We start from the raw sequence: 144,179 nt of genomic DNA, 5'->3' as shown, positions 1-144,179 counted from the left end.
ATTACACTCTATTGTACTCTAGTCTGTCTGTCAGAGATAGTACTGTCATTATCATTTACTCAAGGCCTTGCAAACATACACAGCTAACAGTGAGTGCTGCATAACAAATGTTACAATAAGAAACAACAATTAACCTACTTGCCACTCATTACACTCTATTGTACTCTAGTCTGTCTGTCAGAGATAGTACTGTCATTATCATTTACTCAAGGCCTTGCAAACATACACAGCTAACAGTGAGTGCTGCATAACAAATGTTACAATAAGAAACAACAATTAACCTACTTGCCACTCATTACACTCTATTGTACTCTAGTCTGTCTGTCAGAGATAGTACTGTCATTATCATTTACTCAAGGCCTTGCAAACATACACAGCTAACAGTGAGTGCTGCATAACAAATGTTACAATAAGAAACAACAATTAACCTACTTGCCACTCATTACACTCTATTGTACTCTAGTCTGTCTGTCAGAGATAGTACTGTCATTATCATTTACTCAAGACCTTGCAAACATACACAGCTAACAGTGAGTGCTGCATAACAAATGTTACAATAAGAAACAACAATTAACCTACTTGCCACTCATTACACTCTATTGTACTCTAGTCTGTCTGTCAGAGATAGTACTGTCATTATCATTTACTCAAGGCCTTGCAAACATACACAGCTAACAGTGAGTGCTGCATAACAAATGTTACAATAAGAAACAACAATTAACCTACTTGCCACTCATTACACTCTATTGTACTCTAGTCTGTCTGTCAGAGATAGTACTGTCATTATCATTTACTCAAGGCCTTGCAAACATACACAGCTAACAGCGAGTGCTGCATAACAAATGTTACAATAAGAAACAACAATTAACCTACTTGCCACTCATTACACTCTATTGTACTCTAGTCTGTCTGTCAGAGATAGTACTGTCATTATCATTTACTCAAGGCCTTGCAAACATACACAGCTAACAGTGAGTGCTGCATAACAAATGTTACAATAAGAAACAACAATTAACCTACTTGCCACTCATTACACTCTATTGTACTCTAGTCTGTCTGTCAGAGATAGTACTGTCATTATCATTTACTCAAGGCCTTGCAAACATACACAGCTAACAGTGAGTGCTGCATAACAAATGTTACAATAAGAAACAACAATTAACCTACTTGCCACTCATTACACTCTATTGTACTCTAGTCTGTCTGTCAGAGATAGTACTGTCATTATCATTTACTCAAGGCCTTGCAAACATACACAGCTAACAGTGAGTGCTGCAATATGTTACAAATGTTACAATAAGAAACAACAATTAACCTACTTGCCACTCATTACACTCTATTGTACTCTAGTCTGTCTGTCAGAGATAGTACTGTCATTATCATTTACTCAAGGCCTTGCAAACATACACAGCTAACAGCGAGTGCTGAAAAACACAATTTTATGTTTTTACTCTATTGATGTATATTGCTGTATACTCGTATTGTACAAAGAGTGAGTAGTTCCTCTCATAATATACAAATGCTTTAGTTTGGTATACAGTTTTAAAATAAACTGACGATTTTCTTAATATTATTTAACATAAATATTAAGTAATTACACATGAATGCAAATTGGTAATGTTTGGTACATATTTAACTTAATTCAATTAAATATTTGCAGCAAGAACAAGAAATATTGAATTTGCAAAACGACCCATGATCAAGTCAAATTAAGAATGGTGTTGTTTGATTACTTTACTCTATTGCCTTGTTTGGAACAACAGAATTCCCTCTTCTCTGTAAGTAAAAGTTCCACCCCTATACATAATACAAGCTCTTCCCGAAAGCTGTGTATGTCAAAATAAGACTTATTTGCACCATTTAAAGAAATATTGACCCTTTAAAAATTTTGAAGCAAACCTACATTTAAAACATTACTGTTCAATCAACTGATATAAAGTGTACATTATGAGAAAGATCTTGATCATTCTGCACAATGCATACTAGCCATATATAATTAATTATGCAAGTTGAATCTGTAAACCATGTTTATATCAAACTTGATACAAGACTGTTTTTACACTTATATAATGTTTGGATAAGTCAGTAAACCACCAAACATTTGATTTTACAGCTGGTTATACCTTGGCTATGACTTGAAATAGAATAAAAATGTAAGATAATGTAGAGATCAAGGATACTATTGTTTTGTATAATCCTCAAGATTTTAAACCTATTGAAGTCTTCAAGTAAGTAAATTATACCTAATCAGCAAAGGATATGGGGCCAAAGTAAAAATTAGAATTCACACAAGTAATAAAATAAGTAAACTTTTATTATATTTTAAGATTTTAAAATAGTGGTGTTTCTTGACTGGAAAGCTTTATAGATCAGCATTACAACATAGTATGATATTTTGAGATTGTTTAAGGATTCCCGCATTATGAATATAAATATTCTTAAAGTTATTAGTGTGTATCCATGCTCTAATATTTAATTGTAGCAAAATGAATGGAATACAAGCAACTTTTCTTGAACTATTCTGGAAGAGATTATTTTGATAATAGGCTAAAACTTTTCTATGACCAGGCACTTACACATTAGACTATATCAACGTGATTCGAAAATAAAATCAAAGTCAATACACTGAGAAGTTCTTAAGATTCTGTGAATGATCTAAGGCAGTACCCGATTTCAAAGACCACTAAGTGGATGATTAAACAACAGCTGTTTGTGTTGGGAGTTTAGTCCTGCCAACTGAGGCTATATTTAGCACTAAATCACACAAATAAACTCACAAAGATACCACTTCCAGTAACTACTGGCTCTAATGTAAACTTTCCTCTTTGCTTCAAGAAAAAGCATCTGTGCTCAGACTCATCTGAGATATCAAAATGATGTAACCAAAACTGTAATATTAAGGAGTGGACTTCAGTCTTGAGACTAGAATACAATATTAACATCACTGTTTTACTGATTTCATCTATATTACTTAATAGTCTCAATCCATTTTTGCAAAATGTGTTACTAATTTATTATACAATTCTATAGATTATAATACCAAAAATTCTTTTAAAAATAAATTTTAACATTTGTGTCAAATTACATACTCGAACACTGTGCAAATTTTGCTAAAACATGCAGTGCTCAAACCTAGATCCTACCTAACTAGAATATAGTTGACTGAGACCTTTCTACATTGGTTATCAATTACACTTTAGTCATGTATCCTGTTTATATTTATCACATATTTAAACCATTAATTCAAATAATGACCCTAACAAATTTACTACCTGAATTGAACCATCAAAAAGAGGTACTGTACTATTCATTTTAACAAAAGTTGTTGGTGGGTTTTAATAAAGGAAAAGGAGTTAATGAGCAGCAGATGCTAAACATTAGCATTTCACCATTGATACACATAAAAATGCAAGTGTTCTAAAATTGTTGTGTATCAATCTAAGCTTAGATTTCCAGCAATTAGATATTATTATATGCACTGTTATTTTTTTAAGATTGATTAGCCTACATGTTTTATAATGTTTTTATATAATTAAAATTGATATAATTTCCATTACAAAATATTTTAATACAAGATGCAATAAAAAATATTACTCATCCAGTAAAACAAACGTCTGTAATGCCTTTATTATTATATGGAATATTAGATTAAATGTAAAACTCTACTTTTATTAGCTAATAAAAAAGTATTGATTTTTTCAATTTACAGTATTTTAAAAATTCAATATAACACTTTTTTAAATATTAATTTTTATTAATTGTTTTACAATTTGTACTTATTGATATATTTGCCATTATTTGGCTATCTTGATTGATGCTAAAAACTTGGTACAAACTAGAGAATCCTAAAGTTATAATTCCGAAACAAAGTGTTATAACCTTAACTGTATATTTTTATTCATACAGGAAAGTTTAGGTTCTTTCAAGACATTTAACCAACTTCATTTTAATTTGTAAAACTGTTCAATTATACACTGGAAATATAGACGGCCAGGTCTAGCATTAAAGACAACTAATACCATATAATATTTTGTAAAGTTTTTCAATATTTTAAAAAGTATTATTTTCTAAGAAATTGTTTCCACTTATTTCATGCTTAAAATATTCTGAAACTACATCTGTCTAAAAAATCTTTGTTCTAAATGTAATTAAATGTCGAATTATAATTTTCAAAGAAATGATTTGACATCCATGCCTTATGGCTTAGTACGATTAAATACATTTCTTACTAATACTACAGAAAATAAATTATGGAAACAAAATACTCAAAACTAAAAATGTACAGTACTGTTTAACAAATATACTTCAAGTAAATTCCAAGAAAGACATTCATAGCAAACATTTAGAAATTTTACTCTAGAGAATTAGTACATGACTCCTCCTTAGTAGACAAATTTCTAAAATCTGGTAATTTTTCTACCCAGCTTAAACAACAAAAATTAATAGAGTTCAAACAGGAAACCCAAAGGAAGCAAACAACAATAGACCAATATTCTGTAAATCAACATTTTTTTAAGTATTTGAAAGAGTTGATTTAGAAAGATTTATGAGCCATTGCACACAACTTGCTTAATAATTCTCAATATGAATTCACAAAAGAAAAATCCACAACATTGATAATTCAAATGGTATGGTCTGTAGTGATTGGAGGAGAGAGAACAGTTATTGCAATTTACTAGACTTATGTGAGGTATTTGACTGCCTGGATCACAACAAACTCATAATAAAAATCTTGAACCATTCAAACGGGCATAGCTTACGAATGGTGCAAAAGAACTACCTAAAAACTGTAGTCATCTTGTTGAGCTGAAACACACAGGGTGACCACAGTAAGATATAATCAGGCTAGATAAAATTAGGCTAGATACTCGTATAATCAAGCCTATAAGATGAGTACCAAGTGTTGGTCATGGGCTCTGTACGTCAATTCTCTTCACTATTCATCTGTCTCAACAACTTGGACAATACCACTGTGGTATTCTAAGAAACAAACATAAAAGTATGAAAATATCATTCTGTGTCTTTAAACTCGGTTTACTAATACTACCACATTAATGATTAAAAAATCTGAAAAATCAAGGTCCATAAATACAATAATTTGAAATAAACATACGTGATGAAGCCTAATTTTTACGCTTTAACACAAAATCATATATAAGAATTTCTTCTGAACCCCCTATGTGGAATAGTATAGTTGTAATAAGTTAAGATCTATCCTATATGTCATGAAACGTATTATTGCAACAGATGAAGAAACAACTAGAGTGGCATACTTTCTACTTTTCAAAATACGTATAAATTAATGATTAAGAGCATGGGCCAAAACATGAACCACAAACAAGCAGAGTCCTCAAGAAACAAAAACATAGTTAAAAGTATTCTTTGACTGCAAAGACTCAATAGCTGCAGAGAAGCTCTCAGATCACTCAAAATCCTTACAACGTTGCTTCATAATCAAAGAAGCTGTGATGCTTGCAACAATAAAAGACAGAGGTGAAGCTCGTCAATACATTCTAAGATATACCACACAGTACATTATTCTGGCACACTGAACGTCGCAGTTAGATAACAAACCATCATATACACAAACAAAGCTTTATAATATTTAACATCCAGATATGAGAAACAAGAATGAAAGAAACCTGTCACCAACATTACACAAATGGTTTAACCGAACATCCAGTTCAGAGTTTATCAACAGACTTATGACTAATTTTTTCATGTTTAAGTTATATATTTCTGAAACATATTTATCTTTTATTTCTTATTTTACCTGATACACACACTGTTTTCTAGCAATATTTGATAAAGAATTTTGTATTTGAGAAATATGTTTCTTAGTTGTGTATTTCATTTAAATTAAAATTTAAATTGTTGTATTAAATTTAAATTGTTTGAATCTGAGCTATGTCAGAGTATGTTCAGTATGTCAGGAACACGAAGTATTTTTTACTCTTTAACCCTACAAGTGCTAAAGGTTGCGACTGTGTTACATCACATTAAAGCATTGCCAAAACACTTGAGTTGCAATAACAACACATTAATGAGAATCATCATGGAGGCATTATTACAATTAAAGAATAATTAATATAGTAACATACCAAATTAAAGTTATTTTACACACATACATAAATGATATAAAACTAGTTTCCAAAATTTTGTTGTTGGCAAAATCAAAAACATACAGCTACTATCTATATGTAAATATGTATGTGTCTCTATATATATATATGTATATATAGATATATATATGTATATATAGATATATATAAATTAATTTCAAGCAACTTCAAGTGTTTATGTAATTTTGTTCAGTATTACACTGTGCATATTTAGTACCTAATGTGTTTTTAATTCTTTTAAACCAGAATTTATGGGCTGAAACTAAAACAAGTTAACAAAAACATTTCTTTTTACTTTCTTCAAGTTTTTTAAGACTAAATGGGATGGAAATTATAATAAGTCTTAATAATATTTTGTTTTGTATTGCTTAATTCTTTCTAAAAAAAAAGAGAACATGTAAAATATTGTATAAGAATAGATATTTATATTTTCACAGATTTCTGAAAAAAAAGTTCTTGCTTTAAACATAAAAACAGCTCAACTGTTTGGAAAAATAACCAACAGTTAGAGGTTATTATATTGATGTTACCTTAATAGAGGTACTGATTAAAATTGAAAATTGTTGGTGACCATACAGCTGGAAAACAATGTTAATTTAAATTAATAAAAAACTTCCACCATAAAGAAATGTAATTATTCAAACATAATATAAAAAAATGAAATTTAACTTTGTAGTGTCAGTCAGCTGACCACAACAGATAAACTCTATTATCTTTATAAGCTCAGAGATCAAAGATAAGATTACCTTACATGATAACTGGATTCATGGATCAAACAAATAAAAGCCATTGTATCAACACAGCTCAGGTTGATTATCCATGTCTTTCATCTCCTGTATCATTTTGTGATCATTACTTTTCATGACATGTACACACCTAAATAGCAAAATATCTAGGTTTCTGTAATCATATAGAGTGATTCTGACACTTCCCTCTCATGGTTTAAATAGAACAAGAATTCCAGCATGAGACTTGAAATATTTGAAGACGCCATATTAATTTATTTTTTAACATTCAAGATCAAGGATTAAATGGACCATGAAAACCATAATTTATAAATAACAATTATGATGTAAAACCATAGGGGCACAATTCTCAAGTCTGTAAGTAATTTTACCATACAAAATTTACTTGACCATTGAAAAAAAGTGTTTGCCATTTTTAAATGGTATTTCAACATTTTATCCCTTTAAGCACTTTAATTGATTTCATGGTCTATTGAGAAGTGCCAAACTAAAATTTTTAGTGCAGGATTTTGTTTAGAAACTCATTGTACATTCTTAACAAGGATAAATAATTTGGTTTTTAATACATACCGGCTATGGTTGTGCAAAATAAAGGTTCAGCCTATTTTACAAATAAAAACAGTTTTTTCCAATTTTCTACTTGACATATACAACACTTTTTCTGCAATTTGCCTGATACGTGTTAAAGAAAATTATGTTAACCAGCATCTAACAACAACTGATCCTTGTCTTTGCAAACATATTCTACTATTGAAAATTATAAAGAGCCTTTCTTAAACTATGTATGAAGATTATGGAAACAAAAACTCCTTTTGGTAACAAACAAACATCCTACCAGTAGGATGATGGTGCTTAAAGGTTACTTTTTAATCTCTATTGAGGGTTTAAAATTCTTACTGTTTGTGTTCTCTAATTTGTATTAAAAAAAAGTGTTTGTTATTAAATGTGTGAATGTACAAGTAGAATGGGTTTATTTATTGGTATAGCCTATTGTTTTCCAATTCAATATTAGCTGAAAAGGGAAGAAGACTATTACACTTGTAACTTAAAAGTAATCAAACTTATACTTTTAACCATTAGTTCAGGTTTTACATAACACCATTTTCTTGCGAATTTATGGTAGTCTATTTTAGACAAGGTTTAGATAAAAATATACTTAAATTAGCTATTAAAATAAAATCAAACATACTGTAGCAAATCTGTCCCAGACCATGAAAAACCCAAGTTACAATCAAATTGAATAAAATATTACTATGTTAAATTAGGTAGTGTACCTATGTATTTACACTAGGTAGACGTGTGATTAAACATTATTATTAAGAGGTAAATCACACAATATAATCCTTGTATGAAAGTTTTATATGGGACCACCTTAACTAGAGACTGTTTTTCACCGATGTTTGTGAAAAGTCGAATCTGAATGATAAGGTTCACAATTAAATAGCTCACCTTGTAGCTAAATTATATATTTGCATTGCAACATTTTTGTAATATTAAAGGGTGATAATAACTTTCCTTTATCAATGTATAATTACTGCATTACTAGTAATCTAAATATAACCACCAAACACAAGAACTTAAATCGATTTGGAGGTCTATTTATATTATATGTATATATAAATATATATCTTTATTATATTACCACTCACAAAAAGCTCCATTGACTGATTAAATTATTGTTACTATCAAGAATGCCATATGTTTCATATTGTTGCCCTCACTGTCTTTGTTAATTTTTCATCAATTAAAAACAAATTTTTACTACCTACAATAAGTTCGATTATATGGAACTTTAAAGATTACCACAGTGATCTTGGTTTAAAGTACACACACAAAAGGAATAACTATTACAAGTTTAATAACAAACAGGCTAGGTTATAATTTGATATGACAGCAATCTTCATAATGTGGTGGCAACTTATTATACTGCAGGCTAATGAGAATGCCACCACAATGTATTATTTCCCGATTTAACACTTTGAGCAGCAATGTCCAACTGGTAATTTGAAAATATTCACTATTTATTACTGCAGTAAAAGCAGTTTTTGCCTTATAATCCACATACATAGTTATTTTTTTTCATAATAGCCATCTTCTGGACAAAGTTTAATCTGTGTAATAAATTGCAAACGTAGATTAAATCTCCTCTGTGTTAACTATTTAGCAGTAGCCTACTTATTGAATGAAGCAATCTATTATAAGTCATGAAGATGTATATAAACGGATAACTTGTTACATGCTATGTAACAGTGTTAAACCAGTGCTAAATAATTTGACTTTTAACCTATATTTCCTAAAAAGAAAGAGCCTACAGTTTATGACAAGAGAATTTGTTAAAACTCTTTAGAAAGGTACACGTTAATTATAATTATATAACATAAATTTATAAATGCATCTAAGATAAAAATGTGGGGTTTTAATGATTAAGGTAAACTAATTTCGTTTACCTATTGATTTAAAAATAATGCTGTTATTAAAAATTAACATTATTTTAATATAAAACACTAAGTTAATCACTAACTAAATATTCTGTAAAACTGCTATTACTTATGAAAAATAGACAGTATATTATTGGAGTTTGCTGATTTAATATTACTTTTCAAATATTATAATAGTTAAAAAAAATCCAAACCCAAGAAGAATAGTATACAGATCGATTTCAACTTCCAACAACGCCTACTGAGTCTCCTACACTACAGCCGACACATGAACTTATGACTACAACAACGATACAGTTTATTGCCAAACCCAAAGAGCGTTAAATTAAATCAGCTGATTGCAAAGTTACTTATTCATGTACTCACGCTGCAATGCTCTTGGACAAAGGCCAACGCTCCATCGTCGCCTGGTATTTCATGTTCTCTATCTGCTTCTTCAATGCGTCCTTGTCCATGCCTGAGAGTACACTGGGGTCCATTCCTGTCGTCGGCGCACCTTACCTGCGCAGACACACGCGCATGCGCGTCATTCAGTCAATAAAATTTTGTGATAGTGCTGACTCACTCATTCATTGTGTTCTCGTGATATCCATACAAAATCTTCTAAGTATTTAATTCTATTTTAGTTAGATTTTTTTCTGTGTGTTGCTAATTATACCACAGTTGGAAATTATTATATGGTAGAAGAGATTGTGATTGTGACCGTACTGGCTACGGTAACTCACCACCTTGACGAAACATTCTTAATTTCTCAAATTTATGTACAGCATGAGTTAAATAGATACACTATTTTTAATGGTTAAAGATGGAGAGATGGACCTCAGGAGATAGAAAGATCTAGTTTCCACTGTTCTTCTTGTATTACTTAATGGATATTTACATTTACAAATTATGAGCCCCCCCCCCCCCAAAATCCCATTTTGAGGAAATGGACAAAGTTATAGGCTAACAGTGACTAAAAGTTCACTATATATATATATATATATATATATATATATATATATATATAATATATATATATATATATATATATATATATATATATACAGGGTGAGTTAGAAATATGGTAAAATATTTTAAGACGTGATTGTAGAGCTAAAAATAAGAAAAAAATGTTGCATAAAGGTAGGTCCTGAAACACTCTATTAGTGAGTAATGGCTGGCGAAAGATTCCGTTTTGTTTTCAGTTCACCTGAAAAATTAAGAGAAATTAAGTGATTCTTAAATGTTTTGTTCTTACTTTTTAACTCAAATAAGGTGGATTTATAAGTAAAATCACCTGAAAAACGAAATAAAACCACTCTAGAGGTTTTAGTGTGAACTGTTTTTGAGAAAAAGTATGACATTTGCCAAAAATATAATAACAAAAATACCGTCTTAAATGTTTGATGTCCAATAACATTGTTAAATGACCAATAAACAAATTGTTTTTTCCTAATTCAGATTGTAGAGAATTTAATTCTGAAAACAACCATAATAATCAAAGTTAACTAAATGTGTAAAAAAGTTATGATATTGGTGAAGTGAATAAAGTTGGAGTACATGCTCCGTAGCAGATGCTCAGGTAGTGAGGAGTAACTCCTTCTAACACGAGTAAGTGCTCTGATTCAATGTGAATAAAAAGTCAATATTGGGCCAGAGGACTTGCTCAGGCAAATGGAGCAAGTGCTCACAGTTTCCCTTTCCGTATCTTGTGCTAGAACAGACGTGTTTGCAACTTGTCCAGGTAATCGAGCAGATAACACTAATATTCAGCGTCCACATTCGCATTGATGTTTTAGTTGTCTTACGAGTTACATAAAACAAGTGATGGCTTGTGATAAAGGGAATAACCCACAACTTGAAAACCAGGCTTCATTTAATTTCGATTATAAAGGAACATCCAGTTATTTTTGGAAAAAGAGTAATATACCAAGTATCAAAAACAAAAGAGACAGAGCCATTGAAGAGATTCAAAATCGAATCGATAATGAATTTGGGAGTGCATCTCGACTCAAGCCAAATTTGGAAAAAATTCAATAATATGAAAGAGGAGAGTGAAGTCAAAGGCAGATACTAACAAGACTGGCAACATGAAGGCTAGCTTAAAACCATGGGAAGAGGAGTTACTTAATTTTATTGAAGGTGACACCGACAACCCGGCTATTGTACGTTTAAAAGGTAAGTTCAGTTAAAACTGCTAAAAAAATAATTTTTGCCTTTTATAACAATGTTATTTGATCTTGTTGGCATGATAAATAAACTCTCATTTTTTCTTCATATGTTTGTACTGGTAAACTTTGTGTTAATGTTTTTTAAGAACTACGCTTGTAATAAAGAACTTTACGTTATCAGGTGCTGTTACTGCGCGGGACTGAAGAGACTCAGAATGAAAACAGTGTTTTCTTTTGACTCTTCGTTCGGTGGATTCCACCAACTTTGAAACTAGCTTGGACAAAACAACTGAGAATCAACAAGGAAAAACGCTGAACAACGTAATGTAACAGGACGAAACGTTAAACAGGCAAAGAAGAAACTTAAATTAATTGAAACTGAGGAAACTAAAGATTTGACCTTGCCTGAGCTACAACATTTGGTATTACTTAAGCAGATTGAGTACTTCAAAAAAAGCTGAAAAATTAGTTTGATAATACAAATTGATACGAGAAGAATCTAAGAGAAATCGATCAGCCACAATCAACAGTACCATCTGAGCGAAACGGAATTTCAACAGATGAAACTACAAACTATGATTTGGAAACTTCCTTATTCAACAACTTACTGTGATGGATTGGAGTTCACTACTCTGTAATAAATGTATAATAATGTAAAATAAATACTCATCCTGGATCCTAGGATAAAAATACCTAACCTACTTCCAATTTCTAAAAAAAAAAAACACAAAAAACAAAAACAATAGGTACCAAAAATATGTAAACTCTGTGTTCGTAATGCCCATGTTTACGTGCGTACGACTTTTCAATAGAGCCTGTCTTACAGCCGTAAAGCCAGTGTCTGGGACAGTCGCTCAAGGGTCGTATGTAGGGAGTGTGTACAACCGCGTATACAACACGGCCACAAGCAGAGGTTAGGTCCTACTGTGTTACAACAAGGCTTGTGCCGTGTTGTATACGTACACACTGCCTACATAAGACCCTTGAGCGACTGTCCCAGACACTGGCTTTACGGCTGTAAGACTGGCTCTATTGAAAGTCGTACGCACGTAAACACGGTCATTAACGACCCCAGAGTTTAGATATTTTTTTTGTTTTTGTGTGTTTTTTTAGGAATTGGAAGTAGGTAGGTATTTTTTATTCTTTTACAAGAACATTTATTTACACAGTACATTCTTTTTAAGCTGTTAGAGCTCCATGTAATAAGCCGAGCAATTTCGGTTCTTCTCTGTTGTACTTTATTGTGGATGTCTCTTTCGTTACGATTCTCTACATTGCCAACTTCATTGTTTTGCCTTTCCTCAATGTCAAAGTCAAAGTCTTCATCACTCTGTCTTTTTGCTACATTATGAAGAATAAAGCAACAAACAACCATCGATGGAACATTTTCAGTTTTAATCCTAATTTTGTTTTGCATAATATGGGAAAAGTTGTTTAAAACTGACCAACGTTCAATTGTTACTCTTTCTTGGGCCAGAACACAGATTGTATGCCCTTTCTCCTAGCAGTTATTGGGTTTTCATAGGGCGTCATAAGCCTGGGAGCTATCCCGTAACCTGAATCTCCAATTAGGAGTGCATTGAATTCCATAATTCTGTAAATATCTGTATTTCTCCAAATTCGTGCATCATGCACTGAACCTGGCCAAGAAGCATCTACGCTTGTGAACTCTTTCAGCAAAATTACAAGTTGCCTGCACATTTATACTTGGAAACCTCTTTCTATTTATATATTCATCGCTATGATCAGAAGGCTTTCGTATAGGTATTTGAGTGCAGTCAACAGCTTCCAATGGCTGAACGGAAATCTGTATTTTTCTTGCCAATTGGCTTTTTGTTGTTCCATTTCTTCTCTTGTAGAAGGAAATTTTTATCCATACGTTTTTCTTCAGTAAAATAGCTGCCATTACATCTGAAATGGTTTTTGAGACTGTAGTTCTGTCGATACCAACATCTTCGGCAACACCACTCTGAGACCCAGGATCACCAACATATCGAAGAAAAGTACCCATTCTGTCCCAAATTGGACAACGCACCACCACGCCTTTCAAAGTTTTCCCCAAGAAAATGATCACTAATTCACTCAAAGTTCATTTTATTAAAACGATAAAGAGCTCGATAGTCTTGGCTCTAGAGATTCCCGATGCACTCTGTAAAGTTTTAACAACCCGAAAAGGTAAAAACTCTGCCATCACAAGATTGAACGTCTTTACTTGAGCAAGTTGTATCTACTAATGAGTAGATCGGTAATTTCTGGAGTACCTGCTCACATTTTGGAGCAAGTGCCTAGTTTTATTCACCTAAAAAGGTGAGTAGATACTCCAAGTCAATTGTTTAGTCGTCAACATGAGAAAGTGCTCCGAGCCTCCACTGAGGCAAGTTCTTTTTATTCACATGAAACCGGAGTACGTACTCATTTTTTGGAGGAAAGAGCATTTGCTCAGCTTTATTCACTTCACCCATTGACTCCTCACGTATTACACTACACAGCAAGATTTTGCTGTTTTATAATAAGGAATGAGTATCTGATTGGTAACAGCTGGTAAAAAAACAAACATATTTTTAGTTCAAAATTTTTATTTATAAATACAATAAACAATTTATCTACAACCGCTTTTACGTCTCTCCGGAAGATTAAAGATATGATGCTCAAAACGTCCTTTTCATCGAGTTTGGACCCATTCCAAAAACTCCAAGTGTCTGCTTAATGGTTTTATGAGCCATTACTCAATAACAGAGCGTTTCCAGACCTACCTTTATATAACATTTTTTCTTATTTTTAGCTCTAAAATCACGTCTTAAAATATTTTACCATATTTCTGACTCACCCTGTATATATGAACAGGGGTTCATTTGAAAACTTCAAACTCGCACTCGCTACAATCAGTCTGTTTTGTGACAGTGCTGAGTGTAGCTTGTGCTTCGCTTTTACCGATAATGTCTGTTGAGTTAAAGTCAAAAGTCAAAAGCCTATTCATAGTCAGGCTCGCGAAATTGTGAGTAATGTTTATACATTTATGAAGGAAGAGGCAGACCATCAAACTGTTAAAATTTCGTTGTCAAAGGCTCGCCAAAGAACTGCTGCAGCAACTGGAGTGTCAGAGCGAGTTGTGACTAAAATAAACAGTTAACTTAACAAGTTGAAGGTTAGTAACATGTGTGAGGCAAGTTTTACTAAACCGTCAATGACGTAGAATAGTTGACAACTTTCCATGTTGAAGAACATCGAATACCGACTGCAAAACTTTTGAGGGAGGCGCTAAGGGACAAAATATATTTCCAGGGTTGTGAGAAGTGGTATTAAGTTTTAGGTGGGTATTAAAGGACCTGGAAATTACTTGGAGAAGGACGGTAAACAATAGGAAATTATTAATTGAAAAGCTAGAAATCCGAGATAAGAGGATAACATACTTGAGAGCGTTGAAAAATTACAGGAAACAAGGACGCCCCATAATTTATTTAGACGAATCTTATATACTATCGTCACATGTATCTAACCAAACTTGGTCAAATGGCTCAAATGAAGGGTTACACGTGCTGATTTCCAAGGGCGAGAGACTAATAATTATCCATGCGGATGGAGGGTTCTTGCCCAAATGCTTTTACATATTGGAAAGCAAGCAACCATAGTGGAGACTACCACGACAATGTGAATGGGGACATTTTTATGAAGTGGATAAAGGAAAAAGTGTTACCGAATTTAGAACCAAATTCAGTACTAGTATTCGATAACGCGCCCTACCATAACATACAAATTGATAAAGCTCCTACTTCAAAAAGTAGGAAGCAAGATATGAAGTTGTGGCTTTCAAAAAACGGAATACCATTCTGCGACGATATCCTTTTATCCTGAACTCTACAAACTTGTGCAGCTATATAAACAAAGGCATGTCCGGTACGCCTTGGACGAAACTGTTCAACTACAGGGTCATGACATCTTACGACTTCCGCCCTACCACCCAGACCTCAATCCCATTGAGTTAATTTGGGCCGAAAGTCAACATCATGTGGTTATAAGAAATACATCTTTCACTACGTATCAAGCTAAAGCTCTATGCGAAGATAAGATATCAAGTATGGGCGCAGAAGAGTGGTCAGTAAAGTGCAAGCACGTAGAGAAAATCGAAAGGGACTATGCAGCCGCAGAACCCCAGATTGACAATATTATAGAATCCCTTATTATATCAGTTGGTTCGGATACAGACAGCAGTGACAGTGACCCAGAAGAGGAGGACAACTTGAGTGGAATTGAAGAAATCCAATGAAAAAACAATCATTGTAAGTAACATTTGTTATTAGAAAATTATATTCTAGCATTTGAAAAATTAATTAAATATTATTGAAGTGATTGTAACTTAAATAATAAGAGAATACCAAATAATAACAATAATAGGACTTATCATTGTTTTTCAGTTTGTTATATTGTTGTTTAACGTGTTTTTGAAAATAACGTAAAGTCGTTAAGAGATTCTTGCGCCTTCATCTCAGCGGCTAGCACATAAACGCAACCCGCCACACAGATAGCGTTCGCTTTTTGAAAGGGTAGTATTAGGGCTGCACGAGCACAGCTAAATTCCTCCAACTGTATGTTGGGGCATATCATTTATAAATGAAATAAGTAAGACTGGTCTAGAACTGAGCCTTGTTGCACACATCTCTGATATGGCAAGAGGTTTGATCTTATTTCTGTAGTACTGTACTGTTTACTTGAGTTCCACAAGTTGTTTTCTTTCCTCCAGATAGCTTTGAAATCACTTCTTTGCCACCCTTCTCACACGTAGGTTTTCCAACTTCCTTACAATAAGTTCATGACGAAGACAATCAAACGCCTTAGCAAGGAGAATTGCTGTTGTGAGCTTACTGTCTTTGATGTTGTCTATTATAAATTGGCCAGTTTGATCATTGCTTTTTGTCTTTGTGAAACTACTAGTTGGCAGCCAGTAAGCTGTATTATGAGAAAGTTGGAACAAGTGATATAGGCCTATAGTTTTCAACATTTTGTACTGTCTCCGGATTTTAGTTTAGGATATAGTCTTTTGACATTTTCATGCTGGATGGAAAAATTCCCTCTTTGAATGATTTATTGAAAATAGTTACAGGAGGTATAACTTTTTCTTCTGTACAAGCTTTTATTGTTTTGGATGATATTTCATCAATGCCTGCAGAATTTTAAAATTTCTAATAACTTCTTTAATTTTTTTGCTGTTAGTGTCTGCAAACAAGATAAGGCTGTAATGAGTGGGAAAAGTTACTAATTTCGTTTGATTCTTTTCATTATCTGTGATATTTTTTAAGATGTTTTCAGCTATGGTAATAAAGTAAAAATTAAAGTGATTGTTTAACTTCTTTAGGACTGTTTGTTAAGTGTCCATTTATCTTCAACTAAGTGCTTTTAATTCTGACTATATCTTGCATTGTTTATTATCGCTCATGCAACCTTTGATTTGGTAGCTGTTCTGTCTATATGGTTAGTAGATATATTTTGTTGTTGGAGTATTTTTAACCTATTGTCGTAAAGTCTTTCTATTCTAACTGCATCTTCTTTGTAATTAAGGTTCCCTTAACGCTCATATTGCCATTGTACTTTGAGATAGTTTTCTTTCAATCTAGGCTTCATTGTCAGCAAAACTTGTCGGCTTTTTCTTTGCTTGAGTTCTTTTACTCATTCTACAAACTGACTAGTGCTAATTTGAAAGTTTTTAATGAATATGTTGTATACCTCTTCAGCAGACTGTGGTTCTTGATGGATTGTGGTCCATGTTTCCAGTGCCAATAACAGCTGCAATTCCTTCAGTTTTCCGGCCTCAAACTGCCACGAATGTTGTTGGTGTTTTGACTTCCAATTCTATATGAACTGTGCAGATCTGAGGTGTGTGATCCCTTTGCATTTATTACTTTGCATGTAACAGTGCCTCGATTCTTAATGTTTATAGGTACAGTCTATTGATGACTTTGTATCATGGGTTATCCTTGTAGGGGGCAGGTTTAGTCTGTAGATATTATGAGGTGCTAGAGTATAGCTTGGCTGTATTTCTGTCTGGATTTAAGTTATCTACATTGATGTCTCCCATGATGATTAGTGAGGCGTTTTCTATATTGGTGTTTTCTATTGTGTTTGAGAGTATTTCATGAGGATTATCTAGGTTTGCATTCGGTGATCCCATTTTGTAAATACCCAAAATGCTCAGACATTTCTTATTTTGGGTAATTCTTATTAGTCCCATTTCACAGTATTGTTCCAGGCTTTCTAACAATTATATTGTAATACCTCCAAGCTTGTCGTTTTCTCCGCTGTAATGTGTTTTTAAGCAGTAACCTAGTATATGTTTAGTGCTCTCAATGTCATATGGCTTTAAACTATGCTCACTCAGGATTAAAAACACTGAGTTTTCGTTGATGTTTCTTTAAAAAGGATTAGTCTATTTGTTTTGTTTTGTTTGAGATTTCCTCTATATTTTGTGTAATATGTTTAGTTGGTAGTTTGGACTATTTATTTTAATTTTGTTCTCAGGTTTGAGTTGAGACAACATCTTTTGAATTTTGCGTTATTTTGTTTGGTGAGGTATAAAAAATTGTCTTTGTGAGTTTGGTTGGGCTTGATCCAGCTGTTTTTTTTTTAAGTTGAATGTTGGCTAGTTTATTTTGTCACATGGTAGCAGTGTGTTATGTAAATAGAGAATTTATTTTCTTAGTCAATTTGTAATAAGTAGTAGTTACAGTAATATACTGTATGCCGTAGGAAAATAATATCAGTAACAGTACTGATTGGAGTGACTGTCAAAGGTCAGTTCACTGTGTGTATATGTCAGCAACTCAGGTTAACACTCCCAGACAATGACACACTTGTCTGTCTGGCAGCTGGAGTGATATATGTGTCAACTGTGATTTGGTTCTGACCTGACAATCCAGGTTGTCAATATATGACATGTAAACTAAATATTACTTTTTATTGTGTAGATGGGCCTCATAAACAATTATTCTTGAATAAATAAAGATGTTGATTTATTTGTTTGCTAGTTTAATAAACATTAATATTAATTAATAAACATTAATATTAATTGATAATAGTAATACGTCTTGATGCATTCTGCAATGAGGTCAGTCTCTTCTTTGTTGAATAGTTTTAATCTTGAGATAGTTATTAGTTTTTTAATATTTTAATAGACTCACAGTTGTTAGTTAGAGCTGGTGTTTGTAGTTGATCTTCATTCTTTTCACTCTACACCACTTAAAACTAACTTTTCACTGAGGTATCTATTATGGATGTTTTAGGCAGGCAATCATTCTGTTGTATATCCTTCTTGCTGTTTTATTTTGTTGTATAATGCTACTTGCTGATATCCATGACATTACACACATTATTTATGCACAGTAATGTTGAATCTCTTTTGCATCCTAGACGTTATGGTCACTTGAATTTCTGTCCTGTAAAATCTCCTCTCTATTGTTTAATGTCTTGGAGAGTAAAACATTTGTAATACCCATCTATGAAGTAACATGATCGTTAATTCATGTTCCAAGGCATTTGATTGAATAGATTACAGAAGTTGCTATAAAACAACAAAGGTGAGTAAACTGGACCATAGAAGATAGAGTTCTAAAGTCGAAAACCATATCTGTTACTTAGTATGAATCAGCAGAACTTTTCAGCGGTACTTAGCAAAAGTTCATGATGCTTAGATGATTCATTTACAGGATTTCCATACCTATAAATACAAAACAAATTAGAAGGACTTTTTAATTCATTGTTGGGACACCATCTGCGATGTTGATAATAATCAAGAAGACAGCTTTCACATACTCTTCGATGCTGGACAAGGGATATCTTAATGGGCCTACTATTTCATTAAAAATTGTTAATCTGTAAGAAATAGGTGTCTTCGCATTTGAGCTTTCCCATTTATTTTCATTAAAATCTTTGGGTTCAACTTCTTGAACAAGAAAAATCCCATAAATATTTAAAATGTTCTAACTAATGGCTTCTACAATAGCTCAGGGCACCTACTAATTAAGGATGAGTGCGGAGTAGGCGAGATCCATTAGTGCCTAGCAACTCTCATTGATTAGTAGCCCAATAACAAATTGTGACCTTAATTCTCATGGAACTCAAACCAGTAGTGATCTCACTTCTAAGGAAACTTACTAATAAAGAATGAATGTGGACTAGCCGAGACTATTAATTACTATACCAAACCCATTAACCAATGGTGACCTCAGTTCTCTGGGAACTTACTAATGAATAATGAACGTGGACTAGCCGAGACTATTGATTACTGTACAACCCATTAACCAATGGTGACCTCAGTTCTCTGGGAACTTACTAATGAATAATGAACGTGGACTAGCCGAGACTATTGATTACTGTACCAACCCATTAACCAATGGTGACCTCAGTTCTCTGGGAACTTACTAATGAATAATGAACGTGGACTAGCCGAGACTATTGATTACTGTACCAACCCATTAACCAATGGTGACCTCAGTTCTCTGGGAACTTACTAATGAATAATGAATGTGGACTAGCCGAGACTATTAATTACTATACCAACCCATTAACCAATGGTGACCTCAGTTCTTTGGGAACTTACTAATGAATAATGAACGTGGACTAGCCGAGACTATTGATTACTGTACCAACCCATTAACCAATGGTGACCTCAGTTCTCTGGGAACTTACTAATGAATAATGAACGTGGACTAGCCGAGACTATTGATTACTGTACCAACCCATTAACCAATGGTGACCTCAGTTCTCTGGGAACTTACTAATGAATAATGAACGTGGACTAGCCGAGACTATTGATTATTGTACCAACCCATTAAACAATGGTGACCTCAGTTCTCTGGGAACTTACTAATGAATAATGAATGTGGACTAGCCGAGACTATTAATTACTATACCAACCCATTAACCAATGGTGACCTCAGTTCTCTGGGAACTTACTAATGAATAACGAATGTGGACTAGCCGAGACTATTGATTACCAACCCAATAACCAATGGTGAACTCAGTTCTTATGGAACTCAAACCAGTAGTGATCTCACTTCTAAGGAAACTTACTAATGAATAATGAACGTGGACTAGCCGAGACTATTGATTACTGTACCAACCCATTAACCAATGGTGACCTCAGTTCTCTGGGAACTTGCTAATGAATAATGAATGTGGACTAGCCGAGACTATTGATTACCAACCCAATAACCAATGGTGAACTCAGTTCTTATGGAACTCAAACCAGTAGTGATCTCACTTCTAAGGAAACTTACTAATGAATAATGAATGTGGACTAGCCGAGACTATTGATTGCCAACCCAATAACCAATGGTGACCTCATTTCTCAGGGAACTTATTAATTAATAATGAAAGTGGACTAGCTGTGACTATTGATTTACCAACCCAATAAATAATGGTGACCACTAAATTCTCAGGGAATTTACTAATGAATACTGAACCAGTCAAGAATATTGATTTCCAACACTGTAATCAATGGTGACTACAATTATCCTCAGAGAACTACCTAATGATGGATGATTGTAGAATAGGTTTTTATTCACTGATTCTTATCAAGTATAATTGATTTTCAACCAGTTAATAAGTATCACTATTTTTAGGGAACTCATTAATAAAGGATAAGTTTGGAATAGCCGAGATTCACTATTTTAGCAAGTCTGATTAGCTATGGGAATAAAGGCTCGGCTATATTAATAGGCACAAATTAATCCAAGCCGTCTTTAATATTTTTATTTAACAATGCTTATTTATGAATTTTATGACTAATTTAAGTCATGTGTAAGTCTATCCTTAATACCAGTTTTGGATAAATCTGTTAGACAATTATCAATTACTGTGATCTCAAGAACCTGGTTAAATGCATAAGTCCATATAAATGCAAGTACCTTGAAAATATATTCACATATTTTATCAATATTGTATAGAATGAAAAGCTATTGGTTAATAAGTTGTAATGTTGTTCTGTTCTTTTAATGGTTATCTATATAATGATTATGACATTATTTCAGGACAACATAGAAAAATTGATTTTAAATATTTGGTGAGAGGTAATTAATATAAGCCGAATTCAATTTAGAAATATATAAGAATACTATGACACATCATGTGTCTTTTTCCTGTCATATGAAATTTCTATTTTTCTATTTTTATTTGTGTTTTGTTATCCTTGTTAGCTCTGATTTATGTTTATCTCACAATTCTTAATATTTAAACCATGCACTATTTAATTATATCTAAACCATCTGGATGTACATAATTTTATAGGACTATCATAAGTAGGATTTCTGTTATAGTAAATTAATGCTAGACCTTCATAATGAATAATTGCTACTAAACCAAACAGTATAAAACAATCAATAGCAGCTGGCATGTTTTGCCCATGTGGGCACCTTCTACAGTTTTTTATAAAACACCACTATTGAAAATTGCATTAAAAATTAATACTATTTCAATAGAACAATATACTGAGAAAATCTCTATTTCATGTAAACTTATAAGATCTTGGAGGTTCTGGAGTGCCTTGATATTTAGTGTAAGTGATATTGGATACTATCTCAGCTGTGTCACCTTGGGAGAAGGCAGGCTGACTGTTTTTCTCTTATCCTGTTATTTTTTTACTCCAATATATGAACATTTGCGGTTAGTGAATGATATTTCCTGGAAATTCCTTGAGTTGCGCAGATGCAAGTGACAGTGTCTGTTTTTTGTACTCAATGTAGGTTTTAACGACAGGTATAAACTAGCCAGAACTGAACTCTTCTTGAGAAAATAAAACAGTTAATTCGGTTGTTTGTTTGTTTATTCACTGTATATTTTTTTAAAATTATATTTAGTTGACTCTTCGTGCTCTAATCCTTCAAAGAGTAATTAAAATGTTCCATATGTCTTTTAGTGTAGTAGTGTGAAAGTCTCAGCTACTATAATTACACAAATAAAGGTAATGAAGAAAATTAAACTATGGAGCCTCAATTGAATATTATTCTTTATCCTGTTGTCTTTCATCCCCCAAAGTGTAATTACATGAGAAAAGGAGATTATCTCTGATCTTTTACTATTTCATCTTTTACTAATCCTTGTGTAGTACTAATTTTCCAACTTCTTTATGTCTGATGCAGATTTAAGGAGTGTGCGGAAGTAAACAAAAAGGATGCTCTCCTTATTTCTCTTATAAAGCTTTTCTTCCTGTTTGCTTTTTTCCAACTTCTTTATGTCTGATGCAGATTTAAGGAGTGTGCGGAAGTAAACAAAAAGGATGCTCTCCTTATTTCTCTTATAAAGCTTTTCTTCCTGTTTGCTTTTTTCAATGAGTAATAGGAATGATTCAACTAGTATTTTCTGTTACAGGATGAGGGAGTATGTGGAAGAAAATGAGAAAAATGACCCTCTGATCCACGCGCGCCCGACAAGAAAAACAATCCATGGGCGGAGAAGGGAAAATGCGTCATTATGTAGAGAAAGAACCACGGAATTATGGACCTTGGTTCACAACATGGTCCAATCCTACCACGGACTTTACAATCAAGTTTTATTTCATCTGATGTTGTATTTTTACCGTTTGATTGTAAGTGTGTTTTGTACTTAAGCTAGTTTTTGCGTGTTTTCATGTCACTGTCCCTAAATTTGGGGCAGTTCGCTCACCAAAGGCTGGATTTAGGGGAGAATTGGCCACATTTCTTCACTTATTAAACTTGACAAAGGTTTATTAATCTTGGTTTAAATCTCAGCCAAGCTTTTCAGTTCTTCTGAATTTCAAACTCCATGAGTTCAGCCCTATATTCAAGTTTTTTAGCTGAACATTTCAAATCCAGTATTGAGTTCCACAGTGTATTGTATATTTAAAATAATGTTTTTGACAAAATGTTAATTGAATTTAAAGTCCCAATTCTTATGGTAATTTTATATTAAACCTATTAATTGAAAAATTCTACCAAAACATTAATATCCAATTAAGAAAGTGTTGATTACCTGATTTAATTTACCTTTAGATCTTTTAATGTTGGATTTGTTATCGATTTTTAGTCATCCATAACCAAGAAAAAAAGCTAGTCTTAGTCATTTAAGTTAGGTTAGGTAGGTTTAAGACATAGCATTGTAATACAATAGCCTATTGAACATAAGTTATTTTATAATTCTAAATGATCGAGGATTTGCATTACAAGATAAAACATTAATTTGATATTCGAGCATTTCATTTGTTGGTTTATAAGTTTAAATGAATAAAAGTGCCAGAAAGTCCTCATTATTTAAATAATTAGTCATATAATTTTTAAAGTACCTTGCTTAAAAAAGTGTATTTTATTCAATTCTACATTATGTATAACATTTTTAAAACTTGAAGTTGTAATGAACGTAATTGTCATGCTTCAACAGCAATAATAAATTTGTATCTTCTAATTTCAAGTTTACTAATTTTAAATTGTTTTAAGTAGAGGTTTCTTGCTGATTGTGCAGTATAATAACAAATTATATTTAATAGCTGTTAATGGTATTGAACCACTATAGTATTATTTTTTTTATTGTAAAAATATAATAAGTCAAATGTAGGTACTGTAATGAAATTGACTGTATTGCAGTCGTAACGTCATAACAATTTAATTAGTCAGTTATTCTTAGAGAAAGAAGTCATGTCGCTTTTAGTGTAGACATCTACAAAGTATTATTTATAATTACCATTTGCAGTACAAATACTTCAGTAAAATATTTAAAAAATAAATACCAAATGGAAACTGGCACTAAATTTATAATATTTTTATATTACACCACTGTTAAAATTAGCTGAAATTTCCTTAGCTTTGCAATAAAATGATGACTAACTGTAATAGGTATTTTATAAATGTCAACTTCATATGACACCTATAGCAAATTCAATTAAATTTAGTTTGAAGACCCATAGTTTATTATTTTATTTTAATATTAATAATTTCATAATGTATTGTAATATATTAAATAGTATAATTAATTTAATAAACCTTGAATTGCTTACCTTGTAAATGTTTTAAAACGGTTCTTCCACTAAAACAGCATATTGTTAATATTTATTATTAATCAAAATTATTCAAATATTCAAGCAGTTATCTCTACGCACACTGCCAGATCATTAGAGATAAAACTAGACCACTAGGTTTATATCTTCAAAAGGCAATGGAAACTCTCATTATAGAAGAATCATATTAATGATCTCAAATATGATGTTTTAGTATTTGGCCATGTATTGGTTAAAGTATTTTATCTTTAATGTTTTGTTTTATTGTCTGTTATGTATGTATTGTTATTTAGTGTCAGATTAAATATTTATTATTAAATATTGATCCAAAATGCATGGTCAAAGTGTATTTTGAGTATTCCCTATGTAAGTTAACTAATTTCTTGTATTTAATCAGTGTTTTAATATTCACACATTTAGTTTTATTTACATTTTCAGCACATGAGCAGCAAACATTTGTTGAAGATCAATGTATCACACCATAATTTTAAATGTGTAAATATATAAAAATATGAATTCAATAAATACATTTGCTTTGAATTGTTCAATTCTTGTCCAATATATTTTCCTTTTTTGGCATGGTTTCTTCGAACATATTTTAACATATTAAAAAAAAGCAATACTCTGCTTAATTAAATATTGAATTGCTGTTAAGGATTACAATTTTGTATAAGCATTGCCCAGTTAATATTTCAGGTGGGTTGTTGCATGGACCAAATATTAAAAGTATAGTGGCTGAAAATGTAAAGGTTTCCTTTTAATTTTTATAACAAATGATCTAAGTGATTGCCATGGTTTTGATCAAGTTCTTTGGCCAGCTTGGTACACTATTTATTTTTATTACCGTGACCGTTCAAATAAAAAAAGACAACTGTTATTAATAAATCTAAAAAATAAAATTTCTTATTGAATACTTATATTTCCTAAACGTTTTGTCATAAACAATTTTTTTTTTTATTTGATGAGTTTTTGAGATATCGAGTACACAAATCGGTACTTTGGGATTATACCGACCACACCAGTATGAAGAACACAAAAATAGAAATTTATAGAAACAAACATGATAGAACGAAAAAACAACTCTTCAATTACAAAATTACAAACTTACAAGCATTTCCAGGTATTGTGATCGGTATTGTTGTCGCTGTTATCTTATCTTTCTCGAGAATCCTGATTACGGCAGGCCGCGCGGCATCACGTGATTTGCACGGTACATCATTGCCTTTCCATTACAATTCAATTTATATTTCTGATTAGCCCCTCTAGAATTTGATATTTTACTGATAGGTACTATCTCGAGGGATGTTTTTCTTTCGTCGACATCAGCGCGGGGCAGCACCGAAGGTGCTGTCGAAGCCCGCGCTGATGGCCGGAGGCACTCGCATTTTGGGTGGCGGAATGTGATCAAGAATAAAAACAAGTTTTGAGTGTTTTTTTTTAATAAAAAGTTTAGTTTTGGTAAATGTTTGTTTTTGTTGAATTTTTGTGTTTTGGAGAAATGTAGAGGTAAAACACGGAAGTACAACAAAGCGATGCACCAGCTGAACGGGCGGCGAGACTCTGCAATCACGTTATCTACTAGACGCTCGACTTTGACCTCTGTCTGAGGATGGGGAGGTGTTTTGCGATAAGACAATTCCTGTTTTATATTGACGAAATATTGTTCTACGCTAATCTAGTAATCAGTAGAAACGAAATGTGAAATAACGATTCATGTCTGGGTGTGGTCGGTATAATCCCAAAGTACCCACAAATCCTATCAGAATAAATTTCATTTAATTTCTCACAAACTATCTACTTCTTCTGACTGAGCCAGAAAGGAAGGAATATTTGGTATAAAGGAAAAACAATAATGGTTTACTTTTAACTTTAATTTTGCTTTTTTACATTTATTAAATATTTGTACTGTATAATTATGAAACTTATTGGTAGCTGTATTATTTATTTTTTAATATTAAAATTGGTTTTATAACAAATACTGATCATATATTCTTATTCAGCAACTGTTCTCCAAGACATAAACCACAATTTAACTGCCTGTATTTCAAACAAATTGGATTGCTGTTATTTGTATATTTTTTAATTGTGAGAGCTTTTTTGGGGGTGTTTTAACCTTTTCTTAGTTACTTTACTGAAATAATATAATGGAAAATGATGAAACACAGCAAGACTTAATCATAAAAAATGTATTCCTCATGTCACAAAGCTTATTACTTATTCTTTGTTTATTTTTTATTCCTTTTCTTAACTATTTACCTTACAACAAAATAAAATAATAATGACATATTAAATCAATATTAAAATAGTATTTGTAAAACTGACAATGGAAACTAGCAGTAATTTGTAAGCAGAAGAGGTTGTAAGTTAGAGGTAACACAGTGGTGCAAGTAGCGACAGAAAACCACTGGCAATTCACAGCCATTTAAAAATACAGTATTTCCACTTAGAAATACAGTATTTTTGTCTGCAGTTGGTATTATAGTGTACAAACACAATTTAGTTGTCTGCTGAAAGTATCTGTAGACTGTAAATTATGTTTAACTTCTGTTAAACAGTACATTCTGTCCCAAATCAGATATTATGGGTCTAGGTCGGGTTGTGTAACCACTGCATGATGGTCATGTATTGGTGATAATAGTACAATGTATTAAGAGGGCACGATCACCCTTGAATGACTGAGTTTAGTTCCATATAACTGGATTTTCAAACAGACATTTGTAATGGATACATACAATTATTTCATCATTGTGCTCATTAAAAAATTGGCTAGTGAGAATAATAATTGCAATATTTATTTATTATGTATTGTATATATAATTCTAATGAGCTACACTGGCTGGCTATACGCAGACAGTTGATTGCAGAGAACAATGATCTCTCTGATTAGTCCGAGACCACTGTTTTGAACGGAATAGCCGAGACTCCTGTAGGTTAAATTGAGGTCGGAAGCATCCCTTAGACCACATCGTGTCATTATCTCAGGAGCTTCTCTGACCGGTCTGCTGATTTGTTTTCCTACTGAGGTTCACGTCTTCTTATGTGCTGGAAGTAAAAGTGCCAATGGCCTCTTAAAGATAGTCGTAACAGTGTTTTGACTGTTGCCAAGACTACCAAAACCTGTGTTGTGCCATGTGAATGAATCCTTAACTACCGTAGGTTCAACAGCCAACTTAATTTCATAATTTATAAACATATTTTGCCACTTTGTAACCCTCATAAATCCAGCCCGCTTTGTTTAAAATTTCAATAGTTCATAACGATTCATTCGGCCTTCTGAGCCTGATTAAACTCTGCACTTTATTAATTCGTATATATAGCTTATTCAGCTACGATTGTTTTGTTAAAAAATTTTGGTTGAAAATTATTAAATTCAATGTTATAATTATATTTTTATTGAAAATTCGGTGCATTTTTTATGTACATTTTCTTTAAAAATACTTTTAGTTTAGTTGAATTTTCTCGTATAAGAGTACTGTTTGAAATGTTATTAAATAATTGCTAACCGAGGCGTACCTGGCCGTCTAAGTTAGAACTACTTGGGAAACTAACCAGATTAATATTGGGGCGAAATTTTTAAGTGTCTTAATATTAGATCTAGTATGAAGTATATTGCATCAACTGTGATTTGTAGTTTGTAGGATTGATAATAATTATGAAACAGTCACGAGATTTTGGAAACAGTTAATTACATCATAATTATATCAAACTGGAGAAACCACCAGGCGAATAGCTTGACCTGCAGCAGAATTATGAGCGGAGAAATGTGTAAACATTCGTAGGCTTACATAGCTATATTGTAAACGAGGAGGGTAACAAAGAACGTATACAAAAAACCACAAGAGAGTGCAGTTGAGGGAGGAGCCTATTTTGCCCGTGACCTTGGAGCGGCCAACGAGAACTGAGCGACGTTGCCAAACTTGTTCCCCGCTGTAACCACAAGCCGCGCGAGTCCAGCGTTCTTAAAATACTTAACCGTTACGCTCGAAAGAAATGTTAGAGCTGTCTTGAATTAATTAACTACGTATTACAAAATGTAATTTTACGGTCATTTAAAAAAGTACATCTCTGTAGCTTATTTCCATGTTGAGTTAAATGGATTGAAATAAATTATTGTATTATATTACTCATATACGAAGATCGTAGGATTAAAATCTTTAGCCGAAATATAAATTAAAAAGAACACATAAAAATACCGCAAAAACGTTAATTTCCCGTTAATATTCCGTGAAAATGAAGAAGACTCCGAGGTTTTGGCTACGATATTGCCGCCTGAGAGCGAATAAATAATATACAAGTGCAAAGGTAAGAATATTATTAAGTCAATCATGCTTTTTAACGTATTTCATTTTAAAATAGTAGGCCCTAAAAACTATTTAGTGGAAAATTGGATTATTTCAAATTTTAAAAATATAATTGTTCCATAATTTTAAAATTGATTATATTGTTATATTTTTTAATTGTTTTTAATCAAGCAACACGTCATGCAGTGTCCAATATAAGCAACATATTGTATATTAATTTTGTGTGTGTTTAGTAATCGTTTAAAATCACTGAAAAGATTGTTGTATCATATGGATATAAGCAAGTACTTTACTCTGACTAACTGACGGGACGATTTGTTTGTTTTAATCGATAGTTAGTTTGTAATAACATTAATAAACTATTCAAGTAATTTAAATATAATATAGCTGTCAACACATTTTAAATATTGTTTTTCAATTATACTGATAAGTTTTAAATGTTCAGTATCAGTGTTAGTTGTGACAGCGCAGCGGTTTATCAGCCACAATGCGCCAGCCGTGCCGGGCGGCAGCGGCAGTTGTGTGGCAACGTCGCGCAGGCCAGTCCATTCTATTGGTCGCCGCCAACTGCACTCTCTGGTGGTTCCTTGTATAGGGAGGGGATGACGAGTGAGAGGCGCGGTGAACAGGGTTGGGTTCTCGCTCGATTGAGAGTGAGACAGTTGGTCTACGCTACTACGGTGCGGCCTCATAGCGCCACAGCTCACAGCGCCACAACAAATGTGTGGCGCTATGAGCTGTGGCGCTGTGAGCTGTGGCACTGTGAGCACTCCGGCCAAATCTGTGGCGCTGTGAGCATGGATCCGATTATTTATTCGATTGTGTTGGCGCTGTGAGCGCTCGACCAAATCTGTGGCGCTATGAGCTGTGGCGATATGAGCTGTGGCGCTATGAGCACTCGAGCCAATTCTGTGGCGCTATGAGCCAGTCTCTACTTTCTGGTGTTGCATAGCGCCACAACCTATTATTGGTTCAAATTTATTAAATAATAACTTTGGAGGGGGACACTTGATGTAGGGGAAATACGGAGGCAGACAAGCGGCCCAACCACCGTCACGGCGCATGTAGTGGATAATGCAATGACATTGCAGTCGCATTTTAGTTATCTCTATACATAAGTTTGTTTTACTTCTTGATTACATATTATATCATACTATTGCAGTTAAAAACTGCACATATCAATTAGCAGCCCAATTCTTTTAGTATAGATTGTTTTTCTAAAGATCGGTTTTCACTCTGTTGTTCCTACATGTGTGGTTTGGGTGAAAAACACAGACTCGGTGGTGTTGCGCGCCAGGCGGTTATCCCACGAGCTACGAACTATATAAGTTGGCTGCTCGCTCTCCGCATTCCAATCTAAATTATCTGCTCATCTTCCGGTCCCGACCTACGTTTTATTTCCTGGCCACATCGGCTGATGACCGATACGCCCAGTTCCTAAATAGTCCTTAATATTTTGGGCATTTGTTTTCCAACAACCATTCCCTTTTGAAGTTCTTGATCAATATACGTTAGCCTATACGTACAACAAAATTATAATGTAAATTAATTTGTACGAATTTTTTTAATAGCTTGGAACCCAATTCAGATTCCAGATGTTGAAGTTCACACTAAAAATACTTAATGGGAAGCCCATTGTGTGGTATATGGTTTAAAACTGCTTTTCTCCACTGATACCTTTGGTACAATAAAAAAATGAAAATTGTTACACCGCTTTCAAGACAAATTAAAGATTTTGAAAGCATTTTAAAGACTAGAACACAGCCATGCCATAAATTGTTTACTATAATTTGTTTTTCTATAGGATATACCTGACGGAACCGGGACCCGAAGACCTCTCTTACATGCTAAACATATTATTTCAAACTTCTACCACATTACAGTAGTTTATACACATTGGAATAATCTTTTATTGATTAGGTTGTATTCACACATGTATTCAAGTAAAAGAAAAATATTTTGTATATTATTTTGGATTATGATAACCAAAAACAGTTTTGTTTAAAAATTAGCTTTCTCCTCGTTAACTTAAAATTATTCCTTATTCTTATTCTGCATTTTGTGTATGTCTTTTGAAGAACGACATACAAAGAAATCAGGAAAAACCTTATAAAATCGGTTATCAGTTATTATTTTGAGATTTAATAAACACTGTATGATATTACACGTTCTGCATGTGAATACTGATAGGGATTTATTCTCATTAGACATTTATTTGTTTATACATCAACGAGCTGTTACACGCGGCCGTTGCCTACTTTGTCAAAGCACTTATGATGTTTGAATGTTGAATTTAGCTGCAATTCACAATCCTTATATAGCAGTGTGTGGTATTTGACGCTGTCTCAAACTTGAGTCCTGCAGAGATCCAAAGAAAGTCGGCGACGAAGAAGCTCAAAACGAAGCTTTAACACCTTTACATCATCAGAGACCCCTACAAATAGATGGAGTGGTGTTCTCATTATCTCATCATATGCACAACTGAGTGCACTACGATGATCTGATACGGTCTCTAAGCACAGTGGAGCAACCGAGTTTTCTACACATAACGTAAATATGGTGGGAAGGGTTGGTTAAATTTGTATTTTGAATTTCATTCTGACTTTCTGACTATCTTTGGATCCCTTCAGAGGTATGAGGTACTAGGAGTCAAGCCTGAGACAGTGTCAGATAACAGAAGCTGCAATAAAAGGAAGGTGAACTGGAGCTAAATTTAACATTCATATTCAATACATCTTTCCTTCCACAGCTATGTTATGTGTAGAAAACTGATGCTCCAAGTTCCGTCCATTTCCGGTACTATTGTACTATTGAGTTTTCCCCGATCAAGAAACTATATACTAACAAAAAACCAACTTCGATCATACAGCGTCTTCTTTCGACTCTTTCAATTTTTTTTTCGATCTATGATTCTTAAGGTGACATTTTTATAGTTAGCCTCTTTTTTCCGATGAAGAAAATATATATCTTACAATGAGACTTAAAAAGTTACTGCGGCCTTATTTACGGTTACACTATTGGATTATGCTGTTGCACTTACAAAAATAATCATCCCGTTTATGTGCAAACATTCACTGCTTTGTGCAATAAGGTAGTTTTTATAACAGTGTTTAAATGATTCAAATGATTTATTCAGCCGATCTATACAAATTGTAATAGGCTACGTCTAGTGAAAAACAACATTCAACTATAAAACTTAGTTGCGTGCAATAATTAGAGTCCTGCACCAATAAATGTCCATCAGGTCCATGTACTAAAAATATAAATAAAAAACTAAGCATTTATGAAGGTATTAAAATTAAACACAAACCCACATTTAAAAAAAATTACTACATGTAAGGAAATAAAGTTTTGACTAATAGTAACAAACAGTGTGCATTAGTTCATGTCCATGCACTAAATTGATTAATTAATACATAACAGGCCCCTGCACCAATACACATATAAATATAACTAGGCGTAAATGTGAATATTAAAACTAAAATTAGGCATACATTTTGTGAAGGACTACATCTAAGAATACAAAACAGACGGTTCTACATCATGATTTGACTAAGAAACCGTTATTTAATCAGGTCTCATCTAATTCAAGTAACATATATCAATCTAAGGAGTATTTGGGTCATGCAATATACAGATAATAGCACTAAACAGAATAGCAGAAATTAAAAACAAATTAATTTAAATAGCCAAGCAGAATGGAATGGTCAGACTCAAAATATTCAGTTAGGCTGTAGAAAGGGATATCTGACAACCAGGATTTTAGGACAGGCCCAAACTTCTGTACCGGGAGCTGTCTAACTGTAAGGGGTATGGAGTTGAACATTTTAGTGGCTATAATAGGGAAGCAATTTGAGATCTTGTGTAAACCTAGATCTATTTACATGGACATCAAGGCATTTCCTGGTTTCATACCTATGTACACCTGCATTAGTGATGTAGTCATCTTCTTTATGCTTAATTGCTAAAAGACATTGGTATATACGAGTTATATACATTGTACACTGTCATAATTTGGTGTTGAGAAAACAGTGGTCTACAGTGCTCAAGCAACTGTGCCCCACTTAGTATCCTAAGGGCTTTTTTCTGTAACCGAAGAACTATAATTACACTGGCAGAGTGTCCCCAAAGCCTGGTACGATATATAATGTGGGAGTGGAAAAAAGGCAAAGTAAGCTAACTTAACAAACTCAAAGGGCATTTCTGCTTTAAGCTTTCGAAGCAAAAAATATTTACCCTACTTAGCTTACTACACAAGGCATGAACATGCTTATTCCAGACAAGCCTCGAATCAAGATTAAAGCCAAGCAACTTCACTCCCTCCACATTAACACCATTGTTGCACAAGCTAAAAGTAATCGCCTGAGTCTTGTCTTGGTTTAGGCACAAACTGTTATAACTGAACCAATATGAAGCATTTGTAAAAAGGTTCTTAACAAGTGTTTCTGCGGTTGTAGAGTCCTTATGAGTTGCAAACAAGGTTGAGTCATCGGCATACAGCAGAAAATTACCCGCTACATTGTAATAAATATCATTAATGAAAATTATAAACAAAAATGGCCCCAGAATTGAGCCCTGAGGCACTCCATGCTCAACAACCAAGGGGTTTGAGGTTGTACTATCCCAGGTTACAGACTGCTTCCTTTGATGTAAGTAAGATTTCAAGATTTTTCAGGGCGCAAACCCCGTACACCGTACCTTTCCAGTTTCTTCAAGAGAATCTTGTGCGACACACAATCGAAGGCACGTGAAAGGATCGCATAACAGTACAGCAGTAGAACTTTTTGCTTCAAAAGAATTAAGAATGGCCTGAAGAAGTGAGTCCACAGTTTCGACAGTAGATCTATGCCTTCTGAAGCCAAACTGTGCTGGTACCAAGAGGTGATGTGACTCAAAATAATTGCACAGCTGCTCCAGCATGACAGATTCAATGACTTTGGCAAACATAGGTATTAGAGATATAGGTCTGAAGCTCGATACCTCGTTTTGTGGACCCTTCTTGTAGACCGGGACAGTCCTCGATGCCTTCAAAACCTCAGGGAAGACCCCTTCCGACAGACACAAATTTATTAAGTCTGTTAGAGCAGGAGCTATACTATAAATCACCCTTCTTAACACATCCACAGACATGTCATAGATGTCTTTACTCTTGGAACTCTTAAAACCATGCACCACTGTTATTACTTCTTCCACGGTAACTAGCTTCCACGCAAAATTAAAAGGTACCACAGGGACCGAAGTTAGATATGCGTCCCCATTCCCACTAGGAAGAGTTACCAGAGACAAATTACTCGAGTTAACAAGATCCTTGGCAGAGTTAAGAAAATATGCATTGAAGACTTCTGCTGTGGCAAAATTGGTGTCAGGGGCAGACACTTGGTTCTTACTCCTATTTATATAGTCCCAGGCTGCCTTGCATGGATTTTGAGACTGTGCAATAAAGTTTCCCACAGCTGCATGTTTGGCCTCCATAGCCTTAGCACGGTATTCTCTCCTCAGATGTTGCAGCCAAGGTTTCAGATTGGACCTACTCTTAGACATATCACACACTATGCCAATGAGACTATGTAGGTCAGCTAAATCCGGTGTTTACCAGTTTGCAGATCGGGCCAAATGCCTTTTTCCATTTTTGCCTCCCGCAGGGCTACGTTTTTTTCAGCTTCACAGGAAAACAAGTATCAAATGTCTTCTTAAAGTTAAGAAAAAAACTAGTAAATGCAGCTTCTGCAGGAAAGCATAGAGCAAGTTCATGCCAGGAACTGACCTGGACTGCGACAGATTCCACAAACCACTGGAAATTTGTATCATTGAAAGATCTAATGGTTACAGTCTTAATCAACGGACCGCCTGCTAAATCTATGACCTGTGGCCTCCAATGCTTGAGGGTGAAAAAAACATGTTTATGGTCAGCGATCTGAGATTCACTTATGAATACATCATAGTTCCACTTATCAATATTAGTTAAAAATGAGTCCAGGGAGGCAGCACCTCGTGTAGGCTCGGAAACACTACTATAAAAATTAAAACTACGTAGTAGATGTAAAAAGTCTTGAGCATCATCCGAGTTAAGACATAAATTAATGTTGTGGTCACACCCAATAACTATTGAGAGGCCCAGTGTGACCAAAAATCCAAGACACAACTCAAGCAAGTTCAGGAATCTTGCAACCTGTCCCAGGGGTGAACGATACATGGCTAAAACCACGAGCGAGACTTCATTTACAATAGTACCAGCAAATTCGGCTTGCTGCACCTCACTGTAGCGTCCAAGGTCCAGTGGCGTACATTTAAGAGAATTTCTAACATATACCGCTGCACCACTCCTAGGAGTTTGGCGACAGAAGTAAGCAGACAAGTCCAAATCAGAAAGACTGGAATAATACAACAGTTCATTCCTGGTCATCCAATGTTCAACTACACACAAGATATCAAGTTCATTGCCATCACAAGGCACTTCAAGCTCAGTTGTTTTACTCCTAAAACTTTGCACATTAAATAGTATTTTCATTGCATTACATGGTTTATTGATTATTGGTGCAATCTAAATTTAAAATTAGATAATAACTTCGTTTTTGCAATCTGCATTATACTACTGATCAAGCACTTTAAAATAGTTTAATATTTTCTGAAATTTAAATATGAACAAATGTTTCTGAGACCGTATTGCGCATGCGCGGAGGTCAGACATCGCTCATGATGGTCGGTTGGCACCATACACTCGGCAATCAGGTCGCCAAGCGATCTTCATATCGCCAGCGATCGCCTAGGAATAGAGTGGGATCTCGAGATCGCCGAGTGAACTCCAAATTGCTGGAAATCCGACCGAAACGGCCCCATAAATTGAGCGATATTCGGACACTTTTTTCGCCAGCAATCAGATTAATGGTCGACGAGCAACCTCGTCGCCTAAAGTATGTGATGTTGCTTTTGTAGTCAAAGAATAGAATTATAGAATTGAAGAAATAAAACACATCGCACACAATTGTGTCGAACGCAAATAAGATAGTTTTTCTAGGACATGGGACAAATTACTCTGCGATTTTTTTTAAACTATTCTAAATATATTCGTAAATAATTCGTGTAGTTGAAATTTAATAAGAATTTTTAGTCTTTAAAGAAAAACGTTTAGTGTGAGATTTAGAGTTTTGTGGACGTTTTTCGAAACCATGGGGAATTGCTCCTTATAAAGTATTGTTAATTTAAATTTGAGTCTTTGTAAATTAATATTCTAAATATAATCTTTAGTGTTTAATTCATTCCCTGCGTCTTATACTTATTAACCTTGACTGCTTTTACTCTGACTCTACGTCGTAATGCGCCTGCCGCAAACAAAATGTTAGGAATCCTTGCATAGAGATATACATCAAAATTTAGTTTATTATTCTACTAAAAATAACCTTTTTTATTTATAAAATCATATTTGAGACCCATTATTTATGAAAGTATTTAAAAAGGGAACTAACATTTTCCATGCAAAAGTAGCTGTATTTTAATATGTTTTGAAGAGAGAATGCCTTTTGGAAAATATTTTATTTTATTGCGGCAATAATTATTTAATTTATATCCATCTAAATCTTTTTAATATCTTTTTAGTTTATTTCAATATTTCTTAATAATTTGGCTATCACAATAATTATCATTAAAAAAATGCATTTTGTACTTATAGAGACATTTTGTTATGAATTATCACTCTCATCTAAGAGTAGCTGTAAATTTTGTTTAAAGTAACGGAATCTAGTATTTTATATTATTCCATAATTACTATAACTGGAGTTGTTCCTACGGGTCTTACTAAGGGTAGAACTCTTTAACAAATGAACAATATTAATGCCGATATCTCGATATCTAAATCATTTCCAAATCAACAATTAGACAATGTTGTAACCATAGAAATAATTTAGTCAAAATCATTCAAATTTGTAAGTAACATAAGAAGCACGTCTAGTTAAATTTGTTAGAAATAGAAAAAAATCTAAGGTGCAACATATGGATAACAGAGACTGAGATAACATCATAAATTCAAAAAGCCGTAATAAAGGCAGTTTATTAAAATTTGCTACTGCTACAAACTGAAAATTAATATGAAGACAAAAGAATGGAAATACAAAAAAATTAATCAAAAGCCCTAAGGAGTATATTAAAACAGACAAACACAAACATCTATACCCATATCAGTTCAACAGAATATCAAAATTAATGCTAAATTCCTGCCTGACAGCCTCTGGACTACTGATTATTTGGAAGTTATAACACGGATACTGAATCCCCGTTGAAGAAACACACCAGGTACCTAAATTCCAGTTTGCAGCCGCTGCACTATTGCTGAACTAATCTTAATCCACGTTGAAGACACACACCAGGTACCTAAATTCCAGATTGCGGCTGCTGCACTATTGCTGACACAATCTGAATCCACGTTGAAGACACACACCAGGTACCTAAATTCCAGTTTGCAGCCGCTGCACACTATTGCTGAACCAATGTGAATCCACGTTGAAGACACACACCAGGTACCTAAATTCCAGTTTGCGGCCGCTGCACTATTGCTGAACTAATCTGAATCCACGTTGAAGACACACACCAGGTACCTAGATTCCAGTTTGGAGCCGCTGCACTATTGCTGAACTAATCTGAATCCCCGTTTAAAACACACACCAGGTACCTAAATTCCAGTTTGCGGCCGCTGCACTATTGCTGAACTAATCTGAATCCACGTTGAAGACACACACCAGGTACCTAGATTCCAGTTTGGAGCCGCTGCACTATTGCTGAACTAATCTGAATCCCCGTTTAAAACACACACCAGGTACTTAAATTCCAGTTTGCGGCCGCTGCACTATTGCTGAACTAATCTGAATCCACGTTGAAGACACACACCAGGTACCTAGATTCCAGTTTGGAGCCGCTGCACTATTGCTGAACTAATCTGAATCCCCGTTTAAAACACACACCAGGTACCTAAATTCCAGTTTGCGGCCGCTGCAATATTGCTGACCCAATATGAATCCCCGTTGAAGGCACACACCAGGTACCTAAATTCCAGTTTGCGGCCGCTGCACTTTTGCCGACCCAATTGAAGTCCCGTTGAAGACACACACCAGGTGCCTAAATTCTAGTTTGCGGCCGCTGCACTATTGCTGACCCAATCTGAATCCACGTTGAAGACACACACCAGGTACCTAAATTCCAGTTTGCGGCCGCTGCACTATTGCTGACCGAATCTGAATCCACGTTGAAGACACACTTGGTACCTAAATTCCAGTTTGCAGCCGCTGCACTATTGATGACCCACTCTGTAGTCCTATTGAAGAGAAACACCAGGTACCTAAATTCCAGTTTGCAGCCGCTGCAATATTGATGACCCAATCTGAAGTCCTATTGAAGACACACATCTGGTACCTAAATTCCAGTTTGCGGCCGCTGTACTATTGCTGACCCAATCTGAAGTCCTATTGAAGACTCACATCTGGTACCTAAATTCCAGTTTGCGGCCGCTGTACTATTGCTGACCCAATTTGAAGTCCTATTGAAGACACACACCAGGTACTTAAATTCCAGTTTGCAGCCGCTGCACTATTGATGACCCAATCTGAAGTCCTATTGAAGACACACATCTAGTACCTAAATTCCAGTTTGCAGCCGCTGCACTATTGCCCGTCCTCTACACTTTACAGTTGAACACAAGTCACTGGGGTTGCTGATTAATGGATTCAAGTTTCCTGCATTCTGTCTCTAGCTCTTCATAATTGTAATTTTCACTATTTGCTATCATATAATGTAAAGTATAACAATAAAAATGTTCTCTTAAATTCCACTATTTACTTCTCTAGATTATATAAAATATCAATATAGTTTAAGAATAACTATAACTTCTTCCTTTTATTATAAAATCACAGTAGGCTTATAATACGAATATATTTGATATTTATTAATTAATTAGTTTATTGAATAGGTCTTCGTGTTAGGCATAACTGAAAACTTTCAACTGGATGGTAAAAACCTTTACATAACTATAAAATCTACAGTGTTATTGTGACAAATAATCACATATCCTGTTTATCTTTAAGCTTAGAACATGTAACTTCTTCCTGAGCTTAGAACAAATAGTTTTTATCCATAAAATCCCAGTATAAATAAACCAATTCGGATACTAGTGTCATACGGTTGTCAAGAGACTTTACCATAAAACATCCCTTCAAGAGTTCTTGTTAATATTGATGGTAGTTACCATCAATGTTACCACCAAATAGGGAAAATTATTGAATTTGCATTCAAAAAACGCAGAGATATTTGTGAGGCATCATTATTTGGATGAATTTTTATCATTATGAAATATTCCCACGGTTGTACCGGGCAAAATCTTAGCCCGCTTTCGCAACCAGGGACGTAATTTGGTAATACTGTAACTTTTTTTCAGCAAAATCAGAACAGCTACTACTAAATTGGCCATGTTTAAGAACTTCCTTTCCAGTCTGAGGACCAAGGGTCCACGAAAGGACCTACGGCGTCCTTGACAGCGACCGCATCAATTTAGTGAATCAGAACTTTATTTCAGTTTGCAATCCCAGCCAATATACTTAACTTTTCCATGCATTTTTATTCCGTTTCGGAGTGCACCCTACGACCATTAGACATAGAATCCAGATGTAATAAATATAAGTAAGTTAACAAATAATCAACAAAAAGGTAAAAAACAAAGAAAATAATAAATAGTTAAATATAAAAACGAGCAACAGTAATAAATGTGTGGTGTATGATAAAATTAAGTAACAAGTAAGTAATACAAAATTTGACAAATGCAAAAGTAATAATATATAACTAGCAACATGCAAGAAAAGGTAAATAATCAGGATTATGCGTAAACATAAATAATAATCAACAAAATCTTAAATAAATAAATAAATAAACTTTCATTTACAGCCTATTGTATCATCACTACTGCATATTCTCTCATCAATCAAATAACTTCACCCACAGTTCTAACTGGCTTGTGGAATTACTGTCTGAATACAAGAAACGCGCTCCTGAAAAGCAGGGTGTCAACTTATACTAATAGTGCCTGAAATAAGAACATACGTTACTAATGCATCGCCTACCTGTGAATGCTGAGATGACTCATCATGACCTTCTTCATCGACCTCTTATAACTTCAAAGAATAATTACTAGTCCTAGATATACACTTTGATCAGCTTTGCATCGACGTTAACCTGAATGATGAGCCTGAAGTTCTTCAGCAGCCGTTTGAAATTTTGCAATCACAGGTTGAGGTAACCTTACCTAATTCATTTTCTATAGAAGATCCTGCTACTTGGAATGTTAAGTTAAACTCAGTAGAGGACAATGATGAATACAAAACACAGTAGTGGACTTTTAGAAATCCATGCGAACTCACTATGACAATAAACAAACATTGAATCGAAATTTCCTTAAAGGCACTTTTCATAATGAGGTTGTTTAAAGAGATTTGTTATTGTACCCACAGTCAGGTGATAAGTTTTGTTGTATTGATTGCTATTTATTTCAACCAGGTGACGCAAAAACCTTTTTTACAGGTTTCAGTGACAGAAAGCACAGCTTCGAACTAACGGTACTCAAATTTCATTTACATTTTCATGATCGTAGGCATCAAATTCTTACGTAAATCACTAGACAAAAACAATTAATCAAGATTAATAAAATAACGTTTATGCAGTGTCAAGAAAAGGTAAACTTTTGGCGAACTATCTCTCAAGTATAGTTTCTCGTGTACAGGTTTTTAGTAGTTACAGGTTCACCAAGGAGACATATGACTCCATATCAACTTCAAATTGTTTATATATTTATATTTATTTTTTTACTAAATTGTTAAATGGGTCAGTTTTTTTATTGTTGGCTGAGCGTTAGCGAAGCCTATCACTTGTGGAGCTGAAAAGATTTTCTGTATGTCTGTCAGTCCGCATGAAATCTCGAAAACCTACTATGACCATGGACTTCAAGTTGTGTATGAAGCTTAATTTCTACCCAAAATTCGATGATAGTGCGTTACTCCATGGAATTTCGCTGAGCGTAAGCGAATTATTTAACACTGGTCTTGTGGGCAACTATGATGGTAACGAGAGAATAGCTGAATAAATAAAAAAAACTCAATACACCGATAAGGGAATAAAACACGTGACAACACATTTAGCCTAACATACCTACACTTACATAATTTTATAGTGTTTAATTGTATTATTTAAACAATAAATTTATTGAAATGTTAATGTATCATGTGGTATAAGAGATGTCATGAAAGTTTTATATGTAGACTTTAAATTTTGCCTGAAAGTTCTTTTCTACAAGAATGATTTCTATGGTGCGTCATTTTATATTTATGAAATGAGTTATAAATTTAAAGTTTTGCATGCCACTTCATCTAGCCGTTACGGCACGTAGAGTGGCGTACTTCTACCTTCTTGTACTTCAGACCGTAAGCCGCGTAACAGGCTTCGCTAAGTTTCGATGCTGTGGGAATTATTTCAACGACATTCTGTTTAGATATGGTTCATCCCATTGGTCTTTACCTGACTACTGCCATAAGTGACTAAAAGTTCCTTGTAATCATGCCAGGCCTGATCAGGCGAGGAAAAATATCTTGCGTATATAGAAATAAAATTTCACCCAAGTTTAATCCCATATAGATTATTTCGTCCTCGATATACTCTCTTAGTAATAGGATTCACTGACGCTCAGCCAAATTCCGTGAAGGCAAGTGAACTATCGTAGGTCCGCAAATAAAGTTTCTTTAAACTTTCAAGCCTATAGCTCAATTCAGTATCGAGTTATCCCCTTGAGTTCATTCTGTTTTTAAGATATCCTGCGAAAGATTAGGCTTCGCTAACGCTTAGCCACTCCCTATGCAGGCGGACGGACACCCACCATCACGGAATCTACGCTATGAGCAGGGTGACCAGACGGATATTCCTGAAAAGGATGACTTTTGGGTGTGAAAAAGGAGGGTATTAAAGCAAAAAGGAGGACAGTATTAAATAATGATATAAACTTTGCGAAAAAATGTATTATGCATTATTGAAAAAACGCACATTTTAAATTAGTACTATGTTTAAGCATATTATAGTAAACATAAAAAGCTCAAATTGGATTAGTTTTGGAATATAAATCGAAAAATTAAAGATTATTAAAGATTATATTACCATATGCTATGTAACATGTCATACATGTCTTTGTCTTCACTAATTAATCGTAAGGTACCCGATTAGAAACCAATTATAACAATTATACTAATAAACACTTTGGATACTGTTATTATGTTTTTAGTGTTTATATTTTGAAAAACATAATTATCTGGTACATAGCCTATGATATCTTTTCTTGTGTGTTCTTGTGCTTATCGATTTAGAATTCTTAGTTGTGGGATCTACACAATGAAATATATTTTGACCGTTTTCAAATACATACATTAATATTATAAACGTAATAAAAGTATTTTCTATGAATCCGTAAATTAAGGAAGTGTGTGTGTATATGTATATACAGGGTGATTCATGAAGTTCTCCCCCCACTTCTACAGCACATTTTACTAGTAAAAATAATGAAAAAATGTTTTATAAACATAGGTCCGAAAACGCTTCGTTAGCGAGTTACAGCTAGCGAAAGATTTCGCCTGAATTCCTGGGTAAAGAGTAAAATAAAGCCATACTGAACTTTTGGAAAGGTTAATTAAGTAAGAAATATCGTGGATTCTTATGTATTTTTACCTGATAAAGCTAATAAAATAGGTTTCAGAACTGTACCTGTAGTAGTTTTTGAGGGATTCAGGGTTAAATGCAAAGTATTCAGTATAATACATTACTAGTTTTAAGCAAAATTAATCAGGTTGGGCCAACCGTACTCACCTTTTTATAATAGATGTTCAAAAATGAGGCCATCATTATCAATACATTTTGCAGCACGTTTGTGTATTGCTTTTTTTGCGTTTCTTAATTTTTCAGGACTTCCCTGTATCTGCACAGCCGAATCCATAATACGGGCAATTAATTCATCACAAGAATTCACATTTGTCTTGTTTACAATGTCTTTCATCCATCCCCAGATGCAATAATCCAATGGAGATAGATCTGGTGATCTTGGTGGCCAAGGGTGAGGCCCTCCACGACCAATCCAGTGTCCAGGAAATTAATGATTTAAGTAAGCAGAAACGGCACGTGAAAAGTGGGGAGGTGCTCCGTCATGCTGGAAGTACAAATTTTGTCTGAGATGTAAAGGAACATTCTCTAACAGCTGCGACAACTCTTCTTGAACGAAATGCAAATAGAACTCAGCATTTAGGCGTCCAGGTAATATGAAAGGTCCAATCAGCCGATTGTGCAAAAGGCCACACCAGACATTGACGCTAAATCGGTGTTGAAAGTTCTGTTCCACTACCTCATGAGGATTTTCTTCTGCCCATGAGTGTTCATTGTGCAAGTTATTGACACCATCCCGATTGAATTGTGCCTCATCCGTAAACAAAATACGCTTGTAGAGTTGATTATTAATATTCAAAAATGCATTTCGATGATTAGTAAACAATAATGGGAAAATGTTTGCTTCATTTATTTTCGAACATTTGAAGTAAATTTTTATAAAAAAAAATACAACGTAATAAAACATGATATTTTTATTTACAAACAAATTTATTTAACATTTAATCTTGTTTTCTCAATTTATCTCATCATTAAGGAACAAACATTTTGTTTTTGTTTTATTTTAACTAAATACTGTACGGTATTTCTTTACAGCTAGTAATGTATTATACTGAATAAAATCGATTTTTTGGTACTTATTTCTGTTTTATTTTAGACTTTGATTATATCAATTTTCTTAGAATTAAATTCTCTACAATTAATGTTTGTTGATTTTATGTATTTATTACCAATTTAACAAAGTTACTGTACATCAAACTTAAAAAAACATTGTGTCGTGCCCCAATTTTTTGCATTTAACCCTGAATCCCTCAAAAACTACTACAGGTACAGTTCTGAAATCTATTTTATTAGCTTTATCAGGTAAAATTACATAAGAATCCACGATATTTCTTACTTAATTAACCTTTCCAAAAGTTCAGTATGGCTTTATTTTACTCTTTACCCAGGAATTCAGGCGAAATCTTTCGCTAGCTGTAACTCGCTAAAGAAGCGTTTTCGGACCTATGTTTATAAAACATTTTTTCGTTATTTTTACTAGTAAAATGTGCTATAGTATTGTACACACACACACACACACACACACACACACACACACACACACACACACACACACACACACACACACACACACACACACACACACACACACACACACACACACACACACACACACACACACACACACACACACACACACACACACACACACACACACACACACACACACACACACACACACACACACACACACACACACACACACACACACACACACACACACACACACACACACACACACACACACACACACACACACACACACACACACACACACACACACACACACACACACACACACACACACACACACACACACACACACACACACACACACACACACACACACACACACACACACACACACACACACACACACACACACACACACACACACACACACACACACACACACACACACACACACACACACCACACACACACACACACACACACACACACACACACACACACACACACACACACACACACACACACACACACACACACACACACACACACACACACACACACACACACACCACACACACACACACACACACACACACACACACACACACACACACACACACACACACACACACACACACACACACACACACACACACACACACACACACACACACACACACACACACACACACACACACACACACACACACACACACACACACACACACACACACACACACACACACACACACACACACACACACACACACACACACACACACACACACACACACACACACACACACACACACACACACACACACACACACACACACACACACACACACACACACACACACACACACACACACACACACACACACACACACACACACACATATACAGGGTGATTCATGAAGTTCTCCCCCCACTTCTACAGCACATTGTACTAGTAAAAATAATGAAAAAATGTTATATAAACATAGGTCCGAAAACGCTTCGTTATCGAGTTACAGCTAGAGAAAGATTTCGCCTGAATTCCTGGGTAAAGAGTAAAATAAAGCCATACTGAACTTTTGGAAAGGTTAATTAAGTAAGAAATATCGTGGATTCTTATGTATTTTTACCTGATAAAGCTAATAAAATAGGTTTCAGAACTGTACCTGTAGTAGTTTTTGAGGGATTCAGGGTTAAATGCAAAGTATTCAGTATAATACATTACTAGTTTTAAGCAAAATTAATCAGGTTGGGCCAACCGTACTCACCTTTTTATAATAGATGTTCAAAAATGAGGCCATCATTATCAATACATTTTGCAGCACGTTTGTGTATTGCTTTTTTTGCGTTTCTTAATTTTTCAGGACTTCCCTGTATCTGCACAGCCGAATCCATAATACGGGCAATTAATTCATCACAAGAATTCACATTTGTCTTGTTTACAATGTCTTTCATCCATCCCCAGATGCAATAATCCAATGGAGATAGATCTGGTGATCTTGGTGGCCAAGGGTGAGGCCCTCCACGACCAATCCAGTGTCCAGGAAATTAATGATTTAAGTAAGCAGAAACGGCACGTGAAAAGTGGGGAGGTGCTCCGTCATGCTGGAAGTACAAATTTTGTCTGAGATGTAAAGGAACATTCTCTAACAGCTGCGACAACTCTTCTTGAACGAAATGCAAATAGAACTCAGCATTTAGGCGTCCAGGTAATATGAAAGGTCCAATCAGCCGATTGTGCAAAAGGCCACACCAGACATTGACGCTAAATCGGTGTTGAAAGTTCTGTTCCACTACCTCATGAGGATTTTCTTCTGCCCATGAGTGTTCATTGTGCAAGTTATTGACACCATCCCGAGTGAATTGTGCCTCATCCGTAAACAAAATACGCTTGTAGAGTTGATTATTAATATTCAAAAATGCATTTCGATGATTAGTAAACAATAATGGGAAAATGTTTGCTTCATTTATTTTCGAACATTTGAAGTAAATTTTTTATAAAAAAAAAAATACAACGTAATAAAACATGATATTTTTATTTACAAACAAATTTATTTAACATTTAATCTTGTTTTCTCAATTTATCTCATCATTAAGGAACAAACATTTTGTTTTTGTTTTATTTTAACTAAATACTGTACGGTATTTCTTTACAGCTAGTAATGTATTATACTGAATAAAATCGATTTTTTGGTACTTATTTCTGTTTTATTTTAGACTTTGATTATATCAATTTTCTCAGAATTAAATTCTCTACAATTAATGTTTGTTGATTTTATGTATTTATTACCAATTTAACAAAGTTATTGTACATCAAACTTAAAAAAACATAGTTTCGTGCCCCAATTTTTTGCATTTAACCCTGAATCCCTCAAAAACTAATACAGGTACAGTTCTGAAACCTATTTTATTAGCTTTATCAGGTAAAACTACATAAGAATCCACGATATTTTTTACTTAATTAACCTTTCCAAAAGTTCAGTATGGCTTTATTTTACTCTTTACCCAGGAATTCAGGCGAAATCTTTCGCTAGCTGTAACTCGATAACGAAGCGTTTTCGGACCTATGTTTATATAACATTTTTTCATTATTTTTACTAGTACAATGTGCTGTAGAAGTGGGGGGAGAACTTCATGAATCACCCTGTATATGTGTGTGTGTGTGTGTGTGTGTGTGTGTGTGTGTGTGTGTGTGTGTGTGTGTGTGTGTGTGTGTGTGTGTGTGTGTGTGTGTGTGTGTGTGTGTACAATTTTCGAGGCTACTACGCTTAAGAATAGACCGCTAGCAGGGTGAGATGAGAATTAATACATTTTGTTGTTTTTCTCTCGTTTTTTGTCTTGTCTTTTAGTTAAGTAAACTTGTTATATCTATCAATGACGTGATCTGCACATATGTTTCCCATGAATATAGCATTTTTTGTTATTACTAAACACATACAATATTATATGAGTATTGTTAATGTTAGTATGTACTAATACAAGTTCAGGTCTAGTACACTAAATAGGTATCTGAACGTCCATTAAACAATAACTGTATTCTCTTTCAAATACGCATGTTATTCATGAAGAATTTAAAACAATCCGATCATTTAAAAAAGGTATAGGTACATAATAAAATTTGTTTTAACTAAAAACAAAAAGTATTCACATAGCCCACACGTAGTTCAAAATGGCATATTAACAACAATTATGCATGTACGAGTGTGAGGACTAATTTTTAAAGCGATTACAATTCAATATACAACATGCAAATTCACAATGACATAAAGCTGATGCGTACAGAAAATAAAAAACTACAATCAATTCGTGATAATTAATACCTGTTCTACTATTATTTCATTAACAATAACAATATATTTTTTAACATTATAAAGACAGATATACACAGAAAGGTTAATTAATTAATACAAGCGTGATTACCACAAAATAGGTTTTAAAATACCGGTTCAAACAATAGAAACAATGTTTCTTGGTTATCACGGGAATTATAACTTTGGAGGTTGGTACAGGGAAGGCGGGTTGCCCCTCCAGCGGGTGTTTCCCCCACTCTCAAATCTGTGGCGCTATGAGCTGTGGCGCTGTGAGCACTCCGGCCAAATCTTTGGCGCTATGACCTGTAGCGCTATGAGCTGTGGCGCTGTGAGCATGGATCCGATTATTTATTCGGTTGTGTTGGCGCTGTGAGCACTCGACCAAATCTGTGGCGCTATGAGCTGTTGCGCTGTGAGCTGTGGCGCTGTGAGCATGGACCCGATTATTTATTCGGTTGTGTTGGCGCTGTGAGCACTCCGGCCAAATCTGTGGCGCTATGAGTTGTTGCGGTGTGAGCACATTCACGTTGTGGCGCTGTGAGTAAATTCACGTTGTGGCGCTGTGAGCTTAGGCACTATGAGCCACCACCCGCTACTACAGCACCGTAGTGTAGTAATCAAGGGAGTTTGACCGCCAGATACATCTTTATAATCTCGGAGGTGGAAATGTATTCGTGTTGTAATGCGAACACTGTGTTTTTGTTCAAGTCTGGGTATAAAAAACAAGAACAATCTATATCTTCCTGAATGGAGTGTACTAAACAGATTCGGAATTGTGGAAGCAGAAAATAGTATTTTAATTACCGGTACGGTATTTTCTTACTAACAGAATACTTATATGTGAATGTAGTTTTGTTATCCAACCCAGAAAAAACTGTAGTACTTGTTCTTTAATTATGATTTATAAATACGAAATATGTTATTTAGAAAAGACTGAAGTCAATACAAATTACACAGACCAAAGTACTTAATACATCAGCTGTGTCTGAAGTGATAAATTCGAGCTATCAGAACCGGTTCGCTAGGCACGTGAAGCTGGTGGCAATCGTTTTAAAATAATTCTTTGAAACATATTCCAATAGTACATAATATTGGCATACTGTATTAATGTACAGTAGTGAAATAGTAGTTGACGATTGTTAGTGGACGATTCATACATTTCCTACCCACTAAATCGCTCAGATTTGGCTTCACTTACCACTCGCCTATGTACATCACTGTAGTGTTTCTTTGGTCTGCGGTTTGAACACTGTGTCGCCATGTTCACTTATGACAAAGGAACTGGCCTAATTCAAAAGAAGAAAGCCTATAGAATATAAGATGGACCGCTACTGTAGTTAACCATCGCACAGGTACTCCAGTCTTCAAACTCGATAAAATGTTGAGGCAAAGTCCTGGTATAGATATAGGATATGAAAAAGTACGAGTCTTCTGTGAAAAGGAAAGCTAAACGTAATTTTGATACAAATGCATAACGACAGAAGGTTTGAATGTCCGCAAGTGTATATATTTAAAGTTGAATAGTTTTCTAAATTTTAAAAATGAGATGAATTTAAAGCAATAGTAATTAACAGCAATAATATTAGTAATAGAATTTAAACACCCTCCCTCCTACCATGAGGAATACGTCACAGTCATCCAATACAGCGGCGCGGCGTAGCAAAGGGGGGGGGGTCCGGACCCCCCCAAAATTTTAAGACATATAAAAAAAATAAAGCATGGAGAATGAGAAAAAAGGAGAGTTATCATTAATCTTGTCTACAAACATTAAATTGATTTATTTAATTGATTAAAGTGACCGTTGTTAAAAATATAATTGTCCTTTCGTTTAAATCATAATGTATCAAACGATACTTTTGGGCTCGGCCTTTCGGATAGTGTAGTGTAATCACGGTAATTCTATAGGGCGCGGTCACGTGACGTCGCAAAGTAACCTGAACCGTAACACGGCAACCAGTTTAAATTAGCGACCACTTCGTTCAAATTCGTCTTGAGGACGTAAAATGACTGCTTAGAGTTAAGTTACGACGTTGATTTTAGGTGTCATTAGACTGTAGACGTGTATATAATTATCGAAAAAATATAAACAATCACTTTCGGTCGGAAAATATACTTGAAAAACTCTACTGATTAATACTAATTATTAGAGTTTTTCAGGTGTATTTTATTTCTGACCGAAAGTGATTTTTTTTATTCTTTTCCGATAATTATATACTCGTCTACAGTGTAATGATACAAAAAATCGTCATTATAACTCATTCATAAATACCTCAATCAGTGAAATCCAAAGTAGCCGAACTTCTAATCAGTAGAGTTTTTCCGGTGCATTTCCCGACTGTTAGTTTGATCTGTAACCGAACAACACTCGAAAATTGCCCTCCTTTTCTAAAGAGTTTTAGGCCGTCAGTGGCCCAATGTCCCCGAAGGGGTATTTCAATTTCTCCACAGAATATAATTGTGTCAATTATACGCTTGAGTGAAGCTCTGTTTTGTTCTTTTCCTTTCTGATTGAGGTAAGGTTTCAGACCGTTAGTTTGATCTGTACCCGAGCAACGCTCGAAAATGTTCCTCCTTTTCTAAAGGGTTTTCGGCCGTCAGTGGCCCAATGTCCCCGAAGGGGTATTTCATTTTCTTCACAGAATATAGTTGTGTCAATTATACGCTTGAGTGAAGCTCTGTTTTGTTCTTTTTCTTTCTTATCCAGTGAATCCAACATCACTTTGGTGCCTTCTATTCGGCCAGAATTGAACTTCGTAAATTTTCTGTAGCTATACAAGAAAATTTGTGGTACAAGAGTTGCTGCGAGAGTTGAATTTGCCTATTACATCTTTCCACTTTCTATAAGGCGTAGTTACTAAAGCTCCATATTTTTGGTATCTACCTTTTACCAGTGAACTCATTGACAAATAACACACAAAACGTCCCTCGTATCCCCCGGTTTCGGACCCAAATTTTCGGACCCCCCCCCCCGAACGAAATTTCTGGCTACGCTACTGATCCAATAAGAAGATAGTTGGGATATTGTCGTTTCTCTATCGATGAAAGGAGTATATCAAATATCATTAAACAATAACGAGAGATAATTGGCTTGTCCACACAACACCCCCCCCCCCCATTCTCAATATGAATTCCTGATACGCCACTATCACCCAGTAAGAAAGTAATTCGAATACTGTCTATGACCAGAGTGTATCAAAGATCGTAATAGTCAACAAGTGTATTACTAAGCACAAAACAATGATAAGAATAAACAGCTCTTTCGGTGGCCACACAATATAACCCTAGCCCTCAACAACTAAAAGAGGGGAAATCGACCCACGTGGCACTCGTTATGAAGAGGCGGGTTGGTAAGAGAGAGAGGAGGAACATTTCGTCCACTTCAAAATGTCCCGTCAGTGAATTAAATCGACTCGGCGTTGTCATAAAAGTGTTTAATTCTACAATATTGGAGCAGTTCTAGCATTAACAAAATAAAACCAAGTGTCGTTATGCAGTTATATATGTTTATATACTTCCTAACTAAGCTGCGTTGAAGTAAGTTCGACTTTTAGATGTGTTTATAATTATTTCTTACCAACAAAAATTTGAATTGATTTTTTACCAAAATTAAAGAACGTTCCAGAAAATTGCGTTTTAGTAAATACAGCGCATTAACTGAAATTTTGATTCCCATTGAATACTTCTAAGTTCATTATAGTATAACTTTGTAAAAAATTACAAATTTAGTGAGTAAAGAAAATACGGCAAGTTTTAAATAGGCTATACATTTCAGACGCCAGAAGCTTCAGGAGACACGAAGTGCAATCGACTAGAAACTACAAGGGATGAATGCTACATGGGTTGTGACATAACTTAATACAGACATTGCTGTCATACTAACGAGTACCAGTAGGTGTTAGTATATCGGCCATTCTCATATTAGGGCTACGGATATAATGAAATACAACAATAATACATTACATCTTAGCATTGTCAAACTCATGCAATATTATTCTTAAGTAGTGGTTTAGTAATAAAAGTAATTTACAATACATAATATTCAGAGTATTACTGTACCAATCGTATCGTTTTTTTGTGCTGGTGAATATTGGTTGCTTTTCCTCTTTCAGTAGAATGTTTATGACAATTTATTAGCGAATTAGCCCATGTTATCTTTAAATTTATTAAAAAAAAAAACTAACCCCAACCATCTGGTATAGAAGGTACGGAATTCGAAACAAACCGTTTTGAGGCTGTGATTGAGCGTGTGAATAATTTATTCCTTTCCTAAATTGGCCAGTCCATTAGTCCCGGCACTTCCTCAACTGAATTGAATTGACTTGCGCGAACTTATGAATTGCAAACCACGTCATTTGACGCTGTACGAATTGATTAAATTATACAAATTGAGAAGAGCTTGTCTGATGTGATTTACATTGTTTCGTCTAACATCAGTATATCGTAAGAATCAAATGTTAATTTGACATCGCCTCTTTGACACAAATGGTCATATTATTAGCGTAGAATGTATAAGATTAATTATACTAAATATGAATTCAGGGCAGTTCAAAACTAGCGAGTTGATTAAGAAATTAACACATTTAATTTAAAGTATGAATAAACTACAACACGAGTCAGTGCAACACACTTCGGTAGTACAACACGAGTCAGAGCAACACACTTCGGTAGTACAACATGAGTCAGTGCACACTTCGGAAGTACAACACGAGTCAGTGCAACACACTTCGGTAGTACAACACGAGTCAGTGCAACACACTTCGGTAGTACGACACGAGTCAGTGCAACACACTTCGGTAGTACAACACGAGTCAGTGCAACACACTTCGGTAGTACAACATGAGTCAGTGCAACACTTCGGAAGTACAACACGAGTCAGTGCAACACACTTCGGTAGTACAACACGAGTCAGTGCAACACACTTCGGTAGTACAACACGAGTCAGTGCAACACACTTCGGTAGTACAACACGATTCAGTGTAATTGGAAGAACCTACCCTCCATCCCCACCCCATTTCCAAATTGCAACCTATACCTTGTTGTACCTGTAATAAAACTGTATCAAAAGTAAGATTTTTGTGAAAACACTGTTGTTTCATAACATTGTTCGTAACTAAAAATAAGCTTAAATATATTAAACGTAACGTTATGTTGAGGCAAGTGCCCACAAAACAAGTTTTAGTTTAAACTATAACATTTATGCACAAAAAACATAAAATATATCGTACAGACTGATTCAAAACTACGAATGATGACCTACTTATTAAGATTTCAAAATTATTTAATACGTCGTACACCCTCCGTCAGCACCTGACATTTAAGTGGACATTGGAGGGGCTTGTTATTAAGAGTATAAGCAGAAATTTATTTTACTGCACTTATTGATCCCGATACACATCTTTAAAAATTAAATTTCTGGATGTAAATTAAACAACTCATAACAATTTTTTAGATTTTCCTGCAATTGACTCGGCATGACGCCCGCGACCTCAGAAGTGAGATTGGCCGGCGAGTGTAGTCACAATTGGTGTATTAGAGCCGTAGTCACGTATACGAACAAGGGAGAGGCTAGTCACGTATGACAGTCACGTAGGCACGTCACTTCCGGTATAACCTGTGTAGAACATCACCACTTCCTGTCTGAGCTGAGTTGAGCTTCGGTTGCTTTTCAAACGTCAAGCAAGCACTGGACTTCTTCATCCTCTTTTGAGCAATATGAAACTACTAGTGATAGCTGAATGAATAAATTAAGTTTTGATATTTCCAATCATGGGCGGCCCGAAATGAAATAATAATCCGTGCATTATTTTCCCTCCTTCCCAATCCGACACAACTCCACCCTTCCCTTCCATTTGTATGACCCCTCCATAATACGAGTTGGTTCAATAACTTTATCTACGAGGGGAGACTGAAAAGTCCCTTCCCTTATATATGTATAACACCATTCGTAGAAAAACTAATCCTATTTAATTTTCGATGTAGGCCTAATCTTTTAGTGCATAATCACATTTATGAACTACTAACTCTCTTAAATAACCCACTTAAATAATAGTGCTCTTTCTTCTTACAATGGGCATTTGTATTGTCATGCAGCATTAGAACTCCCTTGCTAAACTTCTTCGTCCATTGTTATTTTACTAAAAAGATAATCTATAAGGATTATCTCTTTAGAGTTCCAGAAAATGATGGTCATTAGCTTCATAGCCAATCACTGAGACTTTTTTATAAGAGGACTTTCACACCTACCCATTCCATTGATTCCATCTTATACTCTAGGTCACACTTAAGAATCCAGGTTGCATGCCCTTTTACAATAATAAAATACTCATATAGTATCATCTTCTTATACACTTAATTTCAAAACGATTATCTGAACTCTGCATTCGCCGCTGGTTAACAAGATCGTCAGCGTTTTTTGAACCCAAATGGGAGAGAACTTTCTCATCTTTAAATGGTCATGGAAGATGATTCCAACTATTTCCTTGTTAATATCTAGAGCTGCTGGAATCTTCCCAATGTTTATCCTACATCTTCGATCATCATATATCCACAATGACTAACTATTTGTGAGCTTAGCCTACGCAAGTAATATCAACAAACCATGTAATGAATAATGCCAGATTCAAAGTAATGTCAACTTTTATTTATATATCTCTATGATATTCGCAAACGTGCATATTGAAAATAATTTTAATTCTAATTAAATAATTATTGTAATAGTATAAATCACTGCTGTCCAGGTTGAGCTTGCAAGTATATGATGCGAAAGTTCACCTGCAGTGCGAATTCTTTCCTTTGGGATCCATGTTAGTATTTTTTCGATTTGGCACCCCTCCCTAAACGGCGTACCGTGGGGTTTGACGGATCAAGAAACATCCTGTTTCCAATACCTATTCCTAGAAGTGGCAATGTTTCATTCTCCAGTTCATACTGTAGCCTATAATAATGTCCACATGCCAATACAGTTCAAACGTGTTTTGTGTATGCATGTATTTTTTATTTAAGAAATAGCTTATGGACGGGTTTAACCAGAGCGTTGTATTTTTTCAAAATCATTTAATTAATCAAACCTTATTCTCTTATCTACATTTATTTTGAGCATTTTACTAGATTGTCACCTACATAATGGAATTATTACATCTTAAATTCAATTTAGGTCCTAAGAAGAGCTAAGCGATATTAAAAATTACAACAAAATAAAGAGATGTTTATACCGAACACTTGTTTGTAGGAACTTTTTACTTTATTTATAAATGACAGACCAGATCCTAATGCATTGAACTTTATGAAACGTCTCTACATGGCAATGTTGAAGGCCGGTTCATTGATAAATGTTGTAAGCTTTCCGGTATACACGCGTATAAATATTGATAACACAATTAAAATGTAGAAATATTTCTGCTAAGTTTCCTAGCGTGCCAACCGCAATCAAAAAGGTGATAAAATAAAAACTGGTCGAGCCATTAATACATATCAGCTTATAAATGTGAAAGTGGGTTGGGACACCAATGTGACGTGATTAGCTAAAACTCATAACTTCTTTTTCACGGGGTACCAACTCCGTTTTATAATTTACTAGCTGACCCAGCGAACTTTGTTCCGCCTTAAAGGCAATATCACATGATCACATTTGTACTTTTTAAATTAGAATAATTGTAAATAAAAAAATATAATTATTCAATGATTCTTTATTTGCCATTTATTGTAGCAACCTTGTGATAAACCATTTTTTGTTTTTTTTTTATTAGGCGCGAAAAAATAACGCGGAAGGTCTTCTGACCTGTGAACATGCCACATATAATGGACCATGGGAAAAACATGGATGTTCGAGATTAAGACCACAAACTTTTACCGATTGGCCTTGTGACTTATTTACGGTCATGGCGAATGCAAGACGGATAAGAAATTGAAGTCGTTTAAATTGAAATGGCATGTCGGTTGGGATCATCGGGATACTCGGAATGACAACTTCCTCACCTTTGAATTTTTCCTTTGAGTATTGTGGCATAAATAAAATTGTTCATCAATTTACTTACCACCAAATGTGTTCCGTTGCACAGTTTTGGCTGGTTTAAGTTTTTAAGCATGATTACAACAACCAAACTTTAGTTGTAAATTGTGCTGTGGTAAGCCAGGTACATCCAAGGAGTTTAAAAAATTCAATTGGATAGTTGGTGGCATCACCTTCATTTGCTACACAGTCAATAGATTTGATAGAATGCAGTGTACCAATGATCTCATTCTGAATTATGTAGTTTAAGTCATCTACATCTTTATTCTTAGCTACCAAAATTGCTCGCTCACTCAACCATTCATTATTTTTGAGGTTAGTAATGATGTTTGGGAATACTTTGTTAATGAGTTCGTCTTTCGATGAGACAAAAGTTTATAGAAATTCGGAGGAAATGAAATCAATCCGCTCGATTCGTCGACAGGTACTCGACGATTACCGATAGTCAGCAATTGCTCCAGAGAAATCTTCAGCAGATGTATCGTTCAACAATGCAACTCTCATGTTTGTTGTCAGCTGAAGTTTCTTAACATAGATTCGATGATTTGAGGCAAGCGTTTATCTCGTCGGCAGCAGTCGATCTGGGAATTACTGGCAATGTTTGGCGGAAATCGCCAGGCAGTAAAATCATTGAGCCTCCAAAACATCTCGAGTCATTACGTAGATCTTGCAATGTTCGGTAGTAGAGTGCTTCCAATGCACGTTTGTGCGCGATTGTGCATTCGTCCCAGATGATGAACTTCGATTCTGATAAAACTTTGGCCATAGCGGAGTGCCATATTGCATGTTGGTTTTTTCAATATATTCCAGATTTAACGGCAATTTTAATGCAGAATGTGTCGTACGACATCCTTTTAGTAATGTGGCTGCTATTCCAGAAGAAGCAACTGCAACCGCAGTGTTGGATCTTGCACGAACAGTGGCTAAAATTACTGACATGAGGAATGTCTTACCAGTTCCACCAGGGGCATCCAGGAAATAGAAACCACCATTTCCATCATCAGTTGCCTTCATTAATGTATCATAAACTTCCATTTGTTGGGGATTCATCAGGGGTACATTCGTTTGAACTTCTAAATCTAATTCCTGGTGATCATATTTTACGTTTCCGTTCCAATTCTCGATTAAATGCGTCATTCATTTCACAATTTGGCACTGGCATTCCTAACCTGACTAATAAAACTACCGCATATGAGATAGCACATGTCTTCAATCAAAAGCAAGGCCTTATTATGTATCTCCTAATTCATTTCAAGATTGGGATTTCTTGAATTGACACGAATTTGATGTAAAATATCTTCTGCCATATTATCCTTGTATTTGTGCCATAGGTTAGATGGGTTCGATGGAAAGCATGTCGAAATGATGATAGCAAATAATGTAATCTGACTTGGAGATGCAGAGATAATAAATTGCTTTCAATTGTAAAAAATTAAAATTTGAATTGTATTATCTGGATAGTAAAGTCTATGTTTAACAGTGATTGCAGAAACAGTTGAAACAAAATTTGCTGTTTCTCTTAAGCTTTACTCTATGCTTTCAAACTATAAGTGTAAAGAAATGTAAAATAGTAATTAAATGATATAAACATATGTTTCTTTTGTCGCATTATACATGTTTACAAAGAACAGCTGATTAAATTTGAAAAGGCTCTTTCACTTAATAACATATGTTTGCTGCAATGCATTTCTTACGGGTATTTCTGTAACTTTTAGAGACCAGTGGGGCGGAATCCTGAATCGGGAACGGGATAAAAAGTATCCTATGTTCTTATCCCAGTTCTTAGCTACCTCCCTACCAATTTTCAGCCAAATCGGATCAGGGCGTTCTTGACTTATAAATAGTGTAACTAACACGACTTTCTTTTATATATATAGACTAGCGACCCGGCCCGCCTTCACATAGTTCCATACATTAAAAAAATGTCTAGATTCAGTACTTTTTTCAGACATAGTTAGTCCACTTTATGTACCGAAAGGCAACAAAATATAAAATTACTTCCTGACTACAACGTATTCTATTAGATATCCCAAGGTACAACACTTAAACTTACGTACTCGACACTTGACACTCAGAACAAAACTTTTATAGGTTATGTTTACTCAAACAAAGCATCTGTAAAACAATAAGCATAAATTCTTTATGTTACTGTTTTTCATTTCTTTTTTGGCTTGGTATTTATACCATGAAGCTACCTACACGTGTTTTGTCTCTAAAATGTATTAATTTATTCCAGTTATTTGCTACAGTTTTACTTCAATTTTTATCCACAACCTTTACAAATGATTATATTTTTAGTAGGTAGTTAAATATTACTTGAAAACTTAAATTTTTTAGTTATTTAGTAGAACAAAACTTTCAATCAAACCAAAACACCAATTCAGATTTTTCAAGCGAAAAAGTAATACTGTACATATCTACAATAACATAATTTGGGTTATGTTACCTTGCTATCAAAAGTGTGTAATTTTGAATTACCACATAGATTACTACACCTACTAAACATAACCGTACTAAAAAACAAAATGCTTTTCTTTACGATGTTACAGGAATAAAATAACACTAACGTCTAAATTTTAGGATTTAAAATTATACTAAGGTAGAGCTCTACTAATCCGTTTTACTTAACTTTAGTTAAAGATTAGTTAATCTTGGATTTCATTATTATATTATACTTTGCAATGAAGTGTGGTATGATGCCCGCTCGACCAATCAGAGCACAGTTGCCGTTCTTCGGTCATAAGTCGCGCAACAAAATTACGTGGTCTTTTACACGTAATACCTACTATCTACCAAAATATTGATCGGAATTATTTGTTTAAAGAGTAATTTGACTAAACCTTTACGTAGGTATCTAAATGCATTGATGTATAGAATTTTTTACCTAAATAGCATTTAACATGATGAAAATTTGTTATTGTGAGTTATTTTTAGTTATACAAAATAATAGTAGATAGCTGTATGCCACCGTGGACTTTTTTGTAGGCCTTTTTGAAATTTACAATTCTGTAACAAATTATTTTGTTATTCAGCCTAAGATTTAGTCACTATTAACAATGAAAGTGTTAAAAAAATATACATTTTCGCAAACTTTTCTCTACTTTCTATGATTAAAATATTGGAGTATTATACCTAGGAACATGCTCTAGTTCGTAACGAAGTGAAAACCGAATCAAAAACCGTTGAATAGTTTAGAAAATATCGATACACGGACAGACCAACACAAAAGCTACTTTAGTTTATTGTGTTGATGTACATCTATGTTACGAAACATTGCGTGTGCTTTAATGAAATATTTTCTGTACATATTGGAGATAAGGATGCTATTTGGGTATTAATTCCCTAATTATTAAGTTATTTTCCTTCCTGATTATTAACAAGGTTTATATTGCCCTAGCCTCTTTGATAATACTATAGAAGTTTTGAAAGTAATGTTTAGTCGAGTTCTACTTTATATTTGGGTTTGTAGCTGTACTCTCATGTGTGAGTTTTTGCGATTCTGGTGTTTTATATGCCTAATTTATTCACGAACTCGTGTATATATTACTTATTGCATTTCTCAAGTGATGGTACGTCGGCAGTATTTTCAAACTTTAATAGGCTGCTTTAGTTAAATAACTATGGATTTTCCTCCATAAGACCATTACTAAACCACATGCAATTGTACGCATTTATTTTTGATCGTAGCGTTATTGGTGATGTCTTATTCCAGAAGTATATTTAATACGGATTAAAATTATTTTTTGTTGTCTGAGTATAGGTAGATTTTTAACCACAGACTATAAAGTATAAACCAATTTGAGATTTTATTTCAGAATACTTAATAAAAATTATTGTAAAACACTAAAAATACGTGTAAATGATTTCTTATTTAGTTTTCAATCCCCACTATTCTAAAACTAAAGGGTTATAAAGGTATCAAAATGTTTGAAATTTAACGTTGTTTTTGGGATATAATGGAGATGATTGCCAGTATAAGTAACTCTTAATGTAATGTTATGCGAAGGGTTGTGGCATAGTGCTTTACATGTACAAATAAATAAAATAAAGTTCAGCTTACATCGTCGTGTCTCTGTAGATGACGAGCAAGCATCATATTATGAAGCAATTACGTGAGATAATGGGCCTTGTCCACACGACCCCCTCGCCCTCAATATCAGTCCCATTGTATGCCACTATCACCCAGTAAGAAAGTAATTTGATTGAACATCGTCGTTTCCCTTTCGGTGACCGGAGTGTATCAAAGATCATACGCCAATGTCATTCAGTAAGAAAGTAATTTGAACATCGTCGTTTCCCTTTCGGTGACCGGAGTATATCAAAGATCATACGCCAATGTCATTCAGTAAGAAAGTAATTTGAACATTGTCGTTTCCCTTTCGGTGACCGGAGTGTATCAAAGATCATACGCCAATGTCGTCCAGTAAGAAAGTAATTTGAACATTGTCGTTTCCCTTTCGGTGACCGGAGTATATCAAAGATCATACGCCAATGTCATTCAGTAAGAAAGTAATTTGAACATTGTCGTTTCCCTTTCGGTGACCGGAGTGTATCAAAGATCATACGCCAATGTCATTCAGTAAGAAAGTAATTTGAACATTGTCGTTTCCCTTTCGGTGACCGGAGTGTATCAAAGATCATACGCCAATGTCGTCCAGTAAGAAGGTAATTTGAACATCGTCGTTTCCCTTTCGGTGACCGGAGTGTATCAAAGATCATACGCCAATGTCATTCAGTAAGAAAGTAATTTGAACATCGTCGTTTCCCTTTCGGTGACCGGAGTGTATCAAAGATCATACGCCAATGTCATTCAGTAAGAAAGTAATTTGAACATTGTCGTTTCCCTTTCGGTGACCGGAGTGTATCAAAGATCATACGCCAATGTCGTCCAGTAAGAAAGTAATTTGAACATCGTCGTTTCCCTTTCGGTGATCAGAGTGTATCAAGGATCATACCCCAATGTAACACACTGAGAAAATAATTTGAACACCGTCGTTTCCCTTTCGGTGATCAGAGTGTATCAAGGATCATACCCCAATGTCACACACTGAGAAAGTAATTTGAACATCGTCGTTTCCCTTTCGGTGATCAGAGTGTATCAAGGATCATACCCCAATGTCACACACTGAGAAAGTAATTTGAACACCGTCGTTCCCTTTCGGTGACTGGGGTGTATCAAGGATCATACGCCAATGTCATTCAGTGAAGAAAATAATTTGAACATCGTCGTTTCCCTTTCGGTGACCGGGGTGTATCAAGGATCATACGCCAATGTCACCCAGCAAGAAAGTAATTTGAACATCGTCGTTTCCCTTTCGGTGATCAGAGTGTATCAAGGATCATACCCCAATGTAACACACTGAAGAAAATAATTTGAACACCGTCGTTTCCCTTTCGGTGATCAGAGTGTATCAAGGATCATACCCCAATGTCACACACTGAGAAAGTAATTTGAACATCGTCGTTTCCCTTTCGGTGATCAGAGTGTATCAAGGATCATACCCCAATGTCACACACTGAGAAAGTAATTTGAACACCGTCGTTCCCTTTCGGTGACCGGGGTGTATCAAGGATCATACGCCAATGTCACCCAGTGCAAGAAAGTAATTTGAACATCGTCGTTTCCCTTTCGGTGACCGGAGTGTATCAAAGATCATACGCCAATGTCATTCAGTGAGAAAGTAATTTGAACATCGTCGTTTCCCTTTCGGTGATCAGAGTGTATCAAGGATCATACCCCAATGTCACACAGTGAGAAAGTAATTTGAACACCGTCGTTCCCTTTCGGTGACCAGGGTGTATCAAGGATCATACGACAATGTCACACAGTGAGAAAGTAATTTGAACATCGTCGTTTCCCTTTCGGTGATCAGAGTGTATCAAAGTTCATATGAGGTGTCTAAATACAAAAGCGGACATATACAGTTTGGTAAATTTATGGTAAACTGGAAAAACCCCTCACATAGCGCCTTTAATTGATTTTAATACGAGTTTGTTAACAAATAAACTTTATAGCTTGCGACAGTAAATAAATTAAGAATACATTGGGCCTATAAACTAGCTATAAATAAATAATGTAATTTTAAGTTTGCAAATGTCCACTTTTGCTCATAAAATTGTAAAAGTTCATATTTTCACCTAACATCAAGGGAAATGTCCACTATTGCGCCATTTTCATGTTCAAGTTCAGACGACGTATAGGAAAACACATTTTTTAGTAAGTTTGGATTAAGAAGTTCCGTGAACGGTATTAAAATTATAAATATAAATCCACCGGGAGTAGCAGGTAGCTTGGTCCGGAATTTTGGGAAGTGGCATGCTCTTCTGACAATCAAAACTAAATGATGCTACTGCTACGTTGTCATCTCTTAAAATATCAAACAAATCTGTTGGCTCTTCGTTTGTGAGCACGGAGCTCAGCCATTGATTTGGATTACTGCACCATCATCAACTCGTTTTATTCCTTCACATAATCGAAGAGATGTCGAACATCGGTAGAAGGGGTTCCAAAACCAGTGTTATACTTCGTACCATGTTCTTTCCACATTATGAAAGAAAAATTCTTTCACTTTTAAGTTAGGGGTAGCTGTGAAATTGGACAATCTCCACAGCTTTTTGATGTTTAACTCAGGGATAAGATATACTCTTACGGTAAGAAGACGACCTGCAGTAATGTGGTTCATTACACTTCAGAGATTTAATAAATGGTCAAACTTTCTGTCTATGACTAGCTTTTAAATGGGATATACTCTGTCCCCTTCCCTTTTGACCGTAGGGATATGGCTTAGATTTTTGTATTTTTTTGTAACATTCTAGACCCTGTGTTTGGGAATGCTAAAAATTACTTAAGAGGTACGTAAAAACTACCTCATTTTAGATTTTTTAAATGCATCCATAAACTATCAAAAATATTCAATGTTGGCAATACTGGTATCTCCACAGTTCAGAAACCTGTGCGTATTCTAGGCACAAAAAGGACAAAACAGGTTGAAGCTGCAACTAGTCGGGAGAGGGGGAAAGAATGTGACTGTATGTTGTGCTGTCAGTGCTGCTGGTACATACATTCCCCCGATATGAGTGTACTTTTACAAAAGGATGGGCCATTGAATGCTATTTATCACTGCAGTAAGGAACGGGTGGATAAACGAAGAATTTTTCATTGTCTGGTTGGACCATTTTATTGCCCATTAATTACCAACCAGAAAGAGTCCTGTTTTATTAGTTATGGACAATCATTCGATGCACACTACTGTAGCTGCCTACAGTAAAATTTAATAATGTATTAAATAATTCAATAATATTAATAATTTAATAATGTAAGGTCGACCACATTACGGTTGTCACGATACCCCCTCTACGTCACATCGTCTACAAGCCCTAGACGTTACCTTCTTTAACAGTTTGAAGGCAGCGTTTGTTCGAGAATATGACTTATACATGAGATCCTATTTACAAACTTTACACCATACGAGATCGCATCTCTTTTCAACAAGGCCTATATTAGAGAAGCCAACATCGAAAATGGTATTTATGGCTTTAAATCTACAGGTATATTTCTTCTAGATACAGAGAAATTTTCAAACTAGGACTGTACCGTGTTTGAACAAGCCCCAGCTTGTATCTGTTATGTAGCACGAACCAGACGCTAACCTCCAAGCCCCCACTCCATTAACATCTGCAGAACAAGGCACCTCAGTTCCTGATCGTATTCAAAAATCATCAAGTGGCAGACAGAAATGGCAAAGTAACGCCACTTGTACCTTTTTCTCAAATTTCGTCAATTCCAGAACCAAAAAAGCAGCACCACTGGTGCTACATCTAAAACTGACTCAAGAAAGCAGCACTCTCAAATATTTACTCTAACCTCAAAAATAGCTCTCGAGCTAGCTATGCTTGAAAAAATTGAAAAGAAAAAGGGTAACTATATGAAAACTACTGGTCCTAATCACAAACTTGTCAGGCCCAGGTCCAAAGCAAACACAGAACAAATGATTCTAAAATTCTAAAAGAAACTTGAATCTGAACAGGAAGATAAGTACTAAATGTCAAAGAAACCTGGAGCTAGATTATGATGAGGAAGATGATAGGCCTAATGATCGTATGGAAGACCTATGTGACGACGATGATATAGACGATTTGGATGCTCTAACTTTCGTCAACGCAACAGCCGTATCAAGAACAGAAGCCGATGGAAATGATGTCACCTATAACTGTAGAGAATTCGGTGTCGGTAATGAACTTTGGTATACATGCGAATTGTTCTGGATGGATATACGCAACATGTAGTGCTGTTGATTCTGCAGATAATTTTGTTTGGGACAATACCGTAAATTGTAAAGCTTCAGGAAATGATAAGTACATTCTCATAAAGAGTGTCAAATTAAAGAATACATTACAGTTTGTAGAAAACCGTTCTGGTAAAAAATAGGTCAAGTTTTTTTTTAGATAGAATCTAATAATTCAAGCAATCTAACAAAATTTTCACTTAAGTGAACGGCATTGCCTCGATCTTCCTAAGTTATTTTCTCTATGTAAACTTAATTTTTATTTGTTCACACACATAAATTATTTTTGTATAACTAATAAATTGGTATATATTCTATGTGACTATGATTACAATCCTTTACAGTATTAGGTAGTTTTCGAAAAAACTCAAATTAAATTTATTTACCTTTTTACGTAAAAACTATAGTAGCTACTAAATAATACTAGTACAAAGAAGCTGTTTATATATAAAACAAAGTAATAAATATGAAATATCAATAAGTATGAAGAGCTGTAAAATTACTCTCAAAGACCATAAAACCTCATCATTTTACTCATATTTTTCCGGCTTCCCGCTTTGATGTTTCAAAACCTATGGTCACCTTATCTATAGCGCGTCAATGGCACGGCAACAATCTAGTACAGTAGTTACCGATGCTGCCACTAGAGTGCAGCACCTCACGGCTTTATACACGTATTGAAATACTAACTCACAAACTGTTCAGTATTAATCCGACCAGTGGAGCCTTACCGAGGATGGGTTATTTAATGCGTAAATAATTACACATTTCCTTGACAGACCAGCAGGCCAGTTACTGTTTGTGTGCCTTTAAAGTTTGGCGTATCTTCATGTCGGTGTTGATTTTCAGTATCTAATTATAATCATTCAATGTGAAACAATTGTTTGGATTTTGGGCTTATTAGGATGATTATCAGCGAGACAAGGTAAATCTGTCAACTTGACAGTGAGACAACCAAAGGACTCATATTAAAAAGATTTTTATTTATGCCAAATAATAAAACTAAAACGTTAACAAGCCATCTAACATTATATCAACTTTAGATTAAAAAGGTTAGACTAATAATTTTCAAAGTCAGGAACATCAGTCTCTTACCTTTCCAGATCGTGCCAGTGTCCAGCGATGTTACTGCAGGTTTGACTCTGAGATAGATTGGCTGCTTGTTATACTGGCTACTGTCTGTATCGATAGACAGCTAAGAATGTTAGTTTTTATTTATGTTTGTACTTCATAAACTCTATTTACCTCCTGACATCAAACCGTCTTAAAGATCATGAGATTAGAGCACACTGTGGGGGGGGGGGGGGGCACCAGGCAAGTGGTGTTTCCACCATCACATTACACAAACACTATGCACAAACAATTGGTTGGCACAGCAGTGTCCTACAGGAACTAAAGAATTGGCTCTTGGAAGGTTGGTAACTATCTATAATATATACTGTACAATATATAATATAGTACAGTTTACGGAAGTCACAGCAAGTTAGGTAGAATCAGGAGGAAAAAATAAGACCCCTTCCTGGGCAGAAAACGCATTACAACTCCCTAACCCTTTAAGTAAGTTTCAGTTGTGCCAGCTTTATGCTAGACTTTAAATACTTAATAACTTATGTGTATTAAAATTTTCCTTTCCAATAGTTTTGTCTAAGTTTTAATTGCAAAATTTAGGTTTTGTAATGAGAATTCTGTAACAAAATAAACATTTCAGTCAAAGCTGGTCAAGATGGACTTGACGTTGCGGTCCCCCCCCCTCTGCAGCTCCGCTGTTCGCTCAAGCACTTTTTCGCTATCGTGGTGCTGAGAGATTAATTCTAGTCAAAAATAATATTATTTGGATTTTAATTGTAAATTGTTCTTAGTTATTCAAATATAAGTCCCCATTTACCTGAATTTTATTATGATATAAATTATTTGCTATTTATTGATAAATTTTAACATGACTCCTAAATTGTATGTAGCGCCAGAAGACATGCTACAGTAATTGGCGTGAGTGGAGGCACTTGACATACCGGGAGGGAGAAGGTGAGGGGGAAGGGTGTAGCTTTTCTTCTTGGTTTCAGACAAAAGTTTACAACTGAAAATGTTTGTATACCCCCTTGAAAAGGCACGTGATTGAACGACTGTTGCAACAGAATATTTATGATATTTAGGCTATCTCGTATTAGTAAAGAATTTCAATTATTAATCATTAACAAACATTAACAGAATATGACGATGGTTGTCGTAAATCATTTCAAATCCCAATTGAAAAGAAAAAAGAAATAAACAAGGACTGCCGTTGAAGACTTTGGTACATCTGTTATACGTAATACTGCTTATACATTTCATTCAGGGGAAAGTTTTTCAAGAGTAAATATGAATATGAATACTATCACGACAATATGAATAGCACAAATTATATTCAGTGGGTAACAGAAAAACCTATTTCAAATATTAGTCCTAACTCAGAGCTTTTGGTTAATGAAGAGGAATACCACAACTTTAAGTTAACAAAGCATTAACACCAAACTCCACAAAATAGGACATGTTTGTAGACTTAAGGAAACATATCATTCCTGTTGAAACTGCATCTGTATAACGTCACCTTCACATAAGCTCAAATGCAAACGGTATGTTTTGGATAAGATCATAAAAAGATTAGGGCGTAGTCTGTTGCGATTACCTCCGTACCATCGAGATGAACTCAATTAAAAGGGCATGAGCGGATATGAATAATTATTTAGCGAGTCACAATATTAGGTCTACGTTCGTAATACAAGAAATAAAAAAATGTTGTGAGGAAAAAATATTACTTCTCGAGCAAGAAGAGTGGGTAGCAAAGTTCAGACTTGTAGAAAGAGCTGAAGATTAATACAGAGCACAGAAGCCAGCGATCGACAAAACTTTGAAAGCGGTGATGATAAACCGGAATGCCTGAACGAGCACGGACTATTCCTCATAAATTGGCACGGACAACGGCAGAGTATCAAGGACCGAAGAACTTGCCTGACAAAGGGCTTAATATTACTCATACTCGTATACCAATATTGTATGTTAGAAATTTACGTATATTAAATAGCCAAACACTATTTTTAAGGCACTAAGTTTTGATGTATTTTTGTCTCAATACATTTGTGGTTGAACTTAAAGCTTGAGTGTTAGACCATTTTATAATACACGTACGTGTACAATGGCTATAATCATACAATTATGACAGATTTTCTTGATCGTGACAACATGGTAAACTCTACATCGGCGTTGGAAATATAATTCACATGAACCAGAAGTACTCATACACGGGCAAATCTTACGAAAAGCGTAGCGAAGCCACGGGAAACAGCTAGTAATTTATAAAATTAATAACCACTGAGATCTTATGCTATTTTTAAAAGACTAAACGAATAAACTATGATGATAAATACGCGCAATTTAGAAAATACACAACGCGCGAGCACATACTGCTTTCTTCCGGCACGTCATATTTGCACGACGTCACGTCGTCTGTTTCATAACAAATGTAAATATCAGTAGCGTAGCTTCAAAAGTGTTTAATACAACTAAAGAGTATAAACAACCTACAACACTTCATTACATTTTTATTTGTACGATGTCCATTTCAAATTCAGGGAATTCATCTCCAGGTACTAAACTAGGTTAGGGTAAACACAACAAAAATAAACAAATAAATGAATTACTTAACACATGTTATAACGACTTTGGCTAAATTTCTTATTTTATAATGTTTAAAAGGATTATCCTTACTATTAAATTACAAAGATGTTTCAAGAAAACATTTATTATTTGATACTTGATACACGGAAAAGACGGAAGTGTGGGGCTGACCCCGCTCTCTGCGCTCGTGAATGTGGGGCTGCGTGCGTGCGAGGCAACTAACTGGCCCTTCAGCCGCGACTCCTAATTATTAATACTGTAGTAGCCAATCTACACAGTTTATAAAAGAAGGTATGAACAATAAAAACGTTTTATTCGTGTCTTTTCCAACAACTTTCACGCTGATAAAAATATCCTGACAAAATGAACAATAGCTTTATCATAGAAGGACTTTTTTGTGTTTTTTAGCTCAGAAAAATGTGTTTAATAATATTTATTTTAATAACAACCAAAAGCTAAATAGGCTTTCAAAAAAATGCTTATGTTCCTGCCAGTATACTTTTGTTTAAGGGCACAACATTTCATAATTGATTAACCATGAAGCCTAAAGGTTCTGTTAATGAAATATGTTGAGTTTAAAAACTGGGCCATTGGTTCGATGTTATCACCAACAGGGGAGCGTAGTTCAGCTTCCGTCTCTGCCGGGAAAATAGTTTTTCCGACCTAATCGAAAGATTGACGTCTCTTAGGCCTATTGGTTCCTGAACGGCAAGGTATTTTCGTAAGGTCGCCTCTGGAAATGTTGAAACTTCTTCCGACTTCTCTGATTTTCCTTTTCTCTTCTTTGACAGCCCGCAAAGCATTTTTTAGGTCATCTGGCGAGTACTTTAGGCGATCACCCTTTCGAATGTAATTTCTCGGCATCTGAGAACAAAACCACGAAAAACAAAGATTAGGCAAACCTTTGTATATAAAGCGTGTGAGGGGGAATCATGCGCGCAAACGCGTACCATTACCCGACTGCGACCATGTGCGAATAAACCTAACCTAAAATATGCAACTGAACTAATCTAAAGACCCAATCATATACCGAAACACGCGTAAATTAACGTAGTTTAAGACTATGTTAACAGATTATTTAGATTGGAGAAGAAATGATGTAGGCTTACCTTCTTATTCCTGATGAGAGAAAATATTAAGAAAATCACGATAAACACTTCTTTCACTCTCACTCATTAACAACTGCCAGTGGCGCGCCGGGTGTTGTTTGTCTAGTAGTTCGCATAGCAACCGCTAGGTGCAGCAGCACTTATCAGACATCGGATTACTATGTCCGTTTGTCTCAAAAACAGTGATGCGCACTATTACCCACTGCGCAGAATTACCCCACTCTCCCCTAATCATTAACAAACATTAACAGAATATGACGATGGTTGTCGTAAATCATTTTCAAATTCCAATTGAAAAGAAAAAAGAAATAAACAAGACTGACGTTGATGACTTTGGGTACATCTGTTATACGTAATACTGCTTATACATTTTCATTCAGTGGGGAAAGTTCTTCAAGAGTAAAATATGAATATGAATACTATCACGACAATATGAATAGCACAAATTATATTCCAGTGGGTAACAGAAAACCCTATTTCAAATATTAGTCCTAACTCAGAGCTTGTGGTTGATGAAGAGGAATACCACAACTTTAAGTTAACAAAGCATTAAACACCAAACTCCACAAAATAGGACATGTTTGTAGACTTAAGGAAACATATCATTCCTGTTGAAACTGCATCTGTACAACGTCACCTTCACATAAGCTCAAATGCAAACGGTAATGTTTTGGATAAGATCATAAAAAGATTAGGGCGTAGTCTGTTGGCGATTCCCTCCGTACCATCGAGATGAACTCAATTAAAAGGGCATGAGCGGATTATGAATAATTATTTAGCGAGTCACAATATTACGTTCGTAATACAAGAAATAAAAAAAATGTTGTGAGAAAAAAACTATTTACTTCTCGAGCAAGAAGAGTGGGTAGCAAAGTTCAGACTTGTAGAAAGAGCTGAAGATTAATACAGAGCACAGAAGCCAGCGATCGACAAAAACTTAGAAAGCGGTGATGATAAACCGGAATGCCTGAACGAGCACGGACTATTCCTCATATAAATTGGCACGGACAACGGCAGAGTATCAAGGACCGAAGAACTTGCCTGACAAAGGGCTTAATATTACTCATACTCGTTATACCAATATTGTATGTTAGAAATTTACGTATATTAAATAGCCAAACAACTATTTATAATGGCACTAAGTTTTTGATGTATTTTTGTCTCAATACATTTGTGGTTGAACTTAAAGCTTGAGTGTTAGACCATTTTATATACACGTACGTGTTACAATGGCTATAATCATACAATTATGACAGATTTTCTTGATCGTGACAACATGGGTAAACTCTACATCGGCGTTGGAAATATAATTCACTTTAACCAGAAGTACTCATACACGGGCAAATCTTACGAAAAGCGTGCGAAGCCACGGGAAAACAGCTAGTAATTTATAAAATTAATAACCACTGAGATCTTATGCTATTTTTAAAAGACTAAACGAATAAACTATGATGATAAATACGCGCATTTTTGAAAATACACAACGCTGCGAGCACATACTGCTTTCTTCCGGCACGTCATATTAGCATGGACGTCACGTCGTCTGTTTCCATACAACAAATGTAAATATCAGTAGCGTAGCTTCAAAAGTGTTTAATACAACTAAAGAGTATAAAAACAACCTACAACACTTCATTACTTTTTATTTGTACGATGTCCATTTCAAATTCAGGGAATTCATCTCCAGGTACTAACTAGGTTAGGGTAAACACAATAAAAATAAACAAATAAATGAATTACTTAACACATGTTATAACGAACTTTGGTGGCTAAATTTTGTACTTATTTTATAATGTTTTTTAAAAGGATTATCCTGACGTACTATTAAATTACAAAGATGTTTCAAGGGAAAACATTATTATATTTTATACTTGATACACGGAAAAGAACGGAAGTGTGGGGCTGACCCCGCTCTCTGCGCTCGTGAATGTGGGGCTGCGTGCGTGCGAGGCAACTAACTGGCCCTTCAGCCGCGACTCCCTAATTAATTAATACTGTAGTAGCCAATCTACACAGTTTATAAAAGAAGGTATGAACAATAAAAAACGTTTTTATTTCGTGTCTTTTCCAACAACTTTCACGCTGAGAAAAAATATCCTGACAAAATGAAACAATAAGCTTTATCATAGAAGGACTTTTTGTGTTTTTTAGCTCAGAAAAATGTGTTTAATAATATTTATTTTTAATAACAACCAAAAGCTAAATAGGTTTTCAAAAAAAAGCTTATGTTCCTGCCAGTATACTTTTGTTTAAGGGCACAACATTTTCATAATTGATTAACCATGAAGCCTAAAGGTTCTGTTAATGAAATATGTTGAGTTAAAACTGGGCCATTGGTTCGATGTTATCACCAAACAGGGGAGCGTAGTTCAGCTTCAACTTCTGTAATGGTTCCTACAGTGCCGCCCCCAGAAATCTTCTCTGGGGGTGTGTCCGACGAACACCGGGGAGTCGTACAGTGGGGTCGAATGCTTATGTTGCTGGTAAAAAACCCCAATATTCAACACCATCTTAATTGTGATTTTACTTATCGTTATAGCAAAGAATAACTCGTGGTACTAAACTACAACGTAGAAATGTATCTGTGCATGCATATCCATCTTAGAGATCTACGGAACAAATTTTGTTTCATTCAAAGCTTACAGACAATAAATAATTAAAAGTGTAAATCTGGTGGCAATTTCATCTGTAATATCAATAAGCTGTTTTAAATTGGTATTTTAACTATAAATATTGACCTCTTAAACAATTGCTTAAATAGATATAATATCTATTTTATATAAGGGTATTATGCATATGCTTTATAGCATTATAAGGCTCAAAACCTTTTGAGAGTCTGAAAAATAATTATGAGAGGAAAAGTAGTAATATAATACATTGTAACAACAGCAACCCACATATAAGGTAGAAGGGTGGTAAGTTAACTTCCTACTACATAAGACAGCACGGCCCGTTAGGCCCCGCACGGTACACAGAGGGCGTCACAATGTGACCGTCTACAGAGTCTACCTGCGGCGCGCGCAACGAAGAGCCTGCAAGCCTTCTATAAAGTATTTGGTAAGCAGGTAAAACCATATTCAACTGCTTCTAATCATGGACATGGACATGACATGGCGTGAGCCTTTCCTAATGCTCAATACCCTTGGTTTTCATGGGATGACTGGGCAATACACATCTACAATGAACTACAACAGCATTAGAAACAAGTGGCAGATTTTTAAAGAATATTTACTGCAATTGAGTTGCTGGGTTCGTGCTTATGGACAGAGAAATGTGTTTTAGAATAAGAAGAGACTTACGGTTCCTGGAGATAGATGCACTTGGCATAATGTAAAGTAGAGCAGCAAAGTGAAAAGAAAGGCAATATTAAACTTATTTAACGTACAATATTGTATTTGCACATATGTAAATAAAAATAAAAAAATGTCCCCGGACTTCTTTAACACCTTGTATGTGTGTATATACGCTGCATATGAAACATAGTATTAATGTGTTAGTTGTTAGCAAGTACGTTTTAAAATACTGAAGTGGACTTAAAGTACGAAAAATGTTCATAACTTGTCATTAGAGTTTTAAATTTGTATATTAGGTCTGAATAATGTGTTTGTTATATATTTTAGCTGATTCCACATAGTTAGATGTTAGTACTGTAACTAAACTTGTGTATTATTATATTCAGTGTGAATTATTTTCAAGCTGAGGCTTAACATTTAATTACAAATAATATTGGCAACGTGTTAATCTATTGAAAACTGTTTAAACGTGTTTGTACATCAATTATATTCATTGAAATAGGGTTATTTGAGTTTGAAGAAATTATTCTTGTTAAAAAACTTAAATACACAACTACACCATTATTTTGCCTATTGAGGTTTTTGTCAACAAAAAATGAACGCGCCTCCACTGTGAGCCGCGAGTATGGAACATCGATGTATAATAGAACATGTAATAGAATAGAACGATTTTCTATTATACATCGATGGCATTGAACACCACGATACCAATAGGCGCTGTCCCCTGAGAACATTTTGAAATGTAACGTTCTAGAATCGATATTTTATAAGTAGGCTACTTCGGAACTAATGTGAAAAGAGGGTAAAGATCGGGTCAGAGTGTATAAAGTTTACAGTAAAACCACTCTACCACTAATCAACAGGAAGTTTTGGATCCGATTAAGACCAAATGTTTATACAAGACAGGTACAAGTGTTCTGTAATTGAATGTATAATTTTAGAACTTATAATAGTATGACAATAAAGTTGTTAATTACCATCTTACTTTTATTCTTTACCGGAAGGTTCACAAAATTCTGCACTAGTCACGTTTTGGAGCTAAGAGTGTACACCTTCAGGGTGTAATTTTGTAATCCACTATTTAAAACGTTGAATTTTTAACGCAGATTAAATTGAACAGGTATAGTTAATTTAACGGTAACTGCCCGTTTTAACGTGCAAATCGCCGCTCAGAGTGGTGTTGCCTCGTAGTGACAACGAATAACAACAAACTCTCACAGAGCTGCTCAGAGCTTAGCAACATACTCGCTAATGTGACAACTGATCAGTCAGGACTACTCCAAAAGATACTTGTACCGGGTACTCGTCTGTCCTGAAACTAAAAGTTACCGCAACCCGACAATACCCGGTACAGGTTACTTTGACGATACAAATACTTTACACGTTTACCGGCGTTCCTGGTACAAAGTATTTGGACTCGTTTATCAGTAACAGTAGCTGGAACGTGTACCTGTACCATTTTAGGGGTACTCTGTTACGTATGATTCTAAATCAGAATATCAATACATTTTGTGCTCGATTACTGAAAGTACAAGGTACAGGTAGAAACCACAAGAAATAGTAAGAACTACCCTTACTTTCATAGTTGCTGCGTGACGGTAAAATTCAAATATTTAGTGTCGAACAAAATATAATTATTACATGTGTAGTGCCATGTATTTAGAAAATTTATATATATATAATATATAATTATTATATAATATATATAATATATATTAATATATATATATATATATATATATATATATATATAAAAAGTTTAAATTTACACATTTTATTGTGACTGGTTTTCAACGTAATTGTTCTTTTTAGAAAAAAATCCTGTTCGGAAAACGATTATTTTGAAATAAAATTCTCTTGGGGGAGAGGACCGGTCTCGTTTGCCCCCCACCCCGTTGGTGCGCTCCTGAGCTCTTAAATAATGATATTGCCCAGTCTATTTTTTGTATGTGTTGACAATTGCTCGCTCAATTGAATTCTTGAAATGTTTTGGCCTCGCTGGAAACTAAAGGCTGATGCTTGTTACAATACAGTAATTCCTCAAAATTTCAAAAGGCTAAGTTAATTTATTGATGATTTGGAAATCTATGGTAAAGATAAACGTTAAAATTATCGGTACATTTTATTAATGTGGAATTCTGAGAAAGAATACCCGTAAAAACAAATGCTCAGTATTTCTAAATTGATCCTCACTCACACCCCTTAGGTACGCTACTGATATTGAGTAAAACTAATTAATTATTAACGAGGAGGAAGGCTCGGCACGCGATACGGGAGGAAGAGCGACGACTTGCTGAGTGGGGAGGGGAGTATTCCCTCTAAAATGTCAGTCGGTGTTGTGAGCAAAAACTCGATCAATAAGATGGCCCGCGCCGTTTTGGACTATGCGCAAGTCTCCAAAAGTGGCGACTTGTGCTCGACTCACCTCTTCAAAACGCTTTGTGCTGTTTGGCTTCAATCTTCGTTTGTGATAACCTACAGCTGTGAGCAGGTTAGTTCCAACATAAACAAAATCAGCTGATTTATAGTACTAGCAGTAAGTTTCGTTCATGTTGCTCAAAATGGGCGAATAATTTCGCTAGTTGCAATTCTGCAATCAATTTTGCCAACATTGCGCACTCAAATTGTTGCTATTGTATTACATTTCCCAAAGAAAATAATTTTAAAATATACAACATATTCTAATATTTTAATGCAAGCGTAACTGTGTGAAAATATTAATTAGTTGGACTTAAAAATAATTTATTGTATTGTACATTTTGATTGGATTAATTAGTCTATTTTTGTTATCTGTTTCAACAAATAAAATAATTTTAAACATAAGAAACGTTTTAACAATAATAAACAAACAAAAAATCTATCACATGAACTATTAATTAATCTAAAGTGTATCGTATCAATGATTTTTTGTACAATTATTTGTGTTCCGAAAGTGACAAACCGAACTAAACTTTCATTCCAGGCGTTTTCGTATGTCTGCTAAATCCCAGCACCAAGTGCGCATGTCTGACTATAATCAATACGAAATACTCAAAATGTAAATCATTCCATTTGTCGCCAAAAAGTCAAATCAGCATTTATCATTATTCGCATTTTGGTAATGATAATTTTTGTTTCCATTTTATCTAATGCAAATGACAAATAAATACCAGTCACACTGTTGTATGTTTATTACTATTTTGAGTTATTGATATATTATTATTATATATGTAAATGTATGTTATCATGAACTTGTTATGTTATCAAAAACAATAACTTTTTTACATGTTTAAATGGGTTGAAATTAAATAATTTAATATTGTTTTGAGATTATTATTACGTTAAATTTCAATATATCAAGTACTTTATCAACAATTGAGCTGAGCGTTAGCGAAATTTCTTTCTATCTATCCGCACAATATTAGAAAACAAACTGACCTATAGACTTTAAATTTTGCATGAAGCTTCATTTCTATACAAGCAACACTGATTTCGATAATGGTGCATATTACACTATGAGTTTGGCTGAGCGTTAGCAACTATTTCTACATTGGTCTTATAGGTAACCACGATGACGAGAAATAGCAGAAGTAAATTTGTTAACAACATGCATACAATAATGTGAGTTTTGAACACGTGACATTAAAACATGTTGGTAGCTTACTAAAAAATTATTGAGTGGAAATTCAATGTTAAAAGCCGGTGACAAGATTTGATTTCAGCACACTCTTGCGTTGTAGTATTCTCCCTACCTTAACGTAACTTCTATTATTTGAAAAAGCCTAAGTTAATTAACAAAAACGAGAATGTATCTTGAATCAAGATATCTGGTGTTAGTTTTCATCTGAAGATATCTTCATAGACAAGAATGAGTCCTACGATTTTGCATCTACAACCTTTGGAATTTGTATGAGCGTCAGTGAAGCGTATTGTCTCAATTTCTCTTTTGTCTACCGGGGGATTTAAAACTCATTCTTTCATGAACGACTGTCTGAATATTTGTCCGGAGACATTCTGAGAATTAAATGGGTTTTAGACTTTAAACTTTTTAATTGTTTAATTTTGTTAGATCTGTTGCTATAATGAAAAATACGTAGGCCTACGACAATAGTTTGCCAACAATGTTAAGCATGAAAATGTATTCCAAAAATGATGTGTCACGAGACAAACTCAGAAAACAATGAGTAGTTTAATATCAACATTTTTTTCTTAGTGTATAGGTTACCAATCGTACTTACCTACCACCGTACTTACCCTATAAAATTTCGTAAAACGTGCTTTTTAAGCTGTGTTCTTTTAGATCACTTAATAAATGTAGATCTGTTCTTATTAAGTAACTTTACATTTACTGATAATTGGCAAAAGTCTGTTGGTAACATTTTGGAAACAGTCCAAACACTTTTTCTTGTAATGTAAAGGTTAAAACATTTTGTTTGTTTTTTATAATATCAAGTAGATTTTATGTATCGGAAAGAAAATAAAGCACTATTTGACATGTTAGTTGTTTGCATTCATTTATTCGTATTGCTTTAACATCTTACCTTCTTCTGAAAACTATGATTGTATGAGAGATAGTACCCTAAAATTGTACTCAGAGAGAAAACTCATATTCTGACTGTATTATAACAATAGATTTTACTTAAATCCATCAATATCATAGTTATTTTAACTTAACTTTTTTTCAAAAACATACATGGAGGAATACCACCAACATGACTATGTCAAAGTCAACACACCGTTTGTATTGCAGGATGCTCGCCCAATACCTCGTGCACTGGGATGGCTACCAGGCTAATCTGCAGGCTGCCTTCGAGAGACAGTTCCTTTCAGAGAGCTTTGTAGATGTGACACTGGCAGTAGAGTCTGGACTAATAAAATGTCACAAGGTGGTTCTGTGTGCAGCCAGCAGCTACTTCCAGCAACTCCTCTCCCAGCACAGCTGCCCTCACCCCATCATCTTCATGCGAGACATGCAGTACTGGGAGGTTAGTAGAACATTTTGTAGACTTGACACTGGCACTGCAGGTTGGACCGATCAAATGTTAGAAAGTAACCAAGTGTGTGCTCAGGAGATATTTCCGGCAACTCCTCTACCAGCATAGTTTCCCTCACCTCATCATCTTCATTTGAACCATGCACATATGTCAATCATAATTACATTCAAGAGCATATTTAGGAAACAATTTAAGGGGGGGGGTCTAGACAACTCATATTTTCCCATAGGGGACAGAGAGTAGGTCTCCATTTCTTTAAAAAGTTCTTGACCTGTTTTCTTTGTTGAGAAAAATCTTTCAGCAGTATGTGTCAGTAATACTGAATTATTTAAATAATAATAATAATCGTATATTAAAAAAGTCAATGAAAAATTGTAAATTGGGGGAGGGTCTGGACCTCTTGGAACATATTAACAGTGAATACAATATCAAGATCATCATTCTCATGATGTAATGAGGTACTATGTACAGAACATTACTACAAATTAAGAGCAATGGAATGCCTTCTTAATTTTGAATAAAATAGGAGTTTCACAGGAGTTAGTTTTACTAATAGGTCTTTATTGTGTTTGTTGTTTTATAAGTATTTTCATTTGGATCCATTTTTCTAAATAATGCAATGCTGTTATTAGTCAAATAAATATAAAATTCATAACCCAACATCATAATATATGCATATCCATTGTAAGAGCCAGAAGAAAGAGGAAATTTAGAGTTTTTCTTCCATTAAATTGAAGTCCATTTCTATTTTAAATTTGAATATGGCTTTTTCTTGGGTTTTTCTAAGGCTTTTACGTTTGCTATTATAAAATAATATAAAATAAATATTATTATTCAAGAATTTTACAGTAAAAACCTTAACTCCAACAATTATCTGTCTTAAAATTAAAAGATCTTTGAGACTATCATTCACTTACCCTGTTGCATGCTCTTTTAAATACAAGTTGCCCCAGTTATTACTTGAACAAATTTTGATCTATTTATTTCTCAAATAAATGAAAGAAGGACAAGGAGAGGTACGTACTTATGATCTATTTGATTTCATTGAACAACTACTTTCAGTGAATCTTTTACAGTTTCTGCCTGTCGGTTGTGGAATGCTCTTCCAGTAAACATCAGAGTCATCGATAAGCGCGTCTGCTCCACTTTGGAGCAGAGCTGAGAGCCTTGATGTTGGGGGTCAGAGAGTATAGCATTTGGCGGCTTTCGGCTGTGGTACTTGGGATATTGGAATGCAAGTTTAATGAAAGCGAGTGCTTCTTGTAATAATAGTGGAAATATGTGTAAAGTTTTATTTCATATATATTTTTAAAATTATTATAATTTTAAATAAATTGATTTATGTTTGGTTAGTAATGTAATATGTTACCTTAATTTCTACGAGGTTAAGTGGTAGAGAAAACATTTCAGTCGTAACTTTGTCACAAAAAGTAATTTTTCATTTCATTTCACTGCGACACAAGTCATGTACCAACTTTAGGGCAAACAGAATAGTAGTAAGTTGCAACTACTGCAGTCAATGTGATAAATAGGATAAAAGCAATACAAATGTTACTAATAAAATACAATAATAAGTGTTGTAACTGTTTCACTACAGAATGTTATATTAATAACATAATATATACAACAATAATATAAACTACTTTAAAATTTATTTTGATATGTTTTCATTATAAATATATTTTTCTGCAAGCCAGAATAAATTTAGTTTTTAAATAAAATAGTTGCCAAATTACCATCTTAAATGTTATAAAGATTAGCGTTTTCTGTTCTGTTACTTTGAATCATTATAACTTTTATAAACATTATAATCATTATATACTGAATCATTCATAACTTTTAAATACATGGAGAGCCGGGAATATAAATACACTCTTTTGAATTAAAAATGTACAATTTTCTCTAAAAATTAAAAAAATAAGGATTAGAAACATCCATGTTTAAATTTTTAAAACACAAAATCCTTATCTTTTGTAACTTACAGCAATTTTGTATGAAAATTTAGAAATTTCAAGAAAAAATACTTCCTTTATTATTTTGAACTGGAAGACGTAGGAAGATGACTCATGAACACTTGCTCTCACAGGCAGTTGTCCGTTTCGTTTCCAGAATCAATTGACTCGATGCCCAAGGCTTTAAAAGCTCATTTCAAACACTTTTAAGCATTTCATAGTGTTGACGAGTGTATGGCATAAGGCTGGGTGATTGCACATTTAGAAGACTGACAATCAATAATAGAAGTGGCAAAATTGGCCAAAATAAATGTGGTATGATTGAAAGTTATATATGTTTGGCTGGCTAATGTGGTGGGTTTGTTCAAAATGTTGAATTATGATTTTTATGATTGATATACATTTTGTACTGATTCTGGTAAAAACTATTTGATTCTTAGTTGCTGCAGTTTAAAATTGAACTTTGAGACTGTAATTATAATAATTGTTAAAATATGTTTAAAAAATGTTAAATATTAAACCTATATTACATAGTTTTTTTAACAAAATACACTTGCATTTTAACTTTATGTTCAATTTTCTAATAATCTATGATTTTACTTGTAAGATTGTTGTCATACTTGAGGATTTAAAACTGTCTAAAACTTCTATCTTGTCCTCACAGTTACTTGTAAACATAAATTGAAATCGGAAATATTTTTCTCTCATATTCATATTTGAACATTCTTATTTGAGGGCTGCTACCAATCTTTTTGAACTAAGTTAAAAAATTAGTTCATTTAATTTAGACGAATCCCTACATTAACTATCTCATACGTTAGTACACAATTAACTGAATTTTCAAATTACAAACAAATCATGAAGTGTCTTTGCATTAAGTGCAGTTTTTCACTTTCTCAGGTGTAAAAAGCATGTTTTGCACATCTGTGCAGCCTTATGTTTTGTGTTTCTTCTGGCTGCTTTGGGCTTTCAGATACATGCTTGAATTTATGTGTGTACATTTTTCTCTGTTAACAAGTTAGACTTTGGCTAATTTGTTGCCACATATGACCATTCATAATAATAATCTATTATCATTATCACCTCAGGTTTAATGATTTTTTTTTATATGTAGCTTGCTCGCTAATCCATCTGAGACAAGTTATAGGCTGGCCTATAATTCAGAGTTTACTAGCCTAAATTATAATATTAAGTGTAAGGTAGTATAAAAGAATATCAGTTAAATTTGCTTACGGGTAGAGTATGATTAAGCGGAGCCAGTTTTTTTAGATCAATATTAATAAACAATATTACTTAATTAGAACCAGAGCTGTAATTGAGTAATATTGTAATTATGTAATTAATATATAAATCAGCAGATACTGATCAATAAACTTGGAACAATTAATTTAACTTAAATTTGCACCAAACCCATTTAGTTTTAAAGCATATATTTTATGTAAAAATGACATTTTCTAATTAAGATATGTAAACTTTATAAAACTAAGCGAAACAGCATTCAAGATGATTAACTGTGTTTGGTTGGTTTCAATGTGTTTGTTATGGCTTCTCTATTATTTAAATAAGATTTTGGATAGACTTCAATAAGCGGCCTTCACTCATTATTTGGTTGATTTATACATCGAATTATTTGGTTGTTTTTATCCAATTAAAAATTTCATATTACAATTTATTTAACTTAAAATATGATTTCAACTTATTAAACTTAGTTACACTAATTTGTAATGTAAACCATAAACATCTAGAAGTAGCCTAATAGAGCTTGCATAAACATATATCTTAAATTTTTTTACTATAATGATGGCTAATGTCCAAAATCCTGCCATCCTTTCGAATCACCCATCATCAATAATAAGTATTAAACAAAGAACTGTTCTCTATGTTGCAGGTTATTGCACTGGTAGACTTCATGTACAGAGGAGAGGTGAGTGTAGAGGAGGACAAATTGGAAGCACTGATGCGAGCAGCTCAAACGTTGCAAGTCCACGGGTTGTCGAGTTGTCTAAAAGCTTGCTTGGAGAAGAGCAACATCACCCAGCCAGAACTGGTAAATTAATCACTGTAGTTTGATTATTTTTTTCCTTCTCTATAGTAACGTAAAAAGTTTCACAAAAGTTCTATCCATTCTATGGTGTTAATGTTTGTCCACTAAAAGTGTTGTCCAAACTAACTCAATAATTGATGTCACGTGATGCAGAACAACATCCACTGGCTTGTGTGTAACCTTACCTGCTAGTACTCTTCAGACTGTTATTTCGTCTTAAAAATATATAAGGTTACAGACAAAATTTAAACTTTTAAACTCTGGTTTATAACTTGTATGCCAATGTTGCACTACATGATGTGTGAGGAGACTGGTGAGATGATACAAAGTGACTTGACATGTGTTTTAATTTTCCAATCAGTGAATAACATTCAGTATAAAGCTAGGATAACTGATGAGTTTAATTTAGGACATTTTCTGTAAACTTAGTTTTTATCAGTTCTGAATGAGCATTTGAGGGCCAAAAGCTCTGAGGGAAAATTGACCCAAGTTGCTACCAGAAAAAACTTTTGTATAACTACTATTGTCTTGTAGGTAACATTCATTTACCATCATTCACATACAAACATCATGATGTTTTTTTATCATTCATTTACATTCATTTTTTTTTCGTATGTCAGATTCCTATAAACTTTTTAAAATTTTCTCTACATTACATTAGAAATTTTTTCAGTTTTACAAAATCGTGACATTAAGTCATGCTCTACAACTTCATCAATTTTCATGTTGACAACCAGAAACAACACGCACAACAAACTCTTGACATTGAGTCATTGTTCTGCACAGCTCAACAGTACTATGATTTATGATTACCAGGCTACATGTGAGTCAATAAGCGTATCTATACATTGTTTATTAATAGCCATATTGAATTAGCTTGTATATTTATTGGTTGTAAATACATTCCAGTGATTCAGATGTACATTTAACTAATCACTAAATACATCACTAAACTAATGAAAGTCAAATATAACAACTTCATATCAAACTTACTTCATTGGATTTATTTTTTAGGGTTTCTATATAAGAAAAAAATTAAAATTTCAATTAAATAAATTGTTTTTTTAGATTTTGTAGTAAAACATATCCATCATGATATTTTTATGATTCATTTATCTTTAATTTGTCTTTAATTATGGAACATAAAGAAACAAAAATTTAAATGGTATGAGATTTATAACCAATTTTATAAAGATAGTACAATTTTATTTTGACAGAATGACAATGAGGCAGAAGCAGAAGCGGAAGATTCTCAAGAGTCAGTGGAGAGCTGCGGAGTGGAGATGAAGGAAGTTGCAGATACCGTCCCTAGAGCCTCAGGTTCAACTGTCTACAGTGATAAGCAAACTGTGTGAACTGAACAGTGAGTTGGAATTGAGACCCATCACTCCCGCTGAGTCTACTTATAGGGACAGAGACAGGAGAGGGAGTAACTTTCCCTCTCTGCCTTTGCCCTTGGATAGAGAGGAAGTCCCTACATCACAAAAGGTATGCAACAATACTCAAATGTATTTTTTTTGTTGGAAGAATTGGTTTTTAATCCTAATAGATCAAATAATTAAAAACTTGGAACTTATATGGTTATTTGTGACATAGGGTAGGATAACATTCTACAAAATAGGAACTACAGTTGAAATGGATATTTTCAGTTTCTCTCTTACATCAAGTTGGCTCTACCATCGAGTTCAACTGCCATATAAATGGTTTGAGCAACGATTTTTGTCACTTTGAATTAGTGAAAGTTAGTTGTAACTTATGACAATGATTTACCAAACTGAAGTAAACTCTTTAATGCTGAAATTCTGAATGTAACTGTAGGGCTTGTTAAGAATGATCTGAAAATAAATCCAAACTTAAGATTTATTAGCCAAGAAGATACCGAATTTCACTGTGAAACTGTACTATTTCAAGAAACAATGAAAAAAGATCAATTTCAACTAATTTCAATTACTAGGACTATATCGCCCCCCAAAAGGTGATATAGGTAAAGAAATGAATAATCTCAGATATACTTGGAACAACAAACTTTATACAATCCCTACTGTGATTATTGGAGCCATCACTGTCGCCAACCTGCAAGAGAACTACAAAACTTAACTCAAGATCTGCTTTCAAGCTACAACCTAGACTATCATCTACAAGGAAGTTGAATCATAAAAAACATCCATTGCCACAGATGAGCTAAATTTCGAAGTTATGCTCTTAGGATTATTTGATTACAGCTCAACTAATCACCAAATGGGGACTCAAAAATGACACCAATAGTCAAACAGGAAAAATGATTTTTACACAAATGTCACATAAGGAAAATTCTTAAAAACTAAAGCTGGTTTGAAATAAGAAACACCAAAAATGTTGACGAAGTGTTCAATGAATTCCATAATACATATTAATACAAAGTGATCATAGACTTTCCAATCACTTTAAAAGAAGGCATAATAAACAGTAGAAATTTTTTGGGATGAAGGATATAAAAAAATTGAGAAATCATTGTTATGAAGCCCTGGAATCTAAGCACACACAAACTAGGAAGAAAATAAAGAGAAATGGCAAAAAGGAAAATAAACTATGACAAAAACTAAAAGCCATGAGACACTTACATACATGGAACAGATAAGATTTTTTGGACAATTCATGCCAACTCTTGCCTCAAACTTAAAAACTCACCTCCATGTGAATAACTCCTCCTATCTCTCTAAAATAAAAACTAAAGTTCAAAATAAATCTAAAATATCAATCCTCCACCAAAATATTCAACATTTCAGCTCCCGTAAACTTGCTTTGGAAATAATACTCGAAGAAATTAATCCAGATATTGTTATTCTCTCGGAACATACATTGTAAGATTTTGAAGTAATAAATGCAACAGTAAACAACTACGCAATAAAGTCAGATTTTTCTGTCACAAAACTTTTGGAGGAGGAGGAGTTATGATACTTACTAACAGCAAAAGTAGTACACAATTAAAAAATGTTAATATTCCAAAAATTACAGAATTAATAAGTGAAAAAGAATTTGAGTGTTGTGCAGTGGATGGTAAACTAGGCAATTTGTCAATATTTATAGTTGGATTGTACAGAACTCCTGGCATAATGTATGATAATGTGTTCTTGAATAAGCTTGACATTGCTCTGGGTATGTTACTTACTAAATATGAAAATATAATTCTGGCAGGGGACATAAATATAGATGTTTTAAAGGAGAATTCAGCTCATAATGGATTAAAGAATACTTTAATTCAGCACAACATACAATATATTGTTAATTTTCCTACAAGGGTTACCATTGGTTCTGAAAGTGGTATAGATAATATTATTACTAATATTGGTCACAACTTTCAGTTTCTGGTCTGGTCACGGAGCTATCTGATCATGATGCTCAGCAGTTAGAAATAGCTTATCCTAATAAAAAAGAAAACCAGCCAATTTCACAACTAAAATGAAAATTTACAAAAGAAAATAATGAATTATTTGTTAAAAAATTAGCTTCAGAAACATGGCTAGATCTGTACAATGCTCCAGTAGAACATAAATATGACACTTTTTACCGCATATTTATATATTATTTCAATTTATGCTATCCATTAGTAAAATCCAGGGTTGATAACATTAATAAGGACAATTGGATAAACTATGAACTTAAAAAAGAAAAGGAAGAATTAATTGCATTAAGTCAGACTGTTAGGTTAACTAAAGATAGGGCTACAAAAGAATTACTTAATGAAAGAAAAAAAATATATCATTTAAATGCCATTGATGCAAAAAAGGAATTTATAAATAATAAAATCATGAATTCTGATAATGTCTGCAAATCTACTTGGAAAATAATAAATAAAGAAATAAAACCTAAAATAGAAAGAAACAATGACATTAGATTGATTGCAGATGGCCAAATGAGCTCCGATCCATACAAAGTTTGTGAAATATTTAATAGTCACTTCATAAATATGTTGTAGATGACAGTATAGTTCAAAATTTCCCTATCTGTGTTAACCATAATATTAATAATTTAAATACTCAAAATCCACCCAACAAACAGCTTCGTATAAAGCCTTTAAGCAAAATCGAACTTGATAAAGTCATATCATCTTTTAAAAATAAATTCTCTGTGGGGTATGACGATGTCCCTATGCCTATTATAAAAAATGCAAAATATCTATTGAGTAAACCATTGATGCATGTTATTAACTCTTCTTTTGTGAGTGGAATATTTCCAAAAAAACTGAAAATTTCTAAAATAAAAATAGTTTTTAAGAAAGGTAGTACAACTGATCCTACTAATTATCGTCCATTGTCAATACTGCCAACCTTCTCCAAAATATTTGAGCGTGTAATGCATATTAGGTTAGTGGAATTCTTAGAATCTAATGGGTTATTTGAGGAGGAGCAGCATGGGTTTAGGTCGGGTAGATCTGTCATCACTGCTGGAATTGAGTTTGTGGAGTCAGTTCTGGATTCTGTGGACTCGGGTAATTGTGCTTTTGGTATATTTATGGACCTCAGCAAAGCATTTGACAGAGTCTGCCATAACACTCTTATTAGAACATTTAGGGATTGTGGGTGTGCCGTTGAACTGGTTTATTTCTTATCTTAAAGAGAGAAAACAATACGTTGAACTTCCTCATATTCAGAATGGGCAACTAACCTCTGTTAAATAAAAAATGAAAATAATTAAATATGGAGTCCCTCAAGGCTCTATACTTGGCCCCCTATTATTTCTGTGCTATATTAAAGGTTTGCCGAGTACTGTATTAAATTTAAATAGTAAAATGTGTTTGCATGCAGATGACTGTAACCTAGTTATATCTCATAAATCTCTAAACGAAATAGAAAATATAGCAAACCAAAATATGACATCAATATATAATTATTTTTGTGAAAAAAATTTGTCACTTAATGCAGATAAAACTAAATATATTTCATTTTGTACACACAAAAATAAACTCAGTCCACAGCCAAAAATTGAGGTTCAAAACACACAAATAGAAAGAGTAGATCAAATTAAATTTTTAGGTTTGACATTGGATGAATGCTTGACTTGGGATGGTCACATACAGGCAATTCAAAGGAAAATATCTTCTGGTCTTTACGCATTGAAATCAATTTCAAAATATTGTAATCTGGAAACTTTAAAATTGGTTTATTACTCACATATTCACTCGCATATTTCTTTTGGTGTTGCTTTGTACGGAGCAACAAGTAATGCTAATTTGCAAAGTATTTTGCTGTTACAAAAAAAGGCTATGAGGGTTATGTTAAATTTACAGAGACAGGAGTCAGTGAAACAAATATTTTCGGATTTAGGTATTTTAACTATTTATGGGCTTTACATTATGGACACGATATTAGAAGTAAGGAAAGCTAATTACACCTTACCTAGATTAGGCACCTTCCATAACTATTCAACTAGACACCGTAATCAATTGGCAGCTCTACAGATTAATTTACAGTTCACAAGGAAAAAACCAATAGTTGCAGGCATTAGATTTTACAATAATTTACCTAAAGATATCTTAGCAATTGACAATTTTCAAAACTTTAAAAATAAGCTAAAGCAGTATTTGATCAGTAGACCACTTTATTCATTTGATGAGTTTTTTGTTTTTAGTTAGTAGCCTTAAGGACTGAAATGTAAAATACACAAAATAATCTTGTATATAATGATAACCGTTATAATGACCGATTAGTCATGGGCCTAGAATATAAATTTTGTAGATTGAGTAGGCATTATGCACCTTGTATGATCTTATGATACCATAGTTATTGTAATATATGGTATATTGTAAACTGACACCATTTTATGTTTGTTACATGTTATGTACAAATTATGAATAAAGTGAATTTGTATTGTATTGTATAACAAGCCTAAGGCTTTACTGCATATTACTAATTCTTTAAAGCAAAAAAAAAAAAACAAATAGACATTCAAAACAATTATCATTAACACAATGACATCTTATGGCACAGTAGTCTTGTGTTCCTGTAGTACAAGACGTATCATTGCAAGCCAGGCCGTTTTGCCTTATCATATTTATTAATAATAATGGGTGATTCAAAAAGAGCGCCGGTTTTGATATATCAAATTAAGAGATTTATTTGAACGAAAATCTGAAATCAAATACATAAATATGTTCATCTAACCTTCCGATTTCATGTATGAAAAATAATGTCATGCATGTGTCCTCCTCTGCTACGCTGGCACGCAACAACTCTGAATATGAAATTAGCCATGACTGCACGACAAGTTTCCACTTCAATTTGGCTGACAACCCATCGAATTTCCTCCTTCAACTCATTGATGGTTCGGGGTTTATTGGCATAAACTAATGACTTTAGATAACCCCAAAGATGAAAGTCACAAGGTGTTAAGTCACATGACCTTGGTGGCCATTGATGGTCGGAATTACGAGAAATGACGCGATCCTGAAAGCGGTCACGGAGCAACACAATTGTTTCACGGGCAGCGTGGCAGGTGGCACCATCCTGCTGAAACCACAACTGGTCAATGTCTATGTTATCCAAATGAGGCCACAAAAACTCCCTAATCATCGTACGGTATCGGCCTCCATTCACTGTCACAGCTTGCTCTTCCTGATCTTCAAAAAAATAAGGGCCGATGACGCCGCCCGACCGAAAGCCGCACCAAACTGTCACTCGTTGTGGATACATTTCCCTTTCGTTAATCATGCGAGGGTTTTCTGAACCCCAGATACGGCAGTTCTGTTTATTAACAAATCCATTTAATTGGAAGGGCGCTTCATCACTGAAGATGATATTCATTGCGAAGTGTTCTTCCTCCTGCGAATTTCTCAATACCCAATCAACAAACTGTCATCTCTTCTGGTGATCTGTCACCTTCAATTGTTGCGTCAGCTGAATTTTATAGGGGTGATATTTGAGATCGTACCGAAGAATTCTCCGTACAGAAGAACATCTTAAACCCAATTGTTGAGAACGGCGACGTATTGATTTCGCTGGGCTAACAGCCACACTGTCACGAACCACCTCAATGTTCTGTTCAGTTCGGGCACAACGACGACGTCCAGAACTTTTGAGGTCGACTGTTGAACCCGTTCCTTGAAACTTTTTCATGAGTCTGCGAACTGTTGATTCATTCGGTGCTTCATTACGTTCTAGAGTACCGCGAAGTCGCCTAACAGTAGTCGCATAACTCTCTCCACTCTGATAAATCGTTTTCACTATTAACACTCGTTGCGCACAAGTAAACTTCTCTCCCCGCACTTAGTCCTAAAAAGGACCTTTGCGCCTCCCTTACTTTAATTTGTGCCCTCAAAGACCGAGGCTTTTGCAAAAACCAATCAGATTTAAGAGGAGATATGCTCCCATGGTTAGACACAGAATGCACTAATGAGAGAAATATCAGCTGTGTCAACAATCGGAATGTAGACAGAAATAGAATCAAGATCAAACATTGTTGCCAAATGATAAAATAAAATTTACCTGTCTTTTCAAAACCGACGCTCTTTTTGAATCACCCTTTATAAAGAGATCTCAATTAATTTCAATACTTATGTTATCGCAAGAAACTAATCTTCTATACTCGTGCGAAATTTAAACATTATATCTCAGGCCTAAGTGCACTGAACCTAGTTTATTTGCCACAACATAGGTGTGCAATGACGTGTACTGCAAAGAGCCACACTGTATAGAGCAGCAGTGAAGGTGATAATGGCAACTTTTGTTAACCTAAAAATCACTGTTCTACATCAAAATATCCAAGGACTGAAGAATAAAACTAACAGATTAGTCCACCTTCTTGAAGAAGTACAGCCAAGGATCTTAATACTCACAGAACATGGACTTAAAGAAGACATTTTAAAAAATATCAAAATTTCTGGCTACACACTTGCCACCCACTTTAGTAGAAGTAACCATACTAAAGGAGGAGCAGCAATATATGTTGACGAAAACATATTCCACCTGACAGAGAAAATCCCTGTTTCAGCATACTGTCAAGAATTAATCTGCGAAACAGCAATGATTAAGCTAACATTGAACAAAAAACCATTATACATTACTGGAATTTATAGACCTCCTTCTGGTAACCTTCATCAAGCACTGAGTCTAATATCAGAAATGTTGGAAAAAACAAAAGCAGAAAATCACCCCATTCTATTATTAGGTGACATCAATGTTGACTGCTTAAAGACTGACAACGAAAACAAACAACTTAATAATGTTTTGACCAGTCACAACATTCATAGATTGAATCTACCTCCTATTAGGATTACATCGAATACAAGGTCTTCAATTGACTGTGTTTGTACAAATCTACCACTTGAAGACGTAGAAAGTAAGGTATTTCACAGCGGCCTATCTGACCATACTGCACAACTTTGCACGTCACAAATAAGGACTTGTCAGGAAAACACCTATTACAGTGGAATGAGCCGAAACTATTCCCAGAATAACCTTAGTATGTTAAATGCTTTACTGCTACAAGAAATTTGGGATGAAGTGCACAATGCTTACACTGCAGAAGAAGCATATACTAAATTTATGTCAATAGTTACCATGGCTCTCAATCAAGCATGTCCATTAAAGAAAATTAGAAGGAAAAAGAAGGTGACAAATAAACATTTTGTAGACCATCAGGTAAACTTGCTAAAAGAAAACTTCCTTCAGAAACTTCTAGTATATGAGAAAACAAATAATGAAGAAGATAAACGCAATCTAGCAAAGGCTAAGAAAGAATATGACTTGAGACTGAGAAAATTAAGACAAGAGGCATCAGCCAGTTTCATAAATAGAGCAGAAAATAAATCTAAAGCCTTGTGGAAGATAATAAACGATGAAAGACAGACAAAAAATGTAATACAACAAACACTCAAGCTTGAAATTGATGGACATGTAAAAGATAACCCCTATAAAATTGCAAACCATATGAATCACTTCTTTACCAGCATCGCTGAGAGAACGCTGAAAAACAATCCTAAACCATCTATAGACCCACACACAACCTCGGACACCGGCCATGACTTACATAACTACCAACATGCAAGCCAAATAGAAATACAAAATATTATAAAAAATCTCAAACAAAAAACTTCTGCAGCCACCGACAATATCTCCACAAAAATACTTAAACATTGTAAGGAATTACTAACGATCCCCCTCACAAGTATTATTAACAAATCATTGAGTCAAGGTAAATTTCCATCAGCCCTAAAACTTGCAAAAGTTTACCCAAAACATAAAAAGGGGAGTAAAACCGAAGTTGGCAATTACAGGCCAATATCAATATTGCCAACTTTCTCTAAAATCTTAGAAAAAGTTGTCCTGAGAAGGCTTTTGGACCACTGTGAGAAGTTTAATTTATTAACTGAGAGACAACATGGTTTCATCAAGGGAAAATCAACCATGACCGCCCTGACCGATTTTGCTGACTACATAATTGACAACCTTGAGGAAGCAAAACATGTTACTAGTTTCTTCCTAGACTTGAGTAAAGCATTCGACTGCTTGAGCCATGATCTCATATTACACAAATTAGACAAATTAGGAATTAAGAGCACAGCCAAGATGTGGTTTAAAAGCTATCTTAAAGACCGAAAACAAATAGTAGAAATAAAACAAGCAACAAGTGGAATCACAGCAATAACTAGATCAAGACCTTTACCTATAAATCGAGGAGTGCCCCAGGGGTCTGTTTTGGGACCAGTATTATTTATACTGTTTACAAATGACATACCCGAACACCTGGACAAATTTTGTACAGTTTCAATGTACGCTGATGATACCACCTTGCTCTTGAGTGGACAAAAAGACAATCTAGATATCAGATCATTCACAGCCTTGAACATGGCTTATCAGTACTGCCACTCAAATGACTTGGTGGTAAATCCAGACAAAACTAGTCAAGTCGCATTTGGGAGAAGATGTGATGAAGTACCAACAATACCCGATGTGGAAAGAAACACCCAAGCTAAATATTTAGGAGTCATTGTTGATGAGGGATTTACCTGGTCACAGCATGTAGACAATCTTCTCTCCGAATTAAATTCCTCCCTTTATATGATCAAACGTACAAAATGTATAAGCGACATATCTACTGCGAAAATTGCCTACCATTCCTTGTTTGAAACTCACATCAGGTATGGCCTAATGATATGGGGAGGAACTTCCGCAAGTAATCTTCAGAAAGTTTTGATTCTACAAAAGAGGGCCGTAAGAACCTTAGCTGAGCTAGGCTACAGAGAAAGTTGTAGAGAAGCCTTCAAAACCCTGAAGATTATGCCAATAGTAAACCTCTACATAAAAGAAGTCATCTTGTATGCTGTTGGACAACCCCTGACGCAGAATAGACACCTACATGACTACAATACTAGACACGGTACTCGTTACCAACTACCAGTTCACCATCTCTCCCTATATGAAAAGAAACCCTCCTACATAGGCATGAAGCTGCACAACCTTCTACCTGAAGAATTGAGATGCCTCACTGGGAGAAGACTGAAGACTACTCTTACTGACTGGCTAATTAACAATCCTTTTTACTCACTTAACGAGTTTATTGAAAGAAGACAATGAACATTGCCATTTGAAAAACTTATTTTTGAAATTGTAACAACTGTTTGTGATGATTTTATTTGACGCCATTTCAATACTTAATGTATTTGAAAATAAAGAATATTTGTATTTTGAAAATCAAAATAATTTAATCAAATAGAGTATAAAATTTATATAGAAGATTTTACTGCATTATTTAGTTTGATTGAGTAAAATATTAAGCATCTATACAGTTGTATTAAAAAAGAAAGCAGTTTACAAATAATTTAATATAAACAAAACCATTCAGCCATGGGATTCAAAATAAAAACTAGGGGTCTTATAATCTATTAAGAAGTTTTAACTGTAAAACAAGTAGCTCAGTTGCACAATAAAGTAGGTAAAATCAAGTGTTTTGTCTTACATGTTCTATAAAAAGTTTTTGAAGTTTATTTTATTCTAATCACTTTATGAAAACTATATTAACTGTAAACAAACACAAATTAAATTATGCTGATTTTTCCAGAATGTGGTGAAGGAAGAAATAGAATTTATCGAAGACAGATCACAACTATCTCCAGCTCATCTAGAGCCACTAATTCAAATCCAGGTAACTCTGTTATTGATTTTGTATGCATTCCAGCAATTGAATACATCACTTAAATAATTTTGTAAAGTAAATCTTATATCAGAAATTTAAAATTAATATTTTACAACGTTAGAGACCAAGATGGGATTTTTCGCCACTTTGTATACAAAAAGGAAGCAGTTTACAATCAAATTAATTTGGTTAATTAAGTATTAAGGTTTATTTTTATTATAGATTACGCTATATTATGTAATACATAAGTTTAGAAGATTGTAATTGTATACAAATAGAAATAATTAATAACAAAATAGTTCAGATTAAGAATTAACCCTTTGAGTGCCGCAGCGTCTACATAGTAGATGTTGTGAAATGTGCATAAATTGCCGGCATCTACCCAGTAGACGATTTGTATTTAATTAATATCACATATAATTCATTTTTGTTTTGACAAATAATTTATTTCTCGGCAATGTACAAGTTTCGAAAAATCGATTGTGATTGATTTTTATTGTTCACCGCCTCCTTGTAGTTATTTGCAATCATAAAAAAAACAGATGACGCAATAGTTGGTTAGCTGCTACTTGTTGCCATTAACTACACAGTTTGGTTCGTTGGGTGTTTACATTGTGCTAGTTTCGTGTGTTTATGCTGAAAATTGTTATTACTATTCTGCAATTGTGTTCAGTAAAACTTACAATGCATTTATAAACTTCTTTTTTCTTGTTTATTTGTTTAGTGATGTATATTTTATTGTTGGATTGGTGATGAAGCAAAACGCAAGTTCCAATCAAACTATTGATTTTAGGTGAAGTAAGGTTATATTGTAGGCCTGTGTATATTTTTATATACTTTTTATATAATTAGTATTTTACAGTCGTCTTACTTCATTGAGTGAAATAGGATAGTTATAATGTTGTTTCTAAACTTTTGACAAACTTGAACAAAAATTGCTTTTTGTTGTATTTTGTATATATTGCAGTATCTGGTTAAATATTACTGTAACACACACCATATTATGCATGATTTTTATTCAGTTTTTCATGCTCTTTCATATGGTATAGGTATGGTATAGCTAAAAAAAAATTAAAAAAATATTGTATATATAAAATTTTAGTTCAAACTAAAATTTTTTTTTTTTCATTTTTTAGTTTTTTGTTATAACCTATATTCTTTTTGTGTAAATAAAAATAAAATTATAATATTATATGGAAAAAATACCTTGTTTTATAACACACAAACTAAAAAAAATATTATTCAAATCGGTTGAATAGTTTTTTTTAATATAGTTTTTTCCCCACACGCTTGCAAAACAGAAGGAAATGCTCCGGCAATTTATGCGTATGACTTGGGAAAATATGCTGTGGCACTCAAAGGGTTAATATTGGTTTTGTATAAGTTGGACAAACTTGAACATTGACCTTTCCCTGAAAGTTTTTTAATTTAATAAGCAAAACCATTCAGCCATGGGATTTAAAATAAAAACTAGGGGTCTTATAATCTATTAAGAAGTTTTAACTTTAAAACAAGTAGCTTAGTTGCACAATAAAGTAGGTAAAATCAAGTGTTTTGTCTTACATGTTCTATAAAATTGTTTGAAGTGAAGAGATTTTGAAATAAGAATAGGCCAATATTCTTACAAGGGAATCTAAGAATGTTCATGTAAACGTTCAGTAAAATTGGTTGAATAGTTTGTGAAAGCAAAACAACAAACAAAGGCACTTTTTCATTTATATTATTAGGATGGTATTAGGGTGCAACACTTGGTACATAAGAAACAAAACCTGTGTTTAGAATTTTAATGTAGTATGATGTAATGTCATCCTTGATGAAAAAATGTGAGTTCCATCCAATAATAACTTAAACATAGACCTAACCTTCAAACTGACAATCAACATTATAATGTTGATCTATAAATCATGTTACAAGTGGCAATCAACACTATAATGTCAAGCTGACACCTGTTTTGACAGTTCATATATTACATAAATCAACACTACAACCACTATTTATATACCATTTCAAACAGAAAGAGTTGCTGATTTCATGGTGAAATTTATTTTGCTGTTTTAACAGCAGTGATGTCACAGTGAAGTCATAAATCTTGCCAGAAAGATAGTCTTCATCTAGCCATTTTGAAAATAAGCGTTATGTCCTGAGGTTTATAGCTTTGTTTTTGGCTATATTATGCTGAATTTGTGTATATTTTGGAAATATTTAGTTTACAAATTATATTTGTTTTGTTAATTTTTTAAAATAATCTTATCCAAAGTAACAAATTTAGGTACATCCCACAAGTTTTCAAAAATAAAAAATTTAGAAATTGGTTAGTAATTAATTTATTGTTTTGTAGTGCATATAATTATCTAAATTTTGGAAAGATTTAGTGTAAGAATTACATTTTTTGTAAATGTTTGAAAATAATCGTACCCATCGTAACAAATTTAACAAACTTTTCTTCAACACAACCTGGATACTATTATATATTTTCTGAAACTAGATAAATGAAGAATGCATGTGCTATATCAGATTCTAATATTTATAATATTATTACACTTTACCAGGGGCAGCTTTACTACTTAAAAAAATTAGTGGTCTTTTTTGTGGTTTATGCATAATAATTTTATATTTATTATCTCCACATTTTCCTGAAAAAATGTATTACAAATATAGGTTTATATTAAAAATTTATTTACTTACAAAATATTTAAAGTTCGGGTACTGGCCTGCCATCTGAAGTAAAGATGACTGCCAGTTCGAGGGTTAATATAGTTTATGGTAAATATAAGTAAAAAATAGTCCTTCCGGCTCAGTCAGAAGTAGGCAGATTTTGTGACAGCTAAAATATTAATATTTTTTTAACATTTATTCAATTACTGAAAACCATTTGAGATAAATAAATGTTTACAATAAAAAGGAAATGTTATAAGCATTCCAGAATAGTTTTGATTTTTTTCTACCAGCTTTGGCCACTATATAGAAAGAAATGACGTTCCAAGCTGGTCAATAAGCTTTAAAAAAATTTAGTCAAGATATTAAGAAAGATCAATTTTTGTACCAAGTTTGAGCTTGTTTCAGCATTCTTATCACCAGTTCTTATGGAATTTCCATATCATCAATATCTTGAAAACTGTTCAAGATACCAACAATTTTTTATTATAATTATTTAGCGATCAGTAGTATCTCAAGTGCTTAAAATAATACCCACACCACATTCCACTAGATTAATTGTAAGAAAGGATCAATAATTATCCCAACTTAAAATATGGAACTTATTATTAAGGAGTCGGGAGGTCCTTCTTAAAATCGTTTTGTTGTCTATCATTCAGTGTGATAACTTATGATAGAAAGATCCTAGAGACTTGAAACTTGGTACATAGGTGCCACTAGGTCCAAGGAAGAACTCTATTGATTTTATGGTCAGAAGGCAGCAAAGTTGTCCTTACAGTCAGTGTGCTACTTTTGTTAAATTATCGGTTTGTCGATATTTCACTGTATTGGTATATTTAATCAGAGGTACTACAATATTTGACCTATCAAAAGGGTGTAATTCCCGTCTTATTTTGCTCTAAAGGTGATTCCTGATGATCATCTTAACCAGGATATATGTTAAGGATTCGAGTTAAGCCCAAATACTTTATCTCACATTTCACAAGGAGGAGCAGTCAGATCAACCCCTTCTTTTTAGGTTTATATCTATTGTACATGTGATGGTACATATTTTAATAAATATATTTGTTTTAGAGCGTTTTCTCTGAACAGTCCCAGCCAGAGGAGAAAACAGAGAATTCAGACGACTGTATTGAAGTTGAGGTTAGTAATTAATTCTTGAATAAGAAAAGAAACCTTTAATAATTCTTTAAATAAGACAAATAATTAATTAGTAAACCATGAGTACAATTTAAAAGATGTTATTTTCTTAGGACTATACAGAGTTTAGCTTCCAAACTTACTCTGGAACAAATATTAGACTACATCGTCAGAATCTATCTACAGAGCATTTTCTTTAATTTCTCACAATAATATTTAATCATACGTAAAGGAAAAAATATTGTGTTGTATATATTTTTTTAACCTCTGATTCTTTTTGTACTATCTGTATGAACTCATATACAAAGGGAAAATACACGGGGAATTTAGTTTACTTGGATAATATTTTCATCACGAATTAAAATATTAGCCATCGTTCAGTGAAACAAGAAAACAGTAACACTACGTTTCGAGATCTGCAATCTGATCTCTTCTTCAGGTAAAGAACTAACCTAATACATAATTACAAACTAAGTTAAAATAAACAAATCTTACTAAAGCGTTGTGGCACGCCTAAGTCAGGAATCACAACCTACATGTTGTTGTCAACTTCACTAACACTAAAGACATGCACTTAATACAAAACTATACAAAACACTAATCATTAAAACTAAACTACGGAATACAGGTCACAATGCGTCTTCACTCGTCTACTGACCAAACGTAGTGTTACTGTTTTCTTGTTTCACTGAACGATGGCAAATGTCCGGAAAAATCCTGTTTCCTTCACAATCCTTCCATCGTCAAAAATAACCTTTAAAAAAAAAAATAACCTTTAAACAAAGAATTAAAATATTATTTCAATTTGTTTATTATGGTAGTGGTATTTCATTTAAATAATCCATTACTGTTATAGTTAACAAATTAGTACTTACAGATTTTATCTTCAATTTCATTGAGAAATGTTAGCAAGAAAATAATTCATTGTAGAAGACTTTTTAATGGGCTAGTTTTATAACAATTTAATATACAATCAAATCTGGGTAGGTCGATTGCAGCATGACCTCGGCAGCCAATATCTATACCGACGACAAGCTCTTCCGACTTCATTTGTAGCCAACCTACACAGTTTATTACCCCATTAACAGTTTTCTTTTGATATGTTAAACTATGTTGTTTTGCTGAATGTTTTACTGATTTTTGCAAAGACAAGTTTTTAGAATTAAAACATACTTTTTTTATGCAAAAAACGTTATTTTTAGTGTAATTTTTCAAATTTGTATATCTTCCACTGTCATTTTCACTATCTGTGTCCATGTCATCATTACGCAAACTAAGTCAATCGTCTATCGTGCTTCGGATGTCCATGATGCAATAGACACTAGAAATAAAACCTATAAATACTCCAGGATGGGTGACATATAACAACACGCGGTAGCTGTCTGCACTGTGTGACACTACGGAGAACTCACCAAGGTGCAAACACTCATGACAGAGGACCATGGAAGTGCTGACATCCAGTAGAAAATGCATGAACTACTTGTACGGCATGCATTTTCATAGAAATGTTTCAATCACAATATTACAGCAGAGCAGGAAACATAATATAACAGGAAAAATATAACAATGTGTAGTATTATGTCAGTAACACACTTTTATGCAATCATATGAAATATTACGTCAAAAACCGTGAAGGTGTTAACATTTTTGTATTCATGTCTTTTCCAACAACTTTAATGCTGACAAGAATCATCCCGCCAAATAAACAAATGCTCTGTAACTTTTTTTTGTTTTTTAGTTCAGAAAAGTTTTGTTACCAATGTTTATAGTTTATTGTATTAAAAATTAAAGCAAACTAGACTTTTTAAAATGCTTATTATCATGTCAATATACATCTATGTATATGAGTACCAAATCTCAGAATTCTATTACAACTGTACCTACCTATGCTTTACGGCACTGATAATGAACCACAGTGAATTAAAAATGAGCATCAGTTTTAACATGGGTTCATTATTAAGAAGGGAGCGTGGTTTGGATTCAAATTGGTTCTTATATGTGAATGCCCATTATATTTCTTTTTTTTATCTGTGACAATGGTGTTCAACAGTTTAGTTTTTCTAATACTGAAGGCTTGCATTTGATGTTATAGTGAATCAGTTATCTAAAAGTGAGAACTTTATATTTTGAAAACTTATCACATTAAAATTACTTTACATGCAAAATAAAAGAAATCATACATATCCGTTTCAATTCAGCAATCAATTATCGTTTCAATTCAGCGTGATAAAGTAAGGACACATAATGCTTTAACACGTTTCCCATGAATAATGAAATGCACTCATTCAGTTAAGGTACTTAAAGCATCAGCTGGCTCGCACAATTTTTTCTGAGATCATTAATTATTATATTAATGAAATTTGTCTGTAGTTTCCTGACTGTTGACCTCAAATGGGCAGCACGAACATGTTCTATATTCTGTGCTTTGTAACCATGTTTAAACTCATTAATTCAGAAGTAAATGGCCTGATACAAAATTTGTATGAACATCATTCAAGTTAGGTTTTAATTTGTGCAGGTAGAAGAATTATACACATTAATGTCAGGTAACACTTCACCAGGAAATATAATTTTTACTCACAGCGTGTAATTCTGTTTTCTTGTCTTAAGGTTAAAACTACAGTTGATAAACACTTAACTATAAGCGGTATATGTTTAAAACTTGTAGGACCAAGGGCGTATATAAGGGGGGGGGGGGGCTCAGGGGGCTCGAGCCCCCCCCGAAATTTGAAACACAAAAAAAAATATTATAACTTATATACGATAATTTATTTTTATTTTCAATAAGCTGTGCTTCTATACTTTCGACTACATTAGTATTATAGTTTATAGTGGAATTTTAAGAATACATTATGATACCTAACAATATTCAATATTTATTTTTTTTCAGAGGTTTGAAATTACTAATATTTTGTAAGCATGCAAATAAGCGTTGCAACTGTAAAGAGTGCGAGGTAGCCTGACGCTCCTGACTGTCGCGTCGGCCGCTCGTGTAGTTGCCAGCGCCAGGCATGCGTATATGACGATGACGTGTCGCCGCGGCCCCGCTGCCTAGCAACCCTCCTCCTCCTACAACCCCCCACCCACTCCACCACAACCTGACCTCATTCCGCACTACCACGCCATTGTCTGCTGTTGTCTAGTGCGTATCACCCGTGGTGACATTTTAAGTGCTGTATGCATATGTGCTGTGATTGTAGTGACTGTTATCAAGTGATATGTTTTGTTGTCGCGTTATTTTAAACATGATCTGATTACTTTATAGTTGACAGTTTACGTGTGAAGTACATAGGCTACATTAAACATTTAAAATGAAGAGTCAGAGTTCGATTCAAGCTTTTTTCGTGAAGAAAAAACGTGTTTCGTCTGAGATCGACGAGCAGACATCGTTTGAAATAACACTGAGTCCCTCCACTTGTGCTACATCAACTGGCAGCGTTGTTGAGATCAAGGATCACACAGGTGAAATTGAACATAACCTTAACGAGAGTAATCACACTTTGTTAGTTCACAATATCAATGATATTGGTCATTACTGCTCCTCAACTTCCTTTTCACTTCAAAATGAAGAGAAAATTTCAATTATTGAGAACTGTTGGAAGCTCAACGTAGTTACGAATTTCCTAAAGTTGAAAATAACAGAAGTTTTCAATTATAAGTGGTTGGAAGACTTCAAATGGTTAGCTTATTCGGAAGCAAAGGAAGGGGCCCTGTGTAAATATTGTGTTTTTTTCTCACACAACACAGGTGGGAAAGGAAACCATCAGAGTTTAGGAGTATTAGTATCAAAACCACTTACTACAAAGCTTAAGAAAGCTAGGGAGGTTTTCATGCAACATGAAAATAAACAATATCATAAAACTGCAATGTTAATGGCTGAAGACGTAAAATCCTTAGTACATGGAAAAACAGAAAAAAGTGTGATAAACAGTATCAACATGCAGAGAAAAAATGAATGTTCAGGAAACAAAAATAGAATTATACCGATAATCCAGACAATTAGATATTTTGTGGAAGGCAACAAATTGCTCTTAGAGGGCATCGTGATGGTGGAAGAGTGGATCTTGACGAGCTATACAAAATGATGGTAATTTTCGCTCTTTATTACGGTACAGGGCTAATTACGGGGACAATAATCTTAAAACACAGCTAGAAAACTGGTGGTGGCAAAAAACTATGTATACTAGTTCTGTTATCCAAAATGAAATTATAGGTATTTTTGGTTCCAAAATACAGTCAAAAATTGTATCCAACGTGAGAAAATCTGTATTTTATTCAGTATTAGCAGATGAGACAACAGACATTAGCCAAATTGAACAATTTTCCCTCTGTGTCCGATATGTTGACGAGGAATTGTTTAAAATTAGGGAAGATTTTCTGGCTTTTGTACCCGTGTATGATGTAACAGGTCAAGGTTTAGCCAATACATTAATGTCAAGTCTAACCAGTCTTGGACTTGATTTAAACAATTTACGTGGTCAAGGATATGATGGGGCTTCTGTCATGAGTGGCCAGTTCAGAGGGGTACAAGCATACATAAGTGAAAAAGTACCCTCAGCCATATACACACATTGTTCCTCTCACTCTCTTAACTTATGTCTATCTGATGCATCAAAAATCCCTATGATAAGGAATTGTATGGGTGTCATCAGTGAGGTGTGTAGTTTCTTTCACAAGTCAGCTAAGAGAACTGCGATACTTAAGTCAAGTATTTCTGAATGCTGCCCTGAGATGAAAAGAAAAAAACTTATATGTCTGTGTGAGACTCGCTGGGTGCAACGCCACGATTCAGTTATAATGTTTAAAGAAGCTTTGGAGCCTATAATTACCGCTCTATCAACTATTGAAGAAGAATCGACTGCAGAAGCTTCTGTAAAAGCACACACACTAATTGCCTCCGTGACCAGTTTTCAGTTTGTTGCATGTCTTTTTATTTTGAACAACTTGCTTTCTTTGACTATCCGCCTTTCAGAGATGCTCCAAAGAAAGATATAGATCTTGCTCAAGCCAACAAACAGATTTCCAATGTATTGGAACTAGTAAAGGAAAGGCGAAGCAAAGCAGAAGAGACATTCCAGGCTTTGTTCAGTGAGCTAAAAGTAAGCACTGACAAATTAGGTATCAAAGAGGAAACCCCCCGTACATGTCGCAAGCAAACTAATCGCTGCAATACTCCTTATACAAACGTGGAAGAATACTACCGGCGTGTAGTGTATATACCATACCTTGACGATTTCTGCTGTTCACTTCAGGAGCGTTTTAAAAACCACAGGGAAGTAATCGACTCACTACAGAATGTTCTTCCTGAGCACTGCATTAAAACGGAATTTTCATCCCTGGAACCTGCCCTGACGTTTTATGAAAAAGATCTATCTTTCAGAGATGAGGTACGAAGTGAATTTCTACTGTGGAAACAAAAGTGGAATCGTGAAGAAAAAGAAAGTTTGCCAAAAACTGCAATTTCTGCTCTTGAAAAATGTGATAAAGACTATTTCCCAAACATGTTTAATATTTTGAAATTGTTAGCGGTTTTACCCGTTTCAGTGGCTTCTGCAGAAAGGAGCTTTTCATCTCTCCGAAGACTTAAAACGTATCTGAGAAACACAACTTCGGAAAACAGGTTGAATGGTCTTGCACTTTTTATCTATTCATAGAGACATTACCATAACTGATGAGGAAGTTTTAAAACAATTTTCACTGAAGTCTAGAAATTTGGATTTTGTTTTGTAAAATGACAATAAACAGTGTTTCATGAATACTTTTAGCTATATTTCATTTTCTTCCCTTGTAACAGTTCATAAAGTAGGCCTACAATAACTGGTTATTGTAGCTTGGAAGGCTGTTTGAGATTTTTAGTTTTTTAACGATATATAAATATTTGAATTGTGTGCATACTGAAATTACTATTTCTGATTTCATTAAGGTAAAAATTAAAAAAAACTAAAATAACAATTCAATTGCTAAAATAAATATAGTATATAGTCAACATTTATTAGTTTCAAACTTATAATATTGTGGTGTGTTGTGTTTTAGATACGTAGGACAATATATTTCTTTGTATAACAACTATTTTAAACCAAAGATTTTAAAAATAGGACTTTATAGCCTCTATTATTTTTCTATTTTAACAACTGAAAACTACCAAACTAGCAGACACTTAAGTTTTTAATTTTAATTTTATACAAAAATAATATACTAAGGATACAGGTCCTTCTATATAAACATAATAACGCTAAAATGGAAAAGTGAAACCTGCTCGAAAAGAAGGAAACTCGCCATGAAAAAACTTAAAAATCTCTCCGAAAGAGTGATTTTTCATTCTTTCCATTTTAGCGTTTATACATGCCAAAAACCTTAAACCTGTGTTTTTAAGACTTAAATTGGCAAAATTTTCCCGGGGGAGGACCCGCCGGACCCCCCTTCTACTGGGGGGTATTCCATACCCCCACCCCCGGTATTTCAGCCCCCCCCAAAATATTTTTCTATATACGCCACTGTGTAGGGACTAGCTCTGAAACGATCATTATTATCATCAATTCAGTTTGTAAGTTATTTCAACCCGAACAATCTATTTACAGGTTCAACTTTAATCATCTCTCAATTGGATCGCAGATTTTATGTAGTTTCAATCATGTGTGATCCAAGTAATAATTGTTCGTAATCTTGCTTGATAAACTGGGCTTTTAAGGTGTGAGAGGAAAAGATTTGAATAGTTAAGGCCATAACTATATCAATCTGTTATATTCATGTTACAGGATGAAACACACCCTACTACACCAACTGCATCAGTGTCACAGGCTGAACCAAACTTTAGACAATTCCTGCTTGTCAGTCCCATGTCATCAGGTAAGATTCTATTCTAGGTGTAGGTTAAACGTCTAAATGCACTCTCCTACACCAACTTATCAATCTCACGGGCTGAACCAAGCTTTATATAATTCCTGTCTTATAGCGACCCTCCCCCATGGATATTATACTTCTCTTAAAAAGCTGATGGGGGAAGGAGTGAACTTTCAGGAAACCTGGTATAATTTAATTGTTAAATCAGTACACAGAGTTTAAATTTTTTTAAATGATTAATTTCTTGACTGCAGATTTTTACGTTGTTACAATAAAAAAATTGAAATGAAATATTTCTTTATTTGAGGCGAAATTATAGGGCCTCATGGCCCTTTCCTTCATTTAACCTCATATAGAAACTAGAAAAAAATATTCTTATTTTTAAATAATAATGAAACTAATTATTTTAATGTAAACATTTTCAATATTAACAACAAATCGTACTTTATTGTAGTGTAATAAAAACTAAAATATTATATAACGATAAAAAGGTATATAATCATATTTATAAACACGTACTCACACACAAAACAATAAATAACAATGTACTTGTATATAATGTACCTATTAGAAACACACTATCCTCACACACTCTATGCTACGAGGAAGTGAATTCCACAGACAACATGCCATTACTACAAAAGACTTGTCATATACAGCAGATCTGTGCAACGACATGAGAAGCACAGACGACCAGGAGTTCCATCCATACCACTTTCGAGGCAAATTGGAAATCATTTAAGAAATAATTTGGAAACTCAGAATTTAAAATTAAATAGACAGATGTTAAGATTTTTACTAATCTAAGGTCAATTCAACTTCAAAATCTAGAAATTAATATAATAGGGTGTTATATGCTCATCTCTCCTGAGAGCAAATGCATATCTCATAACAAATTTTGGGTTCAATATTAAATGTTTTTTCCGTTGATGTTCAGCGACTTGTTTTTTTACTTTCATACAAAACTTTAATTTTCTAACTCTTTTTCCTTTCTCACCATTTGCCAGACATCGATGTATTCAAGCCCTATACCCACCTTTATTCCTATAATAATATAACCCAATATAAAGTAGCTATAATGTTCCTGAATAATTGTGTTTTCCCGCCTTTTTACATATGATTTCCTTGTTAGAAATCAAACTCTGCAGGCTTGTTTCCAATCTATATTAAAAGCCGGGATTTTCATTTGAGTTTTCTGATTGTTGTAGCGCTAGCACAGCTATTAGGGCATGGCTACTTATGTCACCAAGTTTTCTTGTAAATAAAAAGTGAATGTATTCTGCATGAATTCGCCATCAAATCCCCTAGTTATTGGGTCTACAAGAAATTAGACATATAAATTACTAACACCAATTAAAAAAATGTATGTTTTTGGTTTTATTATTTTTTTTTTTTTCATTGATATAGTCATAATGATGTCCCAACACTACTAATGGAATGAAATTGTAATAATTCTCAGATGAATAAAACAGTTGATCAACTACACATTAATAAAAAGTGATTTGCATGTTTTTTAGTCAATCATTTGTATTAACTAAAGAAATTAAAGTCATATAATAAGAAAACAATCCATATAACTTATTTTCTAGAATTTTAATAAGGAGTTCCATTTATATGGATAACATTTAACAACAAAATTTAGATATCTATTTTTGCTAAATTTAACTAGTCTTGACCTTATCAGGATTAGAAAATTAATCCTCACAATATCATTCATCAGCTTCAATTTCAATTTTCTTATTCCCTCAGCAGGAGGTGGTGGACTCCCCGAGCTGACACCGATGGCAGACTTCAAGCCCAAGTTCTACCAGGATATGCCTTTATACAAGAAGTATTCCCCACGTGTGTTGGAACAAGCTCTGCGAGATCTGCAGACAGGAAGGTTCCGGTCTATTCGTGCGTGCGCCAGACACCATGGTATTCCCATGACCACTCTCCGTTACCGTGCCAAGGTACACCTCAAGAAACCCCATTGGATGGCCAATGACTGAAGTACATGAAGAGATTTTGATAATAAAGTTTAAAATATATTGTTATTCGATAAAATATATTACAGTGTGGACAATATGCTGAATACTTAGTTCAGACAAATCCTTTAATAGTTAACAAAATTTATGACATTGATTTATATGTGTTTTCAAGACGCAATGCACCAGCTATATCAACTCTAGTCATACATTTCTGCGTACAGAAGTGTATTGTTTTGTGTATTAACACACCAATTCACTCTTTGCTTGTTCAGCATCTAAATAACTGACACTGTTACAGACTTAACTCCAGAAATCTAGAGTTAGCATCTGTTTGAAGAGATCCAATAAGATCGAAACGGTGGTGCACAAGAACTTCCTCATTGCCTAGATATTTCAATAGCTCTGAACACATTACAATCGAGGTATACGGATTAGGGGGGAAAACCAAACTATACACCCAGTGTGTTGGCAAACCAAGTCATTTAGAAACCGTACCAGCGACTGCCTTGTGCTATAAGACGCTATTGGTACACTACACTAGAGTTGTTGTAATATAAACGGTATGGTTTCTGAATGACGGTTCGCCAACACACTGAGTGTGTGGTTGTGTTTATCTTCCTTATCTATAAAACTTAGGTATAATACAATGTGTTCAGAAGCATTGGAATATCTAGACAATAAGAAAGTACTTGAATTGGAGTATTAGTACACAAAATCCTTGTTAACCTTTCCCATTAATGCTTGGCACAAGCCTAGGGAAGAAGTATATTAATAGAAATATTTCTCTAAAATTAAGATGTACCTATTTATATATTTGAATGTCAACTTGAAAGCTATTTTCTCTATCATAACTTTCATCTTTTTTGTTGTACAAAAGAAAAGTTTTAATCAAATTTGCAATACAAGGTGATTAGTACCTCCCCTTTTTTGATAGGTGACATAAAAGTACTTGCAACCTTTAGAGTAACATTCTTGTTACCTTTACTCATATGTCCAATTATATATTTTGTTAGTGGCTCCATTTATCATGATAGCATTAAAAAAATTATAAAGAGCTTAAATTTTCTTTTAATATGAATCTTTGGTATAACAATCTTTTCAAAGTAAACAAAAAAGGAGCAATTGCAATTCTATAATTAAATGTGTATTGGGGTGCTGCTTCTTCAAGTGAATCTCCCCCTCTCCTATTTCCCACTCCATGTGCTCATAACTTATTTCATATTTCTATCTTTGGTTGTTCAAAAATCACAAGTGGAGGAAGAAATTTTATAATTACCTTGTAGGCTATATTATTTACTTTGTAAAACGATTGTTATTAAGTTTTCAATTGTTTGGTATTATATTGCAAGTGCATGTTCATTAGAATAATCAGTAGCTAAATTGGAATTAAATTAACTAAACTTATAACAGAAAGGGAAGAAAATTTATTATAACTAGAAATAAGTAAAATTTGAATATAAAAATAAAAACGTCCATAGTAAAACGTTTTCAAAGCACAAAGCCAAAAAAATATTCTTATTGTAACAGCTATATTAACTGATTTAAAGATACAAGTACACAAAATAGAATAATTAATTTTTTTGGTTCAGTGTGGATTTATTTTTTAGCCAAGAATAAATTGTGTCTTGTTATTATTTTGAATGTTTGTACATAAAGTGGTTTGCTAGTAAATTTTTAAAAATAAATTACTTGTGTTTATCATCAAGTTTTAAGTAGTGACAATTTGTATCAGGAATGTTTGGAATGTTATAACAACAGAATAGTATAACAGTCTAGTATCCAAGGGCCAATTTGCATTATATGCACACAACCTGGATTTCTTGAAATTGATATTGGAATTTTTCCTAAGTGAGAAATTGATCATCAGCCATGCAAATTTTGGTGGTTGTCGAAATGGGAAGGTACAGTACCTACCAAGAGTTAAAAATATGAAGTGATAACTTTTTATATTCTGAGTACATTTTTTCTGGCTTGATAAACGTAAAAACAAGTGACAACAAAAATATTTATATCATTTTCAGACTCTAAATTGGTTAAAGAAAGTCTTCATTTTAAAAATCTGTATATTGTCAAACTCATGCTAATTGAACATTTATGTTTTTGACAGTTGGTTTTAATCTAGCTGGAATATGATCTGAGAAAAAAATGATAATTTATAATATTTTTAACCCTTTGATACCTCTGTTTTTACTTTCACAAATACTAGTGTGGCTAACGGTCAATTTCTTTCTCAAGGGGACAGGGACGTCCGTATCTCGCCCATGTTAATTTGGCAATATTTAGGTACATTTAAAAGAAAAACTAAAAGTGCTATGACTTTGAAACTTTGTGTAGTATAAATACACATTGTTATCAGTAATTTGATGAAGTATTATTTTAATTTTTCAAAAAATAAAATAAATAATAATTTGTTTTTTATGTTAAAATTTTTTACATATTTTTTGTTTGATTCAATTTAATAAAAAAAATGCCAAACAAGATATTGGAGTTTTACTTCATCATTTTGTTGCCTGAAGTATTCTTAACAAGCTGTAAAAAATTCAGATGAATCCATTTATATTTGGCTGAGAAAAGTGTACCTAACCCCTATAAAAATAGGTTTTCGGAAAACGAACAAAACGTCACGACTATACCTTATAATATGTTAAATGACAATGTAGACTTACATTAAAATGCACCAGGGGCATAGGATGGGTTATCTGCTTCTTCATCATCTTCTAGCTTCCTTTTATTATTTATTCTATTTTAATAATTATTTATTTTATTTTTTCTACTTATTTATTTTATTTATTTATTTTTATTAATTATTATTATTTTTATTCTATCCTTTTATTAAACTTTTTTATCCTAGGCATTGTACTTTAGTATTATCTATACACAAAATAAACAACAACACAAAACAAACTTCACAGTCACTAACCAAACTTCACAGTCACTAACCAAACTTAGTGTCAGAACGAAAGGGATAGCCAAAATAATAAACAATCTACAATGAAACACAGCTGACTTCTGATAGGAAACAAAACCATAGAAACCTAAAGTAACTAGATCACAGATGTTCAATAATAATAGGTTACAAAACATCACATATAATATATACCCGATACAAAACTTGTTTTACTGGATCGTTGACTACATTAGTTGATAATAGTTCGACGAAAAATTAGTGTAACGTTTCATTTATTATTTTTTTAAATTATAAATATAAAGTTAATATGCTTGTGTGTGGTATCAAAATGTTCAGAATTAAACGGAGTATTTTACTAAATAAAAATGTGAACAAGTGAAAAAAATAATATTTTTGACGTCCCTGTCCATAAGAAATTCTCTTATCAATAAAAAAAAAACTACATTCGTGCATATGTAATGCAAATTGGCTGTTGGCCCCTGGACTATAACACGTAGTATAGCTACAGTGGAAACAAAATTGTAGGCCATATGTGAATGTTAATTTTTCATGTTTATCCAAAAGATGAAAAAAGTCTGAGACAAAGAATCTCCAAACAAACTCTTTATATTGTTTCGACATCAGAGATACCCGACTACAACATATAGTGTACACTGGGTGTAGAGCTATTCTCATCGACTCATCAGGTGCACAATTGAGTGTACTACAATGTTTCTGACACAATCTCTAAGCACACGTCTTTTAAGATAATGAGAATATCTCTTTACCTAGATTACACAATATTTTGAAGCCTGGGGGGCATCTGATGCCGTAACAATTTTATGGTTTAATAATGAAGACCTTACAATAATGTGCATATTGACCTACGTTTGTACAAGGTGGCGCATATTTCAGTTTCACCAGAAGAGAAATTTAAAGGCGTTGTAGGTTAATTGAATAACCCACTTTTAGACAAGAAAACAAATTCATTATATGAAATTACTTTCTCCTTTATAATAACCCACAGTGAAAAATCACATGGGGCCAGGTCAGGTGAACGCACAGACCAATCGATTGTACCATGGCGACCAATCCATTCATTAAATGTGTTATTTAAAAAATCTCGAACTTGGATACTGAAATGTGCTGGGACCCCAATCTTTTTGCCAGGTGAGCGAATGAATATTGAAAACAGGATTGTTTCTGAGCTCGAGAACAACTACTACTTCTTGCAGAAACCGTAAATAACATTCTGAGTTACTATTTCCTTGAAAAATATTAGGCCGATTCAGTGCAGTACTCGAAATACCCCTCCCCATTCCATAACACCAGGTACATTAAGTTCTGCTTGAATTACAGTTTGAGGATTTACGGACCAGTACAAGCAGTTATGTCAATTAATTTGAAGGATTTAAATTAAATTCCAATTGTATTTAACGAGTTCCACTTATTAAATTTAATTTTCTCAGATAAAAATAAATATTTCAATAGATTCTTTATTAGAACTTTAATCAAAATTCTAAATTGGTCTTGTTAATAAAATAGTTATTTATTTTTATGGTAGATAAAGGGAAAAGGAAACAATTAAACTAATTTTAATAAAACATGATTTTATTTAAATTTACTTCACTTCCTTAACTTGCAGGCCTGCAACAGAAAAACAAATTGTCTTAAAGTAAATTATTGTAAATAAAATGAAGACTAAAAACTTAAGTAACCTACCAAGTTAATGTGAAAATTCTTATTTAATGTTGATATATATTCTGAAATTCAGTATAACACAAACAATAACTTGCTGAATCATAAGAGGCTTGTCCCCCAACCACATTTGGAGTTACTTACAGAGTTAAACAGTAGCATTGAAAATTATGAAAAAAAATCAATACATAATTTGTTGCTAGCAGTTAGGAACTAGGCTTTACTTTGCAATAGTAGTAATTTTTGGGGTACTCAAGTTAACTTGGGCAGGCTAATGTTAAAGATATATCAGTTAGCCTGAAACTGTCAAACTCAGATACCAACTCGTATTGTATCTTCTATTTCACAATTAGAATGTAAGAGCACGATAAACAAAATATATCTGTCTAGATAACTAAGTAAACAAGACTAAATGTTCATCACCGATGGTATATAAAGCATATAGATGTTCACCCGTGTGAGTTCAGTAATAAATAACAACACAGAACGATGCATGTCGACCGATGTTCCATTGATCACCAGTTGGAGGTTTAAATTACTATTGGCTGACCTGCACTGTATGGGGAATTTGCCTATAGTCTGACACCACACAACTGTGAAATGCTTTTCTGTCTTCTGCAGAACTAAATCATCTGTCTGTGGTTAATATCACAACATAATATGAATTTTGGTGCACAATCTCCTCTGACATCCAATGTTTGGGATGTTATTTTGTCTCGAACACAGTTTTGAAACCCAGGTCACTGATAATTAAACTCCTTTGGATTCTAATACACCAACACCAAAGCATTCTTAGATCACACATGTTGGGACTGATTTCATATTTTTGGAAATCACTTTGAGTTTGTTTAATAATGTAATTTGGCTGAAAACTGATGCAAGAGTGGCTGTAACACAGAATGAAGATATTTAGAACCATATTGAGCCATGCACTGATTCAGTCATGGGTATAATAATACGAGACTCACAGTAAGAACTAAGTTACTCGTCAGGCTTTGAGCTACAGGACTGTTCAAAATTAAGAGATAGTGTTATCAATGCTAAATATATTTCTGGAAATTTCCGACAAAAATTAGTAACAGAATAAGACATTCATCGCTGCAGATGTGCATGTGCCCTTTGCACTAAGTTAATCTAAGAGCTATGAACACTTCATGCAACTCTGTTATTGTTAAACTTATGTTTTCTGTGCAATGTTGCTGTCACATAGTTTTTCACTCCCATCTTTAATTACTATCAGGTTTTACTAGAAACCTGAATGAATACGTGTGATGAAAAAAAAAAAAACTCTTAAACAGCCCCAAGTGATCTATAACTACTTTTAACCCTTACCATGCGTATTACGGGAAATCTCGCATGGTGAAAATGACTCTTCACGCGTATTACAGTAAATCTCGCAATCAAAGTTTTTATTTTTTGTCATGAACTATAGTTTGTAAAACTGCAGATAGAATGGGGTAGAATGTTGACCTAACCTCAGACAACGACTCCGCTCCATTCATTGTTCTTGACCACCCGTTACTGATCCGAAACTGGTTGTCATGGCAACTGAACACCATTCTGACCTGCAGACTGGCGCGTCTTACGGGATTTTCCGCGTGGTGAAGGCGACAGAGCTGTTCACGAGACCTGCACGTAAGCTTGTTCCTGTGTTGAGTTCCGTGTTTTACATTATTTTTGAACATGTTTTACAGTTATATTACTTCAACAATTGTAACTTCAATTTGAAACACTACAAGCTGTAAAGTTGCACGCTAGGGAAAAATATAGGAATTTGTATTCAGCGCTCTAAGGGTTAATAAGCTTTCTTCAGTTATCTAAATATAATCGTATTTACATTGCTATCAGCAAAAAGGATGCTCAGTATAACTTTGTAATTTGTTTAGACAAAAAATGTAAATTAGAATTAAATATTTCACTAAAATATTTTATATTGAGTTGGAAAGAATTATATGCAAGCATGCTGATTGGAAACTGCTAGAGGATGATGATACTATAGAAGGTCTGACTCTCTCAAAGAATTGAAATATAATGGAGGAGATTAGCTGAACAGCTATAATTATAGCACATTACCTGGAGGTAAGGACTGTTTCAATTTTTCCGCCTTCTCCTTGTCTCGGATGACCAGAGTATAGAGGAACCTGGAACACCGTACCTTGAACTTTGTGTTCTCTGGATTCTTCTTTATCTTGACAGCTAGAACAGACAAAGAACATATCAAGATCTATGTTTCACACACACACATATTGATGTTAACTGTTGTAAGTTAATTGTTAGTGATGTAGCCTTTATTTTCTTAAATATTTGAGTACTAGAGAGATGATGTGTCATCACCAAAATGAGTCATGGTGAAAATTTGCCACTACCAGAAATGTATACAAGAAATGCTACAGTGGAGATCTGACATCACCATATATCAGGGTTGTACCATTTGGTATTGTTATTTTTGATGTCGTATGCTGTAGGGGACTTGTCAAACAACGTCTTGAGGTCATTTAAAACTAGCACCCATGGATAGGAATGGAAAAAATTTGCTTTTCATACTTTAAGAGAATTGCCACAATTTTCTAGACTCTGTGGTCAAAAACAGTCAGGTTAACAAAGTTTTACCTTCTCCATTGATACACACACAGGAGGTAGTGATTACTAAGATCAAATTCCATTTAATTTTGTAAAAATTTGTATTCAATAAAGAATTTATTGAAATGTTGTTATTATATTATGTTTTTTGACAAACACAAATGGATAGTAATCAAATGTCAAAATACAAAATTGAGACAAATTAATATAATCCACAGGATTTTGCTCATATTCCCACTCCAGTTTTACCATTTTGATAACCGATGTAGGATAAAACCTTGTTGCTATTGGATGTATGAATCACTCATACATGAATAATATTTCTTGCTGCATGTATTCATCAGGCCATATGTCTTTGAGGTATACTCAATGATTGTATCCTTCCAGCGCATGAGAACACACCTCATTGTGAATACTTGTACATCGACTCACATAAAATTTCAGATACATTGCACTGTTTTTATCATTCCAGTGCAATATTACACGAGAACAACACCTCATTCCAAATATTTGTACACTGAGTCATACAATTTCAGAAACGTCCAGTGCACTATTTGTGTGATTCCAGCAATGTATTTCATGAGTACCACACCTAGTATGTATACTAGGAATAGAAAATACCCAAGTATTTTACAAATGAGAAGTATTTTTAATTTAAGTTTAAAATTGTATCTCAGAGTATGTTAAAACTTGGTGAAAACTCATTTTTAACAGTTGTTATAACAATACCAAGTAAATTACATTTACATATAACAATACAGGTATTATAACTGACATCACTTAGGTTAAAAGATTTAATTGAATGAAATTAGTCAAACTCATCAAACCTAAAAATATCAGGAAAAAGTGCTATAGAAGTAAATATTATGCATTTTGATTAGTAGATGACATTCATAAATTTGATCTCTGTAATTAAAATAAACTGAAACATTTTCCATATGTATTTAAATTATTGTTATTAGGCCTATTCTTAATATAAAATTAGCAAGAATCAGAATCAAGAATTTTTATTGTCTTTAACCCTTTGGCCGCTGGGCGCGCCTGACTACCCAAGACCGCTGCCACCTAAATAGCAGTTTTGTTAGTACTCTACATATATTGTTCTAAAAACCATTTTTGAAGCTAGAACGATAACTTTGGTTTTGTTTTATTTGTAAACAACTACTGCATCACTTGGATATATTTTATTATAGATTTATATATTTTAGCATATTTAAAAATGACTAAAACCTAAAAAAAAAATTAATTGAAATTTTGAGTTTGAACAAAAATATCACTATAAAAAAAAAAATATTTGTATCGCTACATTTATTTTTATTTTGAAGTAAATTTTATATTGAATACTTGTACAAATTTTCGATTAAATATATTGATAAATAACAGAGAAAATGGTTTTTTTTCCAAAACATGACAATTTTTATTTATAACAAATTCTTACCTTTGGAGGCAAAAGCAGTGCAGGTTCTATGTTGTAGATATTAGACAGTTTATGGCAATTAGTTCACTTAATTACAAAAAATAAATAGTCTTTCCCAGTATTAGTAGTATTTAAAAATTAAAAACTTAAAATATTTACACTGTTATTTACAAAATTTATGTTTATGACACTTTTTTCTTATTAGCACCTGTGCTTAGTCAAGCACAGAGGATGGACTCCTTTATTGCATTGTTTGCAAGCATGGTGAGTTTTCTTATTTTTTCCACCGGAACTTGTACTTTGGGCACTGCATACAGAACAATTTCGTTGTTTATTTTCAGGTAAGTGGTAAAGAGGCTCATTTCCAAAACCTGCAACTTGTACCAGTGCAGGGTCCCCAATCCATTCCTCAGTTATGGATTCGATAATTGAAATTTTAAACACTAGTCTAGACAGGGGCTTATCAGTATTCAATTTGTAAAGAATGTAAAGGTTTACTAACATCCTCGAAAAAATGTGAAATGCTACTTTTTTCCAATAGCGTAGAGTGTGCCGTTCATCCAAATAGCAGTATAACATTTGGTCGGCGGAATCAACCCCACCCATGAACGCATTATAATGACGTATCATTTTAGGCCTACTAGTTATAAACACTTTATTTCCTTTTTTTTTCGACTTCAGTTCATCAATTGCCATACTGTCCGTTGACAAAAGTAAAACCTGTTTTTTCTGGGATGCCTTTTGTCGACTACCTAGCATAAGCATGGGGCCCTTACGACAGTATCGTTTTTCTCCAACTTCAAATCTTGTGGTCATACGTTGGGGAATTCCTTTTCTATTTGACCGTAAAGTTCCAGTAATGTGTGTCAGTTTTGAATATAAAAACTTAGCAAGTGGTATTGATGTAAAAAAAAATTGTCAACAAAAACATGAAACCCCTTATTCAAGTAATTGCACATTTCTAATAATTTCACAACAACGTTGTAAGCAAGTCCATTTTTTTTATCAGAACCATCATTACTTCCTTTTGCTCCTTTGTAGCATGTAAAGCCTAAAAATATTTGGTAACGGCATCACAAATCATCCATAGTTTGATCCCCCATTTATGGTGGTGCTTATTTGGTAAGTATTGTATTAGCTGTGTATGATTTTTTAGTTCCAATCAGACTTTCATCTATTGATAACTGGTTATTAGGGGTGTAATGATGTCTAAACATACGATTAGCATGATCTACCAAAGGGCTAAAGCGTGCACAAGGATCGTAACCAGGTTCCTTTGGTTTTGGTAAGTGTCTGGTGTCTACCACGTGAAAAAATTTTAAAACCGTCTCAAATCTAATCCGTGAAAACATTTTCCTGAACCATGGTATTTCCTGTGAAGTTTTCGTTGACCAGTACATCTCAATATTTGGTTTTCTGTTTAGGCCCATATTCAACAGTACTGCGATAAATGCTTTGATTTCTGTGAAACTCACAGGTCTCCAATTACGACATCTACTGTGGATAGATAGCCTAGCACGGTTAGTGTCGATAAAATATCGTGCATAATTATTCTTTTGCGTAGCAAGTAAATTCAAAAAAGCAAACGAGAAAAATAAATCAAAATAGTCAATGGGGGAAGAGTTTCTTGGTGGACAGTGTTTCGGTCCAGGTAATTCATGGTAAGTAAAGCTATGGTAGGGTGACCAAATCATTCACAGAAGAAACCGGGACAGCTCCAGTGGGGGGTTGAGCACCAGGGGGTCTGGGGGGTACGGAGTACCCCCCATCAAGTCCGGAAAATTTTCAAAATTTAAGTGTAAAATGACGCATTTTTAGGCCGATTTTAACTCTTGATCAACCGGAGTTTAGCATCAAAAAACTATGGGTTGACTCCAGAATTTTGACAAAAAAGTAAAAGGATTTTTAAGTCATTTAAATGTTTTTGTATTAACATATCACATCTGACCACTTGACCAAAGAATTTGAACGTTGAAAGCTATAACCTTTTAATTTTAAGTAGGGAAAGACTTTTAACCCTTCTGAACCCCTCCCGGGTACGGCCTTGGCTTCGAATTATGTACCATTTCCTCCCTCCCCATCATCACCAGGCCGCATACTAGCCAACTGGTAAGTTGTTTCCTGGATAAGAATTATTCTTAATAAGAACTACTTGATTCATAGTTTATGTCTTTAATTACAATTAATTAATTAGATTCACACAAAACAATGTTTCATGAACTTCCAAGACTCTATGTTCATATAGCAGTGTTCAAAATTTAACTTGTTATCAAATGATAGTATATAATAGATATCACAATAATTGACAACATCATGATTATTACATAACATTGACTATATATATCATGGTAGGTATGTAATGGTAAAAATAGCTAAATAGTATAGTTCACAAGTTTAAATATTACATTATACATTACTCAACACAGCTTAATGTGGAGGGTAATGATCGGCCTTGCAGAAAAGAATATTTATTCCGGGACTTTTGGGCGTCCCGATAACATTTTTCGGGACATCGCATAACATGATTAAAAACCGGGACAATCCCGGTTTTCCGGGACGGGACGTTTGGTCACCCTAAGCTATGGGCATGTCCAGGATCATTATTTTCTTCAACATCCTCCCAACCATCATTATCACTATCAATTGATTCTGAATCAGTGCCATCACTAGAAATTGAGTGGGGAGTGGTGAGGTGTCGGCGAGACGGACGGCCGGGACAGCGAGGCCTAGTTGGTGCCTGTGTATGATTACTCGGCCAGGCCTAGGGTCGTCAACATCACATTCGTTTTCTGAGTCCGATGATAATACAGCCCTATTTGCAATACTAGAAGTACTACTTGCATTAGGTTCATAGGTTGGATCGGAATCCATGTCGTCAACAGGCTCTTCGGAATCGGAACTGCTTTCAATGTTGTTACATTCTGAATCACTCAAAAAATCAGTTTGAAATAAGTTTCGTATAGTATTTTCACGGAGTGGTGAACTAGGTAATCTACTCATTTTCAAAACACATACATAAATAACAAATATAAAGAATAAAACAACAATTAAGCACAAAGCAGTCAGCAGAAACACAACACAATAGTAACCACAACGTTCCCGCGCAACGAGTAACAGCTGACTACAGACTGATGTATTTGAATCATGTGACTATTGTGAAACAGTGGTACCAACATATAAACATCAAATATAGTTAATTTGAACTTTTGGGATTGGAAACAACAAAATTAGACCTTCCTATATCTTTAAATAACAAATTTATAACGATATTACGAAACGTCCTCGTTTGAGGAAGTCAGCGGCCAAAGGGTTAAACACAAAAAAATAATTGTCAATTCAATTATTAGGCTTATAATTATTTCTTTCATTTTTTTTTTTTTTTTTTTTTTTTTTTTTTTTTTTTTTTTTTTTTTTTTTTTTTTTTTTTATAAGGGGCAAAAAACGCTGAGGTTATACAGACTGATGTATTTGAATCATTGTGACTATTGTGAAACATGTGGGTACCAACATATAAACATCAAATATATAGTTAATTTGAAACTTTTGGGATTGGAAGGAAAAACAACAAAATTAGACCTTCCTATATCTTTAAATAAACAACAAATTTATAATAACTGATATTACGAAACGTCCTCGTTTGAGGAGTCAGCGGCCAAGGGCAAAGGGTTAACACAAAAAAATAATTGTCAATTCAATTATTAGGCTTATAATTATTTCTTTCATTTTTTTTTTTTTTTTTTTTATATAAGGGGGCAAAAAAACGCTGAGGTTATCAATTGCCCTCAAGAAAGAATGACACCTACTCGTAATTTGGTGGTGGCAATTAGTACATAAAAGATTACATTGTATATAACAAAATAGGAATTACCAACAAGTAGTTGAGTAATAATTTATACTTAAAACTAGATAACAATAAATGTAACAAGGGAAAGACTGTAGAGAGGTCCTTAACATATATAAAGACTAAAAGATTAAATGGAAACATAAATAAGGACAAGGAACATAAATAAATTAAATAAACTGTAAAAAACTTAACACAATATACTGCCCACCAGAGTAGCTGTAAAGGGGCTAATTAGGCAGCTGTCAAAATAATGATTAAATAAAAAATTAAATAACAAAATTTATAAATATTAACACCAATAGATAGTCTGAATAAATAAGTTTAACATTAAATTATATTGTACTTAGTTCATCGTAAATTTTTTTCTTTGTTTAGATACAGGACGGAAGTTACCTTGAATCAGTTTGGAACTCTGTCTGCATCTCCAAAGGGTCCTCAAACCATATCATCATCAAGTGATAATTGGGAGGATCTGGACGAGGATGGATTAGTCTTTTTCACTAAGAATTTGGATCTATTTTCTGATTTTGCTTGTATGTTCTTTTTTAGTTTATCAGCGAGTTTTTTCCTCATCTTATCCAAAGATAGGGCGGGTTTCGTATTTTGTTGCACCCTATCTCTGAAAAGTAGGAGTAACTGTTGGGCGAGCTTAATCTGTGTGTTGGACCTTTGTATCTGTGTGGTATTTCGTTGGCTGTAAATTAAGGTGCTGTGGAATACCACCCCACTCACTGGGGCGTGTGGACTGCTTGGGAAGGGTTTGGGAAGGGTTACTGGTGGATGCCAACGGATGTTGTCCAGTACCAGCTGCAAGCTGCTTAACTAAGCTTAAGCGGCAAACTGTTCTGCTAAAATTGCGTACCATACCCTCCAAGGCGGTACATGAGGGCACTGTGCGGATTGGACTGGGGCTGAAGCAGCTTCGGAGTACGATGACTCCCTTTTTAGGGGTTGGAGCGATTCTTCTCCTGTACTCTTTGCGGGCTTCGTTAAAGGAGAGTTTGTTAAGAGTAACGATCTTCAATACTTCCTTTTCCTCTAAGTAAACTCTTACACTCCTTCGAAGTGGCCGCGTGTTTGCCCTTACAGTTCACGCATCTGACGTCATTCTTGCAAAACCTTCCTCTTGGTGGCCTTCATCGCCGCAACGAGAACAAGTCTCAGGTCGCCGAGCACGTCTTACTAGAGTGCCCTCGAATCTCTGGACAACGGAAAAACACCGCTGCGGATTTTTTAAAATATGGCCGTACAGTCAGGGACAAGTACCCAGCCTTAATAGTTTTTGGGGTTGGGGAAAAGCAAAGGTCAGAATTAGACCAGGAGTAGGAACCTTTTTCCCATTCTCCGTCCGAATGCATCCTGAACCACATCGGTTACCATTTTCACACTGCAGCTCGTCCTTGATATCCTCCTCACTACACTCCATCAGGTCACGGTGCAGAAGTACGATCCCCTTAGAGGTATTCAGTGAGGAGTGCGGTTGGGAACAACGACTTCCACCTGATCAAAAAAGCTTGTCATCTGAAAGGAACTTCCTGGCTTGGATGTAATTCGCAGCCTCCACCAGGATAGTTCCATTTCTCTAAGTTTGCTTACAGATTTAGGCTGACCGCCTGAGGAAACAAAAAGCTTTGTTTATAAGGAAAGGGGGGACTAACCTTTGTTAGAGTTTTGCCCTCATCCTTATGACTCACGATTAGGTATAGTGGAGTTGGAAACGTTCATATTTTCTGCGTTTTTACTTTTTCTTCCACTTTCCTTTGTTTTATATACGATTCATTTTCAGAATCTGACAACTGTCGTTTTTTCTCTGGATCATTAAGATCTCTTTCCTCCCGAATTCTTGCCCTAAGGGTGGGGTGGTTTCAATATCCATATATAGGGTAACCAGCGCATCGTGTTTAGTATGTGCGGGCCAATTCACCCGGGAGCGGGCATGCCCTCGGGTGTCCCACAAAGAACCGTAGCTTGGGGGGACAACCCTACCTCAGTTCCCCGAGGCCCGGTTTCCATCGATTACCAAGTCGGGAATCCGCGCACAACTTGGGACTCGCACGTGGCAACAGGGGCTCCGGACACCCCTGCCTACTGAACACTTCCTGACCAAGGGACCGAAGTGGCTGGCTTCTGAACCTGTACATGACTTTACGCCTCGGCAGAGACAAGCTCACATCAGCTCTCAACCGACACCAGATAGGGAACCTAGTGCCAGCTTAAGCACTCCCAGCGAGCCATGTACTGGAAACGGTCAGAGGACGGGTACTTAAAAAGACCCTGGAGGGGGAATTTGGTAGGAATTAGGAAATGGGTAGGTGGGAAGAGGCAGTTTAACGTCATACCCAGGACGGTATTTCTTTCATATTTTACTAACAATTACAATTATATATTGTTTAAAAGATAAAATATAATCCCAAATTACCAATAAAATAAGATTAACAAACAACAATGGCCCGATTAAAATATTATGAACTTTGTTCTCTACATAACACATTTACAACAGACAACAATGTGATTTCAAGAGTTTAAAGTATTTTAAAATTTATATTATGAACTAAAACCAACTGTAGTAAACTAGTTGGCTGAGCCTAGTTATTAGCCTAGAGGAGTGGGGGACGCCCCTGTTGTTACAGTCCATGTGCAAGTCAGCTCTTCAATTTTGTGCAATTTTATATCAATCAATCAAATATCTTTATTCATTTGAATACATCAAGTGTACAGGAATAGTGTCAAAATGCCATCATACATATGGCCAATCTTATTACTAAAAATATTTGCTAGTTTGGTCTTTTTAATGACATGAATTCCTCCAACGAGTATAAACTAAGGCTTATAATATACTTTTTTAATTTGGCTTTAAAAATATTAATATCATTTTCCTTTAGAATATTTTCATGCATGCAAACGCCTTAAAAAAGTGTGTCATTAATTCAGTTTTTACAATCATATATGTAATTTGGTTTCCTTTTTATATAAACATAATACGATCCCTTTTTTCTGTAGCTTAAGTAGTTTATCCAAGTTTTTTTTTTTATGTTGAACCTATATGACTTATTCCAAAGTATATGTGAGACTGAATCAAAATCAAAATTAAAAAACATTCTTTAATAACATGTTCATTGAGAACAGAAATGGTGTCAATTATACATGTTAATTCAAGTCACATAGAGATAAAATTATAATTTGTGTAAAGAGTCAGTGAATGTTTTTAACATCTTTGGAATCGGTTTAGTCATGTTGAGGAACTCGTTGATGGTAAATGGACGTTCGGCCAAACAGCTGTGAAGTCTTGATTTCAGCTTGCTCCACTTGATGTCCCTTGGTAGATGGTTGAAGAATTTAGCACCTTTATATGTGGTTTTTTTCTCATATTGAGTGAGGCATGTGCTGGGAGGTTGTAGAGGTTGGCATTACGTGTGCAGTATGTGTGTAGATCTGATCCTCTTAAGAGATCTTCTCCATCCACGTACATCACAACTTCTTGATGTAGAGTCCAACAATCGTTAAGATAAAATGCTTCCCTGCAGCTGTCAAAGTCGTTGCAGTCCGGCTAAAAGTTCTGACTGCCTTTTTTTGAATGACCAGGATTTTCTCGATGTTTTCTGCAGAAGCTGCACCCAGACGGCAAGGCCATACCTTAAGTTTTCGAAGAGTGCAAAATATGCAGTTCTTGCTGTTGCTAGGTCACTAATGGCCTTAATTTGTTTAATTGCATAGCACTAGTGTTTAATTTTTTACAAAGATTTTCTATGTGTGGGGTCCAGCATAAAATTGTTGTCAGAAATTTCTTAAGGTCATGGTACATCTTCGTTTCGGTGCCCAAATCCAACTTTTTTTTTGTACCTCTTGTTTCCTGTACTGATAGCTGTTAAGAGCTATGTATGCGGTAACGGCTAATTTATCAGTTGTTTTGTCATTTAGTAACAGTGTCGTATCATCCGCATACATGAAGGTAAAACAGTGGTCCTGATTGGGGCATGTCATTAGTGAATAAAACGATAAGCAAGAGCCTTGAGTTTAATGGCAATGTATGATTGCATGTATGGTAAATGCCATTTTCTGTGTGCTTGAGCTCCACAACTGTGCATGTGATAGACTGATTTTAACATTTGGTGATTACATAGATATCTCATTTGTCTAAGTGCATAAATTCCTGAGTTAACTTTACTTATTACATGTTTTTTACATGGTACGTCCAACTAAGGAACCTTATCAATTTTTCAGCCCTAGAAAATTTGTTGTATTTTACTTCTTCAACTAAATCCGTATTATATAGTACCCTTGGTTTGTCAGTATTTCCATTCTGTTTTGTAGCAAGGCAACAAATTTAGTCTTTTCAATATTTAAAGTCAGATTATTTGTTTTTTAGGAATTGGTTAACTAATGCCAATTTTTTGTGCTATATTCCGCTCTAGTTCTTGAAGAGTTTTTGCAGAAAATTTTAAATTTGAGTCATCAGCAAATAAGGTTAAGTATTGGTTTTTATTATTGTTTATTATTTGTGGCATATCATTTATGTAACATAAGAACAGGATTGGACCCAATATACTCCCTTGCGGTACTCCAAATTTTTATTAACTGCAAATCTGAATGAATTTTATTTTTTTTGTTATTTTGGAATGTATGATAATTCTACAAATTGTTTTCTGTTTGATAAATAAGATCAAAGAGCTTGAATGACGTTTTTGTAACAACCCATTTTTTGCAAACTTATCAAGAAGTACATCATGCTTAACGCTATCAAAACGCTTTAGACAGGTCCATAAAAATTCCTACTGTCTTCTCCCCTTTATCGATTGATTCAATTACTGACTCCAAGAATGAGGTGGCCGCTGTAATTACTGATTTGTTTGCACGAAATCCGTGCTGGGCAATATTCAACATTTGATTCATTTCTAAGTATTCTACTAATCTATTATAGATGGCTTTTTCAAAAATCTTGGATATATTAGATAACAGAGATATGGGACGGTAGTTTGAAATGTTTTGCTTGCTTCCTTTTTTAAAGACTGGTATTATTTTTGAAACTTTTAATAAGTTTGGAAAAATTTCCAGTAACAAATGCAGAATTAATAAGATGACTTAAAATTCTAGATAGATTTTTTTTAGCCGCTTTTACTACTGAAATCGGTATCTCGTCATGACCACAAGAGCTCTTATTTTTTAGAGAATCTATAATATGTTCTATTTCAGACTCACTTACTGGTTTTAGGTAAAATGCTGGTTGAAAGATATTATGTCTTTGGTAACTAATTTGATCAAGTGGGTAACTCATGCTATCCAGAGATTGTTTACTCCCCACACAATTTACTACATTAACATAGTAGTTATTGAATTTTTTACTTATAATAAAAGGATCAATGTAGAAGTTATTATCAATTGTTAGAGTGATATTTTCAGACTGATGATGGTTCTTATTTCCAATCTCAGAATTTATTACTTCCCAAGACGCTTTTGAAATATTTTTGGCAATTTTTATTTTATGATCATAATAGTTTTTCTTGGTTTTGTTTAGTTTCATCTTAAAAATCCTATTTCTTTTCCTCAGGTACTTAAATAAATTATTATTTTTACTGTGTCTTGCCATTTTATATATTTCAGTCAACTCTTGTTTTTCATCTTTAAGTTCAACTGTCACCCATTCGTTTTTCTTTTTTGTTCCCTTAATTGTTTTAAAATGAAATGATAAGTCAAAATAATATTTGAATATATCATAAAAAATTTTGTACTTAAGGTTCGAATTTGCAAAATATACTTGGATCCAGTTTTCCTTCTCCAGAAAAGAATTAAACGTTTCAACATTCTCTTTGGATATGACACGCTTAAATTCTGATATTGAAATGTTTTCAGTTGTAGATTTTTTCAAATTTAACAAGTCAATTAATTGGCCATCGTGATCAGATAGCAGTGTTATAATCCCTTCAACTTTTATTTTACTTGTAGGGATATTAGTAAAAACATTATCTATAGCAGATTCAGAGTCCACAGTTACTCGGGTTGGGAAGTTCACTAAGTATTTCAATCCATGACTTTTTAAAATATTATTCAATTCAATTTTATCTGGTTTGTTAAGTAAAACATTAATGTTAAAGTCACCTACAATCAGAATATTTTTAAATTTTGCTAAAATATAATCAATTAGAATATCTAGTCTGCTCAAAAATTCATATACGTCAGACGATGGGGACCTATACATTCCAACAAGTACAAATACATAATCATTTAGAGTACATTTAACAATACAAAATTCACATTGAAAATCTTCACATAGTTTGTCAGCTAAAGGTATTGACATGTTACTTACTTTTAGATCACACCTGGAAAGTATTAAGACTCCCCCCTTTGTAGTACTATCTCTACAGTAACTAGAGGCAGTGCTAAAGTTATGCAAATTTAGCCTTTCTAATTCCCAACTTCTAATGTTATGCTCAGTGATAACACAAATATCAGGTTGAACCTCGTCAATTATAATTTGAAGTGAATTTAATCGTGACGGAAGATGCTCAATATTCTGGTGAAAAATTCTGATCTTTTTATTTATTTCTTTGTCAGCGTGTTTGTGACCGGTATAATTTTGCATTATTCTATCATTAACTTGTTTGTTATCACTACAAAAGGGTGAGGAACCCACCTCCAGATGCGAGCTCAATCTAAAAAACCATTATCAGTAATAACATCTCCGTTTGGTCTGTACACAGACCTATCCGACACAACACTAGTACTCTGCTTTTCACCGGAAACATTTTTAATAACTTGCACTGAACCATCTTTTTCACTTGTATCCAAGATAGAGACATTGGTTGTTGAAATCATTTGTTGGGTAGTAAGTTGTTCTATGGGTGTGTGCTCCTCCGGGTTCACAAATGAGTACAGTTCAGCGTCAGTGGAAGAAGGTATTTTCAGTTTTAGGTACAGTTCATTGATAGCATTTTGAATACATTGGATAAGGTTGTTGTAAGTGTAACCATTGTGTAGTTTCTTAAAAGGAGCTTTGTTATAGCTAATAATATTTACTGGGGTTGCTGTTTTTATTTGAAAGCTAACAATGTTTTCAGCAAACACTTCAGGTGCTAATCCATCACGTATGCAACCCATAGGGGAGCATACTAGACTTTGAAAGTTTCGAGTTTTGAAGTCTCTGACAAGTGCTGTAAAAGCATTTTTATAGCTGCCCTCAGTTGGTTTATGGTTGTATTGTTGCTTAGTAATCAATCCATAGACCGCACATCCATTGTGACGTTTCTGAAATGATAAATCTCTTGTTAAGCAATCTGAAGGCTTGGGCCTCCCAAATTTTTCCTTAAATGTTGTGGCTACTCCAGCACTCATTTGCTTTGCGCTTCCAAAGTCATTGGAAATACAATGGGCGAATGCTACAGTTTCGTCATTACAAAATCTTTTTATCACATGTTTCATGTTTCCATTAATGAAATTAATCTTGTTTCGGTTAAATGATTTTGAAAATATTACTGCCAGTGTGTCCAAAATTTGTCTGCAGATTTTTATTTTCCCATTTCGGTTCAAATGCAGCCCATGCCTTGTATAATCAAATCTGGTTAGATGCTCCAATTCAATAATATATGTAGACTTTAGGCGGAGTGCCAGTTCCCTCATGTAGCTATTCATCAAGTCAATCTTGGAATTTATCAAGTCATACTTCTCTAGATCAAATCTGTGAGGGATTGTACACAGTATAACAGGAGTTTTTTTGTTTAGTGTAGCTAGTGAATCCTCTATTGACCGATATATTGCATTGGTATCATTTTGTAGTAAATTGTTAGTTCCCCCCATGATAACAACAGCATCATTTCCAGTGGATTTTACTGCTACTTCCATCACTTGTTCAATCCTAGCATTAGGCATGACGCTTCCAAGGACTCTGATATTACTGCTTCTTTCTTCAATATAATGGCTCATACTATGCCCTTGGCTGTCAGAAAAGATTGAAAGTTCAATATTCTGTCTGGATAGTTGATTTATGGTTTGATTGCATTTTGTTGTGTGCAAAAGGTTAGTTTTGTATTTATATTGACATGGTTGGCTCAATAAGTTTGATTCTATAATACTGGTGTTTTTTGTTGATTCTATATTATCTAAAATTGTGTATCTATTTGCTGTGATAATTGCTGGGAGTTGAGTCATGACTTTTTTACTAACTTTGTTTTCCTTGTGTTTTTTTTTGTATATGGGTCCATTTTGTTTTACAAGAGTTCTTTTCTGAGCTACTTTTTTTTGAGTCTGTTGAGCCAATTTCAACAAAATTGATAGGTTTTAGTAGCATCTGTTTTAAGAGGGAAGGTTTCATAAAATTGTTATTTAGGTTAACGTAAGCTATCTGGGAACGTTTGGTCAAGATTGAAATCTCACTAAGTGAAGGAAAAGTAAGCTCTTCAAGAGAGTATGAGGTGGTTAGTTGCAACAAGTAACTGATTATAATTTCAGTTACAGCAATTGTGAAAATACCACAATCGTAACTATTTTCCTGTTGTGGTGCAGTACTTACAGGGATGAACTCATAATCATTCTTACTCTCTTTATTCAAGTAGCAGAATACCTTCTGTGCAATACGTTTTGCCGGCTCAATGTTGTACATTCTTAGCGAGTCATAGTAGAAAAACTTTTTTGTTGATCCTTCGTATACTAACAAGCTCCAGTGAGAACCCAAGCCATCTAATTTATTATCTTGTTTTAAATTTTCCACGTCCTCATAATCTTTACTATCATTGACAGGCAGAAACAAATAATTTGACTCTTTTATATTTAAGCTGTCCAGAACAAAACTATAATCTGTTAGCAGTTTTATCGCCTGACATACCGTAGGATCCAGACAAATAATTGCTCTCCCCCTTAAGAGTTTATAATTTAATACCTCAAAATATTTCATAATAGTGTCATCTTCAATCCAGTTTGGTCCCAATATGTTTAATACTTTATTATGGTTGTTGGTAAAAGGCAAGGGCTGGCTGTTATCTTCAATATTTTTGAGGCTAAAGTCATCACACACATCATGGTTGATTTTGATTTTATCTATTAGAGGGCTACTAATTGCCAGAGGTTCACAAACCATGTCAGGCGAGTTAACACTCATCATAACATTATCTTTTTTGTGTAATAAGCTGTCAGCTGCTAAGGTTTGATTTTCTTGGCTGGGTAAATTATTGACTAATGAGTCATTAGAACTTACAGAGGATAATCCAATCAGAGATTTATTACTTTGTTTTTTGAAGCTCAGTTCTGCTTCTTTTAAAGCAACAGCAAATCCCTTACTTTTTTGGTATTGTTGGATAAAACGTGATTTGTTTTCATAAAAAAGACAAATATCTGCTTCTTTAATATTGATTCCTATTTTCTTTGTACCATAAAATGTGACATCATACTTTGCAAGTTTTGATTTTGTGTCAGTCTTGTCAATAACAGCTGGCCAGTATTGAAATCCCTTAACCTTTGCAAAAACTCTGTCCCCCAATTTAAATTTATTTTCTGTTAAATTACTCATTTTGTAATTAGTTATAATTATATTAAATCATTTAGTTTAATAAGATACTATAAAACTGAAGTAAATAAAATGTATTATTTGAGTTACTTCTCAGGATGAAATGTAAAGTATAAATGTCTGGCAATCTATTGTGTAATAGTAAATTGTTCTTATAAAACTCAGTGAGCAGATTGTACAGGTGGTCAAACAATGAGTCATTGATTAGCAGTAGTAGTAGCAGTCTGAAGGTCAGGCCGCCTTATCTTATCTTATCTCTACTATCCTTCTCTTGTTCACATAGACCCAAACACTTCTTTAATTATTTTGAAATGTTCATATTACTTTATTTCCACACTGCGAAGTGTTAAACTAACTACTTACAACTGTCAGATTTTACTCACTTAATACTTTGATATAAAATTTAACTCTAAAAGATTATTTAAAACCACTGAAATCCTCAAAAAAATAGGGAGCACTACATGCACATGTTCTACTCATTCATGTTCACAAACCGGCTTATACAGTTTTTAGTGTGTTTTTATTCTAATAATTGGTACCTAAATTAGCAGTTTTTTGTTGTGAAGATTTTAAGAACTATAACAAACAGGTTTGACTTACAATAAGAGATAAAATTCAATTTATTTGTCAAATTTGAATATAAGTGAGTGTTTCTAACCAGTTTGATAGGATAGGCTCTTAGATAAGAATACATTGTTGCCCAGAGCTGACCTTTGACCAGCAGATAAGATAAGCTGGAGCACCAGTGTTTGAACACCTCGACACATTCTTTGATATTGGGCAATCTGACTATTGTCAGCTGGTTTGTTTATACAGGGTGGGGCAGGGAAACATCCCTACTTTCGAGGTGGCATTGTGAGTAGTGGGGACATGTTGGAGGAGTGGGGGTAGGTTCGAATGACGCTGTGGCCACGGAATTTTCCGATAGTAGCGCTGTCAGTTGTAGACATGGCTTGGTCGAATGAGCAATGCGCTTTTGCTGTCGAGACGTATTTTTCTCAGAATAAGTCTATTGTTGCAGTGCAGCGTGTGCTGCGAACTCGTTATCGGATTCCCCCTCGCAACCCTGTTCCTGACCGCAAATCCATTTTGTTGTGGGTGGATAACTTCCGTGCATGTGGTAGTGTAGTGAAAAAGAGAGTTGGGGCTCGGAGAACTGTCCGAACTCCAGAAAACATTGACCGTGTCAGAAGATCGATCTTGCAGTCTCCTAAGCGTTCTGCCCGCAAGCATGCATCCGCCCTTGCATTGTCTAATCGCACTGTGCGTCGTATTCTCCACGAAGAACTCCACTTCCATCCATACAAGATGGTCATCGTTCAAGAACTCACACAACGGGACTGGCAACAACGAGTACAGGCATGTGAAACTTTAATTGCTGACTTGCCTCATGATGCACGAGTTTTGTTTAGTGATGAAGCGCACTTCCACATTTCTGGAGTTGTTAATAAGCAGAATATGCGTTATTGGAGTGGTGCAAACCCTAGGGTAGTTCATGAGAGGCCTCTACACAGTGAAAAAGTGACTGTTTGGTGTGCAATCAGCAGTGAAGGCATAATTGGGCCTTATTTCTTCGAGGAGGACAATCGTTGTGTTACCATCAATTCCGAGCGGTATGTAAACATGCTCCAACAATTTCTTGCACCACAATTGCAACAGAATAATTTTGGAGTAGTGTGGTTTCAGCAGGATGGTGCCACAGCCCATACTGCTAGACATTCGATGGCTGTTTTGAGGGAAATGTTCCCCAGGCGATTAATCTCCCGGTATGGTGACATTCCATGGCCTGCGCGCTCGCCGGATTTAACTCCGTGTGACTACTTTTTATGGGGATACCTCAAGAGTGAAGTGTTTAAACATCGACCCAGAACCCTACAAGACTTGAAGGATGCAATTCGCGTTGAAGTTGCCCGCATTCCACAACAAATGCTTCGCAGAGTTATGCAGAACTTCAGAACTAGATCAGTGTGTTGACAATGAGGGACATCACTTGAATGATGTATTGTTTAAAACAAAGTAAGAATTAACTTCCATCTGTACCCTTTTGATGCCACAATAAAGTTTTGTTCTAACACTTTTCGTTTTTTTTTATTTACCTTTAAAGTTAGGGATACTTCCCTGCCCCACCCTGTATATGTACTGCTTATCAGTCCTTATCAGTGGTTAGACAAGGGGTTGGACAAGCCTAGTTTAAAAAAGCTGAACAGTGTAGACTAACAATCTTAAATATTGACTCCAAAATAAGACCACTAGGGGTTAGACAAGCCTAGTACTAAAAAAGCTGAACATCTACAAAAATGCCCTCAAAATTTCCCTGTGGCAACTGTGACATTGGAGTGAAATTCTCAGGGATTTTTTGCACAGGACTTTGTAAAAAATGGTACCATGTAGGATGCCAAAACATTCTGGAAAAGAACTTTAAAAAATGGACAAAAGTTGAAATTGGAAAATGGCAATGCACTAACTGTCTCAGCTCATGTGTCCAGTCTAAAACTGAACTAGAACATGCTGCATGTAACACCTCAGAAATAAAGACTAAAAATATACAAGAGGTCCTTCAAATTTCTATCACTTCCCCACAGGAAGTCAACAGCACCTGTGGGAATGAACTCTTAAACTCCTCTTTTTCAAATAGTAGAACAAAAATCTTAAATGACTCACTAGTTGAAATAGAAAATAGTCTGGTAGAAAATAATCTCTTAGAAACTACTAATAACGATGAAAATAAAAAATCTGGAATTGACTGTTGATAAACTTCAGAGGAATAAAATGGAAAGTTTAAATAAACCAGAAACAATTAAAAATCCTGCCACTCAAACCTCTGAAGAAAGCACACTTCCAGCTACCAAAACCCCTATCAACTCACACGGAGCTTGTGCTACTAAAAAGTAGGCAAGACAAATTGGAACAGTTGGTCAAAACACTGTCAGAAAACATTCAACATAAATGTTGCAAGGAGCTTGAAAGTATAATACCTGCTAGTCCTACTACACCATTCACAACTAAATGCAGTAATAAGGCCAACCCTTCTTCTTATACTAGTCTACAAGAAAATGAGCTCACCATTAAGACTAAAAGAAGAAATAAAAAACGAAATGCATTTAGTGTATCTCTCCAAGTGGTAAAGAGTCAAGAAGCAAATCTAAAGCTACAGGCGCTAAACATAAATAGGAAGTTTGATGACACATTAGAATCATCTGATGAAGACAAACCTACTAAACTAGTCACTGCTCCTCTTATTCATCGATATGAAGATGGATCTTTACCGACTCTGAATAATTCCAAAACCACTGAAACCCATTTAGATAGAGTGAAAATTAAAAATTCCATTGACAAACAAAATGGAAACGCAGACACAGCCCGGCAAATTTTAAAGCAACCTCCAGTTACAGTGAAGTTACTTAAATGAGACGCTTGAGGACTTTTTAAACAAACACATTGACACTATCAAAGCCAGTAAACTTGATTACTCAAGGCAGCTTAAGAAAAATATCAAAAACACTACATATGCTAACTCTGACAGGACAACCGGTAATGAAAAAAAATCCCAAACCAACACAACCCAGAATCTACAGAAATGGTCTGAGTGCCCAAGAAAATCATCGGGAATCTTTTTTAGCTCATACCAAGATGATCAATACAAAATACAAAACCAGGCACTTTTTCAACGCAACTCGGTCAAGGATAAAATAAAATCAAGGAAAGTTAACCAGTTAAAGATTTTTCACCAAAATATGGATCGTCTGTCAAACAAGATTGATCTGGTTGTCAACCACCTTCAAGACATAAATCCTGATGTAGTCATTTTAAGTGAACATGGCCTTAACCAAACAAATCTAGAAAATACAATTATTAAAGGTTACAGACTTGTTGCTGACTTCTCTAGAAAAGAACACTTAAAGGGGGGTGAAAACCTAAATGCTGAAATAGCTAATCTAAACGCATCCCGGCATGGAATAGAACTTGTGTGTGAGTTAGCAGCAATCAAACTCATCCTGAAGAAAGAAGTTTTACATCCTAGGAGTCTATAGACCTGACCGCAACTTTCAAGTTGCTTTAGAAGCTATTTCTAACTTCCTGGAAACCATACCGACATGGAATGACCCTGTTGTCATAATGGGAGATATTAATGTGGACTGTCTCAAACCCAGCACCAGGAAGAATGAAAAACGGGATCAAGAACTCCAGGAACTCCTCCTTAGCTACAACCTTTCACGCTTTAACCTACCTCCAACTAGGATAACTCCCAATAGCAGGACTTCAATTGACCTTGTTGCTACTAACTTTGGTCCAAATGAACTTTCAGTAGCAATAGTAAACAATCACATCTCAGACCATACTGGACAGATATGCACTTTCTCTACATCTTCCAATATTGCTACTCCTGCAACAACTGAACGAAGACATATTTGCGACCAATCTCTGGGGATTCTGAGACTCCAGCTTGGAAAGGAGTCCTGGAATGAGGTTTACGACATTGCCAGTGCTGAGGAGGCATATTGTGTGTTCTCTTCTATAATATCCTACCATCTGGATGTAGTGTGTTCTAAAAGGAAAATGTGCAATAAAAATGCAACATCAGGCCTAATGATCAAGAAACCATTCAAAAGAAAGAAATCTTTAAACAGGCCTTTAATGCACATCAACTGACAGGAAATGCGGAGAGCAAAGCTTATGCTGCTCTAAAGAAAAAAAGAATATGACCTCCACATTAAAGCCTTACGAAAGCAGCAAAACTCAAACTTCATACAAGAGTCAGACAATAAAGTAAGGCAGCTTGGAGTCTGATAAATGGTGAAAGAAGGCCTAAACAACATCTCAAAGGACAACACAAACTATGCATCAATGGCACAGACACAACTGATCCTTCTAAAATTGCTGAACAATTCAACACATACTTTGTAAACGCTGCTGATCCATCCTTTTCTAACACAGCTCTGGGAACTTCAACAAAGCCTGAAACCCCTCACAACTTCGATCAAAACTTTGTGCTCTGGCCTACCAACCAAGAAGAAGTACTTAACTCCATCAAGTCCTTAAAAACAAAATCGTCAGCCAGCTTTGATGAAATATCCTCAAAGATAATAAAAGCATGTAGGAATGAGCTAGCCCATCCTTTAGCCAACATAATCAACAAATCCTTTGCTCAAGGAATTTTCCCAAGCATGCTGAAAAGCGCTAAAGTCTACCCAAAGTTCAAAGGAGGGGAAACGAACAAACAAGAAAATTACAGGCCTATATCAGTTCTACCTACCCTCTCTAAACTTGTTGAAAAAATAGCGCTTGCAAGATTGATGCATTACTTGATTACCAACAATCTATTGCCAGAAGAACAGCATGGATTTATAGCAGGACGCTCCACATTAACTGCTATCACAAGCATCACTGAATCCCTCATAAAAACCTTAGAACGAGGAGATACAGCTTCTGCCATCTTTTTGCATTACAGTAAGGCTTTTGACAGCTTAAACCATGATATATTGTTACATAAGATGGAAAATATTGGCATTAGAGCAAATGCATTAAAATGGTTTAAGAGCTATCTATTCAACCGGACCCAAGCCGTGGAAATAACAATTACCACAAACTGCAGAATTCTAAACATCACATCTAACAAGAAGGCCATGTCAAGAGGAGTCCCACAAGGATCTATCCTAGGACCGATACTCTTCATTATATATGTTAGTGATCTGCCTAGCTACCTTCGTGGTTACTGCGGGTCACTTATGTATGCAGATGATACAGTACTCCTCCTCCAGAACCAAACACCTGAAACCCTGGAGATAGAATCTTACATCGCAATCAGCATGGCCCAAGAGTACTGCTATGCTAATGATCTGGTCCTCAATGAGAGTAAGAGTCAGCAGATCTTCCTAGGAAGAAAAAGAAATGAGGTAGCTGAAATACCAGAGCTAAACAGAGTGCAACAGACTAAATACCTTGGAGTGATCATAGATGATAAACTGTCATGGAACTCTCATGTCGACCAACTTTGCATAAAATTAAGCTCTTCAATATATGTCTTGAGAAGACTTAAGCAGGTGACCCATGCCAACACGGCTAAAATAGCATACTATGCTCTGTTTGAGAGCCATCTGCGATATGGTCTGGCTGTTTGGGGAAGCTCCTCCAAAGGAAATCTTAAAAGTTTTGGTACTCCAGAAGAAGGCTATACGTATTCTCTGCAATCTTGGATCACAGGATTCCTGCAGGAACTCATTTAGAAATCTTAACATCCTTACGGTAGTCGGACTCTTTATCATGGAGGCAGTTACCTATGCAAGTAATCAAAAGCTGGCAAGAGGAGCTGACACCCACAACTTTGCAACAAGAAGAGCCAACAATTATGCTTTGCCTGTCCATCGGCTAAACATCTATGAGAAACAACCATCCTACATAGGTGCAAAATACTGGAATATTCTCCCAGATGAAGTCAAGGCACACACTAACCATCAACTAAGGAAGAGCGTCTACAAGTGGCTGCTGAAACGCCCCTTCTACAGTCTGGAGGAGTTTGAATCTGGCAGCAATGAACTTGATTAGTTTAAATTGACCTAATTTGTTGAATTCTTTAATTATTGTTCTTTTTAATGTATAATTCCACTTAATGACAAACAAAAATTATTAGGTTAAGATTGACTCATTACTGTTCTCAATGAATATGTAATAAAGATTTATGATTATGAATATGATTACTGCCTGCCACTTAAGGACACGGAAAAATCCATTTACACCTCTCTGCCCTCAAGTTATTTTGAAGAATTAATTGATCTAGGCTTGAAATTTTGCATGAAGCTTTATTCCTATCACTTCCTAACATCAATTCTTATGATGGTACCTTCTCACTCCGTGGGATTTTTGGCTGAGTGTAAAGCAAACAGTTTTACATTTTTTGTCTTATAGGTATCCATGATAGCAAGCAAAAATCACAGAATAAACCAATTTATAAATGAACTATGTACATTCATTTAACATGTGATAAATTAACATATGGTTATAAGATTATTTTGTTAAAATGGTTAATTTTGTTGGATCTTTTCAATATTCTTAGTTTTGTTTATTTGTTGTTGTTTTACATCAAAACCATATACATTATTTTAGTACACATACAAAATTGATATAGTTTATCAATGTATTGACATAATACATACATTTTAATCCTTTGTAATAAAGGGACATTTCAAATTATTTGGAAATAGTATATATAGAAACAATCAATATAAATTTAACTTTATTATATTATAGCTACATTGTCTTCTTGCAACATTAATGCGGTTTGATCCAAACAAAGCAATTCTGCCTTATTAATACCCGGTCAATCTTTATACCAAATTACTTTAGCATGGTAATCGAAGTAGTCCTTAGATTTGTAATCATAATAACTTTTTGAGAATAATAGTGTACTTACATTTGGCATCTTTCCTCCTTGCCTTCAACAGGAAGTCTTTAATTTCTTTTATTTCTCTCGGCTGAAAACAAGAGTTTTCGTTAAGAAACAGTGAGCCACTAAATATAACAGTAATGCAAATTGCTGTTTTCAGATGCATAAGCAATAAACATAAAGCAATGTTTATGAGAAGCTCCTGATAGAAAGTATTTTCAGGATGTCTAGAACAAATTTATGATCAGAGGTGAATAAAACAAGGCATACAAGTTCCAAACAATTACTATCACTGGTCTCCAGAAAATACATGTAAATTTCACCTTGAATGCATTGCATAAAATAATATATACAGTGCGAGTTAAAAATATGAATACACTCTGTTTAGTCTTTGATGGATAAAGATGGAGGGGTGGAATATGGGACACCCTTCAAGTTGTCACTGTGACAACTTTGTCCATTTCCCCAAAATTGAATTTGGGGGGGGAGGGATGCGGCTCAAGTTTTAAATGTAAAAATCCATTAAGGTGTCATCATTTGAGGTGTCATCATTTGAAAGGTCTTGATAAAAAAAGAACAGTGGAAACTAGAGCTTTCTATCTCAACCAAATACAAAATGGCAGCTAAAAAACATATGATAGTTGTTTAGCAGGAAATTGTGTGTGAAGCTGCAGGTAACTGTTACTATGATTAGTACAGACACACACTTTGTTTTAACTTAAAACACTAATAATTAAAAGTATTCCCAAATGTTAAAATATTCCACATTTTGTTTCCATGTGTGGAATTTTATTTTAGAGTCTTTGAGGGTGTCTTTACGAGAAAGAAATAATGTAAAAATGAAGTACTATATCTTTTAAATTATCAAGAAAAATTAAAATATTTGAAATTATTTCAATCTGACTAAACTAACATGTTTCCTGATTAACTTTCTGTCAGTTTTCTATACAAGAGTTCTTTTTAAAGTTGCTTAGAATTCCTTACATGTAGAATTGTTATTGAGACAGTTTCGCAATTGAATGTAACCAAATAGTCTTTCAACGGTCCTGACTAACTTTGTACAAAAGGAGGTACTTTAAAGAAAAATGTCTGAGCCATTATTTACAAATTTGTTGTAGAGGTAAGTGGTACCAACTACAAATCATAATACAAACATCAACATGACATGGTTGTTTGATGACTATGATTACTTATGCTGTTGAGATTTAAACCAAGCTCACTATTGCTAGTCTATTATATTCTTTAGCCTTCTATTAATGTAATATTACAATTAGCACTCACACAATAATTACACGATGTTACAAATCAACACACAAATTTGATAGCAGCACAAACTGTCGGGAAAACCTGGAATTAAAATAGAAAAACATTTGAAACTGCGATCGTAGCGCATTCTGCTGGATCCAATGTAAAACGTTCCAAGATGGTCCACCCGTTTAGGAGGAGTTCAGCTTCATACACTTGCACACAAGAAATATATATATAAAAATAATGAAATTCGGTAGTGTAGATAGGCTAATCAGAAATATCAATAATTTGATTGTGGTGGTGGCCGCTTATTATACTTCAGCCTTTAAATAACTATAATCTAATTCGGATCGTCATTTTAGTAGTTTAGATAGGCTATTCAGAAATATCAATAATTCGATTGTGATGGAGGCCACTTATTATACTTCCGCCCTATCGGAAAACCATCAAATTTGTTTGTGTATACTCCTGAACGATTAACAAAAAATATTGTACATTCAATGGCATTACGATAAATTAAGTTGTAAATTGAAAAAATATACATGTTATAAAATAGTTTGTTTCAACTGTTTTACCTTCAGATTAAATAAGTTTAAGTTTTCATTTAAAACCCTCTACATTTCACTTCACTCATGTTATACTCACACAGTATCGGTTGGTCGAAGTGTGATTAAATATACATGTAATGAAGTTAGATATTGTAATAACTTTTTAATAGACATTTTTATTAAAACAGCCCAAATTGTTACAGATTAATCAAAGTTTAAAATTTTTGAATTAAAGACGTGTGTACAGGACGTCTGTCGGGTCTGCTAATATATATATATATATTTATAGGCTTGGACAAGTTCGGACGTTAAGCGCCAAGAGCCTTTATTTAGGCTCTCAACATTTTCATACTGTACACAACTATTTATTGACTAATATCAATAATATTAATACTGATTTATGTTTATTATGTAAAATGTACTATAGTAAGTAGCATTGTATAAACATTCATATAATATTTAAACTAAATAATAATATACTCAAATGTTTTATCTAACAACATGAGTTTTTATGGCAAAAGTTAGTTCTTTACTTACTAATAAATACATAAATCTGTAAATTGTTAGTATTATTTTGCCAATTTTTCACAGGTCTTTCTCCATTATATATTACACTATAATACAGAGGTTTGTTGAGTAAATATTTTTTTCAGACATTTATTGAGCTCTTAATTTACAAAAAAATTTAAAAAGTATCTAACTTTTAAAGGTATACGATTTTAACAGATACACATTTCATAAATTCCATTACTTGTCATTGTTCTCTTATTATTAACAACAACAAAATAAGACCAAAATCGTTGGTTTTTTATCATAAAATTTAGTGAAATGAGAACGATTTATATCTATGTGTGTTATAATTCGTTAAATTGTCCTGGTACTACTGTGACATACCCAGTGGCTATGCTGTGGCACTCGATGTGACAACCCGCACCAGTAACTCTTGCATTATGTGACGCGACCTGCCCAATATGCTTGGTGCTAAAAGGGTTAAACTTTGAATATATAAACAATTGACCTATAGTTTTTCATAACTAATAATTGACAGTTGAATTTATTTTATAGACTAACAATATTGTTTAAAATTATGTTAATGCAAACAAAGTAAAATAATTTGCATAGTGAATTATGACTTTGGTAAGAGTAATAGTGATGACCATGTGCTTTTTGTATCAAAATGTATTTTGAAACACTAATGGTGCAAGATAGTCTAATGATCTTGCTCCTTTAAATCCTAAGTGTCCATTTTATAGTGAGAATAATAAATATAGATTTTATGGTGGAAATCAAGGCTACTTTGATATTAGGCTATATGGAGGCCTTTCTTTGCCTATATTCTACTTGTTATTATATGATATAAGTAGGATTAGATAAGGCATATTATAAATATACTACTAGTAGCAAAGTTAAAGTTACCGTTTATGAGTGCTCACATGATCTAAGTTTGAATTTGGCTACTATCTCAAGGGATGTTTTTCTTTTGCTGCTATAAGTGCAGGGTGGCGAAATCCTCACTGATAGTCAGGGGCTATTCCGATCTGTACTTTACCGACCTAAGATCACGTTCCAGATCATCCAATGTAACCTGACATCAGGAAGTAGGCCTACTGATTTAGTGCCAGATCGTCCAACAGAATCTGATGTCGGAAAAGTGTTGATCTGAAATGCCACTGACCATCAGTGTAGCCTTTGGCTCCACCCTATAATTCTAGCAAAAAGAGTAAAACAACCCTCGAGGTAGTACCTAAATTCAAGCTCAAATCACATGAGCCCTCGAAACCGTTAACTTTAGCTAGTACTAACAACATATGACCCAATCTAAACCTATTTAAATAGGTTGATAATAAGTAGCAGATAGGGACAGAATGGCCTCCTTTTAAAACTAAAGTGCCCAGACAAAATAGTGTTTCTTTGTAAAAACATAAAAACAAACACAGCATTATAATAAAACACTTTAAAAATGCTTTCTTGAACACTCCAAATTTGGGTTAATTTATTTATGAATAATCATGTACTAATAATAAATTAATGTAGTTTTGACAGCATTGGTATGTGGAGAAATACCATTGAAGACTGGCCATAGTTTTGTAGAGAGGTTTGTTTTGTATGGTTAAATGAAAAGTTTGAAAATGAATTGTTACGTAGTGAAGGAATTGTAGTATATGAAGTAAAAATCAGAAAGAGGATGTATAACCATGGAAGACTTGTAGAGAGTACAAGGGTGATAGTTTTGGCATTATGGAAATAAATACAGATATATATAAATTTCCAAAGGGGAAAGAAGCGGTGGTAGGTTCTGTTTGAAGATTTGTCTAGAAAATAAATGTAGTGCTGATTCACTTATCCCGTTAATCGTTAAGCATTTCAAACCAGGAATGGTGGTAGTCACAGATTTATGAAAAGTCTATTTTGGTTCAAATACAAAAGAATATGACAATTTTACTGTAAACCACCACCAAAATATTGTGGATCCATTAACTTTTTGCAAGCACCCAAATAATAGGATTCAAATGAAAGCTACAAAGAGTTTATTAAAAAAAATGACTTAAGAGTGACAGAATCATCTTGCAGAATATATAGTATTGACAAGAAATAGTGATCCATTTGAGCATTTTTTAAATTCTATCAGACATGATTACCTTGAAAATTAATAGTAGGTACCTTTATGCACATATAGGTATAAATATTTTGCTTCACCAATATAATCCTAAAAGCCTATAGCCTTATTCAGTTTGACATTATTGTTCCAAATTAATTCAAACAAAGTAAAATCGTGTTGAGTAATGGCCACAAGTAAAATTGCAATGTATATGTGTTATTGAAACAAGGTGAGAGACACGTTTATCCTTCTAAATAGTAACAAGTAACTTAACTAAATGTTCTATTTTGTTTAATTTTATAAATATACATAACCTAGATACTTCAATATTAATTAATACTTTTAAACACCTGAACTGTACTGTAATTTGAAATACCTTTATTTCGATCCAAAATTTTGGTTTCAGAAGTTAAGATAGCCTAATCATGAATATTGAAGATTTGATACTTATGAATATCGAACCACAGAAATTGTGCATTCTTGTATAAGAGCCTTTACAGAAGTTTTAGTCAAATCATGCTCCATTATGAGTAATTTAATTGAACCAAAGTCATGAACTGGCAGTTCGTTTTAATTCTTAATGTTTCATTAACAATGGCAGCTAAATATGAACTTAACGACCATAGTGCCAAATAGTAGTTTCTCGTTATTAACCCATTGCTATTGTTCTCTTGAACAAAACAATATAAGGTTTTAAAGGATAAAAATGACGAATAACAAAGTGTTAGAAGAAAATGGAACTAATCTTCCTGCACAGAGTAATATTTCCTTATTACCGTATCTTGGCTGGGTTTCTTGTGACTGAGTCAATGTATTGGTTGCTGTTGATGTCAGTTGTTGCCTCATCTCTGGATAGGTTAAATAACAATAATCCTAGAATCATGAGATCAGACCAAAATAGATGAGTCCTTTTTAGACCTTCTAAGAATAAAAGTTCATATCGACCTTTTCCAAGTGCCTCAGGCTATCAGTTTCGGGCAGTACCAAATGGTGACAAATGATAAAAATCCCTTTAGAGGTAGTACCCTTCACTCAAAGATCGAATTCTATAGGGTCTGACCAGGAAAACCTCATCTAACCATCACTTCTTACTATCTTTCAAGAAAAGTAATTCTAATCATAAAATTCATTTATATTCATTTTGAATTTAATTTTCATTAAATTTATTTATTTTCATTTATAAAATTCAATTTGTAATTTTATTATAATATTTATTACAACAATATGAGGCATCCACCATTCATGTAGTTTTCACAAAAGCAATCAGTCAGACACCTGTACGGTGGCATTCACATGGGTCCATATGAAACGCCTGATCAGATGTATCACCAGCTCTGTTGCTTCGTGTGATGGAGGCAGAGATTGAAGATGTTTGAAGTACATAAAAGACTAGTTATTTATTGAAGTTATTGAACTCATTTTGCAAATTTATTGAAGTGAGTACATTGGTCGCATAACCTCAAATAACCTAAGTAGCATACAAATCAAAAGGTTGTGTTTCTATGTGTGAATAACTATTGTTAACAGTTTAGGGTAATTCTAAGTAATATATGGGTCAACCTCAATTTTTCTCATATTACAATATATTGTTCCAATAGTCAATTAGAGAAGGAAATGACTAGAATTTCTTGCCGGAAAGCAGTTATAGGGAGCAGGCAACTGCCAGACGGTCATATATTGCTTAGAGTTACCTATTAGTGATCAGGGGCACTGACGTGATCTGGGCTTCAAATTTGGAACTACTCGAGTTAATTTTTTTCTAAAAGAGCAAGCAGCGCGAAGCGCTGCGCAGCGGGCAGGCATCGTGCGTGATCCTTTTTTTTATTAAAAATTTTTGATAAATTGTTATTACATATTACAATATAATGTAGGTAATGTATGTAAAACAATTTTAAACACATAATTACATGCTGGAAAGCAAAGTAAACCAATATAATCCGCCCAATACAAAATCTCCGTAAAAATCTGGTAAAGTAATCTGTGTCATTCCTTTGGCCTGAATCAATTCAGTATAGACGAAGATCACGCACGATGCTTGCCCGCTGCGCAGCGCTTCGCGCTGCTTGCTCTTTTAGAAAAAAAATTAACTCGAGTAGTTCCAAATTTGAAGCCCAGATCACGTCAGTGCCCCTGATCACTAATAGGTAATTCTCGCGGTTGCCTGCTCCCTATAACTGCTTTCCAGCAAGAAATTCTAGTCATTTCCTTTTCTAATTGACTATTGGAACATTATAATGTAATATGAGTTGCCTGCTCCCTATAACTGCTTTCCGGCAAGAAATTCTAGTCATTTCCTTTTCTAATTGACTATTGGAACATTATATTGTAATATGAGAAAAATCGAGGTTGACCCATATATTGCTTAGAATTACCCAGTTTAGATAATCAAGTTTTAAACTAATTGAATTTAAAATAATTTGTTGTAATTTACATTATTAATCTGCAGTCAAAATTGGTCACATAAGTTCAAATTAAGTAGCATACAAATCACATGTGCGAATAACTATTGTTAATAGTGTAGGAATTGGTTTTAAATTAAATTCTGTTGGCCAGTTCTGATACTATACTGTAGTTTAATTTAATTTTTTAAGACTTGATACATATTAGTTTAAAACAAAATAATTGGGATTTGGTACACTGTTAAAAATTAAATTAGAAGGTACAAAACAGTTAGAAAATTGCACAGTTAGAATTGAGCTTGACTGTGGTAGACTTCAAAACAGTCATCCGGATGGACACAGGCTTGGCATTGCATGTCTTACAAAGATAAATGGCTTCTTTCCTCAGTCCTCTCTTCAAACACACGACGCACCTAGCTGTTTCTTTTTCCCTTTTTTTTTTCATAAAGTGAGTCTTTCCACTGTTAGGTTACTAAACAAACAATGCACGTTCAGCTGTTGTTTTCACGAGCGAGTTTACCCGCTCCGAGCGTAGAGACGGCAGGCCGAGTGCGCGCGCATGCGGTCACGGCCAACAAAAACCAGATTTTGTGACTGACGACAGCTGTTTTGATGTGTCATGCTCCACCAATATCACAATGGAAGACAAAAGAAGCACTCATGCACATTCTGACGGCATTTTGTGGAACTGAAATGTTTATAATACGTTGTTAAGAGATACTGCGAATTATACCGTTTAGCGCGCTACGGGGAAATTACGATCGACGATATATACTGCTTAACGCATACGAAGGGTTAAGATGGTATAAATAATAATTATGTATGGTCTCTATATATATATATTAAAATATATATTATTTTTAGTAAATTACTGTACAAATAAAATGTTTCATTTTATTTAGTAATTAATATATAATATATTTTTATTTAATATTAAGATAGGATACCGCAACTGGTGCTTTGTTTAGGACACACAAAACACATTGTAGTTAACAACTACAGTACATTTAAAATAGACCAAACTACGAAAAAAAAATAAGAACTGTATTTGACTGTAGAACTGCAATAGCCACTTTTCCACATAAACATTAACTGATCCTGATGCAGTGCTTTCCTGTTTCAAATAAGCTGTTGCAAACAGCTAAAACAGGAAAAACAGCCCACTGCATATAGATGTTCGTTACCTGTTGCAACTGCAATCATCGCGCAGCAGTTTCATGGTGCACCAGCTTCACTGCTGAAACTGTTTCGAATAAACTGTTGCAGTTTCACTGGGCCATCCCTAGACTTAACAGTTTGAACCTATATATAGGCTCTTCATACTTTAACCCTCCTTCCCTCTTTAGGCTGGCAACGTCGTAAATTACGACTCATTTTTTCCCGCCGTGAACTGGCAGAGTCGTAATATACGACTCATTAAACATCGTCTACTAATTACGTCAGAGTTCCGATAATTACCGCTCGAATCGCATAAAAGTTATATCACTTTAATCACAAGATCCCAAGCCTTATAATAATGTATTCACTTTTATATATATATGAATATTTGTTATTTTACTGGCCGCTAAAAGCTCCCGACTACTTCCGCGTGACGCGACTCGGCAACTGTTAGTGCTCGTATATAGTCTTGTTTTTTTCAATTGTAATTTCATTTGTAAATAAAAGTATTTATAGCTATGTATTTTCTTTTTGTGCATAATTAAGTGAACATTATGCATATTTTGGATTTTTAAATAAAATTAATTTTGAGTTTTTTTTAATGGCTTAATATAAAAAAGTGTTTTTTGAAAAAAAAAGTTTTGAGTTCTGACCATCAAACATCCACCATTATTTAGGCAAGTCAAATTATAATTATGTTTATATTGTACAACATATTCTGCAGAGTAATTTGATGTATAAAGAGTTTTTGTTTTCTCCAAAAATTAATTGTACAGGATAAAAAATTAAAAACTCTGCACGAAGCTTCAAAACAGGGTGCCAGTCAAGGCTCAAATGCGCGCCAGCTGGAGGGATAAAGGTTAAATATATTTCTAATGATAGTTGATTAGCCATTGTGGCCCCTTATTAAACTGGAGCCCTTTGACAGCTTATTAAAATGTTGTAATCTCCAAATATACATAAATAACATATTATACTACAATAAACTTTATAATACTAGCAATATATTACCATCAGTGCTATACTTACCATATTTGAGGTTATTTGAGCTTTGGAATATTAAACTCTGAAACACACAATGCAAACAAATTTAGCAGTTTCAAACGATAAAACACTATGTAACTATACAATTTAAACTTTAACAACGCTTACGTTTTTATACTAAGACAGATTAACATGGATAAAACTAATACTAACCAAACTCTGTCAACGTTTCGTTGATGAAAGAGTAAGAGAAGAATGAACAGGAAACAGAAAATGTGCAAGTGGGAAAACATGGACAAACAAATAACACTGAGCATAGAGTTGTTACCGGAAATTACTATATTTAGGAAGTTGCTTCAGATTAATCACTTACTTAGACACTATGTATAGTGAATATAGCACTGAACCTTAATAAAATAAAATCATTTCGGAATATATTGGTTTGGAATTACTCCTATTTTTTTATATCTGTTAACTAATATTAATATGTAACTATAATTATTTTTTTAATTATACCTGATGTAAAAATGTGCATTACTGTTTGTTGTTTTAAAATAATTGTTTTAATCTACTTTGCTGAAATAAAATATTTTCAGTTATTAAGAAGAAATTCTGAAAGAGTTAACATTTACGTACGTATTTTAAGGCAAACATAAAAGAATAATGGTGAATGAAGTAACTAGACTCGTTACTACTCGTGACAGTAGAAAAAAATTGATCATATTAGAAAATGTGATCAATTTGTCCGCAACTTCACTAATCTCAGTAGGTATATAATAAATTTACGTTCTTCTCTTGACAAATAATGGAAGTTATTCATATCCATACACTTAGTAAGTTTTTCAACGAGGATAAATTAATCTAACCGCTACAATTAATATCTGACATTGAAGTCTACGCCTGCCAAGAAACGAAGACCTAGTGTGGTGGAATTGATCAAAACGAATGTATATTAGTATGTTACGCCAGGACAGTAAACTGCAGACGTAGTTAAATAGATAGTCTGTCCAAACTACCACGACAACAGTCATTACTTGGATGTGATTTCAGTAGTACGTACAGTAGTACTGAATGAACGCCTGTATCAGCTGCCAGTCATGTAGACGGGTGCCTGGCATATGGAGAAGGAATGTTTCCGGAACATAGACCAGGACCTTTAATCAATGAAGTGGTCAGGAATCAAAGCTACATAATTAGCCAGATCAGTTGTCAGAAGGGAAAGAGGCTGTGAGTTTACAGTGGATTCTATCTGTGTTGTCAGCGTCATCAACTCGGTGAGTTTGAGTGTGTAAACTTCAAAGACTTTGTCAAGTTGATGTTTTGATCTTTTATTTTAATTGCACATTCCCTCCAAGCTGGTAATGTGTTGAGTTAAAATAAAATGTATTTGATTATATTTTAGAACACAATTATTGACTTTGTTGCGGGTATATTTGAAAATAGATGGTCTCATTGTTAATGTCTTAAAACACTGACAGAGTTTGTACCACACTCACTACAAACAAATATGTGCAACCATCTTCGAGGTATAGATCAATCTCTACCTCATATGTACAGCTTTAGTAGCTTAAAAACACATAGAGGGAGTGATAACATTTAATTGTTTTTATACTTCGTATTTTTTACTCTTTCATTTAAAGAACCACCATAATCTATG

The 144,179-nt window shown here is 34.1% G+C and overlaps 3 protein-coding genes across 4 annotated transcripts in view; 1 reads left to right on the top strand and 2 right to left on the bottom strand.

Moving 5' to 3' along the window:
• LOC124354518 (guanine nucleotide-binding protein subunit gamma-e) overlaps positions 1–9,983 on the bottom strand; it is a 23,492-nt gene extending 13,509 nt beyond the window's left edge. The window contains exon 1 of the mRNA XM_046805041.1: positions 9,673–9,983. Coding sequence (XP_046660997.1) covers positions 9,673–9,785 — 113 coding nt within the window. The 5' untranslated portion in view covers positions 9,786–9,983. The remainder of the gene's footprint in view (positions 1–9,672) is intronic.
• A 49,405-nt stretch (positions 9,984–59,388) lies between these two features.
• Positions 59,389–106,126, top strand: LOC124355758. Its single transcript, XM_046806914.1, has 10 exons — positions 59,389–59,453; positions 63,296–63,511; positions 76,336–76,570; positions 80,420–80,578; positions 81,793–81,833; positions 81,865–82,063; positions 91,610–91,693; positions 95,414–95,482; positions 102,235–102,325; positions 104,069–106,126. The coding sequence occupies exons 1-10, from the start codon at positions 59,389–59,391 to the stop codon at positions 104,308–104,310; spliced, it is 1,401 nt and encodes a 466-aa protein (XP_046662870.1). The 3' UTR covers positions 104,311–106,126.
• A 2,640-nt stretch (positions 106,127–108,766) lies between these two features.
• Positions 108,767–142,833, bottom strand: LOC124354516 (60S ribosomal protein L38). Of its 2 annotated transcripts, none has more exons than XM_046805039.1 (5): positions 142,736–142,833; positions 142,568–142,604; positions 133,614–133,674; positions 110,948–111,070; positions 108,767–110,521 (listed from the first exon to the last, which is right to left on the bottom strand). In XM_046805039.1, the coding sequence occupies exons 2-5, from the start codon at positions 142,568–142,570 to the stop codon at positions 110,457–110,459; spliced, it is 252 nt and encodes an 83-aa protein (XP_046660995.1). In that variant the 5' UTR covers positions 142,571–142,604; positions 142,736–142,833; the 3' UTR covers positions 108,767–110,456. The 2 variants fall into 2 exon arrangements, with proteins under 2 accessions (XP_046660995.1, XP_046660996.1); XM_046805040.1 differs by having other exon boundaries at positions 108,767–108,823; positions 142,736–142,832.
• Between the last annotated feature and the right edge of the window lie 1,346 nt (positions 142,834–144,179).

This window comes from Homalodisca vitripennis, chromosome 2 (assembly GCF_021130785.1).
Source record: "Homalodisca vitripennis isolate AUS2020 chromosome 2, UT_GWSS_2.1, whole genome shotgun sequence".
Taxonomy (NCBI): domain Eukaryota; kingdom Metazoa; phylum Arthropoda; class Insecta; order Hemiptera; family Cicadellidae; genus Homalodisca; species Homalodisca vitripennis.
This window is presented reverse-complemented; position numbering and strand designations above follow the sequence as displayed.

Bases quoted from the DNA above. Each gene is read 5' to 3' on its own strand.
- LOC124355758 (XM_046806914.1), top strand. From the start codon at position 59,389: ATGGGCCTTGTCCACACGACCCCCTCGCCCTCAATATCAGTCCCATTG. The intron at 63,512-76,335 runs GTATACATGCGA...TTTGTATTGCAG, and splicing joins GGTGTCGGTAATGAACTTTG to GATGCTCGCCCAATACCTCG. The intron at 81,834-81,864 runs GTCAGTGGAGAG...GTGGAGATGAAG, and splicing joins GAAGCGGAAGATTCTCAAGA to GAAGTTGCAGATACCGTCCC.
- LOC124354516 (XM_046805039.1), bottom strand. The intron at 111,071-133,613 runs GTAAGTACACTA...TGTCTGTTCTAG, and splicing joins AAGGAGGAAAGATGCCAAAT to CTGTCAAGATAAAGAAGAAT. The intron at 110,522-110,947 runs GTAATGTGCTAT...AACTCAACACAG, and splicing joins GAAACAGTCCTTACCTCCAG to GAACAAGCTTACGTGCAGGT.